This window comes from Hyperolius riggenbachi, chromosome 4 (assembly GCF_040937935.1).
Source record: "Hyperolius riggenbachi isolate aHypRig1 chromosome 4, aHypRig1.pri, whole genome shotgun sequence".
NCBI lineage: Eukaryota > Metazoa > Chordata > Amphibia > Anura > Hyperoliidae > Hyperolius > Hyperolius riggenbachi.
Genome location: NC_090649.1, coordinates 391,394,088 through 391,538,266, shown reverse-complemented (window position 1 = coordinate 391,538,266; position 144,179 = coordinate 391,394,088). Strand labels below are relative to the sequence as shown.

Sequence of the window (144,179 nt, the reverse complement as noted above, 5' to 3'; positions counted from 1 at the left end):
CGTCTCCAAGTCCGTCTTCACGATCATCTCCAGATAGACAAAGTGATTCAGAATATGAAGATTCGGAAGAAGATGAGGGCTTTGATTTCAAGCTAATTCTTGCTTTTGTAGCTCAAGTTAAAGAAGCTATCCAGTGGGAGGATCAGCAGTCAGCTTCAGCGGAAAAGAGAAAGAGATATTATAAACATCTAAGTAAGAAAAAGATCGCCTTTCCTCTGATGGAAGAGATTAAGGAGGTGATTTTACAGGAGTGGGAAAAAACAGTCAAGAAACCGTCTTTAAAAAATCGATATCAGAAACTTTACCCTCTAGAACAGTGTTTCTCAACATTTTATTGTTATGTACCCTTTCCAAAACCCTGTATTTACCAAGTACCCCCTAGCATAGTAAACATTATCACAAGTACCCCTTGACAAGTAAATATTTACGCAAAGTACATGATAATTGGTTCTAAACAATTTCCAAGCATTTAATATTGCTTATAAATATTGCTAAAACACTAATTTGGTGTTTAAATAAGATGTATCATTTTCTAAAACTCTAAATTTGTTATGCTTGGTTAAGTATATTAAGCCCGAGTACCCCCTGAAAAGCCCGAGTACCCCCTGAAACCATCAGAAGTACCCCCTGGGGTACGCGTACCGCATGTTGAGAACCTAGGCTCTAGAAGATGAACATTTATATTTATTTGAAAATTCTCCTACTGTGGATGCCTCGTTAATGAGGGTGATAAGAAATGTAACCTTACCAATGGAGGATGCCGCAGTATTTAAAGACGTGATGGACAGACAAATAGATACAGATTTGAGAAGATCTTACTTATCTTCGGGGGAAGCCTCTAGAGTAGCAGTAACACTAACATCAGTGGCAAAGGCCACAAGAGTCTGGATTTCTGATATCCAAGGGGCAGTTCGTAATGGGAAGAGTAGAGAAGATATTATCACATACTTAGAAGATCTAAAAGTCTCTTCAGATTTTGTAGGTACTGCCAGTGTGGACATAGTCAGATCTTCAAGCAGATCAATGTTGTATTCAATCATGTCGAAGAGGTCACTATGGTTAAAACCCTGGGCAGCTATTCAAAACAAAGTTGGTCAAGAATTCCTTACGATGGCAGGAAATTATTTGGAGAAAAAATGGACAATGCAATTTCTAGGGTCACCGATGGTAAATCGGGGGTTTTACCATAGGATCGCAGATATAGGAGACAAAAGTTTATCCCTTTTAAAAAACAGACACAGTCTAAGTTTGCGGATTTCAAGTCCTATAAGCCAGGGAAAGAATATCGTAGACCTTGGAAGAACCAGTCATCGTTTACTAAAGCTAACAGGAACAAGTCATCCACGAACACATCAGATAACATGAAGTCTTTTTGAGTTGAGGCCCGTCCACTCGTTGCCAGTAGGTGCCAGGTTGTACCACTTCAGGGAGCGATGGGCGGGATCAATAACCAACAAGTGGGTTTTGTCAACAGTGGTTTCAGGTCATCAATGGCTATTCAAGAAGGGTCCTCCCTTGGACAAATATGTAAAGACAAAGATCCCAAGGGACAGTCGCAAGCTATCAACATTGAAAGAATACATTTCAAAACTTCAAAGTCAAAATGCAGTAAGACAAGTTCCGCATTCAGAGAAAAGAAAGGCATTTTATTCACCAATATTTTTGATAAAAAAGAAAACGGGAGACCTCAGGCCAGTGCTAGACTTAAAGAGAATCTGTACTCTAATATTCTTACAATAAAAAGCATACCATTCTATTCATTATTTTCTCCTGTGCCCCTCTGTGCTGTTTCTGCCACTCTCTGCTGCAATCCTGGCTTGTAATTAACAGTTTTAGGCAGTGTTTACAAACAAACTAACCAGCTTCTAATAGGCTCAGCTAAGCATAGTGTGTGAGTCATTCAGAGTGTGCAGGGGGCCTGCAGAGGGTGTGTATCGCTTCTACTAATCACAAGCAGCCCTGCACATTCCACACAATCAAGCCTTAGCCCGACAAACAGGACAGAGGAAAGATACATTGATTTATTACAGAGACAGTGCAGTTAGGAAAGACTGCAGTAAGCCAGAGCAGATTAGAACAGGCATAGGAACTTATAGGATAGAAGAATTAAGGCTGAAAAATTTGTTACAGAGTCTCTTTAAATTGTACTCCACAAAGGACCGGCACCACACTGAGTAAGTATAGCTCTTTAGGTTTTTATTAGTGCAGGCATGACACCAACAACAACAAACAGTTGTTTCGGCCTCCTCTGGCCTTTCTCAAGTTGTAAAAACGGTCATATACAGCATCACATATCAAACAAACACATTTATAAGAGAGATCCACCCATCAGGTGAAGCCCTTGACCAATCATAGGAGACACACAGTGGAGGACCTGATGGGAGACTATTGCGTCCAACAAAAGGACCAATAGAAAACTGCACATTTCAAAAACAGTAAACTCACCAATCAGGTATGCAGGAGGAGACCCCGCTGTCAGCAGCCAGTGTGAGGGCGAACGAGCGCATTATAGCCGCATCTCCGCCGCCTCCTATACACGGAAGCGAGCGTTCCGGCCTCAGAGTCATGTGAGAAGGTCACATGACTTGGTCAGCTGATAGCAACAGCCAATCCTAGACGCCCCAGCCGTCACCCAGCACACAAACAGCCCACGCATCATCACAGTAGGTGGTGCTAAAGCGGCCGAGATATTGCCATAGCAACCCAGTCAACACATAGAAACACAGACCGCAGCACTCACCATACTGCTGCGTGGTTAAAGGGGAACTCCGCCTGCTCTCCAGATGCGTCCTAGGTTGGTCTGAAAAATAAAAACAAGGTCAATTAAAACCACCAAGTGCTACTACTATACTGCAAAGCCCCCTGTTCCGCCAGCACGCTATGTGCTGGTGGCGTTATATAGATGACGTATTTTGCATGTGGAGGGGGCCACGTTGCACTCTGGATGAGTTTATTGACACCTTACACCAGCAGTGCCCGGCTATTAGGTTAACGGCAAATTGGAACACGGAACAGTTACCGTTTCTTGATGACTTAGTAGGTTATAATGATGGGATCATATCCACTGATCTATACACGAAGCCGACTGACAGGAACTCCACTCTCCACTATGGGAGTTTTCACCCTGGTGGTGTGAGGGATGGGATTCCTGGTAGTCAGTTTTCGAGGGTGGATAGAATTGTCTCTGAGCCTGAAAGATGTGCTATCCGTAAGGATGAACTCTCACATGACTCTGAGGCCGGAACGCTCGCTTCCGTGTATAGGAGGCAGCGGAGATGCGGCTATAATGCGCTCGTTCGCCCTCACACTGGCTGCTGACAGCGGGGTCTCCTCCTGCATACCTGATTGGTGAGTTTACTGTTTTTGAAATGTGCAGTTTTCTATTGGTCCTTTTGTTGGACGCAATAGTCTCCCATCAGGTCCTCCACTGTGTGTCTCCTATGATTGGTCAAGGGCTTCACCTGATGGGTGGATCTCTCTTATAAATGTGTTTGTTTGATATGTGATGCTGTATATGACCGTTTTTACAACTTGAGAAAGGCCAGAGGAGGCCGAAACAACTGTTTGTTGTTGTTGGTGTCATGCCTGCACTAATAAAAACCTAAAGAGCTATACTTACTCAGTGTGGTGCCGGTCCTTTGTGGAGTACAATTTGCTGTGACCCCCTAGGTACCGGGGTGAGGACCTGGGCACACCAATCGTTTGGTTACTTTTGAGCATTGTGTGGTGCTCCTGGACGCTTGCAGAACAGAGTCTCTTTAAAGAAATTAAACAGAAACATCTTTTTGCCAAGATTCAAAATGGAAAGTCTGCATTCAATCACTCTGGCGATCCAACCAGGAGACTGAATGTGCTCAGTCGACTTAAAAGACGCCTATTTTCACATTCCTATCCATCCAGACTTTCAAAAAATTTTACGTTTTTCAATAGGAAGATTACATCTCCAGTTCACTTGTTTGCCGTTCGGCCTATCCACTTCACCCAGAACGTTTTCAAAGATTCTGTTGGCGCTGGTAGCTCTGATAAGGCTGAAAGGAGTCAGAATCTTGCATTATCTAGACGACATCCTCATACAAGCATCATCCAGAACAGTGCTGGTACAACATCAAAGGTTAGTCATCAACAAGTTAGAGGAGTTCGGTTGGCTCATAAATTATCAAAAAAAGTCAGCTAGTTCCCATTCAGAAGATGTTTTTTCTAGGAGCTTTGTTCAACACAATAGAGAAAACAATTTCTCTGCCTCCAGAGAAGGTGTTATCCTTCCAACCGAAGATAAAATCTATATCAAACAAGACATTCCTCTCAGCAAGGACTTGTATGCAGGTTTTGGGTCTGATGCCATCCCCATGGTGAAATGGGCACATTGGCATCTGCGACCATTTCAACAGAACTTCCTAAGAGCATGGAGAAACATGTCATTTTCACAGACAATTCAGATTCCACAAGAGATAGTTCACTCTCTTCAGTGGTGGATGGAAAAATCCAACCTATCCAACTGTCACTCCATCGCAATGCCAGTTTGGGAAGTAATAACTTCAGATGCGAGCCAGCTGGGATGGGGAGCAGTGTACGGCAACAGGATAGCTCAGGGTCAATGGCTGTTTCCAACAGGTCATCTAGTCTCCAATGTTTTAGAGTTCAGAGCTGCCCTCCAAGCTTTAAGACATTTTCTTCCGCTACTCAGAGGAAAATCAGTAATGATTCGAATGGACAATGTGTCGGCGGTGGCATATATAAAGAAGCAAGGCGGAACGGTCAGCAGAACTCTTCTGCTGGAAGTAGCTCCAATCATGCATCTGGCAGAGAAATTCCTCTTGAACATATCAGCCTTATATCTTCCAGGAGTTCAGAATCTTCAAGCAGATTTTCTGTCAAAGAATTCGTTCGACAACACAGAATGGGCTCTCCATCAATCAGTTTTCTCAATTCTGGTGAAGAAATGGGGAGATCCGGATCTGGATCTGTTTGCCTCTCACAAGAGTCACAAAGTGGAGAAATATTATTCCAGGTATCCAGATCCGAAAGCGGTAGCTGTAGATGCTCTGATTCAAACATGGTCTCTCAGAAAGTGTTATGCTTTTCCCCCCATTCCATTAATTTACAGATTTCTGAAGAAGTTAGAGAGGAGCAGGACTACCTGCATAGTAGTCCTACCGTTTTGGCCTCGCAGGCCATGGTTTCCACTGTTGTTACAGCTCAACACTCAAGATCCAGTTCCACTTCCACTCATTCCAGATCTCCTGAGCCAGGGATCTTTTTGTCACCACAATCCTCAACGTCTACATCTGATGGGATGGCTTTTGAAAGGCGCAGATTAACAGCGGCCGGATGTTCAGACGAGGTAGTGGACACCTTATTGTCAGCCAGAAAATTGAATACAAATACAGCTTACAACAGAACCTGGAAGATCTTTTCCACTTTTTCAAAGGAGGCAGGTTTCTCTGTAGAAAATTTTAGTGTAGCTCAGTTATTAGCTTTTCTTCAGCAGGGTCTGAAACAAGGCTTTGCTTACTCTACGCTGAAAGGTCAAGTGTCAGCCATTTCATCAATCTCAGGTGTCTCATGGGCCTCTAACCCACTGATACTTCAGTTCTTTAAGACAGCCATAAAGTTAAAGCCACCGCTTAAGGTTAGAATCCCGAAGTGGGACCTTCCGATGGTTTTGGATTTCATAGCTTTTCATCCATCAATGTCGGCAGACTCAATTTCCATCCAGAATTTATCCAAGAAAACGATATTCCTGGTTGCAATAACTTCAGGGCGAAGAATGTCAGTGTAACGATCGGTGTAACACAGAGAGGATCTGATTACCGGTGAACTGCAGTCTCACCAGGAATACAGAATATACCCGATTATTGGTGATCTGCAGTATCACCGATAATCAGATATATCTACTAACCTCTGGACACCAGAGAGAACAAGTGAGTGTTAGATGCAACAGTATACTTTGAGTACTTCTCCAGAAGTATGTTCCTTCCTATGGCCTAGACTCTCCAGGGGGGAAGAGCTAGGCTGAAGGTAGGAAGAAAGGAGCGAGAGTGACACCCAAGAGGGAGGGTGTCACTAACAAGTCTGGGAACTGCCTCTAACAGTAAGGCCAGTTCTCGAGGTCGGCAAGCCAGGTCGTTAACACACAGACAGATAAGGTACAGATTCAGGAGGCAGATACGGAATCCAATAAACAGACAGGGTTTGGCAACGGAGTATCAGAATAGCACAGTACAGAATCAGGAGGCAAATACAGAGTCCAGGAACGAGCAGAGTTTGGCAACAGGATATCAGAAATAGCAAGGTACAAGATCAGAGTTCAGAGGAATAGTCAGGCAGGCAGAAGGTCATAACAAATAATACAATTCAATGTTCCTAATGCTAAGGTGTGAACTCCTTGATGTCAACACCTTTGGAAACTATGCTAGAACACAGATACAGACAAGGTCTGAGTGCTACCACGTAGTGATCGCAACAGCAGACAACCAGAGAATGACCAGCACCCAGTATATATAGTAAAGCGCTCTCCAGCGCCTCCCCTAAGTGCTTTACCAATGGCAGGTGGTGAAAATGTCAGCTGACCCGACTGGTCAGCTGACCCCTTTCTGGCTGTCATATAAGCTCTGCCTCTCAGCACGCGCGCGCGTCCTTCTGAACCTGTGTGGACAGGCAGTCCCAGCCACACCAGATATGTCTTGTAATGTAACCACTGATTCAGGCGTGGGGACCGCCGCCTCGCTCTCTAAGCGAGCGGCGGTTTCCCCGCGTCCAGCTGCAATGTCAGCTGCTTTGCCATGCGTGCAATCCGCCGCATCCAACGCGGACTCCACCGCTCTGCCCATGCGGCATGCGGCGGTTTCTTCGCGTTGTGCCGCCATGTTAGATGCGGAAACAGCCGCCTCACTCTGAGCCCTTGCTGCGGCTTTTCCGCGTTTCCTCACAGTAAACCCCCCCCCTGAGGAGTGGACTCCTTACAGCTCCTACCAGGCTTCCCAGGATGCAACGCGTGGAACTCCCTTCTCAATTTGTCAGCATGCATGCGACATTCAGGTACCCATGATCTCTCCTCAACACCATACCCTTTCCAATGAACCAGATATTGTACTGAGTTCTGAACTATGCGAGAGTCTAAAATCTTCTCTACTTCGTACTCAGGTTGGTCATCTATCATCACAGGAGGAGGAGGAGTGGGACCCACATGAACTGCTGGCTTAAGCAGGGACACGTGAAAGGATCTCACGCCGCGCATACTGGCAGGTAGGTCAATGGCATAAGTGACATCGTTGATCTTTCTAGTTACTGGGAATGAACCCACATACCTGGGCCCCAACTTAGCCGAGGGCTGTTTCAAGGTCAAGTGACGTGTGGACACCCAGACTTAATCTCCTGGCAAAAACCTCCACTCTAAGGAACGTCTCTTGTCAGCTTGACCTTTTTGACTTTGAAACGCCTTCTCCAAATTATTTTTCACAATCCACCATATATCTTTAAATGACCTTTGCCAGGCCTCTAGAGCTGGAAATGGAGTGGAGGCGACTGGCAATGGGGAGAATTTAGGCAACTTCCCGGTCACTACCTGGAATGGACAAAATCCTGAAGAGGAACTTTTCAAATTACTGTGTGCAAATTCTGCGAAGGGTAAAAACTTGACCCAATCATTTTGCGCTTCTGTAACACCTCAAAAACTGTTCCAATGATTGGTTGACTCTTTCCGTCTGACCATTGGTCTGTGGGTGGTAGCCCGACGAAAATGACAGTTCCATGCCCATTTGGTGACAGAATGCATTCCAAAATCTGGAAACAAATTGGACTCCCCTATCTGACACGATGTTTTCCGGAATGCCATGCAATCGGAAAACGTGGATGATGAACAAATCGGCTAATTCCTGGGCCGAGGGGAGTCCTTTCAAGGGCACAAAATGGGCCATTTTACTAAAGCGGTCGACTACCACCCAAATGACCGACATGCCCTCAGACCTGGGGAGCTCACCCACAAAATCTACAGATAAGTGGGTCCATGGCTCACTCGGGGTGGGCAAGGGCTGCAATCTTCCCACAGATGCCAGCCGGGAGGGCTTACTCCTCGCACACACCGCACACTCTCTAACAAACTCTTTGCAATCGGCTGCTAGAGACGGCCACCAAGCACATCTGGCTACAAGGTCCTGTGTTCTGGAGGCCCCAGGGTGTCCCGCATTCCTGTGTGAATGGAACATCTGCAAAATCTGGAGGCGAAATGGCAGTGGGATAAACATAACCCCTTTGGGCTTCCCCCCTGGGATGTCCTGCTGAAAAGGACCTAAAGTCTCTGTCCAATCTTCCCAAGTCTCAGTTGCAGCTAATACCAGTCTCTGTGGGACAATGGTCTCTGGGAGGGAGGGCTGTGCTGTCTCTGGCTCAAAGCATCTAGACAGGGCATCTGCCTTAATGTTTTTGCTCCCTGGGGTGTACGTAATTATAAATCTGAATCTCGAGAAGAACAATGACCATCGAGCCTGACGGGGGCTTAATCTCTTGGCTCCCTCGATGTATTCTAAATTTTTGTGGTCAGTGTAAACTGTAATCGTATGTTCTGCTCCTTCCAACCAATGACGCCATTCTTCAAAGGCCAATTTGATGGCCAGAAGCTCCCTGTTGCCTATATCGTAGTTTCTCTCTGCCGGAGAGAACCTACGAGAAAAGTAGGCACATGGGTGCAATCTACCCTGCAACCCTGACCGCTGGGACAGCACAGCCCCTACCCCGACCTCTGAGGCGTCCACCTCAATGATAAAGGGATAGGAAGTGTCAACGTGTCTCAGGATGGGTGCAGAGCAAAACAAGTCTTTCAAAGTGGAGAATGCATGTAGAGCCTCTGGAGACCAGTGGGTAGTATCTGCCCCTTTCTTAGTGAGACAGGTGAGGGGTGCAATAACAGTGGAGTACCCCTTTATGAACCTTCTATAGTAATTGGCAAAGCCTAGAAATCTCTGAAGAGATTTCAACCCCACTGGTTGAGGCCATTCCAACACAGCAGAAACCTTAGCAGGATCCATAGACAGGCCCGAGGTGACAGATGTTACCTCGAAGATGCATTTCTCCAATTTAGCGTAAAGCATGTTTTGCTTTAGTTTATCCAATACAAACTTGACATGTGTCCTGTGCTCAGAGAGGTTGTTAGAAAAGATAAGTATATCATCTAGGTATACCAACACAAACTTGCCCAATACCTCCCTGAATACCTCATTAATCAGTTCCTGAAAGACGGCCGGGGCGTTACACAGCCCGAAGGGCATCACCAGGTACTCGTAATGCCTGTCGAGCGTGTTAAAGGCCGTCTTCCATTCATCGCCCTTTCTGATCCGCACCAGGTTGTATGCACCCCGTAAATCCAACTTTGAAAAGATCTTAGCGTCGGTTATCTGTGTAAACAAGTCATCTATCAAGGGCAAAGGGTAGCGATTCTTTACTGTGATTTTATTCAGGCCCCGGTGATCAATGCAAGGCCGCAGGCCTCCGTCTTTTTTCTTAACAAAAAAGAAATCTGCGCCAGCAGGCGACCGGGAAGGGCGAATGAACCCCTTGGCTAAATTTTCACGAATGTATTCCTGCATGGCTACTTTCTCTGGACCAGACAAATTGTAAAGATGGCCCCTAGGGGGCATACAACCCGAACGGAGATCGATGGGGCAATCAAAGGGGCAATCAAAGGGGCGATGTGGAGGTAACTTATCTGCAGCCTTGGGACAGAACACATCAGAATACTCGGAATATTGTACTGGTACCCCCTCCAACTGGATCCTGGTCTGGCCCAGTGTCACTCTCCCTAAACACTGCTGTAAACAGTGAGTTGACCAGCTAGTTAGCTGACCGGTAGCCCAATTAATCTGTGGAGAGTGTAAGTGCAGCCATGGCATGCCAAGGATGACTGTGGAGGTGGTCATGTGTAACACAAAAAACTGTAGTCTCTCCTTATGTAACACCCCTATAGTGACTTCCACCTCTGGTGTCTGAGACAGCGGATGATCACTTTGCAGGGGGGAATCATCTACTGCCGTAACCTGAATGGGTGGTTTTACTGGGGTGAACGGAATACCCAATCTCTTTGCAAATTCAAAATCTATAAAATTAGCTGCAGAGCCTGAATCAATAAAAGCCTCAGAAATCTCAGTTTTATCTTCCCATGTGACTGTACAGGGAAGGAGTAACCGTTTATCTTCTAGGGGTAAAAGCCGTGTGCCTAGGGTGCTACCCCCTACAACTCCTAGGCGATAGCGTTTCCCGGCTTGTTAGGACAATTACGTACTCTATGACGCCCCTCTGCGCAGTAAAGACACAGCCGCTCAGACATCCTGCGTCTTCGCTCCACTTGGGATAGTTTTGACCGACCAATTTGCATTGGTTCGGGTGGAGGCGAGACAGGAGGAGGTGGAGTTACTGGAGGTGCAGCGTAGGACACCATTCTTACATGACTACTACCCCGGGTCTGTTTCTGATAGCGCAGTCTGCGGTCGACTCGAATGGCCGATGAAATGGCCTCATCTACTGTCTTAGGTTCAGGCAGACTTAACATGAGATCTGAAACCTCATCTGACAACCCTGATAAGAAACAATCTAATAGGGCATAGGTGTCCCACCTGGCTGAAACTGACCACCTTCTAAATTCGGCTGCGTAATCTTCGACTGGACCCCTGCCTTGACGCAAGAGCTTGAGCTTCCGCTCAGAGGTCGCGGCAAGGTCTGGGTCGTCGTCAATTACTGCCATGGCTTTAAAAAATTCATCCACTGAAGAGAGGGCCAAATCCCCGGTGGGCAAACTGTACGCCCACGTCTGAGAATCGCCTGATAACAAAGTCTTAATAAATGTTACCCTTTGGGTCATATTTCCAGAAGATCGGGGTCTCAACTCAAAGTAAGATAACACTCTACTTTTAAAATTTCGGAAGTCAGATCTGTCACCAGAAAATTTCTCGGGTACAGGCAAACGTATGTCAGAGCTAGGAGGGTATCGCACCTCATCCACTGCTGTCTGGAGGGTTTGTAAAGAACCAGACAAGGCTTCAATCATATTCTTGTGACTACCCAGCACTTGGTTGATGTTTTCCACCGAAGTGCCAAGTGCGCCCAGACGGTCAGTGCGTGCGTCCATTTGCATTTTTGGTCTCTTGTTCTGTAACGATCGGTGTAACACAGAGAGGATCTGATTACCGGTGAACTGCAGTCTCACCAGGAATACAGAATATACCCGATTATTGGTGATCTGCAGTATCACCGATAATCAGATATATCTACTAACCTCTGGACACCAGAGAGAACAAGTGAGTGTTAGATGCAACAGTATACTTTGAGTACTTCTCCAGAAGTATGTTCCTTCCTATGGCCTAGACTCTCCAGGGGGGAAGAGCTAGGCTGAAGGTAGGAAGGAAAGAGCGTGAGTGACACCCAAGAGGGAGGGTGTCACAAACAGGTCTGGGAACTGCCTCTAACAGTAAGGCCAGTTCTCGAGGTCGGCAAGCCAGGTCGTTAACACACAGACAGATAAGGTACAGATTCAGGAGGCAGATACGGAATCCAATAAACAGACAGGGTTTGGCAACGGAGTATCAGAATAGCACAGTACAGAATCAGGAGGCAAATACAGAGTCCAGGAACGAGCAGAGTTTGGCAACAGGATATCAGAAATAGCAAGGTACAAGATCAGAGTTCAGAGGAATAGTCAGGCAGGCAGAAGGTCATAACAAATAATACAATTCAATGTTCCTAATGCTAAGGTGTGAACTCCTTGATGTCAACACCTTTGGAAACTATGCTAGAGCACAGATACAGACAAGGTCTGCGTGCTACCACGTAGTGATCGCAACGGCAGACAACCAGAGAATGACCAGCACCCAGTATATATAGTAAAGCGCTCTCCAGCGCCTCCCCTAAGTGCTGGACCAATGGCAGGTGGTGAAAATGTCAGCTGACCCGACTGGTCAGCTGACCCCTTTCTGGCTGTCATATAAGCTCTGCCTCTCAGCACGCGCGCGCGCGTGTCCTTCTGAACCTGTGTGGACTAGCAGTCCCAGCCACACCAGACATGTCTTGTAATGTTCAACAAGGAGGAAAGCTGGCACATCCAAAATCAATCTTTATTAGTTTCATGTGAAAATATGGCCAACGTTTCGGAGCCGCGTAGGGCCCCTTTGTCAAGGCAATATTTGCTCTAAGGGAAAGATCTGTTTGTTGCTGCAAAAAATTCTACATAGCCGTCTGACCCCAGACGGATACACATCGCTGATAGCGAGTGTTTTAGAGGAGCCAGGCTCCCGAATTCCTATGTAGAATTTTTTGCAGCAACAAACAGATCTTTGCCTCAGAGCAAATATTGCCTTGACAAAGGGGCCCTACGCGGCTCCGAAACGTTGGCCATATTTTCACATGAAACTAATAAAGATTGATTTTGGATGTGCCAGCTTTCCTCCTTGTTGAATACTGCATAGAGGGCGTCATCCCTCTTTTTAGCTGTTGCACTCCCCTTAAAGACTATGGGTTTGATCCATTAGTGAGTGCGAGACAATACTTCCAATGTGATGTCTTGTAATGTAACCACTGATTCAGGCGTGGGGACCGCCGCCTCGCTCTCTAAGCGAGCGGCGGTTTCCCCGCGTCCAGCCGCAATGTCAGCTGCTTTGCCATGCGTGCAATCCGCCGCATCCAATGCGGACTCCACCGCTCTGCCCATGCGGCATGCGGCGGTTTCTTCGCGTTGTGCCGCCATGTTAGAGGCGGAAACAGCCGCCTCACTCTGAGCCCTTGCGGCGGCTTTTCCGCGTTTCCTCACAGTCAGAGATTCATGCTCTGGGCTGTAAAGAGCCACACTTAACGTTGTATGAAGATCGAGTGGTGTTGTATCCAATTCAAGCATTCTTGCCAAAGGTGACATCTTTATTTCATCTGAATCAGGACTGGGTTCTTCCTAGTTTTAGAATGTCTGAAGATGATGGCTTATTACATCCACTAGATCTTCCGTCTACAATTAATACTTACCTTCAAGCCACAGAATCATTCAGAAGTTCAGAATCTCTATTTATTATTCCGTCAGGATATACCGGTAGAAGGGTAGAAGAGGAAAGGCTGCCACCACTAGAACATTAGCTAGGTGGGTGGTAGACCTTATTCAGATGGCATATAAAGCCAAGGGTTTACAGCCTCTGCAGGACTTTGGAGCTCATACGACGAGAAGTTTATCGTCTTCCTGGGCTTCTGTGGGAAGGGTGTCCCTTCAGACTGTATGTAAAGCAACTAATTGGGCCTCGGGTCACACATTTATCAAACATTACTGTGTAGATCCAGCATCTCTGACTTCAGTGGATTTTGGGAAAACAGTGATTTCCTCCACAGTACCTTCTGCAATTTAATTTGTGTGTTCATTTGATGTATCTTTAAGTTCTTATTAAATACGTGTTTGAGCAAGATTTAGGCCCACCCTTGTCTCATTCTAGTTAATGCCCATTAGTATGCTGCCATGGGAAACTCCAGGGAAATAGGAAAATTATAATACTTACCTACAGCAGTAATTTTCCTTTCCTGGTGTTTCTCCATGGCAGCATACGGGCCCGCCCTAAGCTGTCGGCTCGTTATAATAACTAAGAATGCTATAGGGTGCAAGGGGAGGGTTTTTAACATCTATGGACATCCTACATAGGGTAAAGGGAGGCGGGGCTTTACCCATTAGTATGCTGCCATGGAGAAAAACCGGGAAAGGAAAATTACTGCTGTAGGTAAGTATTAAAATTTTCCTATTCTTCGTTGTCCGTCTGCACCCGTACTTCCTGCATACGCTAACGGGAGCAGATCTCGACGAGATCGCGAGGCTGGATTGTCACATTAAATATCCCGCTGGCTGGGTCTTCAGGTCTCCTCTTCATGCTTCGTAAAGGTCCGGGTCTCCGAGACCTTACAAAGACGAACAGCTCTGTACTGCGCACGCGAGTCTACACGTGCAGTACAGAGTCGCTTGTCTTTGAATTAATGGAAACCGCCTGGTATGTTGCCATTAGTGTACAGCCTATTCAGTGTGATTTTCCCTAATTGCAATCATTTTGCCTGCTGAATTTTTCATGCAATTGGTCTACTAAACAAAGTATAGGAGTGCAGGAACATCGCATAGCAATTGCGTCGCTATGTGAATTTTTTCAACGACTTGACAATTTAAAATATTTTCCCACCCATCAGATCGCTGTACAATTGATGTAGCGGAAAATGTGAGAAAAGCATCTGCGATCGAGTTTCTCAGTGGAAAACAGCCATCAATCATGTTTGCATTAACAAAATATCTTAACCGAGCGAATCGATGATTTCTCCGAAAGTAATAGTCTGCACATAAACAAGGCAAACTATCCACAGCAAGAAGCATAAATGTAATGCTAGCTTTCTTTATTCAGTAGCAGATCCAACAAAAATCAAATTGTGTATTGTGACTGTATTTGCTGGCTCCTGGCTGTATTCTCTCAACAAACTGTAGAACTGAAACAAATGGTAGATGTGGTTTAAGTACCCGGTTCTGTTCTCTGGTTTGACATACAGGAAACAAGGAAATGAAAGGAGAACAGGTGACTTAAGTGTGAAACATTAAATGAGAATTACTCTCTGCTGCTTCTTTTTTCTACATTGCTCACCTTAGTGTTTCACATCTATTTATGTAACACTTTAAAGAGAAGTAGTTAACAGATATTGGCCGTTAAAACTAGGCGAGTGACTGGTATCTGCGTGTAACAGTAGACATCATGGGAATATGCATGTAGGCCAACTCAACTTCTCTTAGAAAAGACAGTCCGTAACACCACTGCCATTCCTGTATCTAAAGCTGCCCGCATACACTTGCTCAATTACTGTTTCCCTTAGAGTGAACCTGAACTGAGTAAAATTATTTGAAATAAACACACAATGGCTATCATTCATGAACAGGCTGTCGGTAAAGAGAATCAGTGCGGGAAAACACCGCTGGCGAATTTTTAGACTTCTGGGTGGGCATTCATAAAAAAGTATCCATGTGCGGAAGCAGTGCGGAGATTCCCCCGAACTAGGCTGGCGGTAGGCAGGCGGTAGGCTTGCGGAGACACGGAAGCTGCCGAGTTGATACATTTCTCCGTGTTCCGCTCTGCTGCAGCTGCCTAGGAGGTCTGTGTGTCTCCATTCATTTTCATTGGTATTGCCACATCAGAGGGAGCGGAACTTCCCGACCTCACACCGCTTGCGGTGATCTTTATGAATGAACATTTTGCTACATTTGTACCGATAATCACCGCACAAGGCGGTGATTTATCACTCTGCTCGGTAGTGTCATTTTTCCATGCGGAAAGAGGCTTTATGAATGTTGACTTTGCTAAGTGGTCGGTAAAGTCAGCTGTTTTAAGCATTTCCGCATGCGGAAATGCTTTATGAATGATAGCCAATGTATCTGCAAATGAATATTTCATACTTACCTCTCCGTCAGTTCCTCTTTTCTTCTTACAATTCCTTTCATTTCTGACAATATTTTGTCAGAACTGAAACATAACCTACAGAGTAATATCCAACACATTAAAATTGGCAAGTAGCATAACATTTTATGGCCCGATTAGCTAGATTTAATTGACTCACATGTAGGAGTGGTGCCACAAAGCAGTAAGTGTTTCATGACCACCAATTAATTTCTCATCATTTTTTCATGAATAATTCATTAAAAACAAATGCACCAGTACTCTCTGACTCTGCATGCATTATCTACATGTGATGTTACAGGTAACATCAATCTCCTATAATGCTCCTGGAAGGAGGACATGGTGACTTTTGCCTAAGCAGACTCTTCGTATTGAATATCTAGGATTGATTGTTGCTAATAAAGCATTATGGGCCATATGCAATTCTCTTTTTCACCTGAGTTTTCACCTAGGAGATAATTTTTTACCTTCGATTTTAAATAACTTTCCAGCACTTTTCAAATATAAAAGTACCAATAAGTAGGTGAAAAAGTACTAACAAAATTATTTTGAGTATTTTCTTGGTTTCTGGTGTCTTAAAATGCATTTTATTGACAAGTTTAAAAATATCACCTAGGAGAAAACTCAGGTGAAAAAGTGAATTGCATATGGCCCTATATTTCTCTGGAAAACAGTACTCTTGGACAGGGCCGCTTCTCTCATGAAGCAAGATGAAACATTTGCATCAGGCGCAGAGATTACAGGAGCAGCATTTTTGCACTGTGTGTTTACACTAACAACATGCAGTTAGATTTGAAGGAGAAGTGAGGCTCACAGACTCACAGCTAGCCAGTGTGCTATTGTGTTGAGCTGCAGCATGTCAAGTGAGAACATTATATGAAGCCGAGCAAATTGTCGCGTGCTGTGTGATTATTTCAACACTTATATCTCACTATTCCTCCTCCAACGCACTTCAGGACTGTAGCCACTTAGGGCACACCCCATGGACAACCAGGATCATTAGGGAGCCCTACCCAAAGACTCTGTTTTATGTACTTGCTTGAGCTGGGATTCGAACCCTGGTAGAGGGCTCAAATCCCACATTAAAGGCTATCCAGCTGACCCTTCACTGGCCTCAATTCACGGAGCATTATCAAACGTTTATCAAACACTTTATCAAACGTTTGATAATTTACCTCATGGGTAAAATCTCATTTTAAATTCACTAAAGTGTTATATATTTATCGAATGTATTACCGATAAAACGTTCAACAAATATATAACACCTTAGTGAATTCAAAATGAGATTTTACCCAGGAGGTAAATTATCAAACATTTGATAAAATGTTTGATAAACGTTTGATAATGCTCCGTGAATTGAGGCCACTGTGAAGGCTGTGACAATGTGAAATAGACTTCTATCAAAACTGGTTCTAGAGGATACAGAAAATAGATTCCAGAAGGAATTAGGTAAAATGTAGGAAATTATCACATGCCTTCATAACTGATTTCTCGCTCTAATGAGAGGGGTGGAACTGGATTAGGTGGCAGAGTCTGCCCATTTCTCAGTACAATCTTCACCTCAGGAGAGAGGGGGCTAAAAGTCTGAACACACAGGCTGACAATGGTCCTTCAATGCTAATCCATCCATCCCAGATCCATCTACTGGCCGATTGGACCTGGCCCAATTTACCTGTATCTTTGGACTATTAACAAAGAACTTTCGATTATCTTCTTGGACTTGCAATTTCCGACCAAATGGACACGGTAATTCCACAGAATGCTCAGACTTTATCCAGTTTTGTTTGTAGATTAATTCCCAATATTTTACTATATCAAATCTCATTCTGTTGTTAGGTACTTTTTTGACATTTTTCTTTATTCATCAGGGCCAGTTCTAGACTTTTTGCTGCCTGAGGCAAACTTGTGCTAATGAAACTGTAGCCTATGACAACACATCTTTGGTGCTTTCTCACTAGATTTATGTTGAATATTGGAATGTTATCAAGTGATCCAATTGGACAGGTGATTTCCGTATCTCTTCCAGTTTAACTTCATTGGATGGCTGCATGGGGCTGGTAGAAGCCCCAGGTAAGTGAAACTCATTTTTTTTTTTTTGCCTGACGATTCCTTTAAAGGGGCACAACAACGAAAAACTGTAAAAATTTAAAATATGTGCAAACATATACAAATACGAAGTACATTTTTTTCCATAGTAAAATGAGCCATAAATTACTTTTCTCCAGTTCCTGTCACTTACAGTAGGTAGTAGAAATCTGACAGAAGTGACAGGTTTTGGACTAGTCCATCTCTTTATAGGGAATTCTCAGTAATATATTTATTTTCAAAAGCACTTAGTGATTGGCAGTTGCTCTGTCCAACTGCCAAAAAACTGTGTAGGGAGCAGGGAAGCTGGTCAGCATCATTGTTTAAATCCTTTTTAGGGAATATCTTTATAAGGAATAAAAGCCTTGCTGAAAATCCCCTATGAAGAGATGGACTAGTCCAAAACCTGTCACTTCGGTCAGATTTCTACTGCCTACTGTAAGTGACAGCATTATAGGAGGAAAGTAATTTATGGCTCATTTTACTCTGAAAAAAATGTACTTCTTATTTGTATATGTTTGCACATGTTTTAAATTTTACAGTTTTTCGCTGTAGTGTAGTGCCCCTTTAGGTCCTGTTCAATGACTGTCAATTCTGGTGCCGTCATGTGAGTGCCGTGTGTGTCTGGTGTTGGATATGTGTGTGTCTGGTATGATTAAGGAGCCACACTCTACTCCGATACGTGTGAGCTTTTATCTGCATGTTAGGATGTTGGATTAAAGAATAAAGATTTTTTTCTACTTTCACCTCAACGCCTGGTGTAGCAGGACATTCCTTTGGTTGCTATTTGGTGTTGGATTTGTTTGTATTGTGACGGGGTGGCCATCCCATGTGCCTTTTAACAATTTATTACATTTTATCTCTATTTGATAATACATTTTGGATACGTTTTTGCATAGAATTGTATTGAGTATAGTTATTGGACTAGATATTGGAGTTGGTGCGTATGTCCTACCACTTTTATATTGTCCACTGCCACAAACTGAATTATTAGGTAGGTAGTATAGTTGTCACCAGTATAGGTAGTATATAGCAGCTCCCAGTATAGGTAGTATTGCTGCCCCCAGTATAGGTAGTATAGCTGCCCCAAATATAGGTAGCAATACAATACAATACAATAACATTTCTATAGCGCTTATTATTTCTATAGTTGCCCCATTAGCTTCTCCGTCCCCCGCAGCCCCCCCCCCCCCCCCCCACATGGCCGCAGGGACGGATCTAGGGGGGGCAGATGGGTCTCTTGCCCCAGGCACAGTTTGTTGAATTCTTAAAAAGGCGGCAAAACTTGGATGGGGAATGGCAGTTTAGGCGACAAAACCTGATCTTAAGGCGCCAAAACTGGATGGGAAATGGCAGTTTAGGCGCCAAAACCTGACCTTTAGGCGCCAAAACTGGATGGGGAATGGCAGTTTAGGAGCCAAAACCTGACCTTTAGGCGCCAAAACCTGACCTTGCCCCATGCGCAACTTGGTCTAGATCCGTCCCTGCATGGCCGCCATTCAAATTACCTTCTGAGCTGGCGGCCGCCTCCTCTGATAGTCTCCCCCTTGCATGCTGCCACTCGCCACTACATAGACCTCACATCAGAGCAACCCGCTGTGACAGGAGAGCCGCCCACCTCCTATCAGCTTATACAGGAAGTAATTGCTTCTTGTATACGTGCTGATAGGAGGCGGGCTGCTCTCCTCTTACAGTGGCTAAGCAGGCCACTCTGCTGTGAGGTCTGTGTAGCGGCGAGTGGCAGCATGCAAGGGAGTCGAAGACTATCATAGAGGAAGCGCCGCCAGCTCAGAAGTTAACATGAGCGGCGGGGGTGGGGGAGGTGTTTTGGGAGGCGCCTAGCCAGCCTGACGCGAATATGTCACTTGGCGTTGTGGCCAGAGCGGACTGCTATTCATTTTTATGCACTATTTTGTATAAAATAAACGATTAAAAACAGTTTGGCTAAGCACTTGTTCTGAATATCCCCTGCAAAGAATCCTGCCTTACGGAGAGAACGTTACCATAATTGTTTTAATAATTTACAGTGGGTTGCAAAAGTATTCGGCCCCCTTGAAGTTTTCCACATTTTGTCATATTACTGCCACAAACATGCATCAGTTTTATTGGAATTCCACATGAAAGACCAATACAAAGTGGTGTACACGTGAGAAGTGGATCGAAAATCATACATCATTCCAAACATTTTTTGCAAATAAATAACTGCAAAGTGGGGTGTGCGTAATTATTCGGCCCCCTGAGTCAATACTTTGTAGAACCACCTTTTGCTGCAATTACAGGTGCCAGTCTTTTAGGGTATGTCTCTACCAGCTTTAGACTGAAAAGACTGAAATCCTTGCCCATTCTTCTTTGCAAAACAGCTCCAGCTCAGTTAGATTAGATGGACAGCGTTTGTGAACAGCAGTTTTCAGATCTTGCCACAGATTCTCGATTGGATTTAGATCTGGACTTTGACTGGGCCATTGTAATACATGGATATGTTTTGTTTGAAACCATTCCATTATTGCCCTGGCTTTATGTTTAGGATCATTGTCCTGCTGGAAGGTGAACCTCCGCCCCAGTCTCAAGTCTTTTGCAGTCTCCAAGAGGTTTTCTTCCAAGTTTACCCTGTATTTGACTCCATCCATCTTCCCAACAACTCTGACCAGCTTCCCTGTCCCTGCTGAAAAGATGCACCCCCCGAGCATGATGCTGCCACCACAATATTTGACAGTGGGGATGGTGTGTTCAGAGTGATGTGCAGTGTTAGTTTTCCGCCACACATAGCAGTTTGCATTTTGGCCAAAAAGTTCCATTTTTGTCTCATCTGACCAGAGCACCTTCTTCCACATGGTTGCTGTGTCCCCTACATGGCTTGTGGCAAACTGCAAACAGGACTTCTTATGCTTTCTGTTAACAATGGCTTTCTTCTTGCCACTCTTCCATAAAGGCCAACTTTGTACAGTGCATGACTAATAGTTGTCCTATGGACAGAGTCTCCCACCTGAGCTGTAGATCTCTGCAGCTCATTCAGAGTCACCATGGGCCTCTTGACTGCATTTCTGATCAGCGCTCTCCTTGTTCGGCCTGTGAGTTTAGGTGAACGGCCTTGTCTTGGTAGGTTTACAGTTGTACCATACTCCTTCCATTTCTGAATGATCACTTGAACAGTGCTCCATGGGATCTCCAAGGCTTTGGAAATCTTTTTGTAGCCTGAGCTTGCTTTAAATTTCTCAATAACTTTATCCCTGACCTGTCTGGTGTGTTCTTTGGACTTCATGGTGTTGTTGCTCCCAATATTCTCTTAGACAACATCTGAGGCCATCACAGAGCAGCTGTATTTGTACTGATATTAGATTACACACAGGTGCACTCTATTTAGTCATTAGCACTCATCAGGCAATGTCTATAGGCAACTGACTGCACTCAGATCAAAGGGGGCCGAATAATTATGCACACACCACTTTGCAGTTATTTATTTGTAAAAAATGTTTGGAATCATGTATGATTTTCGCACCACTTTTCGTGTGTACACCACTTTGTTGGTCTTTCATGTGGAATTCCAATAAAATTGATTCCTGTTTGTGGCAGTAATGTGACAAAATATGGAAGACTTCAAGGGGGCCGAATACTTTTGCAACCCACTGTATATTGTTATATCTAGAAAGGTTGTTGAAATAACCCTTTTTCCTACAGGACTAGCTAGAGAGTTAGCATAGCATCTTCTTACGCTCAAATTAGACTTGGTGGCAGCTTACCCAATCTCTGTACGAGATTGCAGATTGTATCGTTAGTACATTGTATTGTGTGTGGACTCACCAACCAATCCAAAAGGTTACTTTGTCTGCAGTGTTAAATACATTCAGAACACCCTCAGGGCCTTTTCACACTGGCACAGTGCAGTGTGGCATTTTACCTCAGCCTAACGCTAGGGCAATGAAAGTCTATGGGGAATAATCACACTACATGCGACGCAGTGCAGAGCGGCGGAGGTAGCTAATCTAATGCGAGCGCAAACCTATATTATCATGTGACCTCTGTGGCAACGTGCGTCAGACCGGAAGTCATGTAAGTCTATGGCAGGGGTCGGCAACCCGCGGCTCCAGAGCCGCATGCGGCTCTTTTGCACCTTTGCCGCGGCTCCTAGGCCGCGGCTCCGGTAGTGTGTGTCAGTGGCTGCGGCGCGCTTGTGACGTGCGCTGCCGCTGGCCGGCAGCCTATCAGAGAGTCCGCCAGACCGATGCAGTGCAGGGCTTCGGGCGGCCATTTTCCCGTAGCCCTGCAGTGTAATGCAGGTAGGACGTGACGTCGGGAAGGAAGAGGATCGTGGGAGTTGCGGGCCACAAGGAGGTCCGGACCGGAGGTCGGGACAGGAGGAGATCATGACAGGAGGTCTTCTGACTAGGTGAGTAAATGGGTTTTTCTTTTCATATCTGCTGAAGGATTGTGCATATTGGGGTCAGATCTGCTGAAGGATTGTGCATATTGGGGTCAGATCTGCTGAAGGATTGTGCATATTAGGGTCAGATCTGCTGAAGGATTGTGCATATTGGGGTCATATCTGCTAACAATTTGTGAATATTGGCGTCATATCTGCTAATGATTTGTGCATTTTGGGGTCATATCTGCTAACGATTTGTGCATATTGGGGTCATATCTGCTAACGATTTGTGCATATTGGGGTCATATCTGCTAACGATTTGTGCATATTGGGGTCATATCTGCTAACGATTTGTGCATATTGGGGTCATATCTGCTAACGATTTGTGCATATTGGGGTCATATCTGCTAACGATTTGTGCATATTGGGGTCATATCTGCTAACGATTTGTGCATATTGGGGTCATATCTGTTAACGATTTGTGCATATTGGGGGTCATATCTGATCCTGTATATAGCATTAAGGTAAGAAACAATATATGCAGTGTTAGATTTGTTTTATAATGGTTTTGCGGCTCCCAGTTTTTTTCTCTTTTCGGAAACGGGTCCAAGTGGCTCTTTATGTCTTAAAGGTTGCAGACCCCTGGTCTATGGCGACACGTGTGTTTTAAACATCCGCCACAAGTTTTACGTGTTGGCCATGCGCGGAAGCGTATCTTAGCAATACACTTTCACGCACGTCATCGATTCTGCCACAGGAAGTGAGTGTCACTTCCTGCTTTGCCTGCTGCCAGATGGGGCTTACCGCGTATTACCGCGGTAATCCCTGAAGGCTGTTTTCAGCCCCCATCTGGAATTGGAGGGTGATGTCACAGCACCCCAAAAGTAAATTGTATTACTGTTGAATACAATAGTGGCAAAGCAAACCTCGTATTGTCCGTTCAAGTTAGGGCAGGTCTTCTCTGAGTCTTAGGAAAGGTATTAGATTGAGAAATGACATTAACCAAAAGAATAAAACACTTTACCATCTCTTTCATTTTTCCCATGATATGCAGTGGCATATTCTGAAAAGTAAAATGACCCGAATTTCGAGATATTTATTGGTCCTTCCTCTGTGTTCTTACTGAAACATGGTTTATATCAGGCGCGTTGCTAGCGCTATATGTTCATGGCACGTGCCACGAATATGGCTTTAGGGTAGCCCTTATACCAGCACTGGGGTGCCCAACATGGTTCCCCCAAACATAACGGTAAGCGCGGCCGCTGAGCTCTGCACGCATCCGCCCCCTGCCCAATCAGTAGCGGAGCTTCTGGCAGGGGGCGTGGGATTTCATTGATTGGGGATGGAGAGAGAGCGTGAGTAGCTCCGCCCCCTGCATGCATAGGTGCTATTTGTCCGGTTGCTGACCCCGCGTCATACTGGCGTCCTGCAGTCACCCACCACCACCCGCTAGATCAGGTGTTCCAACATTTTAGCATACTTATTATTATTATTATTTTTTATTTATATAGCGCCAACATCTTCCGTAGCGCTGTACATAGTACAAACAAATAATGGGGAACAAATATACATAAGAAATACAAGACACTGAACCGTCATGACATTGAATAGAGTAAATACAGATACATACATAGTTGATATGTGGTTGGTACATGTACATATGTTAAAATAACAACAACAAATAACATTTGTAAAGCGCTTTTCTCCCGTGGGACTCAAAGCGCATAAGCATGGCTCCGACCATCGTGGTACAGAGGAAGAATTTTATAAATCTGGAAATGCCAGGCTAAACAGGTGGCTTTTCAGTCTGGATTTGAATAGCTCCAGGGATGGTGCTGTCTTTACTGGGTGTGGTAGGGAGTTCCAAAGAGTAGGGGCAGCATGACAGAAGGCTCTGTCTCCAGATTTTTTGAGGTGCACTCTGGGAGTGACCAAGTTTATAGAACTTGCTGATCTGAGGTTGTGAGAGGTGTGGTGCAGCTTCAGCAAGTCCTTCATGTATCCAGGGCCCAGATTGTGCAGGGATTTAAATGTCAGCAGTCCAATCTTGAAGAGTATTCTCCATTCTACTGGTAGCCAGTGCAGTGAGCGAAGGATCGGTGTAATGTGACAGTGGCGAGGCTGGTTTGTTAGCAATCTGGCAGCAGCATTCTGTACTAATTGCAGGCGACGCAGGTCTTTTTTGGGGAGGCCAGCATAAAGGGCATTGCAGTAGTCCAGCCGTGATGTGATGAAGGCGTGGACTAGGGTTTGAAGATCCTCTGGGGGAATCAGATGTTTAATCTTTGCAATGTTCTTCAGATGAAAGAAGGAAGATAACAGCAGTATGAGAAACACTAGGAGGAGGACCCTGCCCTTGCGGGCTTACAATCTAGAGGGTAGTGGGGAGGAAACAAAAGGGAAGGAAACACAAGCATTAGTGGGTGAGCCAGTGTGCCTTCAGTGCTGCCTATAGCAAATTATAGGCTTGTCTGAACAGGTGTGTTTTCAGAGTACGTTTGAAGGTTTCCAGACTTGAGGCATGACGAACCGGCTGAGGGAGAGAGTTCCAAAGGAGAGGGACAGCCCGTGAGAAGTCTTGGATGCGAGAGTGAGACGAGGTGACTAGGCTGGAGGACAAAAGGGTCTCCTGTGAGGAACGGAGGGTCCGGGCGGGGAGGTATCTGGAGATTAAAGAGGAGATGTATGGAGGCGATAGCTTGTATAGAGCTTTGTATGCAAGTGTGAGAAGTTTAAACTGGATCATTTGGGCAACTGGTAGCCAATGGAGGGATTGGCAGAGAGGGGCTGCCTCAGAGGATCCAGAAGAGAGGTGGATGAGACGGGCCGCAGAGCTTAGTAGGGATTGGAGAGGTGCCAGTCTGCTTTTTGGTAGACCACAGAGTAGGGTGTTGCAGTAGTCAAGGCGGGAGATGATTAGGGCATGTACAAGCATTTTAGTTGCTTCTTGTGAAAGGAAGGGACGGATTCTGGAAATGTTTTTGAGATGGAAGTAGCAGGAGGTAGTTAAAGTGTTAATATGTGGTTTAAAGGAGAGCTCAGAGTCCGGAGTTACCCCTAGGCAACGAGCTTTGGGGGTTGATGCTATTGGGGTGTTATCTCCATTGATTGTGACAATGGGAGGTGGAACAGAGAGCGAAGGTGGAAATATCACAATCTCCGTTTTGCTCATATTGAGTTTAAGGAAGCCGGATGACATAAATGTAGATACAGCGGATAGACATTCGGGAACTTTTGATAGTAGTGTGGAGAGGTCTGGGGCAGAACAATAAATTTGGGTGTCATCAGCATAGAGGTGATATTGAAACCCAAAAGAGCTTATTATCTGTCCCAGGCCATGGGTGTAAATGGAAAAGAGGAGGGGTCCAAGGACGGACCCTTGTGGTACTCCCACAGACAGTGGGCGTGGAGAGGAGTTGGTTTTGGCATAGGAGACCATGAAAGAACGTCCAGACAGGTAGGAGTTGAGCCAGGAGTGTGCTAGGCCCTTGATTCCCAGTGTTGAGAGGGCCTGGAGAAGTAGGGTATGATCAACAGTGTCGAAGGCAGAGGACAGATCTAGGAGTATTAGTACCGAAAATCTGCCTTTGGCTTTAGCAGATAGGAGGTCATTGGCAACCTTAGTGAGAACGGTTTCCGTAGAGTGTTGAGGGCGGAAGCCAGACTGGAAGGGGTCCAACAGGGAATTAGCAGAGAGAAAGTTAGACAGCTCTGAGTAAATGTGGCGTTCCAGCAGTTTGGAGGCAAAGGGAAGGAGAGAGACTGGGCGGTAATTAGATAGGGCCGTAGAGTCTAAAGAGGGTTTTTTGATTAGTGGTGTTATGATAGCTTGTTTAAATGAAGAAGGGAAAGTGCCAGTTGAGATGGAAAGGTTAAACAGTGTTGTTAAAGCAGGAATGAGGGGGAGGAGACCTGGGGGATAAGATGAGAGGGAATAGGGTCTGAGGCGCATGTAGTAAGATGAGCTTTAGAGATTAGTGAAGAAAGACGCTGTTCAGTTAAGGCTGAGAAGATTGTTAGCGGGGAGGAGGTATGAGTGCGTGAGTGGTTATGTGGAGAGGGATAGTTGATAGTAGGGGAGCTGCCGGACAGAGAGGAAAAAGGAAGAGGTGATTGGACCGGTGAAGAGGGTTGCTTTAGAAAGCTGTTCTGTAGTGTTTCAATTCGACAGAATAGCATACAAATGCTACTGATGCATACAAATGCTACTGAGCATGTGCAAAGTCATGCAGGGCATACATTAACCCCATAATACCCATCAGCAGCATTAACCTTTTCAACCCCAGTTAGCTGCCTGTGTGCTGATGTGCAATCTCCACTATCCAAGTGGACATAGAGTTAGAATAAAAAGTTGTCCGAGCGAAGCGAGGACCGAGCCTGCAGCCCAGCGAGCGAAGCGAGCGGGCAAGGGGACACTGATTCTACTAACAAGGGGTATATCACTTTAAATGTATGCTATTCTGTCAATGTATGCTAGTTAGTTGGAACACCGGTCTTCAGTGACCCCACAGCCGCCACAGACCATGCCTCACAACTGCCCACAGGTGCAACTGGCTGCCAGTACACCTCTCCCTGGCCTGCCGCCTCCAGATTTGGGAACACACAGCCAGATCGCCTCACCTCCACCCCTAGTGTCACTGACAGAGTGCCAGTATACCTCTCCCTGGCCTGCCGCCAAAAGATTTGGGCCCACACAGCCAAGGACTGCCTCACCACCTTGGGACAAGGTGCCTGCAGCCAGCCAGATGCCAGAGACCACCAGGCAGCTTGCAGCCAAAGGTCAACGTAAGTAGCAGCCAGCAACTCCAAGTGGTGGGGGGTTGGGGGAGAGAGAGTTCAGCTAGCCACCAATGATGATCAATGAGATGCAATTTGTTTTGAAATTATGCAAATTTTTATGCAAATGTATGCAGCTTGAAAATGGACCAATCAATTTAAACCCAGGTTTAAATTGATTGGTTCATTTTCAAGCTGCATACATTTGCATAAACATTTGCATCAACTCGGAAGAATTTGCATATCTGTGATCATCCCTACTAGCCACACAGCCAGCCCAGTAGTAGCCACTAGCCAAACAGCACCTGGGACTGGCTGGGCCTGTCTGCTGTGCTGCCTCAGACTGACTGTGGCGTACTGTTTTATGCATTACAAAACTGTGGTGTACTGTTTTATGCATTCTTAATCCGTGGCGTACTGTTTCATGCATTCCAAATCTGTGGTGTACTGTTTTATGCAATCCAAATTTGTGGTGTTCTGTTTTATGCATTCTAAATATGTGGCGTTCTGTTTTATGCAATCCAAATTTGTGGTGTTCTGTTTTATGCATTCTAAATATGTGGCATACTGTTATATGCATTCCAAATCTGTGGTGTTCTGTTTTATGCATTCCAAATCTGTGGCGTTCTGTTTTATGCAATACAAATTTGTGGCATTCTGTTTTATGCAATACAAATCTGTGATGTACCCTTTTATGCATTTCCAGTATGTTAGGAAACCCTGCTTTGGTATATGTGTATTTTCTTTTGCAGGGGGAATGCTGCTTTATACAGTATGAGCTTTTGGAGGGAAAGACTATTGTCTCCTTTTGGGTCACTTCACCTAACAGTGTCTTAGGAAAAAACTCTAGGCCCTTTTGGGTTTCTGTCATGTTACAAGTGGCTATGACCACATCATAGCCGCACCCACTTTTCCCAGCATGGCTATGCCCATTGTTTGCCTTATCTCTAACCTTTGTGCCTTAAGATATACCGGATCTTTTAGGATCCTAGCAACACCCCCGGTTTATATCTGGTAAGGAATATACTGTATATCCGCTAACAAGTAATTATGGGAAAATGGTTACGCTCGCTTTTTCATTGCATACATTTATATGGCTTGCAATTAATACGGTTATAAAATAATAGCACTTTGTGGTGTCCTGCTGTCATCCTGGGAATTCAGTAGATGTATTCAAATTCTCAGTTAACAATTCAAAGCATATTTGTTGATGGACCGTAGTGTAATCCAAAGCACATATACTCAAGTTTGAACTTTCATTGCTGATAAATTTTAGCAGATCATGGAGCTTGGATAAAAACATTTTAGCACACTAGCCAAGTGATGGAACAGTGCATATTGCAGCCCCTGTAACCATGTGAGGAAAGGTGTGCAAGATCTACTCTTGTGAAAAGCTTTGAGACATTTCTCAGGAAGCAAGGTTGCACAGTTACAAACTCTTCAAATAGAAATCAGGTTAAACACAGCTCAAAAGCAAGTTCTTGCAAAGAACACAAGACTTTGTACAGACCGTTACACTTAGCTCTGTGCAACAGTTCAACTTATCTGTACAGTAGAACAATTCAGATTTTTTTTTTTTAGCACAGAAATACCACCCTAGGTAAGCTTCAAGGAATGAGTCTTTTCCACAGAGGAGCAAATTAATCAAAATCTGTGCAAGGAAAATTGGAGCAAATGTGGTACAAAAGTGGCACACTTGCTCACAGCATGCATTCAGAATTCATGCTTTGGGAACCTGCTCCATTCCTAAATCACTTTTGCGCCAGTTTTCTTTGCATCGGTTTTGATAAATGTGCACCAAATTTAGATGTTTTATAGTTTTTAAAAGTGATTGATAACTCTTAGCTTCCATTTTATTTATTTTTCTCTCTCTCTCTCTCTCTCTTTAACAGTGCAGCCTAGCGTATTAACCACTTGAGGACCCACCCTTTACCCCCCCTTAAGGACCAGCGCTGTTTTAGCTGATCTGTGCTGGGTGGGCTGTGCAGCCCCCAGCACAGATCAAACACCAGGCAGAGCGACCAGATCGCCCCCCCTTTTTTCCCCACTAGGGGGATGATGTGCTGGTGGGGTCTGATCGCTCCTGCCTGCCTGGGTGTTGCGGGGGGGGGGGGGGAGGCACCTCAAAGCTCCCCTCCGCGGCGAAATTCCCCCCCTCCCTCTCCTCCCTCCCTTCCCTGGAGATCCGAGGCTGTACAGGAACGGATCTGTCCTGTGCAGCCTCTAACAGGCTCCTGCCTGTCATGTGACAGCAATCCCCGGCCGCTGATTGGCCGGGGATCGCTGATCTGGTACAACACTGCTTCTGTTAGCAGCATTGTACAAATGTAAACAAAGCAGATTATTTCCGCTTGTGTTTACATTTAGCCTGCGAGCCGCGATCGGCGGCCCGCAGGCTATTCATGGAGCCCCCCGTCGTGAATTGACAGGAAGCAGCCACTCGCGCGAGCGGCTGCTTCCTGATTAATTAGCCTGCAGCCGGCGACGCAGAACTGCGTCGCTGGTCCTGCAGCTGCCACTTTGCCGACGCGCGTTATGAGTGTGCGGTCGGCAAGTGGTTAAAGGACACCTGAACTGAGAGAGATATGGAGGCTGTCATATTTAGTTCTTCCTAAACAATACCAGATGCCTGGCTGTCCTGATGAATGTCTGCCTCCAGTACTTTTGCCATTGACCCTGAACAAGCATGCAGATCGGGTGTTTCTGACTGAGGTCTCACTGGATTTACCACATGCTTGTTTCAGATGTGTTAGTCAGCCACTACTGCAGCAAAATAGATCAACAGGTCGCCAACTGGTATTGTGTAAAATAAAAAATATAGCAGCCTCTATATTCCTCTCACTTCAGGTGTCCTTTAAGTGAGAAATAGTGGTGCCAATGATGAAAAGGTGAAAAATAGTCAAACCAAATACAAGCATCAGTGACACAGGGATCACCATAGCAGACACAGCAGGGCACAAAGAAGGTAGAGTGGCTAACTGGTAGGGCCCACTGTGGCACATGACAAGAAAAATATATACCTAGCAATTATCTATTACAATAAGTATGTGAAGTGTATTCAACAGATGTTACATGCCATCCACCATGTGGCCTCATACACTTTTAGAGGGCGGGGTAACACATTGCGGGCAGGATACCTGAATTTAATAGTCAATATTCTCTCCGGATATATAAATTAAGTTGTCACATGTCTGCAGATAAAAGAATAGTCACATGCCTCCAGTCAAAAATAATTATTTAGTCACATCCCTACAGATAAAAGCATCAAGTAGTTACATGCCTCCAGATGAAACAGTCAAGTAGCCCTGTGCCTCAAGATAAAAGAAATAGCCAGGTGCCTCCATATACCGAACTTAAGTATTCATGTTCCCCCAGATAAAATATTTACATCATTTTTTTTTGGGGGGGGGGGCCTAGATATCATTATTAGATAGTCAGATGTGCCCCCAGCCTCTCATTTAGCTGTATTAGGTAACTCTGCTAGTCCCCAGATAGCAGTATTAGGATGCCATGTTTGACTCCTTCCCCCATAGTAGTATTAGGTAATCAGGTAGGTTCCTAGACAGTAGTATTATGTAGACAGATGTTCACCCCAAAATAATGTTACGTAGTCAGATGTGCCCCAATAGTATTAGGCACCCAGAGGTGTCCTGCAATATTATGTAGCCAGGTGTACAGAGGAGGACTGACCAGGGGGGAAGGGGGGAGATTTCCTCCCAGGCTGCATCTCATTTAATGATTTAGGGCTGGTGCAGGGCCTGCTGCATTCAGGTTTTTGTATAAGGCACTAGGCTGGCTTAGGGAAATGAAAGCATAATTACAGATCAATCAGAGGGCAGGCAAGCTGGTAAATGTACATGGCATGATGCAGAGTAGAGACCTGCCTGCAGGGTCCGTAGAAAAAAAACTGCTCTCCTACAATGATAGCTCCCAGCTGTCCCTATTTTGAAGGGACAGTTCCTCTTTGGACATAAGTATGTTTGTGGGAGAGGGGGGGAGGCTTGGGGAATTACGGTGGCCATATATCTGTTGACTTGACAATCAACCAACTGTTTTGATAATTACTATCGAATTGGATGAAAATTGGTGCTGCCACAAGCATGCCCAATCAACGATTTGACTGATTTCAGGTGTAAATTGGTCAAATATGAGATGCTGGAAATCCCAGGCCAAAGTGGTTGCATGGCGGTAACATCATGCGATAATCACGAATGACGGACAGGACGGAAATTCCTGGCCGTCGTCCTTCCAAATGTATTATGTGACCCCCAGTGCCTATGCATTTATACTTTACCAGTCACGCTGTCCTGCAAGTGTCCTTGCTGTATTTTCTCAATAGTGCCCCATGTGACTACTGGCATGTAGCATGTGGGGCATATGTGTGACGTCATTTGGCCTGAGCCTGCCATAAAAACGGGCCTCTAGTTTGTGTTTTCCCCCCAGACCGAAAGGTCCCAGTCCTCCCCTGCAGGTGCACACCTAGTATTAAGTAGTGAGAGTTGCCCCCAAGTATTAGGTAGCCAGTGGTAATCCAAGTAATAGATATCCAGAGGTAGCCTCCCAGTAATAGCGATATGTACAACATTACCCTCCCCCCCCCCCCCTTCTCAGAGGTACCAGAAGTGTCCCCAGTATTAACCACCTTACGACTGCCTAACGCCAATTGGCGGTCGCAAGGTGCCTCCCCAGGACTGCCTAACACCGATTGGCATCAAGTCCTGGGAGAGTGTTTTGCAGGGGATTGCGGCTAACAGACTGTTAGATGGAGAAACTGCCATCTATTTACATTGTACAGCGCTGCAATCGTGTCACTCGCTGTCCCCTGGAGAGGCTCCAAACGCGATCTCCTCTCAGAAGCTGATGCCTACAGGGCCGGCGCTACCATAGAGGCAAAGGAGGCAGCTGCCCCAGGGCCCCAGAGCTTGTAGGGGCCCCCAGTGGCTACAAGAGGAAAAAAAATTTCAAATCGACCTTATAGTTTTTGAGAAAATCGATTTTAAAGTTTCAAAGGAAAAAAAATACACATTTAAAAACCAGCCGACTTCAATGGTTAATAGCAAATCCACCTTAAATTCTAGAAACCCTAAATTTGCAGGATATGTTAAGGAGATCATTGGGACTAAGAGGAAAAAACAATTTTTCAAAAAGACCTTATAGTTTTTGAGAAAATCGATTTTAAAGTTTCGAAGAAAAAAAGTATACTTTTAAATGCGGTAAATGTCACTTTTAGTACCGAACGGTAGTGAAATTTTACATGTATCAAAAGAAAGAGCAATAAATTTCCTGACGGGGTTTCCAGGGGGTCCATACGCAGCCGCAGCGCTTTGGCCAGGGATCGCTATACAGCCGCAATATGGCTGTATGAAGATCCCTGGCATTTTTTTCCTATTTTCCCAATTTTTTTTTATGTTTAGAGTGTGGGAATTTAAAAAAAAAAAATTATGCGGGGTTCCCCATCCTGAAACTTTTTAACCCCTCGTCCCCCATGCAGGCTGGGATAGCCAGAATGTGGAGCTCCGACCGATTGGGGCTTCAAACCCTGACTATACCAGCTGCAAAAAAGGTCCCTTAATGCCAATTTTTGCTCCGGGGTATCTGTTGGGGGGGCCCCCAGGTTTATTTTGCCCTGGGGCCCCATTGTTGCTTAAACCGGCCCTGGATGCCTATGAGAGAGGATCACTGTGATTGGCCATCCGGAGGGAAAATTTTATTAAAAAATAAGCAATTTTATTAAAAAAAACGTATAAATTAATAATTAAACAAATTAAAGCCTGCAGCAGCGATCAGAGCTCACCAACTGAAAGCTCTGTTGGTGGGCAGAAAAGGGGGGGGGGGGGGGCATAATCGGCTTGTGTGCTACGTTGTATGGCTCTGCAGCAAGCTATTAACCTCCTAAGCGTTATGCCACTCAGGAGGTTTTGCTAGCCGCAGAGTCCCCCAGTATAAATCTATTAGGATATGTGGCTGCACAAGATGTTAGCTAGCACTAGGCTAGCTAGTGTAGGTGCTCACTACCCCCCAATCGCCTCCGATCCAGCCGCTATATACATACCAAGCCTCTATCCAGCGATTGCCGCAGCCTCCACGCACAGCTCCAGTCTTCTCTATGGGGAGGATCGTACATGACGTCATGACGTCACCGACGTCATGCACAGTCTCTATCCTCCCCATAGAGAGACCAGAGCTGTGCGAGGAGGCTGTGGCAATCCCTAGATGGAGGCTTAGTATGTATATAGCGGCAGGATCGGGGGGATAGGGGGGCGATAATAATAAGTGACATTTAAAAAAAAAATACATAAATAGTTACCTTAGGGACTCAACTTTGTAATATGTATGTCATGAGGGTATACTACTGTTATTTTGGAGATATGGGCTTGTTATTAGTGATATAGTGTAAACGGACAACAAAACTGAAAAAATGCTCCTTTATTTCCAAATAAAATATTGTTGCCATATATTGTACTAGGGACATCATTAAAATGTTGTAATAGCTGGGACAAATGGACAAATAAAATGTGTGGGTTTAATCCACGGTAGCACGATTTATTTTAAAACTATAATGGCTAAAAACTGAGAAATAATATTTTTTCCCATTTTTTCTTATTATTCCCACTGATATGCATTTAGAATAAAATAATTCTTAGCAGAAAGTACCACTCAAATAAAGCCTAATTGGTGGCTAAACCCCCCAAGATATAAAACATTTCGGTGTGATGAGTAGTAAAGTTATTAGCGAATGAATGGGAGGAGCACTGAAAATTGAAAATTGCTCTGGTCCATAAGGGGGACACCACCTGTAGTAGTCAAGTGGTTAAAGCATTTATAAAAGTGAAGGATTGTCTACAATGTCACAGTGTAATATTGGTCATCTGTTTTATAGTTTTCTTTCAGAAAGAATGCTTTAATTAGAGTCTCAGATTCTGCAAGCATACCATTTTGGAAGATAATCATCAGCATTCAGACAGAAAGGAGATGTGTGGCAGAGATAGGGTAGAAAGTATGACATATTCAGCACTTCACCGGAAAGATAATCTTGAAATGAGCAATGAATTCATTTTATCTCATCTGTTAGTAAAAAGGAATGGATTTTTAAAATGCAGTTATTCGCCCACCTAGAAAGAACTGCATCACCATTTACAATAAGAGCACATACACAATTGCACAGAGATTTTTACTGTTCCCCATGCTATTAGAAAATAAACCTAAACCTCTTGTGGTTGGAGTTGGGCTTCAATAGACTACCCCCCCCCCCCCCCCACACACACACACACACACACACTTCCCACCAGGCTCGGATTTACATCACAGGAGCCTATAGGCACAGATGTTCTGGCGCCCTAAACTTTGCCCTCCAGAAACCCACAAACCTCCACCGAACTGTACCGCAAGTGTGCTGGCTGACCCAGCTTTGACTTCTCCCTTACCAGTCATAGGTAGCTACAGGTGTACCTTAGCATTAGGTAGCTAGCTAGTGGTGCCCCGACTGAAGGGAGATCTTGTCAGTGGAATGCCAAGATCCAGGTGACTAAACTCTCATTTACGCTCTGCTCAGGACTCTGCATAGGGAAGGAGGGAGGCGCTAGAGGAGGAGAATGAGCCGCCCCCCCCCCCCCATCAAAAGGCGCCTGTAGGCGCATACCTACAGTGCCTTATGGTAAATCCGGCCGTGCTTCCCACATACACACAGAAAGCAACACACACACAAAAGCAACAACTGCTATGCCCATTGGCAGGGCCACCTCTGACACAACAACCTGTCACCCTCACTCCCCCCCCCCCCCCTCCTCAATCCCACTCACACACACATACTATAAAGAAGGAAGGGGAAAGAATGAGTGGGGTAGCACCAGCTAAGGAAAACTGCAAAACATTATAGGAGCCCTGTGCTGTGCTGTGCACTGCAGACTTTCTGAACCGAAATTCATTAATTTATACACTAGGTATTCATACACAGGTGTCAAACACAAGGCCCGTGGGCCAGATGCCGAATGCGGCCCTCCTTGCCATTTTATGTGGTCCTCGACAACTTCCAAAGTCCATAATTGTAAGCAACAAAAGAAAGACAATACACTTCCTCCCTGTCCAGAGGAGCACACTGGTGATAGTGTTTCTGACTGAAACATTGTCAGTTTGATCTGGGGTGCAGCATTAACCCACATGACCCCCCCCCACCTTCCCCCGGGAAATTAACATGGGGCCCACTCCTTGGATCCAAGCCCCCCCTTGGTAACTGGTAAATCATACACACACACACACACACCTACTCACCCCCCATCTCCCCACTTAGCAGAGTAGAGCAGTGGAGCAGTGTAATGTTTGTATCACTGTGACCTTGCAGATTTACAAAGACGATACTAGGCTAAATGCGTCTAATTAATCTCTTTGAAAAGTGAACCTAAACAGAAATCAACAAAATAAAATGTAAAGCTTTCATTTCACGAAACATAACTTATCTCTTCCTTGTGTTTCCAAAATAACATGTTACACCCATAGGTCCTATTTATTACACTTTTGGAGGAACAGGCCCTGTTTTGAACCAAATCCTTTCATTCCTCTTTGCTCTTTACGTGTCCTTTCAGGTCTTACAAATAAATGTATTATTTTGCTGCTACAAGTATTTATATTTTACATGAAACCTCTAGAAAGACACCTTTCTTTTTTAACAAGGTTGAGAGGTGTGGCTTCCCGGTTGAGCCGTGGTAGGTCCCATGGCAATAGAGAGTCTGAGACTTTGATAACGCTAGTCGTACCCGCGCAACACAAGAGCTTGCTGCAGTGTTTTGTGCTGGACCCAGGGGCGTAACAATAGGGGATGCAGCCGCTGCACCCATGGGGGGGGGGGGCCCGCTCAGGGCCATTTTGGGGGAGCAGGATGGATTGCAGCATGAGGGGAGAGAATTGCACATCAGCAGTCCCTCCCTCCCTCACCTGAGCTCTCCCCTCAGCGTGCTCCCCTCCTGCATCAATCACAGTGGCAGCAGTGGCGGCAGACACATACCTTCAGTCCATCCACCACCGGAGGTTCCGATCTGTAAGTGCTTCACATGACTTCCTGTTTAAACAGGGAGTAATGTAAAGCACTTACAAATTGGAACCTCCGGCAGTTCGAATTCTTGCAGGGGGGCCCGGGGACTTCTAGTAACGCCCCTGGCTGAACCTACAAAATGTTGACAAAACTCCACTATTAAAGCTACTTTCCTACCCTAGCTTATTGCCCCTTAAAGGGACTCTGAGCTCTACTTAAAAAGTAAAATAGTACTCACCCGGGGCTTTCTTTAGTCCAGCGCTGGTCGGGAGGTCCCACGACGGCGTCCTGGCTTCTCTCCTAGGCCCCGCTCCGGAATGGCTGGACGGCGGCAGGCCGGCGACACTCGGCCGAGTGTCGGGCTCCTTCTTCCTGGTATGATGCGGCTGACGTCACCACGCCGGCAGCCTCGCTTCATCACGGCGGCCGGCGTGGAAGTACGGCGCATGCGCGCTTTAATCGTACTTTCACGCCGGCCGCCGTGATGACGCGAGGCAGCCGGCGTGGTGACATCAGTCGCGTCATACCAGGAAGAAAGAGCCTGACACTCAGCCGAGTGTCGCCGGGCTGCCGCCGTCCAGCCATTCCGGAGCGGGGCCTAGGAGAGGAGCTAGGACGCCGTCATGGATGACCTCTCATGGGACCTCCCGACCAGCGCTGGACTAAAGAAAGCCCCGGGTGAGTACTATTTTACTTTTTAAGTAGAGCTCGGAGTCCCTTTAAAAACTAGAGAAATTTTCTATAATTCACACTCCTTTAATTCACCTGCCAATAACTTTATCACTACTTACCACACCTCAATGATCTATACTTTGTTTTTTGCTGCTCAGAATTATTTTATTTTATACGCATTTTAAACGGAATAAGAAGAAAAAAATAGGAAAAAAAACATTATTTCTCAATTTTCAGCTATCGTTACTTTTAAAAATTATTTTTAAAATAAAACATGCATCTGTAAATAAAACTTAGACATTTTAGTAGTCCATTTTTCCTGGTTATTACAATGTTTAAATTATGTCCCTAGTACAATGTATGGCAACAATATTTTATTTGGAAATAAAGGTGTATATTTAGTTTTCTTATTGTACTCTATCAATAATTGCAAGCCCTTGCCACAGTAATACACCCTCATGGCGTACATATTTAAAAAGCTAAGTCCCTAAAGCAACAATTGATGTATTGTTTTTTTAAATTTCATCAGTTTTTTACAAATATGTTATATGGGGACAGAAATGGTGTAGAAATGGTTATTTGAATTGTTATAGGTATATGAAATGTATACTGTAATATTTTTTACTGTAATATTTTTTTTGGCCACTAGATGTCCCCACACATTTTCCTATCTGGTTAGATTGCAGCTCCAGCTGCATTACAGCCAGCAGGAAATGTCAGTTTATGTCATGTTCAATTGAATGAACTCTGTTGTTCCTTGCAACAGTAATCATTCCTAATTGGCTTTGACCACCAATTGGCTAAATTGGCTATCACCAATCAGTATTTGACCAGTGGGTAACATGCGCACTTGCACAGGTGCAATAGCACAGGCGGCTGCAGCCGCAAGACTAACATTCACATTGTTTGGCTTTCACAGGCACACACAACAATGTGAATGTACTTTTGGCTTTATATAATAGGAGAAGTTGTCAAGATTCACTTCCACATAAGCAGACAAGCAGCAACCATAATTCACTTCAGGATTGTGGGCACACACAAATCATTTATTTGTAAGCATGGTATACATGCAAAGCTGCTGCTTTATTGGACACATAGTTAGCCATTTTATGGATGGTGAAATCTGCTTTCTTAAAACAGAAGGAAACTTGCAATGATTCAGCTATAAGTGAAAATTTGTGGTTACCCACAATGCACCACTACTGAATATGCAAATGATCTATTTTCGCCCCTGTAAGCCTGGCAAGCATCCAGAACCGCTGGTGTATATCAAGCCTATAGCTTTAAATATTTCACAGCCACATCAACCCCACATGTAGACAACCTGTTTTGGACTTTTGGTCCTCATCAGTACATGGCAGAGATTGATATGGCTCTATGGGATAGGGCTTGGACCAGTACAACAGAGTAACCAATTCCATTATATGAAAAATCACGTACAATTATGTGCTTAGCACACCTGGAACATATAAAAATTTGGTGCTCAAACCCGTTTTTTAGCAAAAATACAAAAGATTTTATTATACAATTTATATCCACTTAACAGTACTGTGCCCGTCCCAAAAATGCTGTCCCCATAAAATCCCAGTCACTGATTCACATCACCACCCATAACACCCCCAGCAATTAAGAAGAACCACTTCAGGTAGATCTCATTGCCTGAACCTAAGTGCACTATTTGACAGACCTGCAATGATCCCACTAATGGTGTACTATCTTAAATCTGCATAGGGGATATCCCATCTTGTAAGGTCCTTACAGTTGGTAGCCAATTTTTCATATGCAGTCTGTGGCAAAAGCAGAGGCAAAGGCAAGGTATGCAAAGCAATGTCCAGTTCTAAAGTGTCAATGCGCTAGGTAAAAGGTTCACATGCAGATATAAATGGGTGCTTACCCAGCACCCTCCTGGGTGCTAGTAGTGGCCGTGCAATACAGAGTCCAGGCTTGGAGGGCTGGTCACCGCTTAAATGCTCTACCCCGCTCCTGTTGCGGGGGAGCTATTGGATGTGGAGGGCGTCTTTCTCCTTTCCCCGTCAGGGACGTCTCCCTGTGACAGGGGATGTGGTTGCTGCCATTAAGTTGCGCTGCCGAGGAGTTGCGTTGCCAGAGAGGGACACGCCAAGCCTCTCTCCTCCTGGTGTCGCTCAATAACACACCGCGGCCCACGCTAAGGCTTGCCCACAGTCTTCCTACTGACGTCACTCCTTCTCTTCCTCCTAAGACGGTGGCCCAGCGCTACCAATAAGGATTTACGCGTTTCGGCTGCGTTCCAGCCTTTATCAAAATCACAAGTCCCTAGTGCTGCCATCTTGTGGGCTTTTATAGTTGGTGCACTGCAGGATTTTGAAATTAACTCTTTCCCTGCCATATTGCCTCCCTCTAAAGCCCTGATGTCACTATGGTATTTGCATTTCTATTTTTAAATAGCATACAAGGGGAAAGGGGAGAGTGAGGGGGAGAATAAGGGAAAGCCGAGCCCCTCACTACAACCTTACATATCATACCTCCATCATTTTTAATTTTTAATTTTTTATTAGTTTATTGTTGTTTATTTTTCAGAGAGACCGTGGGCTTCATTCAAAGGAATACTTTTAGATTCAAGTCCGAATTCAGGCCATGGGGTGCTAAACTACCACATTTATAAATCCACATGCATTCCTTCTGATATAGAATTTTATCAAAATCACCTCGTCTCCCACTAATTTGTAATCTATAAATCCCCCTGTACTTCAGTCCTTCGGGGTTTCCCTGGTGGCATTCTGCAAAATGTACCGCCAGAGGGCTGGACTGTTCCCTTTTCTCTATATTTTTTACATGCTCCCTTATTCTGGAGCCCACTTCTCTCTTCGTTTTGCCTATATATATTTTATTGCATGGACACATAATTTGATATATGACTCTTGTAGTCATGCAATTAATGAAACTGTTTATTTTAAACTCTTTTGTTCCATCACTATTAGTATAGATATTGCCCTGCTGGACAAATCTACAAACCTTGCATCCTGAACATCTGTACATTCCCTTTAAATTACTCAGACGTGGAGTCGCTATTTCACTTCTTGTTAACATGTCACCAAGATTTCTGCATCTTCTAGCAGTCATTTGTGGGGCTCTCCCCACTATTTTTGCTATATCATTGTCTAATAACAGTACTCCCCAATTTTTATCTAATATTTCACGCAGCTGCTGCCAGTGGCTTCCATAACGTGTTATTATTCGTGTGACATCACTTTTGTCACAATTTTCTTTATCTTTTTTCCGAAGTAATTGTTCTCTTTCTGTTTTTAAGGCCCGCACATATGCTTTCCTCAGCATTCTATTAGGGTAACCACGTTCCTTTAAACGTTTTTGCAGGGCTTTCCCCTCTTTTTTATATTCATCTAGATCAGCGCAATTCCGCCTAATACGCAAAAATTCTCCAGTGGGAACCGATTTAATTTGGGTATGGGGGTGAAAGCTCCTGGCATGTAGCAGCGTGTTTCCTGCTGTTTCTTTCCTATATGCCCCAGAAACCAATTTGTTCCCCTCTCGTCTCAACGAAAGGTCTAAAAAAGTAATTTTTTGTCTGTCATATGCATAAGTCAGGTAAATATTCCTATTATTGATGTTTAGTTGTTCAACAAACTTTTTTAGAGAGTCTTCATCCCCCCTCCAGATCATTACAATATCATCAATAAAGCGCAGCCAGAGGGCGACATGCTCACCGAACCCACGCATGCCATACACCTCCTCCATCTCCCATCTTCCTAAGTGCAGGCATGCGTAGGCCGGGGAGCACGCCGCCCCCATGGCCACGCCCCTTATCTGTTGAAAGAATTTTCCCTCATATTGAAAGTAATTATTTTCCAATATCAGTTTCATGAGATCCCATACAAATTCATTGTGCATCTCCTCATGTGTACCATAATATCTTTCCAAGTAGAAGGCAAGCGCCTCCAATCCTACTTCATTAGGAATTGAGGTGAAGAGCGACTCCACATCTAATGATACCAAAAAACATTCATCCGGCAAAGTTACCTTTTCTATTTTCTCTAATACCTGCATCGAATCCCTGACAAAGGATGGCAGTCCCATCATAATGGGCTGTAATTTTTTATCTACGTATTTTGCTATTCTTTCTAGGGGACCTCCATTTGCTGCTATTATGGGTCTACCCGGGGGGTCACTCATACTCTTATGTGTCTTTGGGAGGATATATATTACTGGTATATTGTATGTTTTTACCTCCATAAACTTGTATTCTCTTTCCAGAATTACATTTTCTATATATCCCCAGCTGATCTTATTGTTAATTAATTTCACCAGATTGGGCAGAGGATCCCCTCTAATTTTACGGTAATTTTCTTGATTGTTTAGCAAACGTTGTACTTCTGCATCATATTTGATCAAGGGGAGCAACACCACGTTGCCCCCCTTATCACTCCTTTTGATGACAACATCATGCCATTCTCGTATTTCTTCTAGGGCGACTCTCTGACCTCTGGTGAGATTACCTTCTCCCCATGACTTCCAATCTATCGTCTTCAAATCTTGTTTGACTAATTCCATAAATACCGCTGTTGAGCGATTAGTTGTCAATGCTGGCATATATTCTGATTTATTTCTTAATTCTGTGTACATCTTCTTATTAGGTATTTCTGTCAATTCCTGGACTTCTTCACTTGAATTTAACAGTTCATCTATATCCCAATCGTCAATATCCATTAATCCCTGGTCATGACCTTCCTCCCCTCGCCTAGGGTCGCCCGAGCTCGAACCATTTTCTTTTATTTTTTCTATATGCATCTTTCTTAACAATACTCGTCTTAAAAACAGACTTATATCTTTGTATACTTCGAATTCGTCGCCCAATGCGGTGGGACAGAAAGTCAGACCCATACTTAATACATGATAATGATTTACATCTAGTACATGGTCGGTCAGGTTAATAACATTATAAGACTCTAACTGATTGCATCTCGCAGTACTGTGCCTGATCTGGTTCTCATACCTTCTTCTAGTTCCAATTCCAACTGTTCTGCTAAAAAATCCTCCTCCTCATCCTCATTTGCTATGGATTTTTCTCGTGATTCTTTCTGTGACCCCCCACTACCTGTGTTACCACTTTCTGTGGAGGCATCACTGTCACTCATTCCTTCAGAGGAGCTATATGTGGTTTCACCCCATCTCACCTTTTTCTGTTTCCTAAACTTCCTCTTATACTTACCTTTTTTGGGGTCATCACTTCCTTGGAACTTTCTTAAATTAAAAATATTACCTGACTTCCAATCTTTTTGGTCACGAACCATTTTTTCTGCTTTTGTCTTTTTTACCTGCATTTGTTCTTTTTCTAAGATCTTTTTAGTTCTTAAATTGTATTCTTCAAATTTAGGATTATCCTTATATTTGTTTAATTGATCCAGATATTCATTCATAGATTTCTCTAGATCTAGAATTTGTATTTTTTCCTCTCTAACCATAATTTTCATTACTTTAATCCCGTGTTCTATGCATTCTGTTTGCCAATCCGGTACAAATCTCTCTGTCAGTAGATGCGATGCAGGCATTACCCTCTCTCGTATACCCCTAGGAATTATTTCTGCTGCAATATATTTATCCATATAAATTATATTCCATTTCCTCCGAATGAATTTTACTGCTATTCTTTGATATTCTCTAAATCTTTTATTCAGATCTTTTTTACTATGGTTATCCTCCAGCCTTGTGGGGGGCTCCATATCTGACATTTCCTCCAACTCAATCACAGGACAATAAGCCATATTATAGTAGGTATGGACACTCACACTCTATCCTCATATACGCGGGCAGGCTTCCCTTCTCCCCCCCACTCTCCCCTAAAGCATCATAAAGGGACCGGCACCGTTCCTTCAAATATGGGTTAATGTTGAGTGCTTAGCACTCCCAATAATTATAAGAAAAATCACGTACAATTATGTGCTTAGCACACCTGGAACATATAAAAATTTGGTGCTCAAACCCGTTTTTTAGCAAAAATACAAAAGATTTTATTATACAATTTATATCCACTTAACAGTACTGTGCCCGTCCCAAAAATGCTGTCCCCATAAAATCCCAGTCACTGATTCACATCACCACCCATAACACCCCCAGCAATTAAGAAGAACCACTTCAGGTAGATCTCATTGCCTGAACCTAAGTGCACTATTTGACAGACCTGCAATGATCCCACTAATGGTGTACTATCTTAAATCTGCATAGGGGATATCCCATCTTGTAAGGTCCTTACAGTTGGTAGCCAATTTTTCATATGCAGTCTGTGGCAAAAGCAGAGGCAAAGGCAAGGTATGCAAAGCAATGTCCAGTTCTAAAGTGTCAATGCGCTAGGTAAAAGGTTCACATGCAGATATAAATGGGTGCTTACCCAGCACCCTCCTGGGTGCTAGTAGTGGCCGTGCAATACAGAGTCCAGGCTTGGAGGGCTGGTCACCGCTTAAATGCTCTACCCCGCTCCTGTTGCGGGGGAGCTATTGGATGTGGAGGGCGTCTTTCTCCTTTCCCCGTCAGGGACGTCTCCCTGTGACAGGGGATGTGGTTGCTGCCATTAAGTTGCGCTGCCGAGGAGTTGCGTTGCCAGAGAGGGACACGCCAAGCCTCTCTCCTCCTGGTGTCGCTCAATAACACACCGCGGCCCACGCTAAGGCTTGCCCACAGTCTTCCTACTGACGTCACTCCTTCTCTTACTCCTAAGACGGTGGCCCAGCGCTACCAATAAGGATTTACGCGTTTCGGCTGCGTTCCAGCCTTTATCAAAATCACAAGTCCCTAGTGCTGCCATCTTGTGGGCTTTTATAGTTGGTGCACTGCAGGATTTTGAAATTAACTCTTTCCCTGCCATATTGCCTCCCTCTAAAGCCCTGATGTCACTATGGTATTTGCATTTCTATTTTTAAATAGCATACAAGGGGAAAGGGGAGAGTGAGGGGGAGAATAAGGGAAAGCCGAGCCCCTCACTACAACCTTACGTGGCCATGGGGGCGGCGTGCTCCCCGGCCTACGCATGCCTGCACTTAGGAAGATGGGAGATGGAGGAGGTGTATGGCATGCGTGGGTTCGGTGAGCATGTCGCCCTCTGGCTGCGCTTTATTGATGATATTGTAATGATCTGGAGGGGGGATGAAGACTCTCTAAAAAAGTTTGTTGAACAACTAAACATCAATAATAGGAATATTTACCTGACTTATGCATATGACAGACAAAAAATTACTTTTTTAGACCTTTCGTTGAGACGAGAGGGGAACAAATTGGTTTCTGGGGCATATAGGAAAGAAACAGCAGGAAACACGCTGCTACATGCCAGGAGCTTTCACCCCCATACCCAAATTAAATCGGTTCCCACTGGAGAATTTTTGCGTATTAGGCGGAATTGCGCTGATCTAGATGAATATAAAAAAGAGGGGAAAGCCCTGCAAAAACGTTTAAAGGAACGTGGTTACCCTAATAGAATGCTGAGGAAAGCATATGTGCGGGCCTTAAAAACAGAAAGAGAACAATTACTTCGGAAAAAAGATAAAGAAAATTGTGACAAAAGTGATGTCACACGAATAATAACACGTTATGGAAGCCACTGGCAGCAGCTGCGTGAAATACTAGATAAAAATTGGGGAGTACTGTTATTAGACAATGATATAGCAAAAATAGTGGGGAGAGCCCCACAAATGACTGCTAGAAGATGCAGAAATCTTGGTGACATGTTAACAAGAAGTGAAATAGCGACTCCAAGTCTGAGTAATTTAAAGGGAATGTACAGATGTTCAGGATGCAAGGTTTGTAGATTTGTCCAGCAGGGCAATATCTTTACTAATAGTGATGGAACAAAAGAGTTTAAAATAAACAGTTTCATTAATTGCATGACTACAAGAGTCATATATCAAATTATGTGTCCATGCAATAAAATATATATAGGCAAAACGAAGAGAGAAGTGGGCTCCAGAATAAGGGAGCATGTAAAAAATATAGAGAAAAGGGAACAGTCCAGCCCTCTGGCGGTACATTTTGCAGAATGCCACCAGGGAAACCCCGAAGGACTGAAGTACAGGGGGATTTATAGATTACAAATTAGTGGGAGACGAGGTGATTTTGATAAAATTCTATATCAGAAGGAATGCATGTGGATTTATAAATGTGGTAGTTTAGCACCCCATGGCCTGAATTCGGACTTGAATCTAAAAGTATTCCTTTGAATGAAGCCCACGGTCTCTCTGAAAAATAAACAACAATAAACTAATAAAAAATTAAAAATTAAAAATGATGGAGGTATGATATGTAAGGTTGTAGTGAGGGGCTCGGCTTTCCCTTATTCTCCCCCTCACTCTCCCCTTTCCCCTTGTATGCTATTTAAAAATAGAAATGCAAATACCATAGTGACATCAGGGCTTTAGAGGGAGGCAATATGGCAGGGAAAGAGTTAATTTCAAAATCCTGCAGTGCACCAACTATAAAAGCCCACAAGATGGCAGCACTAGGGACTTGTGATTTTGATAAAGGCTGGAACGCAGCCGAAACGCGTAAATCCTTATTGGTAGCGCTGGGCCACCGTCTTAGGAGGAAGAGAAGGAGTGACGTCAGTAGGAAGACTGTGGGCAAGCCTTAGCGTGGGCCGCGGTGTGTTATTGAGCGACACCAGGAGGAGAGAGGCTTGGCGTGTCCCTCTCTGGCAACGCAACTCCTCGGCAGCGCAACTTAATGGCAGCAACCACATCCCCTGTCACAGGGAGACGTCCCTGACGGGGAAAGGAGAAAGACGCCCTCCACATCCAATAGCTCCCCCGCAACAGGAGCGGGGTAGAGCATTTAAGCGGTGACCAGCCCTCCAAGCCTGGACTCTGTATTGCACGGCCACTACTAGCACCCAGGAGGGTGCTGGGTAAGCACCCATTTATATCTGCATGTGAACCTTTTACCTAGCGCATTGACACTTTAGAACTGGACATTGCTTTGCATACCTTGCCTTTGCCTCTGCTTTTGCCACAGACTGCATATGAAAAATTGGCTACCAACTGTAAGGACCTTACAAGATGGGATATCCCCTATGCAGATTTAAGATAGTACACCATTAGTGGGATCATTGCAGGTCTGTCAAATAGTGCACTTAGGTTCAGGCAATGAGATCTACCTGAAGTGGTTCTTCTTAATTGCTGGGGGTGTTATGGGTGGTGATGTGAATCAGTGACTGGGATTTTATGGGGACAGCATTTTTGGGACGGGCACAGTACTGTTAAGTGGATATAAATTGTATAATAAAATCTTTTGTATTTTTGCTAAAAAACGGGTTTGAGCACCAAATTTTTAACAATTCCATTATATATATTACGGTATATAATTATTCAATGTTATGGAATAATATAATTCAGTTTACAGACTTGTACCACCATTTTCACTAGCCCTAGGTAAAAAACTATGCACGCCATAACTTGCTTACATAATTGAATGCCAAAAGCCGCAAACAGGTTTCTGCAAATGAATTATGCAATCTTATCAAGAACATTCACATATACGGAGCCTTGCTTGGACACACCCTTCCCTTAACCATTCCACAACTCTTTATTAAGCTATATTTTTATACGGAAAAAGCTACAATGGTCATTATTTTTTTATTTTTTTTAAATAAATGTATCTGCTGCAGTTGATTTGAGTAAAATAGTCAGTAAATGTATTGTCTGCTGAGGTTGGCAGGTGGACTTTGGGAAAAAGCAGATTTCTTACTTAGTTTCCTTAGCCACTTCAGTACCAGCGGTCTCTGGGCTCTCGAGGACCAGAGACTGCTGGTACCAAAAATGGGGCTTACCGATGTCTCCCCACACAGAATTGCCGCTTACCCATCGCTAAAGCCCACTTGCACTGCCGTCGCTATGACAGCGGAGCCCTGTGAGCTGGTCAGGAGCCAATTTCATTGGCTCCTGACCCTGTGATCATTGTGAGCCAGTATGATTGGTTAGCCGTGATCACAGGGTCAAGAGCCAATGAAATCAGCTCCTAACCGGCTCATGGAGCTCTGCCGTCATACCGACAGCAGAGTATATCAACAGTGATGGGAGAGTGGCATGAACGGTAGAGATGTCGCGAACATAGAATTTTCTGCAAAATGTTTGCGAACAGGCGAATCTGGCGAACCACCATAGACTTCAATGGGCAGGCGAATTTTAAAACCTACAAAGACTGTTTCTGGTGACAAAAGTGGTAAAAAAGTTGTTTCAAGGTGTGTAACACCTGGATAGGGGAGTGCCAGTGGAGGATCCATGCCAAAAGTCTCACCAAAAATTACAAGTCGGGTTTTAAACCCTAATGTGCAGAAATCACATTATGCACAGCTCTAGGTGTCAGTGGGCTGTGGTGTGTCCCACATAGAGAGATCCAATAGTACTATCAGAATACAGTGATATAATAATGTATTGGAGTGGTTCTGTGCCTGCAACTATGAGGCAACAGCAGTAGTGTGCACACAGCTCTGGGTGTTGGTGGGCTGTGGAGTGTCACACACACAAAAAAACACAGGTGACCGATGTGCTAGCCCTCAAAAGGTAGAGTGACCAGATTTTTGTGGGTCCAACCTGGGACAGGGAGGGGGGGGGCGGCGCAGCGAAAAATGGGCGTGGCCATGACATTGTATGGGCGGAGCTAACGTAATGATGTAACAGCGAGGCATAAGAAAGCAGTGTTTACGCCATGATGTGGACAAACGAGACTTTGCATCATGGGTGTGCAGAAACTGTGTGATGCTAATAGTATACCGTAACCACAAAGCAGCAAACATAGCCATCTATGACCATTAAATAATAAATGCAGTAACAGTTACCCCGGACACCAGAAAATAAACGCAATAGGCAACATGTCAGCACAAAATAACCGCAATGCGGACAACATGTCAGTATAAAATAAATGCAATGCGGGCAAACATGTCAGTATAAAATAAATGCAATGCGGGCAAACATGTCAGTATAAAATAAATGCAATGCGGGCAAACATGTCAGTACAAAATAAACGCAATGCGGGCAAGCATGTCAGTACAAAATAAACGCAATGTGGGCAAACATGTCAGTACAAAATAAACGCAATGCGGGCAACATGTCAGTACAAAATAAACACAATGCGGGCAAACATTTCACCAGAAAAGAAACGCAATGCGGGCAAACATTTCACCAGGCAAGAAACGCACTGCGGGCAAACATTTCACCAGGCAAGAAACGCACTGCGGGCAAACATTTCACCAGGCAAGAAACGCACTGCGGGCAAACATTTCACCAGGCAAGAAACGCACTGCGGGCAAACATTTCACCAGGCAAGAAACGCACTGCGGGCAAACATTTCACCAGGCAAGAAACGCAATGCGGGCAAACATTTCACCAGGTAAGAAACGCAATGCGGGCAAACATTTCACCAGAAAGGAAACGCAATGTGGGCAAACATTTCACCAGGCAAGAAACGCACTGCGGGCAAACATTTCACCAGGCAAGAAACGTAATGCGGGCAAACATTTCACCAGGCAAGAAACGCACTGCGGGCAAACATTTCACCAGGCAAGAAACGCACTGCGGGCAAACATTTCACCAGGCAAGAAACACAATGCGGGCAAACATTTCACCAGGCAAGAAACGCACTGCGGGCAAACATTTCACCAGGCAAGAAACGCACTGCGGGCAAACATTTCACCAGGCAAGAAACGCACTGCGGGCAAACATTTCACCAGGCAAGAAACGCACTGCGGGCAAACATTTCACCAGGCAAGAAACGCACTGCGGGCAAACATTTCACCAGGCAAGAAACGCACTGCGGGCAAACATTTCACCAGGCAAGAAACGTAATGCGGGCAAACATTTCACCAGGCAAGAAACGCACTGCGGGCAAACATTTCACCAGGCAAGAAACGCACTGCGGGCAAACATTTCACCAGGCAAGAAACGCACTGCGGGCAAACATTTCACCAGGCAAGAAACGCACTGCGGGCAAACATTTCACCAGGCAAGAAACGCACTGCGGGCAAACATTTCACCAGGTAAGAAACGCAATGCGGGCAAACATTTCACCAGAAAGGAAACGCAATGTGGGCAAACATTTCACCAGGCAAGAAACGCAATGCGGGCAAACATTTCACCAGGCAAGAAACGTAATGCGGGCAAACATTTCACCAGGCAAGAAACGCAATGCGGGCAAACATTTCACCAGGCAAGAAACGTAATGCGGGCAAAGTTCACCTGGAAAAGAAAGCATTTACTCACCTGGCAGAAGTCTCCTCTGGCGCGCTGCTCCGTCCCGGGACCGTCTTGTTCCTCCTGCTCTGGTCTCCCGCGCTGACAGGGCTACGGCAAGATGGCTGCCGAAGCCCTGTACTGGAGACACATAGTCTCCAGTACAGGGCTTCGGCAGCCATCTTGCCGTAGCCCTGCTCGCCTGCCGGTGTCGGAGCAGACACCGGAAGAGGAGGCTGGAGCGGGGCTGCAGGCAATGAACTGGCATGGCGTCTATAGACGCCGCTGCCAGTTCATGCAGAGAGAGTGGCCAGAGTCCCGAGGCCGGGACGTCCCGCTGCTGAAAGCGGGACGTTTCCCGGGACCTCATGCTGCCTGGGACAGCGGACCCCGAATCCGGGACGCGTCCCGGGCAATCCGGGACGTCTGGTCACTCTACAAAAGGGCTGTTTGGAGTGCTTTCACAGCAAGTAAGGAACAAGAACTTCTTGTTCCTTACTTGCTGTGAAGAACACAGGCCTAGCTAATACTTTTCCTGCAGCAACTCTGACCCTGCTCTCACCAACAGTCAGCAGCCAGCAGAGAATTAATCCAATATGGCCACCGCAACTGCTTTTTGATAGGGGGGTGGGGGGTCCAGGAAGGGGTGCTAGCTGATTGGCTGCTATGTGTCTGCTGACTGTGAGATAAGGGGTCAATGTTTAGCTCAATGATGATGTATAGGGGGTGAATCGAACATACATGCCAAATGTTTGCTGTTCGGAGCGAATGTGAACAGCCAATGTTCGCAGAATACTGCTCACCGGCGAACTGCTCAGGCCATCTCTAATGAACGGTGGTATCAGTGGGAGCGTGCAGCGGGCAAATTGAAATCTACGCCCTGGCAGGGATAACAGGTCCCAAACAAGGTGTAGATTTAAACTAGCATTGTCTGGAAATGGTTACAGTGTACCCGAGGTGACATGTGGCATGATGAGATAAACATGTGTGTGTGTACAGAGCAAAACATATTAATAGAAAAAACAAATGATCCCGCAGTGCTCTCCAATGTCAGTATACTCCTCAGTGGCGTAGCAATGGGGATAGCCGCCATAGCGTTGCTACGGGGCCCCGCGGCAGCGCTACATCACAGGGGGCCCGCAGCTGCCCGAGAGGAATTTTTTTTTTGTTTATTATTTTTTTTCTTTACTTTTTGTTTGGGGCCCCCCTCCCTCACCTCAGTGCCCCCCTCCCTCCTCACCTGGGGTCCCCCCTCCTTTTATCAGCGGCGGGAGGTGAGTCATATACAGAAGGCTCCGTCTGAGTAATCAGCCACTAGAGGTTCAGCTGCCTCCGGGCTACGGTGTCCCCACTGTATTGCTGCTCGCACCGCTTCCTGGTTTATTGCGAGCAGCAATACAGTGGGGACACCGTAGCCCGGAGGCAGCTGAACCTCTAGTGGCTGATTACTCCGACTGAGCCTTCTGTATATGACGCACCTCCCGCCGCTGATAAGAGGAGGGGGGCCCCCAGGTGAGGCAGCTACCTTCCCTCCCGCCCGGCTACCTAACTGCATACTACCCCACCCGGCTACCTAACTGCCCACTACCTTACTGCCCACTCTCCCACCTGGCTACCTAACTGCCCACCCACCCGGCTACCTAACTGCCCACCCACCCGGCTACCTAACTGCCCACCCGGCTACCTAACTGCCCACTCTCCCACCCGGCTACCTAACTGCCCACTACCTAACTGCCCACCCTCCCACCCGGCTACCTAACTGCTCACCCTCCCACCCGGCTACCTAACTGCTCACCCTCCCACCTGGCTACCTAACTGCCCACCCTCTCACCCGGCTACCTAACTGAGGGCTACCTAACTGCCCACCCTCCCACCCGGCTACCTAACTGCCCACTACCTAACTGCCCACCCTCCCACCCGGCTACCTAACTGAGGGCTACCTAACTGAAGGCTACCCAACTGCCCACTCTCCCACCCGGCTACCTAACTGCCCACTCTCCCACCCGGCTACCTAACTGCCCACTACCTAACTGCCCACCCTCCCACCCGGCTACCTAACTGAGGGCTACCTAACTGAAGGCTACCTAACTAAAGGCTACCTAACTGCCCACTCTCCCACCCGGCTACCTAACTGCCCACTCTCCCACCCGGCTACCTAACTGCCCACTACCTAACTGCCCACCCTCCCACCCGGCTACCTAACTGCTCACCCTCCCACCTGGCTACCTAACTGCCCACCCTCCCACCCGGCTACCTAACTGAGGGCTACCTAACTGCCCACCCTTCCACCCGGCTACCTAACTGCCCACTACCTAACTGCCCACCCTCCCACCCGGCTACCTAACTGCTCACCCTCCCACCCGGCTACCTAACTGCTCACCCTCCCACCTGGCTACCTAACTGCCCACCCTGCACCCCGGCTACCTAACTGCCTACCCTGCCACCCGGCTACCTAACTGCCCACCCGGCTACCTAACTGCCCACCCGGCTACCTAACTGCCCACTCGGCTACCTAACTGCCCACCCTCCCACCTGGATATCTAACTGCCCACCCGGCTACCTAACTGCCCACCCAGCTACCTAGCTGCCCACCTGGCTACCTATCTGCCTACCCTGCCACCCAGCTACCTAACTGCCCACCTGGCTACTTAACTTCCCACCCGGCTACCTAACTTCCCACCCGGCTACCTAACTGCCCACCTTTCTACCCAACTTCCCACCTGGCTACCTAACTGCCCACCTTTCTACCTAACTTCCCACCCGGGTACCTAACTGCCCACCCGTCTACCTATCTGCCTACCCTCCCACCCAGCTACCTAACTGCCTACCCAGTGCATTGCCTGCACCGCAAATAGTGTAGCCTGCCCAACCACCCTCCCTCCAGGTAATTAATGTTAGCCCACTATAGACCTAACTACATATACTGCATTTTGTGAGGAAATCTGGCGACAATCTGGTTGCATTTTGTGGGGAAATCTGCTGACAATCTGGTTGCATATTGTGTGGAAATCTGCCGACAATCTGGTTGCATATTGTGTGGAAATCTGCCGACAATCTGGTTGCATATTGTGTGGAAATCTGCCGACAATCTGGTTGCATATTGTGTGAAGATCTACCGACAATCTGGTTGCATATTGTGTGGAAATCTGCCGACAATCTGGTTGCATATTGTGTGGAAATCTGCCGACAATCTGGTTGCATATTGTGTGGAGATCTACCGACAATCTGGTTGCATATTGTGTGGAAATCTGCCGACAATCTGGTTGCATATTGTGTGGAAATCTGCCGACAATCTGGTTGCATATTGTGTGGAAATCTGCCAACAATCTGGTTGCATTTTGTTGGGAAATCTGCCAACAATCTAGTTGCATTTTCTTGGGAAATCTGCCGACAATCTGGTTGCATTTTGTAGGGAAATCTGCCGACAATCTGGTTGCATATTGTAGGGAAATCTGCCGACAATCTGGTTGCATATTGTAGGGAAATCTGCCGACAATCTGGTTGCATATTGTAGGGAAATCTGCCAACAATCTGGTTGCATATTGTAGGGAAATCTGCCGACAATCTGGTTGCATATTGTAGGGAAATCTGCCGACAATCTGGTTGCATATTGTAGGGAAATCTGCCGACAATCTGGTTGCATTTTGTGGGGAAATCAGATTGCCCCAGAAAATGTTTGGGTGGGAGGTCCGAGGTCCGTGGGGTTGGAAGGTCGTGGGGGGGCATAATTTTTTTTTGCTATGGGGCCCAGTTGTCAGGAACCGGCCCGCGGCCCGCCTGCGTATACGGTTCCCGACTGCGGGTTTGACCAGATTGAGAGGGGAAGCAGCCTTAGTCAAGCTAAAACAAGGCTGGGACCCCTCAGAACACCTCTCACTGCCACCACTAGCGGTTCGCTAGACACTTCCACTCTGCTGTCGAGTCCTCAGCGCGCACTCCGCGTTTTCGGATTTGGGTCAGCTTTGCGCTTAGGCCAAATACGGGAACGCCACGCACCCACACACACACACAGTTGCAATCTTACACTGTCGTGAAGCAAAGACCCACTAACAGTCGTTCCGAACGATACTGTTAGCCACTCTGCTGTCGCTACTCGCACTGGCATTGTTTGTACGTTGGGTCAGCTGCGTGCTTAGGCCAACGTATGACAAACGCCCCCACACACAATGCAATTACAATTTTATACGGTAGTGTTGCTCAAACATACAACTAGGCATGAACTTATACACGGTTACACTTCAGTCTCTTCTAGGCTATGAGTGTTAGTTTGGTACAGCAGAAGTCAAGCTTATTAAATAATAATTTAATATTCCAGAAAAACATAGAACAGTGCAGAACTTAATATATACAAAAAGATTACAAAAAACAAAGTAAAAATAGTTACAAGATAAAAGTTACAAAGATAACAGGTTACAAAGATAACACACACGGATATTTGCGTAAAAATAAACGGGGGAAAAAAGAACGTTACCAGCTTAGGTTAGAACGTTGTTTGACGGGAGGACGCCGTTTCGACCAGGAGTCGCGATCCTCCCTAGCTATTCGCTACCTCCGAGAGAAGACAGTCACTAGGCATCCGCCTCTGCTTTTTATACTCTGAGCTACGCCTGTAGGCTGCAACTTCCTTGGGGAGGGGAGGAACTAGGTTTTAATTAAATCTCAGACATATTCCATTTCCAGGTAAAAGTCCATACATCAAAGATTGTGAAGTGAGCCTTTCAACTCCAGGTGAAAACTTGATTACGGCTTTTTCCTGTCTCAGTTCTCAGACATAAATGGGATTTCCAGAGATCCACATACATGAAAAGATTTCCCTAGTCCAAGTTACAGGTGACAACCCCATTGTTGACAGTACTTCCTAGCTGATCAAAGATAAGGAGGTTGCACCTCCACCAATAATTCAATTTCCACAGGTAGAAAATGGTATCAAAAGGACTTCACCCCTTCCATAATTTCCCGTAGGCTGTCAAATACATTTCAAACATTCAGGTGTCAGCTTCCCCCTGCCCCCAAGACTCTAGCAGGCTTGCCTTGTACAATGGGACAATGGCTGACACCAGACTCAAAAGCCATGCCTACCAGCCTATTCTTCCTCAATTGGCAGCTAATTAGCAGTAGACACAGTTTCCCCTGCTGGACAATGGGGCAGAGGTAATGGACATCTACATACCGAATTACATTAGATTTTAGTTTACTCTGGCCAGGTGACCAATTACACCCAAGTTCAATACACATCTGAGGTTTTACCCAGTAGACAGAAAAATGAAAATATTATCCTTACATCATAAGCACCCCAATATATTCCTGACACCAGTCATTTCTAGCTACGCCCCTGATACTCCTATAGGGAATATCTCGTTAAATACTTGTGATATCGTCTCTACAGTTCCACAGAAAGTTTATGGTTCCGAGAGATGGTATCATAAACTTTCTGTGGAACTGAAGTGACGGTATAACAAGTATTTAATATGATATCATTCCCTACAGTCGTATACTGACATTGGAGAGCGCTGCAGAATCAATTGTTTTTTTTCTATACAATACTTCTAGATTTGTTAACAGCGATCCCAAGGAATTGTAATTGAGTAGCAAATGAAGTATTTGTGGGTAATATGATACATGTTTGGTACAGAAACATATTAATAACCAGGCTGTTTTACTTTTTTTATTTTACTGCCTGAAAGAGTTAATTTTCAGGCATGTAAATGACAGCTTCGGCCTTTTTTTACCTTGGAAATATACTGTAGTAAACTACAGTGAGCCTCACTGATAAGCAAATTACAGCCATAGAAGTTTTCCTGGCAGAATACAAGTTCTGAGGGCAGGGGAGATAGAAAAGGGTCAATAGTTCATGTGTTTTAACTCTGGGACACTTAATAGGTTGCCATTTAGCAAAAACAATAAAACATTCAATCTACTTTGTAAATGTTTAAACATAAGGCTACTTTCCCACCAAGACGTTGCGTTTTAGGGGACATTATGGTCGCATAACGTGCCCCTAACGCAACACATGGTGGTGTTGAAGTTGGACCTCAGATTGAGCTGCGTTATGCAGCTCTCAAAGCAGCCGCTCCAGGTTAGTGATAGGAAGTCCGGATCTTTTTAAGGATTCGGATCATTTGAATCAGATCTTTGAACCAAATCATTTGAATCATTTTACTAGGGAAGCAGACTGGGTGAAATGACCAGCAGAACAGGACTTTTCCTGCACTGTACATTCTGTATGTTCCTGTTTCTTCCAGACAGACATCCACTGTGAACCGAATCTTTCATTGTGATGATCCGGATGATTCGACTCACAAAAAAGATCCGGATCAAATGAACGATTCGTTCATGATCTGGACAACACTACAGTCTCACCATGAGTCACCACAGTGCAGTGAATATTAGCCATGTGGCTGGCCATGGAGGAGGAGGGGAGACCTCCTCCTCCAGCATTACTGAGCATGTGCAAACAGTCTAACGTGGCTTAGCCCAGTATAACGTACAGCATGCAGCACTTTGTTTAAACGTGCTACGTTACTATGTAACGCAACGTGGGCACTGTAAACAGCACATTGATTTTACAGTGATGTGAGTTAGGCTGCGTTACTGGCTGCTGTAACGTGGGACTTTAACCTCCCACTGTGAAACCAGCCTAAAATAAAGCCATGGAATATCTAAAAAAAAAAGTCAATTGTTTATCTCATCAGTCTATTTTCACCTCAGGTTCACTTTAATGTGAAACTCTACTTTTGTTCAGGATATCCAGCCCCCTATTGCTAGGACCAGTGAACAACTTTAATTAAAATTTCTTAACTCCAAGCTAACAATCACCCAACCCCTACACCATGATCCTAATACAGTTTGGGAGTGATTATATATATGGCTTCTATTTGGGGGATATAGGTATTTTGGGAGGACTGTGTTGGTATGGTAACATGCCTTCCTCATTTTCTTATTTGGAACATACCTTCCTTATTTTGTATTTTGGTGCTTGCCTATTTATGTTATTCTGAGAACATGCTGCTAAACCATGTTATTTGGGGGACATGCTGCCCATGTTATTTTGGGGGACATGCCTATGTAATTACAGCTTACAGCTTTTCAATACTTATCATTGTCATGTCAAACCTTGTCAACCAACTGCTTGTCAGCTATCTGTCACATACTGTATGCCTCTAGAATCTACCTAATACTATCTGTCTGTCCTTAGAATCTATCACTGGTTAAGCAGCAAAATCCACCATTCCCAATCGACTTATATAAAAAAAAGAAAAGCAGGAAATTCGATCTGATTTCTCAAACACATAAAAAAAGTTCTATTTTTCTGTAGAATTTATCGTTTTTATTGAATTGATGTAAAATTGGATACTAATATTGTATTGTGTGTGGCCACCTTCAGGTTAAGGCCAAGGTGTGCAAAAGTAATCACATTTATCTATTAAACTTTCCCAATGTAACCTCTTATAACTTCCCGATAAATATTAAATTGTTCTCTGTCCAAACTGAGGTTACAAGAGTCAGGCCTGTACTGGGCCCGGTTATGAGCCCATCAACCAAATAAAGAAGAGTTATCTTGCAGTCAAAATACAATGGGTTGACATAAAAGGCAAAAAAAGAAGCATGAATAGACAGATAACTCTAAGGGCCTGATTCACAAAGCGGTGATAACTCAGTTATCACGCCTAAAAGACTTTAGGCATGATAACCTTTGCACCGCTGAGTTAGCACCGCTTTGTGCTGATTATCGCGCGCAAAATCCCGCGCGCAAACGCCCATAGGGCTTAATGGGCGCTGAAAATTAGCGCGAAGCAAAACTTTGTGCGCGGAAAATTCGCGCGAGTTTCTTCTTATCATGCCTAAACTGAGTTTAGCCGTGATAAAGGGCTTTTCACCGCTTTGTGAATCAGGCCCTAAGAGTGGGCATAAATGCAAAATCTTACAGACTACAATACAATTTTTAATAACCTTGTCACCTACACCTTACCTGCTAGCGTACATTGAGCCCTAATCTAAAAAGAATGAGAGATGATCCTGAGAAAACTGTAAACTCAACTTAAACAAACATCCTTTAAGAACTGAACTGAAACAAAGTGGGAAACTAACTTGATGACACAGAAAGGAAGGGGAAGAAGGTCAAACACACACACACAAAGTTAGCAACCACGGAAACCAGACAAACAAAGGAATAAGGAACATGAAATGAAGAAAACCAGACACTCCTGAAGAACTGGTCAGCTTTTGATCATCTAGCTGGCATCTATACAAAGTATTCAGGCCCAGTTCGCCCATGATGCCAAGTGAGGCAACTTCCTCAGGTGGCAGAAGTCTGGGGACAGCACCAGGCAGAAACAGGAAGTGAAGAGAGTGCCTGGCTAAGCTATATTGGGGGCAACTGTACCTGGCTAACCTATACTGGGGGCAACTGTACCTAGGTACCAATACTGGGGGCACCTATACATGGGAACAGGGGGGCGGTACGTAATACATTTGAGGAGACGCAGTGAGGGGTTTCCATCGCATTCATCGTTTGCGATTATTGCAAGCTGTTACTGCTGCGCACCCAATAGAGTTTGTTGGACCAAGATTTTCCACCATGTCTAAATAGATACATGTGACCAATTTCGGCTGAAAATTGGTCGCATTGTCGACCGGGCATGCTTTTGGTGGCACCAGTTTTCATCAAATTTGATAATAATTATCGAATCAGATGGTTGAATGGCTACCAAATCTACAGATGTATGGCCATCTTAAGTCATCCCCTTCACCATTGTCCAATAAGGATGTGTTGCTATATGATAATACTTTCAGGGTCGGTTCTAGACTTTCTGTTGCCTGAGGCAAACTTGTGAGGATACGCCTCCCCCCGAGCTGGAATGGTCGCACAGCACCTGACAATTTGCACCGCACGTTATAGCATTGGTGAGCCCTCAAAAAGACACCCTGAGTATAGGTAAGTAGCTACCTATACTCAAGGTTTTTTTTTGAGGGCTCACCACAGCTATAACGTGTGGTGTAAATTGTCGGGTGCTGTGCCATCCTCACAAGTTTGCCTCAGAGAGCAGCCACACTGGGCAGGCACAATATACAGCCTCCACCTGCGCAGTTGCACGGAGCCGCTTGGGCATAGATTTTTTTCCTCTGTGCTACTGCGCAGGCGCAAACCCACTGGTATCTGCTCACTGTGGCCGTGCTTGTACATGGAGTGGAGGGCGGCCACAAAGATTAAGAGCAGCCAAGGGGTCGAAGAGGATTGGCAAAGCCTCTGGACCATCCAGAGGTGCCCGCCTACTTGACATAAGCATTTAACTTTTCTTTTTTTTATGTCTTAGGCTTGCTTAAAGAGGAACTCCAGTGAAAATAATGTAATAAAAAAGTGCTTCATTTTTACAATAATTATGTATAAATGATTGTCAGTGTTTGCCCATTGTAAAATCTTTTAAATCCCTGATTTACATTCTGACATTTATTACATGGTGACATTTTTACTGTTGGCAGGTGATGTAGCTGCTGCATGCCTTTTTGGCAGCTGGATGCAACAAGGTTCACAGACCGGAAACTGCCAGGAGTACCATGGTCCTCAGAGTTTCTTGTGGGAGGGGTTTCACCACAATATCAGTCATACAGCACCCCCTGATGGTCTGTTTGTGAAAAGGAATAGATTTCTTATGTAAAAGGTGATATCAGCTACTGATTGGGATAAAGTTCAATTCTTGGTCAGAGTTTCTCTTTAACCACTTGCCGACCGCACACTCATACCGCGCGTCGGCAAAGTGGCAGCTGCAGGACCAGCGACGCAGTTCTGCGTCGCCGGCTGCAGGCTAATTACTCAGGAAGCAGCCGCTCGCGCGAGCGGCTGCTTCCTGTCAATTCACGGCGGGGGGCTCCGTGAATAGCCTGCGGGTCGCCGATCGCGGCTCGCAGGCTAAATGTAAACACAAGCGGAAATAATACGCTTTGTTTACATTGTACGGCGCTGCTGCAGATCGGCGATCCCCGGCCAATCAGCGGCCGGGGATCGCCGCCATGTGACCGGGGACAGCCTGTCACTGGCTGCACAGGACGGATAGCGTCCTGTGCAGCCCAGATTGCCAGGGGGGACAGGGATGAGAGGGAGGGGGGGAATTTCACCACGGAGGGGGGCTTTGAGGTGCCCCCCCCCCGCAACACCCAGGCAGGCAGGAGCGATCAGACCCCCCCCAGCACATCATCCCCCTAGTGGGGAAAAAAGGGGGGCGATCTGGTCGCTCTGCCTGCACCCTGATCTGTGCTGGGGGCTGCACAGCCCACCCAGCACAGATCAGCTAAAACAGCGCTGGTCCTTAAGGGGGGGTAAAGGGTGGGTCCTCAAGTGGTTAAAGCCCTCTTTCAGGCCTTGTTCTCATTGCGTTCGCCTCGCGTGTCCATCCGCGTTGGGCTATTTTTGAGAAGACTTTTTTTTTCCGATTCCCGGCGCTTGGGTGGGCGATTTAATTTTTGTGCTTAGCAGTTTTCGAAGCGTTTTTTCCGAGCGGTTTTGTAATTCACTCTTTGACCCGGAAAATAATAAATACAATGTATTTATTCTTAAAAACGCAAACGCAATTGCTACACAAAGCAATTTTGTGAGCGTTTTGTGTTTCTCCTATACTTTCCATTGAGGAACCTCACCTATGCACAGGTAGGGTAAATAGTGTCTCAGCTAGATGGATTCCATTTGCTGAAATACAAATTACCCCACCTGTGCATAGGTGAGCTTGCCTGCAAAACATGCACCATTGGGGAGTCACTAGGACAGGTTTGAGAAACACTGCTCTACAGTATTGCTAAGCTTATTCTTGTAAATAAAGCTTTTTCATTCAGCAGTCACAGGAGGAGTGTCTTGCCTGTTGTTCTTCTACAGCTGCAGAGTTGAGGAAGAAGGATCACAGAGCAGTCACATGAATGTTTTTCACTGATTGGGATTCAGGTTGAGGATTTCCTGTTTTTGCTCCACTTTAGCAGTGCAGATGGTCTGAATTGCTTTACACTGAACAGTAAGTAGAATGAGCGCTGCGTGTTTCTGGGGATTGGTACAAAGGTTTCATTATGCAATCTTCTGCTGAATGAATAGCCTGTTTGTGACATTCCTATGCACAGTATGCAGTGTGTGATTATTCAGCAGATTATCATCCCTGCTCCTAGCAGCAATCCAAGCAGCCAAACCATGTTAAATGAATTGATTTCTCTCAGTCTTTCACTGCATCTTTCAGTTCATTTTCTCTTAAAGTAAACATGAATTGCTCTGTTCTTTACTTGATCTAATCTCTGGCATGTTCTTCATTTCTAATACCATTGTGTTAAGCCTTGTACATCTCTTGGAAAAAAAGTTGTTTGAAAGTCCGAAGCACATATCAGATGACATTTGGTATAAATGACCATCAGGGCCGGTTTAAGGTCCCCCCCCCAGCGCAAAGCTTCCCCCCGCCTGCCATTACCCCTCTGCTCCCCGGGGCCCTGCAAGTATAATAGCCATAATTACCTATTAGTCCCGGCGGGTGAGCGGACGGGCAGCGGCTGCACTTTGAGACGCTGTCTCCCTTCCACTCTATGACCCGGTGCTCCAACACTTTATCCTACACGTCGAAATAACCTACATCCCATAGACTTTTACTATCCCTTCCCCTCCCCCAACCCTAACCCCTAACCCTCCTGCTATACGTTTGATAGTGGATGTAGGCAAATTCGACGTGTAGGTTATCACGTCGGAACACCGGCGCATGTTTACACATGACGCACCGGGTCATAGAGTGGGAGGGAGACAGTGTGTCTCAGTGCAGCTGCTGCCTGTCCGCTCACCCGCCGAGACTAATAGGTAATTATGGCTATTATACTTGCAGGGCCCCGGGGAGCAGGCAGAATGTAGTAGGGTCAGCGCTGAGGGGGCCTCAGCAGAGGCCGGGGCCCCGGGGCAGTTGCCCCGTTGCCTCTATGGTAGCGCTGGCCCTGATGACCATGAGCGACCAATGCCACGATCCAACTGGCAGATCAATTCAGATGACTGTTGGACAGATATCGGCCGGTGTGTACACTGTTGTTCAAATGACTTTATCCTGGAGCATGCGTGCACGTCACGTGAAATGTTCACAGTGCAGCGGGTGCGGTATGGTAATGCATTATTACATGTAGTGTGTTATCAGTAAATGTGCTTGATAACTTTAGAGGTGAAACATACTTTTCATTGACTGTATGGTTCATTGTACCTGACTTAACGCAAGCATAACGGCAGAGACGCTGTCCCAATCTGTTGCATTGTGTTCCTGCTGTCACACAGAATGCAACCAAATGGACAATATGTGTTACGATTACATTTCAATTGCACTTTCAAACAGGCATATTTGTGGTGCGAGACATTCCATCGGGATATACGGGGCGGCGTCTGCGATTCTGGTTGTGGTGCGAGCACAGGTCTATGGACTGTATGCTGCACTGTACGAGTTGCATTGCATCCATGTGATGTGATTTTCAAACAATGTTGCGATCCTATTTTTCTGGATGCACAATGGATATCGTGTGAAAGTAACCTAAACAGTAATGCCATGTTCACACTTGTATGCTTTTTCATTGGGTTATTTAAACACCATGCACGTTTATATGCAAAAATACTTTTACATATTTACACAGCAGCTAATGTGAAAATAGAATGCCAGCGGAGTCTGAAAAAATGTAGCAGGGTGTCAGTTTTTTCTCTCGAAATTGACATCACATTAGATTAGAAGGAGCCCATTAATTTACCTGGACTGCTATTGTAATGCAAATTCTTGTGACAAAACACCTGCAAACAGTCAAATGTGAACCCTACTTAAAGCAAAGTTCATAGTGATGATTTTGCAAATCCTTTGATACTTTCAGTCTACAGATTTGTTGGATGGCAAGTGCTTATAGCTAGCAAGCCATCAGCAGACTATCCTGTACACACACACCATCTGAAAACTGGCCTACACAGACCATCTGCAGACAGCAGGCAACAGTTCATGGCAGAGGCTGTACAGACACATCCCTAGACTGCAGGGTAGGGAAATGTTCTGTGGCTGTGGAGAGCGACGGACAGGCAATGTGCAGCCTATGACTGAGGGGGTGGAGCACAGGTGAGAACAGTGATGTCAAGCTGCGTTTGGGCAAGAGGTCTTGTCAAGATATAAGGCCACTGTGTACACACTAGATTCTTGCCCGATGTTGCCTTTTGTGGCTGCCTCTGCCAAGATTAATCTAAGTTGTGTATGGACCTTTAGGCTATGTTCACATTATAAATCTCAAGCGCTGAGCGATTTATTGTATTGTTTTTTTTAATCGGTTTTCCCTGCGCTTTCTGAGCGATTTTCTAAGTGCTTTTGCAGAGCGATTCTTTTTTTTTTTCAGTGAACTTTTTCACCCGGAAATAAATAAATACGATGTATTTATTCATGAAAGCGCTGGGGAAATCGCTATACAAAGTGCTTTTTCAACCGCTTTGAGATTTCCCTATACCTTCCATTGAGCCAAGCTGCTCAGAAAATGGTACAGGCAGCGCTTTTGGAAGCGGAATGCAATCGAACCGCTCATATGTGAACACTCTCATAGGGAATCATTGCACAAGCGCTCAGCGCTTAAAAAAATTATAAAAATATGCAAACACTCTTAGCACTTGATTCACTAAGAGAAATAGCACACCTTATCAAAGTTAACACCGCTTATCAGAGTAGCGTAGTGAGTGCTACGAACTCACAAGGGCTCAGGGCAGGACAAGTGGAGCTCTCGTCGTTGCCAATTAGCATGCATAAGTTCACTATGCTACTCTGATAAGGCGTGTTAACTTTGATAAGGCATGCTATTTGTCTTAGTGAATCAAGCCCATCGTGTGAACAAGCCCTTAGTCATTGCTGTAACTAAAGTTGGTTACACACGTCAGATAAAAATCTTTGCAAACCGAGGAATCTGCCGCATCAGTTCAGTCTACTTTCAGACATGTGGCATTGCATTGCATCGTGGTACTCTCCCCTCCCGCAGCTCGTCGCAGTGGCTATAAGTGTCTCTGAGACAGGCCACAGTACCCGCGGTGCGACGCAAAGTGACGATAGTGCTCCGGGCGCCACAGAAGTAACGCACAGGCTGAAGTGCGTAGCCCTGCGATTCCCTAAAGTAAACCTGAAGTCCCATGTTAATTTTACATTTTTTTTTAACAGTTGCATCGGGGCTATAACTAGGTGTGTGACTTTCTTACTCCATTGTGGTGTATTTGCACCCAGCCTCAAATGACCAGGTACACACGCCAGTTGAGAAAGTTCAAATTCCTTCATATTTCTGTTGTTCGCTGAGGAGATCTGAAACATCTATTACACACCTCATTTAACCGCTTCCGGACCATGCTAGTTGAAATCTACGCCCTGTTTATGTCCATTTATCTCTGCCAGAGTGTAGATTTCAGCTTCCGCATTTGCCCCATACACGCTGCTCCCATCTGTGCTGGTGCTGCAACACTGTAACCCATTCACTCTGCTGTCACGCTTACAGCAGAGCTCCATATCTCGGTCAGGAGCTAATTTCATTGGCTCCTGACCCTGTGATCACTGTGAGCCAATAACAGTGATCACTGCTTGTATTTTAGGGAAAAGTAGCTGGTCCTTAACCACTTCACCACTTAGCGTTTTCTCCCCTTAAAGAGACACTGAAGCGAAAAAAAATATGATATAATGAATTGGTTGTGTACTATGAATAATTACTAAAAGATTAGCAGCAAAGAAAATATTCTCATATTTTTATTTTCAAGTATATAGTGTTTTTTCTAACATTGCATCATTCTCTAATATGTGCAGATTACACAACACTCAGCATTCAAAATGATTCTTTCAGAGCAGTCTGTGAACTAATGAACTCTCCTCTGCCAGTGGAAAAGTAAATAGTTAACTAACAGTTGAGATAATAAAAGTCAGAAAACAGCCCTCTCCACGACTTTTGAAAGTCGTAGAGATAATGGCTTTTTTGTATAGAGATAACAACTGGAGTTTCTTAACTCTTCCTGTACTGGAAACAATTAGACTGATGTATCTGATCTTAATGTTTTATTTCTTAGCTGTACTACACATATAAATCATAATATCATAGGTTTTTTTTCGCTTCAGTGTCTCTTTAAAGAGGAACTATCAAAGAAACTGTAATTCTGTAAACCCTACATACATATAGAGCTTTTATCCAGCAACAGTAAAAAGCTTTTCAGAAGTCTCTGATGACAGCCTGTGTGAAAAAATGCCTTATTTATCAGCTGTTTGTAACAAAGTTTGCGTTGGGTCCAGAGCTGTACCATGTAGATAGGTTCCATTTCTCTGTCACGATTCACAGAGGAATGTTTTACTATTTGTTTCTGCCCTGCCTGTTTTCTCAAAGATTATACGAGAACAGCTGAGAAATGTTTCAGCTACAGAGAAAGGATCTGAAGAGAAGGACCTGTTTTTATTCCTGTATTTTGCATGCTTCCTCCTTCCCATTCAGAATGCATTCTTCCTGTTTGTAATCTCTGTTTACTTTGCACTGTGAGGCAGAGAGACACAGGAGCGGCTGATGAGTTATTTACACACTATGGGGTTGATTCACAAAGATTATTTATTTTTCACCTTAAAGGCCCATACACACGTCGGATTTTCCCGAACGACGGGTCGTTTGAACGTCCCGTCGTTCAGTCGTCCGCACGCCAAATCAGTTGCGTGTACAGTCCGTCGTTCGTCTTATCACCCGAACGACGGACGACTGAACGACGGGACGTTCAAATGACCCGTCGTTCAGGAAAATCTGACGTGTGTATGGGCCTTTACTGTAAGGAGTGCTAATGCAGGAGATAAACAAATAAGGAGAGATAATTCATGAGATAAATAGATGAGAGTGTCATGCCGCAGGATGAAGCGGATAGCGGCGCAGCCGGCGCTTCCGCATCAGGCGTCTCCTGCCATGGCGTCTCCGGATCTCCCAGCGGCATCTGGGAGGTCCGGTCTGGATGGTGAGGTGGGCGAGCACCGGGCTCGCGTGCGCACGGACCGCCGCCGCACTTATTGTTTGAGGAAGCATGACAGCTGGCAACAGCCTGCTTCCTGATTTTCTGGGCGGCGCTGTGGGGTGCTCCACAGTATTTTAGGAGCAGCCTTTCATTTGCTATTCGTCTGTTGTTGCGAATACTTCGTGTTAGCGCTCAGACCTTTGATAGCTGTAATCAGTAGTATTCAATATCATTGTATATCTTATTGTGTTTTGACCTTTGCCTTAAATATTGACTATTCTCCTGCTTTCCGATTCTGTACTCTGCCAATCTGATCTGTTGCCGATTTTCTGCCTGAACCTTTGACTCTGATTTTTGCCTTCTGATTCTGTACCTCTCCTATCTGACGAGATTGCCTAACAATTCTGTACTGCTGCTGACCGACCCGTTACCGACCTTGCCTGTACGACTACGCTTTCAGCTAGTGATAGCCCCCGTCAATTGGGGCTATCATTTATCAGTATTCCGGAATACTACTGTGCACCAATACACGTGTAATCTCACTCTGAATAAAGTACTGACGTCAGTGAAGTTCTGAGCTATACATACAATCGTTACAGAGAGCTAAATCATGATTTAAGTCAGTTAAAGAGACTCTGTAACAAAATTTTCAGCCTTATTTCTTCTATCCTATAAGTTCCTTTGCCTGTTCTAATGTGCTCTGGCTTACTGCAGCTTTTCCTAATTGCACAGTGGCTGTGTTATCTCTGTTATATGATCTAATCTGTTTCCTTCTGTCGGCACAGTCGGGCTAAGGCTGGAATGTGTGGAATGTGCAGGGTTGCTTGTGATTGGTAGAAGCTATACACACCCCCTCCAGGCCCTCTGCAGGCTCTGTATGACTCACACACTCTGCTTATGTTAGCCTATCACAAGCTGGTTAGTTTGTTTGTAAACACTGCTTAAAACTGGCAATTACAAGCCAGGATTGCAGCAGAGAGTGGCAGAAACAGCACAGAGGGGCCCAGGAGAACATAATGAATAGAATGGTATGCTTTTTGCTGTAAAAAGTTTAGAGTACAGATTCTCTTTAAGGAGAGCTAAACAATGAGTTAAGTCAGTTAAGGAGAGCTAAATCATGATAAGTCATTTAAGGAGAAATAAATTGTGAGTTAATAAGTAAAGTGAGATAATTTAACCAGTTCGGCCTATCTGGACGAACGTACTCATCCAGATAGGCTCTGCTGCTGTCGCCGCGTGGTGTGCGCGATCGCTCCAGCCGCTAGCCCCCCGATCAGTGAATGGGAATATAATTCCCATTCACCGATCTAAGTCCCCCAGAGAAATACCGACGCTTTCTATTCAGAGAGCGCAGTATTTCTGCCCGGAAAAAAAAGTTTCCCAGCCTCTTTGTAGTTCCTAGATTAGGGATGCTCGCTAAATTCTGCGGAATTATAAATTCCGTGATTCCGGCCGGAATTGGGTCATTTCCGATTCCGGTAGTCGGAACGGAATTGCTAAACCTCTCAAACGGAATTCTGCGGAAATTTTATTATTTCCGCGGAATTTACCGGGATAACACAAAAAAATCTCTCCCTGCTCCTCCTCCTCCTCCTCGAAAAAGTAGCATGATTAAGGATTTTTTAGTGTGGTTGGTGGTCTAGAGGGTAAGACAGATACCTACTATACACTGATACCTGGGTTCAAATCCTGGCAAAGGTATGTAAGCTGGCTTTTAAAACAGTACAAATCCTTAATCATGCTACTTTTTCTATTGAATTGATCATAATGGTACATTAAAGGCCAGCTTTAGCATGTAGTGTGGTTGGTGGTCTAGAGGGTAAGACAGATACCTACTACACACTGATACCTGGGTTCAAATCCCAGCTATGGTATGTAAGCTGTTTTGAAAAACTGCAATTCCCTACAGGATGATATAAGAGGATGGATGGATGGAGGAGGAGGAGGATGAGGATGATTCCACGGAACAGCTCCGGAATACCGCCGGAATGAATCAGAACCGGAATTTCGGATCGGCGGGATGCGGAATTACCGCGGAACGGAAAATTGCAATTCCGAGCATGCCTATCCTGGATGCGAGATTGTTCGCATCCAGGACTTTTTTGACTGTGGCCATCTTGTGGCCAAATAGTAAACTGCACCCACATACATTTTTTTTTTTTATTAAACAATGATATTATTTTACATGTAAAATTTGCTGTTTCCCTCCCACACCAAAAATTACCCAAATACATTTTTTATAAAAAAAACAAAAAAAAAAAAATACAAAAAAAAACAACAACATAAATAGTTACCCAAGGGTCTGAACTTTTTAAATATGCATGTCAAGAGAGTATGTTATTATATTATTTTAAATTATAAGCTTATAAATAGTGATGGACGCAAATTGAAAAAATGCACCTTTACCACTAAATAAAATATCGGCGCCATAAATTGTGATAGGGACATCATTTAAACGGTGTTATAACCGGGACAGATGGGCAAATAAAATACATGAGTTTTAATTACGTTAGCGTATATTAATTTCAAACCATAATGGCCAAAAACTGAGAAATAATGAATTTTTTTCATTTCTTTCTTAATCTTCCTGTTAAAATGGATTTAGAAAAAAATAATTCTTAGCAAAATGCAAACATGCCTCCCATGTATATAAGGTAAAAAGCCAATTTTAATCTGGCTTCAGATTCTCTTTAACAGAGCACAATGTAATACAGTGGTTAATAGGTGGCGCTGTCCTACCTCATGCTAACACAGGAAAAATACTGTATGGATTAGCACACATTTCACTGAAAATATGTCTGCAGGACATGACACTCCCCATCTGGTATTAATAGATACCACTATCATTCAGCAGGTTAATGAGTTCACACACTGGTCTGAGAAACAGCTTGGTCTCTTGCTGTGTACAGACATTTACTTCCACTTTGCGGACATTTCCGTCCTCGCTTGGAAATGTCTTGGTGAAAAGTCCTAGGGGCCACTCATTTCTCTGCAATTAGCAGTCCTTTACAAAAACAACATCTCTAGGCTTCAGGTTGGGCCTCTTGTTCCGTGGTTGCAAAGTAGAGATATACTGCTTCTTCCATCTCTCCCAAAATGTGTCGGCAAGGCACTGTACTTGCTTCCATTGACGCTTGTACATGTCTTTATTGCTGAACTCACCAGGAGAAGAACTTACTTTTTCAGTCTTTTAGGTAAGGAGGGTTGCAGAAGTGAGGAGTGGTTCTTCTGGATCACTCAGAACTGGAGTCAGAGGTCTAGCATTGATGATAGCTATGATTTCGGCCATGAAGGTTACCAGGCTCTCATGAGTGAGTCTTGCAGTTCCCATTTGTAGAAAGATGTAATCCAAGATTCTTTGGGCTAATGCCAATCATCCTCTCCCAAGCTCCACCCAGGTGAGAGGAGTGAGTTGAGTTGAAAGTCCAAGTGCAGTCCTGATCACTCTGGTTTCTTTCCACAATCTTGGCATCAATATTGGAAGTATCTGTAGTTCTTTAGCTGCTCCAACGAAATTGGTGCCTCTGTTTTATTGCTTCACAGGACCTCTGATTGCAATAAAACATCTAAGAGTGTTAATAAAGCTTGAAGTATCCATAGATTCGATGAATTCAATGTAAACAGCTCTGAAGGTCATACATGTGAATATGACTTCCCAGCATATTTCCTTGACCTCCTCTAGTCTGGCGTGTTGTGATGGACTAAGGCCCAAATACATCAAGTCCAACATTGGTGAAATGAGGATCCATACTGAGTCTATCAGCAGGAAGATTAGCCATCTTCTGCATTTGTAGCATACTACGAAGTTTACGGCACATGATGCAACTGAAGATGATGCTACTCGCACCTCTCTTCGCCCCAACTATCCACAATCCACAATCCAGCAGTATATAAAGCTCCTTCTGTAAACAGTCTTCCTTAGTGCTTGACTTGGATGTGGTAGTGTTGTACAATCAATATTGTAACATGATGATGACCAGGAATTAGCAAAGGATTTCTTTCATGAGGCTTGCTTGCTTAAAGAGAGTCTGAAGCGAGAATGAATCTCGCTTCAGACCTCATAGATAGCAGGGGCATGCGTGCCCCTGCTAAAGCGCCGCTATCGCGCCGCTAAACGGGGGTCCCTTCACCCCCAAATCCCCCTCCGTGCAGCGCATCCCCTCTTCCGCATTGGGGCAGGGCTAACCGCCGCAGCCCTGCCTCACGCGCGTCTGTCAGCGTGTATCTCCGCCTCTCCCCCGCCCCTCTCAGTCTTCCTTCACTGAGAGGGGCGGGGGAGAGGCGGCGATGCGCCTCTGATAGACGCGCTGAGAGGCAGGGCTGCAGCCGTTAGCCCTGCCTCAAGAGCAGCAAAATATACGACCAAATTGGTCGTTGATTTTGCAGGGGTGGGTTTGGGGGTGAAGGGACCCCCGTTTAGCCGCGGGATAGCGGCGGTTTAGCAGGGGTGTGAAAGGAAGGAAGGTCCGCACCAATGTCTCCAAAATCAATATATCGGTATATTTATTGAGGACGTATCCAGACATACAGAAAACACTCGACTAACATGTTTCGGACGCCAAGTCCTTAATCATAGTCACACACACATGCCCCTGCTGAATGTAAGCACTCGCTTCAGTGTCTCTTTAAGACGACCTCCTACTCTCAGTAGACCATCCTTGTCAAGGAATGAGTCAAGTTTCTTTAAAGAGCTGTCTTTAGGGATAGACTTGCTGTTAATGAAACAGTCAGTCTCTTTGGTATAGCTTTCATGCTGTACGGCAGTGCTGTCCAACTGGCGGCCCGCGGGCTGCATCCGGCCCATCAGGCCGCCTGCTGCGGCCCGCTCGTCTCCGTGAGCTGCAGGCATGGCTTCCGCTATGGGCGCCATGCCTGCAATCTCATATTGTGCACTCTGCTGTGTCCCCCGGCTGGCGCTGCCTCAGCTCAGACCTCACAGATCGCGGCGACTGAAGAGAGCAGTGTGTGCATGGTACCCGCATACACTGAGTACGTCACATGCGGAAGTGACATCATTAGTCACTTCCGCATGTGAAGTTCCTCCACGCGTGTGCTATGCGCACCTCCTGCCTGCTTCAGTCGCCGCGATCTGTGAGGTCTGAGCTGAGGCAGCGCCAGCGGGGACACGGGACTGGAGAGGACAGCGCTAAAGGTAACGGGCGAGGCACTGACTGGACACCTCGCTATCTAACTTGGGGGGCACCTGTCACTATCTAACTTGGGGGGCACTTGTCACTATCTAACTTGGGGGGCACCTGTCACTATTTAACTTGGGGGGCACCTGTCACTATCTAACTTGAGGGGCACCTGTCACTATCTAACTTGGGGGGCACCTGTCACTACCTCAGCTGGGGGGCACCTGTCACTATCTCAGCTGGGGGGCACCTGTCACTATCTCAGCTGGGGGGCACCTGTCACTATCTCAGCTGGGGGGCACCTGCCACTATCTCAGCTGGGGGGCACCTGCCACTATCTCAGCTGGGGGGCACCTGTCACTATCTCAGCTGGGGGGGCACCTGTCACTATCTAACTTGGGGGGCACCTGTCACTATCTAACTGGGGGGGGGCACCTGTCACTATCTAACTGGGGGGGCACCTGTCACTATCTAACTGGGGGGACACCTGTCACTATCTAACTGGGGGGCACCTGTCACTATCTAACTGGGGGGCACCTGTCACTATCTAACTGGGGGGACACCTGTCACTATCTAACTGGGGGGACACCTGTCACTATCTAACTGGGGGGGGGCAGCTGTCACTACCTCATCTGGGGGGACACCTGTCACTACCTCATCCGGCCACACCACAGCATCACCGCCAGCCCGGCCACAGCATCACTGCAAGGCCTTTCAGCCCACACATCATCCCCAATCTGGCCAAAAACAGTATAGCCAGGCACAGCAGCCAGTAGAGGAGAATTTAAAAGCCAGGTGAGAGGTGTCTACCATATTAAGGGGGCATTCTGCCTATTTATGTGAAATGCTGTCTATTTATGTGCCTCATGATTGAATTTGTCTTGTTGGGGTCCTCATGATTTGTTGGGGGCCTCATGATTGCTGAATTTGTGTTGTTGGGGGTCACATGATTGGTAACTGCGAGACTATGGGAAAAGCTGAATCATCATCATATGAGACAATAGCATTAAACCTACTTTTTTAGCTTTTTAAAACGGAAAATAAAACTGGGAGGTTCTAAAAAAAGAATACATTTTTCAGGAGTAGGATGGATGAAATTGTTTATCTTCACGGTTTATTTTCAACTTGGATTTTCCATAATGTTCATGTATGAGTTAAAACGTTTGTATGTAGTTTAAATTGCTCTTGCCACTTTGCGATAGATAAGTGACTTTTGGGTTGCAGTTTGGGCACTCGGCCTCCAAAAGGTTCGCCACCACTGTCATAATCTAATGTCCCACCATTGCTAGGTTCATGTAAATTTGTCTCCACCCATTACCACACCTATATTCTGGTCCATGGCCCACCCATTTTTCGGTGCGGCGCGATAAGCACGCCGCACAACGTGATCCTCATATTTTTGGCACGCTAGCTGCAGTGTGCTGAATTCTGCTGCCTACAGTATGTACAGTATACGCTGTTCTCTAGTGCCTGCACTGTGTGCTGATTTACCTCCAGTGTGTACAGTGTAAGGTGTTACTCTGTGCCTTTACTGATTGGGGGGGGAGGTTGGGGGGGGGGGTCTGCGGCTCCAGCAAGAACCTTCGGCCCTCCACCATGGGGTCTGAAAAATAAATGGCCCTCCTTGCCCATAAAGTTGGACAGAACTGCTGTACGGTGTGAATGATGAAGTTCTTAGAGTGCTGGAGTTCTGCTATGGTGTAAACCTCTTGAGAGTGGTGCCAACCTTTGAACTTCCTAGCATGATTAGAACTGGTTCCTTGAAAGGATCAAGCTATGTGAGCTAGACAGGTAATAGCTCTAATGCTGGGTACACACTATGAGATTTTCTGGTCGATTTACTGTCAGATCGATTTTTTTCCAACATGTTCGATTTGCTTTCTGATCGTTTTCCGAGCATTTTTCGATCGATTTCCTATTAATGTGCACGGAAATCGATCGGAAAATGCTCGGAAATCGATCGAAAAGCAAATCGGACATGTTGGAAATAATCGATCTGACAGTAAATCGACCAGAGAATCTCATAGTGTGTACCCAGCATTACAAGTGATTTCCAGGAAGAGAACTCTTGGAGTGCTGAGATCCAAGGGAATTGAAGAATGCCACTGTGTGAAAAGTAGACACTTGTGGATGGATCTCAGTGTCTGAGTCTTCATCCACTAGTTCAAACATGTTGTTGTGGTGAACAGCTGGAGTGGAATTACACACGAATGTAGGACCTGTGAACCAAGTTGTATTCTTGAGATGACTAGCTGTTAACAGCTCTTGTAGCGTGGTCTGCAGGATTACTGTCGGTAGGCACATAGTGCCACTGTTCTGGACAGGTAGATTCCCTAATCCACAGCACCCTGTTGTTGACATAAACATAGAATCGTCTGGACTCATTGTACATGTAGCCTAAAGACCCATACACACGTCAGATTTTTGCGAACGACCCGTCGTTTGAATGTTCCATCGTTCGCACGTCAAATCCGGCGTGTGTACAGACTATTGTTCGGGTGATAAGACTGGTTTTCAGTCTTATCACCCGAACGATAGTCTGTACACACGCCGGATTTGACGTGCGAACGATGGAACGTTCAAACGACGGGTCGTTCGCAAAAATCCGACGTGTGTATGGGCCTTAAGACTACTTTGCTGTCTGTGTAGAATTCAGCCTTTTTAAAGAGAACCCGAGGTGGGGATCTTAGAATAAAATCTATACACAGAGGCTGGGTCTGGCTATAGTGCCCAGCCTCTGTTGCTAGTTGAATCCCCCCTAAGTCCCCCCTGCGCTCTGCTCTAGCCCATAAATTACAGCCGCGCTGTCGGGCAATGTTTACCCCCCTAATGTCACTCACATCACTCCCCCGCCTCCTGCAGAGCGTCGGTCCCCGCCTGCGTCCCTTCCCTCCAATCAGCGGGGAGGGAAGGGACGGGGCGGGGACCGGCACTCTGCAGGAGGCGGGGGAGCAGCGTGAGTGACACTAGGGAGATAAACATAGCTTGCTGCGACACGCTGCGTGTCGACAGCGCAGCTATAAGTTATGGGGGAGAGCGGAGCGCAGGGGGGACTTAGGGGGGATTCAACTAGCAACAGAGGCTGGGCACTATAGCCAGACCGTTTCTTCTTTTAACAGCCTGCCAACAACAATTGCGTGTTAGGCGGCCCTGTAACTGCCACCCTCCCACCGCCAATTGGCGTTAGGCGGTCAGGAGGGGGTTAAACCAGAGAAATCTGAGGAAGTTTCTATCCTTCTCCTTAACAAGGAAACAATGAAACATCTGTTGGATGTCGGCAATCAGAGTGACAGTGTCCTTGCGGAATCGGAGGAGTACCCCCAGAAGTTTTTCAAGTTAGGGCCTGTCAGGAGCACATAGTTTAGGGAGATGCCTTCATATTTGGCACTAGAGTCAAACACTACTCTGATCTGACCTGGCTTCTTTGAATTGCATACTCCAAAAATTGTCAGCTACCAGCATTCTTCAGGACGGACCTTTAAGTAGTGGGGCAATCTCAGCATGATTGTTCTCAAATATTTTCTGCATGAAAGAAAAGAAGTGTTCTCTCATTTCTGACTTTCTTTGAAAGTTACGTCTGAGAGAAGGGAAACGTTTAAGTGATTGTACTTTGTTAGGTAGACGTCGTCTCTGAGTTCCGAAGGGAAGGGGTACAACCCAACTGTTAGTGCTGTCCTTCACAAAGTCCCATTCCATTAAATCCAAGAACTGCTTGTCTTCAATAGATAATGCCACCCGATTGTCATATTTTGACCTCTAGAAGACACCAAGTGGTCTTGGTCACTCACATTCACCATTGTCACTAGAGACATCCGTGAAGGGACAAGGTAGATGGGAGGCACATGGTAGCTCCACTTCACTAAAGTGAGGGGCGTCCACTTGTTAGTGTGCTTGTGAACATATTATAAACTAAATCTGGCTCGTGCACTCTCCCTAGGCAGACCTCTCCTATTATAACCCATCCTAGATCCAGATTCTGGGCATAAGGAGCGTCGTGAGGACCATTTTGTTTTCTCACTTTATGGATTTGTAGGATATCCCTACCTAGTAGCAGGATTATCTTAGCCTGTGGATCAAGTTCTGGGATCAGGTGGGCTATACACTTCAAGTATGCATAATGTAATGTGACATCTGGAGAAGGAATTTCAGATCTATGATCAGGAATCTGATTGCATTCTATTAGAGTTGATAAGGGCAAACAGATGCTTCTATCTACAGCTTCAACCTGAAAGCCAGATGCTCTTCTCCCTGCTGTCTCCACAATTCCTGCAAAAGTCCTTAGTGAGTGTGGGGAGCTGGGGCTTTTAACCTTCTATATATATCGAAGAAGGTTGAGTGGGCTAGAGACCCATTGCTTTGATCATCTAGAATGGCATACATTTTGACTGCTTTGTCCCTTTGTTCTGCTGGGTAAATTCGGACTAGACACATTTTGGAGCCGGATCTTCCACCCATGGCTCCCTCTGTGCACTGTGGAGTGACCTCTAATGTAGCTGTAGTAGTGTCACTCTCCTCCCCGCCATGCTTGGTGGTGCTGTGAGTATGTTGTAAAGTGCATGGAGCTGGTCCGGGATGTAATTGCAGAGTTGTGCTCTGTGCTATCACATTCTTTACAATTTTAACTAACCTTGCAGTTCTTAGCGAAGTGAGTGGTGGATGAGCAGCACTTGTAGCAGATGTTATTTTCTCTAAGGAAGGCTTTATGGTCCTCGATGAGTTTCTCTAAAGCCTCTACATTTCATCAGAGAATGTGGCCTTCAGTGTAAAGACACTGCTTACCAGGGTCTTTAACTTTGTTTACTGCATGAGGGGAGCCAGAAAACCTGGGGAGAGAGTCTGGGGGTGACAGTTCAGTCTTGTGAACTGCGTGAAGGAAGACCTGGAACAGAGGTACATGTCAGTGTAAAATAAAAGCTAGGTAAAATGTTTATCTTACCCTGGTCATGTATGGAGTCTACAAACACAGAAAATGGAGGAAATGAAACTGTGTTTTTTCTTATAGTTAGAACCACATTTAACCCACTCATTTTGTAAGCCAGGGGTTAACTTCTGTACTATGAGGTTAACACCCCTGTAAGTGTCAACATATGCAAGTCCCGACAGATCACCTTCATATTTTTCTACCTGAATTTCCATTAATGAGTCACTAAGTTCCCTGAGTTTCTGGAAGCTATTTTAGGGAAATCTTCTGTCCATCTAAACAAAGAGTTTTCTAAGGCCTCCACTGAACCATAACATTCATCAAGTCTATCCCAAACCATTTTTAGCCCAGTCTCTGGGTTTCGTATGTTAATCAACTTGATTCTTTTTACATGCTCAGCAGATACAGTGCCTAGCCACTTAGCTAAGAGGTCCATCTCCTAACTAGAGGACAGTTCAACATCTTTAATTGTGTTCGTAAAGGAAGACCGCCAGGCCCTATAACTCTCAGGGTGATCATCAAGCTTCACAAGTCCCTCGGCAACCAGCTCACGCTGTGTGAGGAACTTAACAATGTCCATGCTGGTTTGATCAGGAGCAGAGAAAGTTGGTGATGGGTTGCCATAGTGAGAAAGTGGTGTATAATCATACCTGTCAGTAGTCTCTCTTCTTGTTTAAAATTTCTCATACCTACTTGGCGTGAAAGCAGAAGTTCCTGGAACATTATATGCTGGCTGAAGTTCCTGATATGGAGATGGGTGGTCTGAAATCAGTTCATTTTCTATATAGTCTTCTGGCTTGCAGGCTGGAGACTGTGAAGCGCTTTTCTGTGACGTGAGTTCGATGAGATCTGTTGATGAGGTCTCGTTGAACATCTTCCGTTGACAGGAAAGTGTAGATCAATTTGGAATGTTGATGGACATACTCTGAAGTGAGCTGCAGGGAATCCTGATGGGCGAGATCAAGCCTGGCTGGCCTGCTGCATCTTTCGTCGTCAGGATGAAAGAGTGCTTCTAGGGCTTCTGCTTTGGCAATAGCTGCAGCGGCTTCCTTCTGTGCTGAGAGCTTCTCCAGTGCCGCTTGCTGTCTTGTCTTCTCAGCTTCAAGCGCTGCTTGTTGTCTTGCCTTCTTGGCTTCAAATGCTGCTTGTTGTGTCACCTTCTCAGCTTCAAGTGTCGCTGGTTGCAGCTTGACTGTGTAGAGACTGCTGTGTTCTAATATGCAGGTAGATGTGTGGTAGTATAGCTGTCTCTGTAGTCAGTATCCTATTTTCCACTCTCACGTAGCAGCTGTTTCACTGTCCTGTCCTAACTACCACATGTACTCCTGGGGCGTGTATGGAGCTTAGCAGGCAGATAAACACCCTCCTACTAAATAAATTGAGACCAGGTAATGATCTGTAGCTTTAATGAGCTGAAGTAAGTTGGTGTGAAACTGTGAACAAATAACATAAAGGATGCAATAAGTACATGAACTGCAAATACACATATTACATATCAGTATACAATAGATAGTCTCCCACTTGATGCTAGTGCAACAATGTTTTAGCCCAGCAACACCTGGCAGAAAACCCTACCTGACCCAGCTGGCCAATCAGATCGGCCAAAACCTGGCTGACTCAGCATTTTTCTTCAACTTCCTTCAACTTCAATACACAGCCTGTAAGCCAATCGGCTCATCCCCTACCTCACAGAGAGGGAATTAGGAAATCATGACAGGAATAACTTATGTAGGGTTGCCACAAACCCATGTAGGGCCTGCTTTATTAATATGGCCCTCTTTATTCTAACACAGGATAAATCCTGTTTGGATTAGCACACATTTCACAGAAAATATGTCTGCAGGACATGACACTATATTTTTGCTTTCTATTATTCTGAAGAGATTCCAGTCGCAGCATTATTGCTAGCGAGTACTGTTTCTGTATGCTAGATGTGCTGGGCATAGTCTTCCATAGTATTGCTCACAGTAAAGACTGTTCTCTGTAAATGTCATATTTTCTTCACATAAAAAATGAAAAGTTGAAAAAAGCCTTCATATTGCTATTTTGGCCTTTAGAATTTTAGTGAACTTTGATAGCAGGGATGCTCAAATTCGGCTTCAGGAGATACCCGGATTGTTGCTATCCGGATATCTCCCAGTAATGCTATATGGGCTGGGCGGGGGGGGGTCAAGCTTACCTCTCTGACGTCTTTTTCGGTACGTCCCTCGGCGCCTCCCACGATGCGGTCCAAGTGGCGGGCACGTGACTACAAACACTTCCTCCTTCCGGGTTGAAAGAGGAAGTGTTTGTAGTCACATGATGCGCGTGGACCGCATCGTGGGAGGCGCCGAGGGACGTACCGCAGAAGACGTCTGAGAGGTAAGCTTGACCCGCCCGCACAGCATTACTGGGAGATATCCAGATAGCAACAATCCGGGTATCTCCCGAAGCCGAATTTGAGCATCCCTGTTTGATAGTTGTCCTTTAAAGAAAACGTGTAATCAAAAAAAATCCCCCTGGATCCTAACGAGGCTTCCCCCGTCCTTCTCCATCCCTCCGTTTAAGTGCCAGGCTCCCCCGAAGTGCGACGAGGTAAATATTTACCTGCCGCGATCCTGCGCATGCGCACTAGCTACTCTTAATTCGGTTTAAGGCGGAAATAGCCAAACCCTATCGATCCGCTCTACTGCACAGGCTTGAGTCCTTTTGTGCCTGCACAGTAGAGCAGATACGATCAGGCTCGGCTATTTCCGCCTTAACCCGAATGAAGAACTGCTACTGCGCCTGTGCTGGATTCCGGAGAGGTAAATATATCAAGCCTTGTCAAGCTTGTCAGGGGAGAATGAGGGGGAGCCTGCGCTGGATCCCTGAAGCTACAGGAGAGGCCTCATTGGGACCCTAAGGCTTCCCCCTCCCTAGGTAAGTATCCCCCAGATGTTTTTTTTTCTTTGATGTTACAGAGTCTCTTTAAGGACCAGAGCAATTTTCACCTTTCAATGACCCTCCCTTCCATTTGCCAATAACTTTATGACTACTACAAAGAAATGATCTATATCTTGTTTTTTCCCCCCACCAATTAGGCTTTCTTTCGGTGGTACAGTCTGCTAAGAATTATTTTATTCTAAATGCATTTTAACGGGAATAATAAGAAAAAATTTGAAAAAATTATTTCTCAGTTATCGGCCATTATATTTTTAAAATAAAACATTCTGCTGTGGATAAAACCTACACATTTTATTTGCCCATTTGTCTCGCTTATTCCAACATTCAAAATATTTTCCTAGTATAATGTATCTGGGCTTTGGAGTCGGTACAAAAATCTTCCGACTCCTCAGTTTATGTAACCACCAACTCCGACTCTAACTCCAACTCCAGATGCTCAAAATTACTCCTCGACTCCGACTTCTTAGTCTAACACTTACCAGGGCTGTGGATTTTGTACAAAAATCATCCGACTCCGACTCCTCAGTTTATGAAATCACTGACTCCAACTCCGGGTACCTGAAATTGCTCCGACTCCACAGCCCTGTAATGTATGGTGACAATATTTTATTTGGAAATAAAGGTGTATTTTTTTCCTGTTTTGCTTCCATCACTAATTACAAGACCATATGTGCAAAAATAACACTAATATAACCTCAAGACGTACATATTAAAAAGTTCAGTCCCTAAGATAACCATTTTATTTTTTTTATATGCAATTTTTTTTTATGGGAGAGTGAGGGAGGTAAGGGGTTAATTTTAATTGTATATGTATGTGTATTTATTAAATAAGATGTATGTAGGTGTAATTTTACTATTTGGCTAATAGATGTTCCCATACATTTTCGTCCTGCGCATGCTGTTAGTACACGGAAGGTATGCGTGTATTTGTGCAGTATTTGTGTAAGTGTAAGTATGGGCTCAGACAAACTATAAGCGATTTTCTGAGTGATTGTGATTTTCGCTTTCTGATCGCTTTCGTAAAAATTGCTCCCATTTATTATTTGTTTATTGTATTTATAAAGCGCCAACATATTACGCAGCGCTTTTTCACTTTAATTAAAATCGTGGTAAAAATTGCCGCGATTGTGTATGTTTTTATGCAATTTTTTTACCGTGACTTTAATGAAAGTGAAAGCTAAAAAAAAGCTAATCAAGCGATCAGAAAAGCGCTTATAGTGTGTCTGGGCCCTTGCAGTGACCTTTACAATGACCTCGGGCATCTCATTGATGCCGGCGATCATTGACACAGGGACCTAGATCAACGAACGGGAACTGCATTCCCATGCGCTGCTCTCCCTACTAATGGTCAGCAATGAGAACGAGCAGGGGAGCGCGCGCACAAGTGAGTGGGAGCAACGCAGAGTGGCAATCGCGGCAGAGTACGTATATCTATGCCCCTGAGGCTAAGATGAAGTTTTTAGGGGCATAGATATACTGTACTAAAACCATTCATTAATTAAGGGGCCAGCGACCCACAGTACGGAGGAGGTTAGGTCAGCGGACCATATCTGCCAGGTTGGATTTGAAAGATTGAGAGACAAATATATTTTATTGCTAGGTCTTTGGCAAACTATTTTATAACGATTATCAGCAGATTGATTGTTCATCGTTCATTTTTGGACTTTTATCTCACATGTTAAGGACCCAGGTGTCCTTTACATATATACCGTAAGTAGTTTAATTATCCCTGTTTTGTTGCAATAAAGTGTGTCTTTTTTATAACAATTATTGGCAGATCCATCGTTCATTTTCTGACTTTTTTCTCACATGTTAAGGACCCGGGTGTCCATTACATACAGTACTGTATACATTGGCTTGCAAAAGTATTCGGCCCCCTTGAAGTTTTCCACATTTTGTTATATTATTGCCACAAACATGAATCAATTTTATTGGAATTCCACATGAAAGACCAATACAAAGTGGTGTACACGTGAGAAGTGGAACGAAAATCATACATGTTTCCAAACATTTTTACAAATCAATAACTGCAAAGTGGGGTGTGCGTAATTATTCAGCCCCCTTTGGTCTGAGTGCAGTCAGTTGCCCATAGACATTGCCTGATGAGTGCTAATGACTAAATGGAGTGTACCTGTGTGTAATCTAATGTCAGTACAAATACAGCTGCTCTGTGAGGGCCTCAGAGGTTGTCTAAGAGAATATTGGGAGCAACAACACCATGAAGTCCAAAGAACACACCAGACAGGTCAGGGATAAAGTATTGAGAAATTTAAAGCAAGCTTAGGCTACAAAAATATTTCCAAAGCCTTGAACAACCCACGGAGCACTGTTCAAGCGATCATTCAGAAATGGAAGGAGTATGGCACAACTGTAAACCTACCAAGACTAGGCCATCTACTACTCTACTCACAGGCCGAACAAGGAGAGCGCTGATCAGAAATGCAGTCAAGAGGCCCATGGTGACTCTGGACGAGCTGCAGAGATCTACAGCTCAGGTGGGGGAATCTGTTGATAGGACAACTATTAGTCGTGCACTGCACAAAGTTGGGCTTTATCGAAGAGTGGCAAGAAGAAAGCCATTGTTAACAGAAAAGCATAAGAAGTCCCGTTTGCAGATTGCCACAAGCCATGTCGGGGAGACAGCAAACATGTGGAAGAAGGTGCTCTGGTCAGATGAGACCAAAATGGAACTTTTTGTACAAAATGCAAAACGCTATGTGTGGCAGAAAACTAACACTGCACATCACTCAGAATGCACCATCTCCACTGTCAAATATGGTGGTGGCAGCATCATGCTCTGGGGGTGCTTCTCCTCAGCAGGGACATGGAAGCTGGTCAGAGTTGATGGGAAGATGGATGGAGCCAAATACAGGGCAATCTTGGAAGAAAACCTCTTGGAGTCTGCAAAAGACTTGAGACTGGGGCAGAGGTTCACCTTCCAGCAGGACAATGACCCTAAACATAAAGCCAGGGCAACAATGGAATGGTTTAAAACAGGGCTGTGGAGTCAGAGTCGAGGAGTCGGGGCAATTTTCGGCACCCCGAGTTGGAGTCGGAGTTGTTGATTTCATAAACTGAGGAGTCGGATGATTTTTGTACAAAATCCACAGCCCTGGTTTAAAACAAAACATATTCATGGGTTAGAATGGCCCAGTCAAAGTCCAGATCTAAATCCAATCAAGCTCTGTGGCAAAATCTGAAAACTGCTGTTCACAAACTCTGTCCATCTAATCTGACTGAGCTGGAGCTTTTTTGCAAAGAAGAATGGGCAAGGATTTCAGTCTCTAGATGTGCAAAGCTGGTAGAGACATAACCTAAAACCTAGGTTCTCAACGTGTGGTACGCGTACCCCAGGGGGTACTTCTGATGGTTCCAGGGGGTACTCAGGCGTGATACACTTAACCAAGAACAACAAATTTAGAGTTTAAGAAAATTATAAATCTTATTTAAACAACACCATATTTGTATTTTAGCTAATTAAAAACAATAGTAAATGCTTGGAAATGGTTTAGGAACCAAGTATCCTGTACTAGGATTAACTATATATTTGTCAAGGGGTACCTGTTATAATGTTTACTATGCTAGGGGGTACTTGGTGAGTACAGGGTTTTAATAGGGGTACATACTGAAAGGATATGTAGGTATTGATGTATATATATGTATGTATGTATGTATGTATGTATATGTATATAGATCAATTTCATATACAAGTATACATGTATCTAAATAAAAATAAAATGTTGAGAAACACTGCCCTAAAAGACTGGCAGCTGTAATTGCAGCAAAAGGTGGTTCTACAAAGTATTGACTCAGGGGACTGAATAATTACGCACACCCCACTTTGCAGTTATTGATTTGTAAAAATGTTTGGAAACATGTATGATTTTCGTTCCACTTCTCACGTGTACACCACTTTGTATTGGTCTTTCACATGGAATTCCAATAAAATTGATTCATGTTTGTGGCAGTAATGTGACAAACTTCAAAGGGGCCGAATACTTTTGCAAGCCACTGTATATGCAGTTTTATTATCTCTGTGTTATTGCAATATGGGATTTTTAAGTTGTACATTTTCCCATTCATATGCAGGGGCAGTTTTTAAAAAAAAATAAGAATTGTTTACAAAAACAGAATGTCTTGCTAAATTCTGCTTTCCCTTCCGTTACAGTCTGATTTTGCTATATCAATGGCATCGATAACAAGAGATGTGTTTGGGACTTTGCCTGATGGGGCCACAGTGGAAAGGTTTTACCTTCAGTCAGAGTCTGTCAGGACTGAAATCATATCCTTTGGCTGCATAATAACACGCTTAGAAACCAAAGACAGGCATGGGAATTTCACAGATATTGTACTTGGGTTCGATGATTTAGAAAGTGAGTATGATATTGTGTGTTCTTTACGTTTGTTATTTTGTGGTGTGTGACATTTTTATTTCTAGTTTTTATCAATGCCATGTGTTTTGATATTATCACAATTCTATCTAAACCATCTGCTCCACCTTCCTCACCTCTGCCTGTTTGCGCACCCACTAAAAACCAGGGCTGTGGAGTCGGAGTCGGAGTCGTGGAGTCGGGCAATTTTGGGTGCCTGGAGTCGGAGTCGGGGAAAAAATGCACCGACTCCGACTCCGACTCCTAATGAATTTGTAACTGTAATTAAAATAGAAATTATGATAAAATGTTCTATTTCTCAGATAATAGTCATTAAAAATAATGTATATATGCAGTAATAGCTATGCTTAGTCCACAAAAATAAAACAAACCAATCAAAATTAGTTACTTGTGCTGCTTCAATAAAGCAGTCCCCGTATTTTTAAGGTCAGATATACATATCTGATTGTGACTGTATATATGATGTGTACACAGGAATCTCTTATATATACTAAATAACATCTATGCTGTAAGAATAAAGCCTGATGTGTAGCTGTGTCACTAATAGAGATGGTCAACGAGATGGAAATAATTCTGCATTGATGCTGATTTATGCAAATGTATGCACTCCCTTTGCTGATGAAATCAAATAATTTGATGTGTTATTAAAATTTGGTTTGGTGACTACAAATTAAAGGGTAACTGAGACGGATGAAAAGTAAAGTTTTATACATACCTGGGGCTTCCTCCAGCCCCCTTCAGGCTAATCAGTGCCTCGCTGTCCTCCACCACCCGGATCTTCTGCTATGAGTCCTGGTAATTCAGCCAGTCAGCGCTGGCCGGCCGCATGCCGCTCCCACAGCCAGTAGCATTCTGCACCTGCGCAATAGTGCTGCACAGGTGTAGTATGCTCCTGGCGGCGGAGTGTGTGCATGCGCACTACGCCTGACTGGCTCAAGTACCTGGACTCATAGCAGAAGATCCAGGTGGTGGAGGAGGACAACGAGGGACTGATTATCCTGAAGGCAGCTGGAGGAAGCCCCAGGTATGTATAAAACTTTAATTTCATCTGTCTCAGGTTTACTTTGTTACACAGTAGTACTATACTCTACATATAGCAGGAAACAAAGCAAGCGCTCACCAATATGGGCCGCATCTGAATGACTCACCACCTCATATGCACCGCTTAAATAGCTCAAATACACACTCAGCAATCAGACAGATGCAAAACATATGCAAAACTAAACTAAATACTTACCATGCAAAACCCATGCAGCACCCATTGTGCTATCCTGTTTTGCATGGTAAGTATTTAGTTTAGTTTTGCATATGTTTTGCATCTGTCTGATTGCTGAGTGTGTATTTGAGCTATTTAAGCGGTGCATATGAGGTGGTGAGTCATTCAGATGCGGCCCATATTGGTGAGCGCTTGCTTTGTTTCCTGCTGTCTGTATTGAATGTAAGTTACACATTTTAGCATAGCAGCTGCCAGGGTAAAGACATTTGCTTTTAACTTAGGTCAGTTTAGTGTTAGGACATCTGCTCTGGAGACTTACCTCAACGTTGGTGCGGATGTCCAGTATATCTATATTTTTGCATGCAAAACTATGATGGAAGCTAAAATTTCTCCATAGACCAGTATTGCATTGTTTGGATGCGGGCGTACATTTTAGTCCAGGGGGGGCGGTGTGCGCCACAGCGATTAACCATTCAATTGTACAGTATTGGGTCAGGGATGCGCAGCCTTTTACCTATATTTTATACTCTACATATGCACTCCCCACAGAGCTACAGGGAATCCACTGAGAATGCTGTGCACATTGAACACAGAGGTGTTGTCTGTTTACAATCTCCTCATTCCCCTGCAGAGTACCTGCACATCATTCTTACATGTACCCACACTTGCCTAGGGCCTGATAGATGTTCTTTGTTCCGGTTTGTACCTTTTACAAGTACTCTTACCAAGGACTAGCTTTAGTCTAAAGGGAATAAATATAGTAGTCTACATATCCTTCTCACTTCAGTTGTCTTGTAAAATTCCTAAGCGTTGGCAGTTAAGAGACGAATTTCATGTTACATACTTTTAATCAACAAAATTGTAATATGCAAATTAGAGGAGTCGGAGTCGTGGAGTCGGAGTCGGTGGAATCCTAAACTGAGGAGTCGGAGTCGGTGGATTTTTGGACCGACTCCACAGCCCTGCTAAAAACTTCCCCTTCCCACTCTCTACCTGGCCAGTCACACACCCTGACCACCTCCTCTCTAATGCCTGGTACACACCATGCAATTTGCTGTCAGATCGATTATTTCCAACAGTTCCGATCCTTTTTCTGATTGATTTTCTGATCACATCTGTCCAAAATCAGATTGAACCTATCGGAAATTATCGATTTGACTCGAAATCTGACGGGAAATTGCATGGTGTGTAGCAGGCATAACAGCTTTCACTACTTTAAAGAGGAACTCCAGTGAAAATAATGTAATAAAAAGTGCTTAATTTTTACAATAATTATGTATAAATGATTTAGTCAGTGTTTGCTCATTGTGAAATCTTTCCTCTCCCTGATTTACATTCTGACATTTATCACATGGCGGCCTCTTTACTGCTGGCAGGTGATGCCAGATGCTGCTGGCTTTTTTTTGGCAGTTGGAAACAGCTGTTATTTCCCACAATGCAATGAGGCTCCCACAGTGTGATGTTAGGACCTCTGAGCTGGGGGGTGCTGACATCACACTGTGTGTTTGGGGGGGAGAGGGGTTTCAACACAATATCAGCCACACAGAGCTCCCTGATGATCTGTTTGAGAAAAGGAATAGATTTCTGGTGGGAAAGGGGGTATCGGCTACTGATTAGGATGAAGTTCAATTCTTGGTTACGGTTTCTCTTTAACTGAACACCGTCTTTCTTCATTGATGTTTTTCAAAATACACATATGTAAAGTAGGATGTGCGTAATTATTCAGCCCCTTTTGGTCTGAGTGCAGTCAGTTGCCCATAGACATTGCCTGATGAGAGCTAATAACTAGAGTGCACCTGTGTGTAATCTAATGTCAGTACAAATACAGTTGCTCTGTGACAGCCTCAGAGGTGGTCTAAGAGAATATTGGGAGCAACAACACCATGAAGTCCAAAGAACACACCAGACAGGTCAGGGATAAGGTTATTGAGAAATTTAAAGCAGGCTTAGGCTACAAAAAGATTTTCAAAGCCTTGAACATCCCACGGAGCATTGTTCAAGTGATCATTCAGAAATGGAAGGAGTATGGCACAACTGTAAACCTACCAAGACAAGGCCATCCACCTAAACTCACAGGCCGAACAAGGAGAGCGCTGATCAGAAATGCAGTCAAGAGGCCCATGGTGACTCTGGACGAGCTGCAGAGATCTACAGCTCAGGTGGGGGAATCTGTCCATAGGACAACTATTAGTCGTGCACTGCACAAAGTTGGCTTTTATGGAAGAGTGGCAAGAAGAAAGCCATTGTTAACAGAAAAGCATAAGAAAGCCCGTTTGCAGTTTGCCACAAGCCATGTGGGGGACACAGCAAACATGTGGAAGAATGTGCTCTGGTCAGATGAGACCAAAATGGAACTTTTTGGCCAAAATGCAAAACGCTATGTGTGGCAGAAAACTAACACTGCACATCACTCTGAACACACCATCCCCACTGTCAAATATGGTGGTGGCAGCATCATGCTCTGGGGGTGCTTCTCTTCAAAAGGTGGTTCTGCAAAGTATTGACTCAGGGAGTATAATAATTATGCACACACCACTTTGCAGTTATGTATTTGTAAAATATGTTTGGAGTCATGTATGATTTTCGCTCCACTTCTCACGTGTACACCACTTTGTAATGGTTTTTCACGTGGAATTCCAATATAATTGATTCATGTTTGTGGCAGTAATGACAAAATGTGGAAAACTTCAAGGGGGCCGAATACTTTTGCGTGCGTGCGTGCGTGCGTGCGTGTGTGTATATATATATATATATATATATATATATATATATTCAGGAGGATGCCAGGCAACTGGTATTGGTTAAAAGGATATAAATACAGAAGCCCCCATATACCTCTCACTTCAGGTGTCTTTATCAATTCTTTATTTTTATCTGGTAAACAAGTAATAAGGATGCTAACCAGGCAATCCAGAAGTTAAAAATCACTCTTAATTTTCTTCTGCATAAAAGATCATTCCCCAGTTTCCCTAGCTCTTATTTGGTACATCTGCTGCACAAAGGAAGTTGCAGGGTATGCTGGGTTTTTTTTTCTTCTTTACTTTCCTCTCAGACATAAATAATGGATAAAAAAAAAAATAATAATAACCCCAGCAGGACAAAGAAGAAAACAGATGGCCATTGGGTCACGGGGAAGGAGTTACCAAATGCAGAGCTCAACAATTTTGAAGGCAAGCAAATGTTATAAAACATACTAGAAAGTAAAACAACTTTTCTTGAAGTGTACCTTAGGTGCCCCAAATGGAGACTTACCTAGGTAGAGGGAAGCCTCTTAAACCTCCTGAGGCTGTCTTCCACTGTCCCACTCCACCTCGCTGTCCCAACACCGAGACCCTCCGAAGCCCGTTGACAAGGGGCTTGTTCTACAGAGCTTGGCTACGCTGCACAGGCCTGCACAGTATTCTGGAGCCTAATAAGCTCTGCTTTTTCCACCGCACCTGAGTGGTGTCTCCTTGCTGCTACACAGGGAAGAGCCTTCCTGTGCAGTGCGGCTGCGTTCAATCTCGTACGGGAGCACGGCTGCGAATTCGGGAGTCCCAGGGCTGGAATAGTGAGGTGGAAGGAGACAGGGAAGATTCTAGTGGATCTGGATGCTTTTCTCTACCGAGTTTAGTACCATATTTAATTGTTCTCCCCAATAACTCACAGGTTTGCTTTGAGGCTCCTTTTACACTAGGCTGTTTTTATTGCATTGCATTACCTATTCTGCACACAGGGTAACACAACGGCAATGAAAGTCTATTGGGCCTAGCACGCTTACCACGGCGCGTTGCGACAGAAGTGCCTGATACGCCGCCGAGCCGTTACAAAGTCAACAGCGTGTTATTGTCGGACTTCCGCGGCGATGCAGCGGAAGTAATGTCAGTCAATGGGTGACGCATACATTTTAAACAAGGTGTTGATGTGGCGCACATGTGCGGAATGATGCAAATACGACGGGCAACTCAGGAATCCCAGTGACGTGCTTCCTGTCCAGCAGGGAGTAACTCACTAGGTGAGGGGCGGCGAAGGGTGTGTGGAGGGGCAGCGATATTTATATGACCCTGTAGGTGCACTCTACCACAGGATTATGTGAATAACAATTTGTGCGATGGGAGCGGAGCATCGCACAGCAAACACACTGGCCAGCTATAACACCGGTCTAAAGTACACCTGAGGTAAAAAGGATATAGTGACTGCTACATTTATTTCCTTTTAAATCATGTCAGTCACACACCTAAAACAAGCAGGCAGCTAATCTAGTCAGACTTCAGTCAGAAACATCTTATCTGCATGCTTGTTCACGGTCTTTAGCGAAGGATGCAAACGCACATCCAATGTTGATTAGCTAGTTTTACCACCTTCGTTTAGTAGGAGGGCCAACAGATTTTGAATACTATAAACAGATCATGTAGGTAAGCTCTCATACTATATGGAAGTGATAACATTGGCCAAACAATACCAGATGTGTGCACCAGCAAGAGGTTTAGAAGCCTCTGGAACAGCCAGTCAATCTGCATCGTTTAAAGAAATTCAGCCTGAATTTTATGAAGCCTGGGAATCCAGACATAAAATGTACGACCGGCTCTCTAAAAGTTTGTTTTTTGTGGTAACTGTAGCTGAAGAAGATTTCTGGTAGATGAAGACTTACCAGCACAGCTTAAAGTGGTGAGAGAATTGCTAAGTCATTCTGAACTTTTGTTTTTAGCGGTTTCAGTAATGTTGTGGGATAAGTCTCACCGCTGCTCTGTTCAAGCTTCGTAGTACTTCTGAACTGGTGGACAGCAAAGAACATTGGTCGTTTAAAACGCTCGTTCGAACTCCCCCAACTCCCCCCCCCCCCCCCCCCCCCCTTTTTTTTTTTTTTTTTTTTTTTAAAGCATAGGATAGTATATTTGTGTTAATCAGCACAGTTTTTCATGCATTGCATTTGTGTACTATTTGTAAAAAATATATTTTTAAAGCAGACCTGAACTCAGAACTTCCTCTCTGCTCTATAAGATAAGCAAGAGCAAAATAACCTTCAAAGAAAAAACATAACTTCGTTACAGCTGATACCAATCCTGCAGTAAATCTGCAGTGTGTCTACTTTCTGCTTTCATGGAAGCAGACATAGGGTTAACATGCTTTGTTTACAAATTAGCTGCTCTGCCATGGCAGAGGAGATTCCTGAGCTGATACAGCTGAGAGATCAAATTACAGTGGTGATTAGTCACAGATGAGGGGGGTATTAGACAGGCTAAACTCTCTAAATACATACAGGGTGCAGTTCTCTGTTTTCCTTCTGTGCTGTGTTCAGGTCCACTTTAAATACCTGGCTGGACCTGCTCCCATCACAGCTGGAGTTGCTTCTGTAGCACAGAGCCCATAGAACGGCATGCATATCTCTTAACATCCTCCCCTGCTTCCAATTAGAAACCATTTCTGCCTGTTCTTTTATTTATCCATTTAGGATGCTAAAAGTGTTAAAGAAGAATTCTGGTCTCTGCAGCTACAAGCACTCTAGAGATGTTGCCTAAAATAGTCCTTCCTTATCATTTCAGGTGGCACTTTAACAAGTGCTATGTAAAGCCTGCTACACACCTTCAATTTTGATTGACTAATCACTTACCAATTCTACCAAAATCTTCAAACTCCGGTGAACCTCATATACTACATGGAGGTGGGAACATTGGCCATTTATCGGCCAATAAAAATTGAAGATGTTTCCCAGGCTTAAGGGCTCTTTCACATTAGGGCAGATTTTCTGCGTTTCAACGCAAAGGGTAAAGTTTGCGTTACCCAAGGTGAAATGAAAGTCCATAGACTTTCATTTTAGCTTTCACATATAACGCAGCCTTTTTGTGTGTTGCGTTACACTGCACCCAGGCGCAGTTTTTCGGCCGACGCTAGCTTTATGCGTTACAATGTTAGTCAATGTAAAACGCAAACTATGCGCGTTTTTAATCCGTTAACGCAGGCAATCAGTCCCAGAATGCAACAGAGGAACAATGTAGAAAGTTGAAAACTAAAAGAAAAAAAAAATTACCTGCGTTTTTCTATGTGCAGTAACGGATTGAAAACGGATTAAAAACGCACACTCACTGCAGTGCAACGCATATCAAAACGCATTAAAACGCATACAACAAAACGTATGCTTTGAGCGTTCTCCAACGCAAGCTCTGATGTGAAAGAGCCCTAAAGGGGAGCTGAAGAGAGAGGTATATGGAGGCTGCCATATTTATTTCCTTTTAATCAATGCCAGTTGCCTGGCAGCCCTGCTGGTCTATTTATCTGCAGTAGTATCTGAATAACACCAGAAACTAGCATGCAGCTAGTCTTGTCAGATCTGACTTTAAAGTCTGAAATACCTGATCTGCTGCATGCTTGTTCAGGGGCTATGGCTAATAGTGTTAGAGGCAGAGGATGAGCAGGGCTGCCAGGCAACTGGTATTGCTTAAAAGGAAATAAACAGGGCAGCCTCCATATACCTCTCTCTTCAGTTCCCCTTTAAAGTGGAACTTCAACCAAGGCTCTTGGCCAGTCAATGCATACTGCTCTATGGAAAAGGGAAGGTGGAAGAACAGGTGAGTGGAACCCTGCAGAAGTAATGGTAGGCATCAGGCAAGGGTGATTTTTTTTTTTTTTTTTTTTTTTTTTTTCTCCTCAGGGGATCATAACTAGGAGTCCAGTGACCTCAGGGCACAACATTTACTTACTTTAGGTTTCTGCCCAAAATAATCAGACACCAATTAACTCATCATTATGTTTGAATGCCCTGAGAAAATCCACATAAACACAGTGAGAACATTTACAGCATCTAGAGCAGGAGTGAGAATGTAAAGAAGCAAATGATAAATCATCCAGGCCACAAATTAACATGCAAACTTGTACAAATTACATTTGATTGGTTTAGTTTAACACTGCTTACAGTTTGCAGTAAATATGCATGCAATCTGGAATGATCTCACTGACCATCTGTAGACAAGAGTATGCCATTTGAAATTTCGATCTTCACCGATTAATATTATCAATTTTACTTGAGCATTTAAGGGGACCTGAACTCAGAACGTCCTCTCTGCTCTAAAAGATACACAACAGCATGATAACCTTTAAACATAAAACATTTCTTTGTTACAGCTGATACAAATCCTAAAATAAATCTGCACTGTTTCTACTTCCTGATTCATGGAAGCAGACATATTGTTAACATCCTGTGCTTTCAAATAGGCTTATCTGCCATCTCTGCCATAGGCAGTCATGTGACACAGGGGAGATCAGATTACAACTTGTGATTAGACACAAATGAGGGGGAATTAAACAGGCTAAAGTCTCTATACATACAGGGTGCATTTCTCTATGTTTTCCTATTGTCCTGTGCAAAAGTTCAGGTCCATTTTAACAGCATTTTGCTCTGATGCTCTGGTCTGGCCACACCCATCATGCGTTAGACACCCAATGGGGTTGGACTGTTAAGAATGAAAATTACAAAAAAGACTTTTTGTAAACCTGCTATATATTTTTTTTCAGGCTATACAAAGAAGCATCCCTATTTTGGAGCAGTGGTCGGCCGTGTTGCAAATAGGATTGCTAAAGGCAAATTTACTGTGAATGGCAAGGACTACCATTTACCCATCAACAATGGGCCTAACAGCATCCATGGAGGACTCAAGGGCTTTGATAAGGTAAAATAGAGCTTTATTAAGGGACAACTGAGTGAGAGAGAGATGTAGGCTGCCATATGTATTTCCATATGTATTTCCTTTTAAACAAAACCAGTTGCCTGGCTATCCTGCTGATCCTCTACCTCTAATCCTTTTAGCCATAGACCTTAAAGAGACACTGAAGCGGAAAAAAAAATATGATATAGTGAATTGGTTGTGTACTATGAATAATTACTAGAAGATTAGCAGCAAAGAAATATGCATTCTCATACTTTTATTTTCAGGTGTATAGTGTTTTTTCTAACATTGCATCATTCTATAATATGTGCAGATTACACAACACTCAGCATTCAAAATGAGTCTTTCAGAGCAGTCTGTGAAGTAATGACCTCTCCTCTAGCAGAGGAAAAGTAAATAGTCCAGGAACAGTTGAGATAATAAAAGTCAGATAACAGCCCTCTCCACGACTAACTTAAGGTGCATACACACATGCGACTATAGTCGTTTGTAACGATCGTTCCCCGATCTTTACCAACGACGATCGTTACAAAAAATGAACCAACGACTATTAAGGCAAACGACGAACGAGGCAAATCGCTACAAAACAAAGTTCTGTCTTGGCGGATTTTTACCACCGACGATCGTTAGCAAAAGTGGTACATAGTTGGAAACGATCGTTCGTACCAGGCTGGACATGCGCATTTCTCTTTTTCTCCAAGGAACTTTACAATTTTATGCGCAGGCGCATTAAGTGCTTTTACGTGGTGTAACGTTCGTTCTAACGATGTGATCGTTACACACTTTTTACAACTAACTTTACTTCGGTCGTTCTTTCGTCAATTAAAAGATCGTTCGTCGTTGACAACGAACGATCGTTGTCGCATGTGTGTACGTAGCATTAGTCGGAGAGCTTAATGGCTTGTTTGCATAGAGATAACAACTGGAGTTTCTCAACTCTTCCTGTACTGGAAACAATTACACTGATGTATCTGATCTTAATATTTTATTTCTTAGCTGTGCTACACATACAAATCATCATATCATCATTTTTTTTTCGCTTCAGTGTCTCTTTAAACAAGCATATGCAGATCAGGTGTTTCTGACAATATTTCTCACCATATTGTCAGATTTGACTGGATTAGCTGCATGCTTGTTTCTGGTGTTCTTCAGACACTACTGCAGCCAAATAGAACGGCTATTGCTTAAAGGACCTACGAGGCGAAATAATAAAAAAAAAAAGTTAAGTACCTGAATCAAATTTGAATGCACGGAGGACGCCATCCGCACCCTCCGTGCAGTTCCGCCAGGTCCCCGCTGTTCAATCGCTCCCGAGCCCGGGTCGGGCTCACCTGCCTCATGTAAAATGGCCGCCGGAGCTGGCCGCGGCTGCGCAGTCCGCATAGACGTGAGTGCGGCTGCGCAGCTCTATGGCCTCCCCCCCCCCCCCCAATCCACGCACAGGAGACAGCCTGTAGCGTGGATGGGGGGGGGCCTTAGAGCTGCTCAGCCGCACTCGCGTCTATGCGGACTGCGCAGCCGCGGCCAGCTACCTGCGGCCATTTTACATGAGGCTGTGGGGTCGGGAGCGGCCCGGGGGGGCGATTGAACACCTGGGACCCGGCGGAACTGCGCGGATGGCGTCCTCCGTGCATTCAAATTTGATGCAGGTACTTAACTTTTTTTTTTTAAATTTTGTCTCGTAAGTCCTTTAAAAGGAAATAAATATGGCAGCTTGTATATCCCTCTCACTTCGGGTTCTCTTTAAACACAGTAATCATAACATGCAGCAGGCTTGATCACAGGGCTACTACTGTATAGTAAGCTAGAATTCCAGCCAAAACCTTTATTTTTGTATTGCAGGGGAACAGGACAGAGGGTGTCAGAATTAAATTGCAGTGTGAGTTCCCATTCTGGAGATTCCCGCACGATTTCTGTTTGTTTTCTGATACTAGTGACTAGACCAGGAAGTTTTAACGGGGACCCAACAGGAAGAAATGTGTGATTGTTAAACTTCTCAACAAGGTTTCAAACAAAACAAAACAAAAAAAAAACTACAAAACCTATTAGTCGGACAAACTTTTTGCAACTCTATAAAAATCCAAAATAAAGTGGTGAAGATCCTTTTTAATAAACAGGTCAAAGGTTGAGATGGAAATAGGTGAAAAGTAGTTGAAATGGTCACAGTGTCTTACGAGGTAAGCTGGCCTGGTGTAGATCACAAGTCCCCTGGCCCACATGTAGCAATATCAGACTGGACACTCGGCAGCCTTTTGACATTCTAGTATTCAGCGATCACTTTATCATGTGTCCTTTCACTTGTGCTTCTCTGGGACGAGGCCTATTTGTGATTAAAATTGAGGAGAGAGAAGAGCAAGGGATGTTTCTGGGACTATGAGACACTTTCTTCCATCAGTCCTAACACATTTCACAGCCATTCGTGCTGTATTCTGGTACCTAGATGTGAGAGCGTCCCTGTATACCGGTACCTAGATGTGAGCGTCCCTATATACTGGTACCTAGATGTGAGCATGCCTGTATACTGGTACCTAGATGGGAGCGTGCATGTATACCGGTACCTAGATGTGAGCATGCCTGTATACCGGTACCTAGATGTGAGCATGCCTGTATACCGGTACCTAGATGTGAGCATGCCTGTATACCGGTACCTAGATGTGAGCATGCCTGTATACCGGTACCTAGATGTGAGCGTCCCTGTATACCGGTACCTAGATGTGAGCATGCCTGTATACCGGTACCTAGATGTGAGCATGCCTGTATACCGGTACCTAGATGTGAGCTTGCCTGTATACCGGTACCTAGATGTGAGCATGCCTGTATACCAGTAACCTAGATGTGAGCATGCCTGTATACCAGTACCTAGATGTGAGCATGCCTGTATACCGGTACCTAGATGTGAGCTTGCCTGTATACCGGTACCTAGATGTGAGCTTGCCTGTATACCGGTACCTAGATGGGAGCATGCCTGTATACCAGTACCTAGATGTGAGCTTGCCTGTATACCGGTACCTAGATGTGAGCTTGCCTGTATACCGGTACCTAGATGTGAGCATGCCTGTATACCAGTACCTAGATGTGAGCTTGCCTGTATACCGGTACCTAGATGTGAGCATGCCTGTATACCGGTACCTAGATGTGAGCATGCCTGTATACCGGTACCTAGATGTGAGCATGCCTGTATACCAGTACCTAGATGTGAGCTTGCCTGTATACTGGTACTTAGATGTGAGCATGCCTGTGTAACGGTACCTAGATGTGAGCATGCCTGTATACCGGTACCTAGATGTGAGCTTGCCTGTATACCGGTACCTAGATGGGAGCATGCCTGTATACCAGTACCTAGATGTGAGTTCGCCTGTATACCGGTACCTAGATGTGAGCTTGCCTGTATACCGGTACCTAGATGTGAGCATGCCTGTATACTGGTACCTAGATGGGAGCGTGCATGTATACCGGTACCTAGATGTGAGCATGCCTGTATACCGGTACCTAGATGGGAGCATGCCTGTATACTGGTACCTAGATGTGAGCATGCCTGTATACTGGTACCTAGATGTGAGCATGCCTGTATACCGGTACCTAGATGTGAGCATGCCTGTATACCGGTACCTAGATGTGAGCATGCCTGTATACCGGTACCTAGATGTGAGCATGCCTGTATACCGGTACCTAGATGTGAGCATGCCTGTATACCGGTACCTAGATGTGAGCATGCCTGTATACCGGTACCTAGATGTGAGCATGCCTGTATACCGGTACCTAGATGTGAGCATGCCTGTATACCGGTACCTAGATGTGAGCATGCCTGTATACCGGTACCTAGATGTGAGCATGCCTGTATACCGGTACCTAGATGTGAGCATGCCTGTATACCGGTACCTAGATGGGAGCATGCCTGTATACTGGTACCTAGATGGGAGCATGCCTGTATACCGGTACCTAGATGTGAGCATGCCTGTATACCAGTACCTAGATGTGAGCTTGCCTGTATACTGGTACCTAGATGTGAGCATGCCTGTGTAACGGTACCTAGATGTGAGCATGCCTGTATACCGGTACCTAGATGTGAGCTTGCCTGTATACCGGTACCTAGATGGGAGCATGCCTGTATACCAGTACCTAGATGTGAGTTCGCCTGTATACCGGTACCTAGATGTGAGCTTGCCTGTATACCGGTACCTAGATGTGAGCATGCCTGTATACTGGTACCTAGATGGGAGCGTGCATGTATACCGGTACCTAGATGTGAGCATGCCTGTATACCGGTACCTAGATGGGAGCATGCCTGTATACTGGTACCTAGATGTGAGCATGCCTGTATACTGGTACCTAGATGTGAGCATGCCTGTATACCGGTACCTAGATGTGAGCATGCCTGTATACCGGTACCTAGATGTGAGCATGCCTGTATACCGGTACCTAGATGTGAGCATGCCTGTATACCGGTACCTAGATGTGAGCATGCCTGTATACCGGTACCTAGATGTGAGCATGCCTGTATACCAGTACCTAGATGTGAGCATGCCTGTATACCGGTACCTAGATGTGAGCATGCCTGTATACCGGTACCTAGATGGGAGCATGCCTGTATACTGGTACCTAGATGTGAGCATGCCTGTATACTGGTACCTAGATGTGAGCATGCCTGTATGGCGGTACCTAGATGTGAGCATGACAAAAATCTAATTTCCTGGAGGCATGTGGTTCAGTGAGGGGGGATTGCCGGTGCCAAGCCCATCTATTTACCAAGCAGAATTTTCTGACTGATCCCAGAATTATTACTGAAGACAGTCCTATACCTTCAGGAATCCCTGATATCACTACAAGGGCATATTTTCCATACTGTATGCTGCATTCATCTTCTGTATCTGCATTAACCCTGTGATGTGGGAGTTGTCTCATCTCTGCAGCGTAACCCACTCAGTGCGCCGCGGATTCTTCATCATCAAATGATCTCTGGTTTCAGTTTGTGAGTCAATTTTCATTAGTCAACCATAACCTTCATGTAAGAAAGTCCTGGCTGCCGCTAGTCACCATTAAAACTTCCATTATAGGTCATTACCGATAATACAGCCCGCAGACATAAAAGATGTCAAAGAAAACAACTGAACTTTTCCATTGCTGTCAAAAATTGTGTAGTTAAGGTCCGTACACACGCCGGACTTTAGGCAACGACGGGTCCGTCGTTGCCTCCCGCTGGGTGGGCGTGCCAGCGACAGTCCGGCGTGTGTACGCTCTGTCGTCAGACTGATACGGCTGTTTCTGAGCGATCCGCCCGGCGGATCGCTCAGGAACAGCCGTATCAGTCTGACGACAGAGCGTACACACGCCGGACTGTCGCTGGCACGCCCACCCAGCGGGAGGCAACGACGGACCCGTCGTTGCCTAAAGTCCGGCGTGTGTACGGACCTTTACTTTGCCCCAGTATATCTGATGACATTACCATAAAGGACCAACTAGCGCTCAATCATGCTGTGTGCAATGCTTTCAGTGCACGTGCGTAATATGAATTCACAAAACGTGAAAACAAAGCGCATAATTGTCACCAAGGCCCTTTTATTTGTAATAGATTTCAGAGCACATAAAAATAACTAAAAGACAACACTTAGATTGTAAAAGATAACATGTAATGAATAAATACTTAGCTACAAAATGATGGTCAAACCTCCAGGTAGGCATGCTCTCACGTGTAATCACAAGTGATTACTCGTGATTCAAATGAAGCTGAATTGCCGCAGCTGAGCGGCGGGTTTATGAGGGGTTAAAGGGACTCCGAGCAGTGCAGATACTATGGAAAGATGCATATCATTTTAAAATTCTCTTTCTCCTCTTTCCAATGATATATAAACAGCCGCCCTACGCCTTTTAGTTTTCGCTATTTTCGCGATCGAAATTGCCGCGGCCGCGATTTCGAAACTAGAGAAAACTAATGGCGTAGGGCGACGATTTAGGGGTCGTCAGAAAGAGGAGAAAGAGAGCTTTCAAATGATATCCATCTTTCCATAGTTACATTGTATTACACAGGGCGACTTTTTCTGCTGAATGGAGCTGCTGACTTTGTGAAAAAGTCGCCCTGTGTAATACAATGTAACTATGGAAAGATGGATATCATTTGAAAGCTCTCTTTCTACTCTTTCTGACAACCCCTAAATCGTCGCCCTACGCCTTTTAGTTTTCTCTATTTTCGCAATTGAAATCGCGGCCGTGGCAATTTCGATCGCGAAAATAGCGAAAACTAAAAGGCGTAGGGCGGCGGTTTATATATCATTGAAAAGAGGAGAAAGAGAGCTTTAAAATGATATGCATCTTTCCATAGTTTCTGCACTGCTCGGAGTCCCTTTAATTACCCATAATGCCGCCGTCCACACTGCGTTTCAAAGCTTGCACGCGTCCTATTGTTTGCGCTGCAAGCCTCACCATGGCGCACTTTCTCCTTCCGGCTTGGAGGAAGTGCGCCATGGTGAGGCTTGCAGCGCGACCAATAGGACGTGTGCAAGCTCTTTGAAACGCAGGGCGGACGGCGGCGTTATGGGCAATTAACACCTTATCAACCAGCCGCTCAGCTACGGCAATTAAGGTGCCCATACACTCGTCAGATTGGCAGCAGATAGATAAGAAATGCATCTGATGATCTATCTGATGCGTTTTTAGAACATTTTTTACCAGGATAGAATTCCAATAGATTTCAGTTTGAAATCTATTGAAATTCGATCTGATGGCATTTTTTTGCCATCAGATTTCCATTAAGGCCAATGCAAAATGATAAGCAATCTCATCAGATCGACCTAAATTTTCCATCCTGCCAGTTCGACAGAAATCCATCGAAATCGATCGAAATCGGCCATCGATCGGTCGATTGGCCAACCTATTTTCAATCGATCGATCGAACGATCTGGATCGATCGGTCGGCCAGAAAATCGGCTCAGTGTATGGGCCCCTTTAAGCTTCATTTGAATCACAAGTAATTACTTGTGATTACTCATGAGAGCATGCCTGCCTCAAGATGTCTTTCTTTCAGCTTGATCAGATAAGTTCACAAATAGTCTGAAGGGGCCCCATATGCCCTGATGGGCTTTTCAGGTTCGAGGACCTGGGCACAGTTTGCTGTCGACAAACAGTCCCATCACGAAGTCAGTGATATAGAGGTGTTGGCCCCCTTTAACCTCCTCAGCGGTAAGCCCGAGCTGAGCTAAGCCACCGCGGTGGATAGATGGGCCGAACTGCTCACTTTTTACTTTGTTACACGCAGCCAGCACTTTGCTAGCTGCCGGTTTGTTCCGATCACCGCCGATTCGCTGCTACCTGCTGCGTTAGAGCCCCCCCCCCCCCGACCCCTGGCGCAGCCTGGCCAATCACCGCCAGGCTGCGCTGTGGGGTGGATTGGGACTCCCTCCGACGCCATGACGTGGATGACGTCATCCCGATCGTCGCCATGGCGACGGGGGAAGCCAAACAGGAAATCCCATTCTGAACGGGATTTCCTGTTTGCTCTGATAGCCGGAGGCGATCGGAAGGGGTGGGGGGATGCCGCTGCACAGCGGCTATCATGTGCTAGCGCTAGGCTAGCTACATAATTTAAAAAAAAAAAAATGTAAAGTGCTGCGCTGCCCCCTGGCGGTTTTAATAGACCACCAGGGAGGTTAATACCCATACAGACAAAGACGCAGTGCCAACCAATCCTAAGTGGTCTTTGCACACCTTTCCTTATAAGGCTATGGTCATCTGCCCAACAAGATATATTACATGTACTTAATAGAATGTTCCATACAACTAAATTGTAAAGGGAATGGCTAAAGTAAAGAATGTTAACTATTCACATTCTAGCAATGGGCACTATACTATATGTATTAACATGTATATACAATATCTCTGGTAATTGGATGAGGCATCATTATATCACTGATTAAAACGACATCATCCTACAACGTGTAATCCTAATTTACGGTGATACAAGAAAGTGGCACTGTAGTTTAATAATGCACCTTTATTGCATACAGTCGGGTACAGATAACATGGTAGACAGAGGGGGTGGGCAGAGCCCGTCAGCTATTTCGCGGTAACCCGCTTTCTCAGAGGCTATGACACACATTTTTTTTCCTCACTGCTAGCCCTTAAGTCTCACACTTACAGAGTGGATCCCCAGTTAGCTTCCACACCCTCGCAGGCCGCAGTGTTCCGGCACCTAACTCTACCCCTGGAAGTGATGAGCTGACAGCTCTAATCAATTAGTGGATGAGCTCGCGCCCCCCCCCCCCCCCCCCCCGTCACTTAAGCTACTACACTACCTTGCACTGGTTGATGTCCTCAGACGCCCACCCCTTGCTGTATGGTGTCGTGGGGTTGCTAAGCAATCATTGACTACCTAGAGCGAAAATCTGTTGAAACTATGACACTTCCAATCTAGGTTTCGATTGATATACTGATCGAATATAGTTAAACTGTGTGTGTGTGTGTGTGTCCGTGCGTGTCATCAATCCAGCGGATCGCTTTCTTCCCATAGCTTTGTACTACATTGGGCAGCACAAAGGTAGTATAGTCATGAGTCAAACCGATATCAGACAAGATTTCTTTTAACATTCTAGTACTGAACTGTTCAAAGCGGTGCAAATTGCGGGTACAGGTAAACAATCGATATCTAAAAGACATATACCTGACCTCCCACTGAGTTGGCACTTTAAGACGTCTGGAATTTACCCGTAGATTCTACAAATGAGCAACTAAAAAAACAATGTTAGCTGCTAGCTTTCAGCCTGGTATGACTGACTCAGCAATACACCTGATTAATGTTTGCATTGTGTTTGTGTCTGAGTTCTGCATTTCAGATAGTCTTAAATTTGCTTTTGTTTACAGCAGAATAAATGACCTACATGTGCAAACGTCCATGAACAGCTCAGCACAGTATGACATTTGTCAGTACAATTACCACATGACTCTCCTCAGGCCAAATAGCCAATTATATGGCACAGCAGATAATGGTTCTCAGCGCAGCAGCTGTGCTACACTATGATATCTGCAGAGTGACAAGTACAACTTGCACTGTGGCGCGAAAGACGTTTAACCCTTTCTTGATTGTTTTCCCTATTGCATATTTTTTCACACCTAGCATTAATTGCACTACCCTCATTTACATTGAACCTGAAGTGAAGAAACTCACCTCAAATTAGATACTTGCCTATGTAGAGTCAGGTTAGAAACTTGCCTATGTAGAGTCAGGTTAGAAACTTGCCTATGTAGAGTCAGGTTAGAAACTTGCCTATGTAGAGTCAGGTTAGAAACTTGCCTATGTAGAGTCAGGTTAGAAACTTGCCTATGTAGAGTCAGGTTAGAAACTTGCCTATGTAGAGTCAGGTTAGAAACTTGCCTATGTAGAGTCAGGTTAGAAACTTGCCTATGTAGAGTCAGGTTAGAAACTTGCCTATGTAGAGTCAGGTTAGAAACTTGCCTATGTAGAGTCAGGTTAGAAACTTGCCTATGTAGAGTCAGGTTAGAAACTTGCCTATGTAGAGTCAGGTTAGAAACTTGCCTATGTAGAGTCAGGTTAGAAACTTGCCTATGTAGAGTCAGGTTAGAAACTTGCCTATGTAGAGTCAGAAAAGTACTTTGGACCACTGAGCAACAGTCCATTGCTGCTTCTCTGTAGCCCAGGTCAGGCGCTTCTGCTGTTGTATCTGGTTCAAAAGTGGCTTGACCTGGGGAATGCGGCACTTGTAGCCTATTTCCTACACACGCCTGTACACAGTGGCTCTGGATGTTTCTACTCCAGACTCAGTCCACTGCTTCCGCAGGGCCCCCAAGGTCTGGAATCGGTCCTTCTCCACAATCTTCCTCAGGGTCCGTTTACCTCTTCTCATTGTGCAGCGTTTTCTGCCACATTATTTCCTTCCCACAGACTTCCCACTGAGGTGCCTTGATACAGCACTCTGGGAACAGCCTATTCGTTCAGAAATGTCTTTCTGTGTCTTACCCTCTTGCTTGAGGGTGTCAATGATGGCCTTCTGGACTAGCAGTCAGGTCAGCAGTCTTAGGCCTAGTGCACACTGGAGCGTTTCCGCTTCGGTTTGCGATCTGCTTGCGGGTGCGGATCCGCTAGGGTAATGTATTTCAATGGGCTGGCGCACACCAGAGCGGGAGGCGTTTTGCAGAAACGCATACTCCCGGGCTGCTGCAGATTTTGGATTGCGGATGCGTTTCTGCCTCAATGTTAAGTATAGGAAAACCGCAAACCGCTCTAAAAAACGGCACTTCAGAGCGGTTTGCCAGGCGTTTTTTGTTACAGTAGCTGTTCAGTAACAGCTTTACTGTAACAATACATGAAATCTACTACACCAAAACCGCTACACAAAACCGCAAAACGCTAGCTGAAACGCTGCACCAGGCCTAACACATGATTGCGGTTTTGAGTAATGAACCAGGCTGGAAGTTTTTAAAAGCCTCAGGAATCTTTTGCAGGTGTTTAGAGTTAATTAGTTGATTCAGATGATTAGGTTAATAGCTCGTTTAGAGAACCTTTTCATGATATGCTAAATTTTTGAAATAGGAATTTTCGGTGTTCATGAGCTGTATGCCAAAATCATCAATATTAAAACAATAAAAGGCTTGAACTACTTCAGTTGTGTGTAATGAAGCTAAAATATATGAAAGTCTAATGTTTATCAGTACATTACAGAAAATAATGAACTTTATCACAATATGCTAATTTTTTTAGAAGGATCTGTACATACTATCACCAAGGTTTACACAGCTAGATACAGGAGAATGCTGAAAAGTTCAAAAGGTAATTATTTATCTTTTGTAAGGGTTGAATGAACTGGATTTTACTTCACACTGACATGGATGTTGTCCAAACTTCAGATTTTAAAATGTAACCCCTGTAATACAAAAATAAGAATGAGATGTTAGGAAAACTCTTTTTATCATTACTACTAAACCTACAATTAATTATCTCATACGTTTATTTTCAGTTCAGGTTTGCTTTAACGTGTACCTGAAGTTTTTTTTTGTTTTTTTTAAGCAAGTAAAATCATGATGTGGGCTTATTGCTTGATGGTGCCCATTGCGATCTGCCGCCAAACCGCCATCCTTAGTTGCCCCATTTTCCAGTAAATGCAGGGACAAACTGCTTGTAGAGGGATTGTTGAGGGATGCTATGGGGAAGCTTAGAACACGCCAATTACAGCAAAAAATGCTCCCACTCCCTGCCCATTGCAGCCACACTCTCGTCTGTATGATGTGCATGTAAAGAGCGCACTCCGCAATTACCTGATTCTTCATGTGTTCCAAACCACATCCATGCCATTTTTTTCTGCTCCCCCGCGCTTTTTTATGCTCTAAAATTAATTTAGAGCATTTGATTATAGCATCCAAGATGGTCGGGACCCTGGAACTACTTCCGGAACAGCTATGCCATGTCAGTGTGATGTGAAATCTGGTTCATTCAGTTCCCACATAGAAAAGCAATGACTTTTTGAACTTTCCATCACTATCCTGCTATTAGGAGTTTTTTCACTGCCTCTAGCTATGTCTCAGGAGAGCTGTAGTTTGACTCCTTCAACTGCACAGATAAAGTACTGAATTATTAACCCTTGCAATGAAAAAGGAACACATGCATGTTCTAAGTAGGATTGGTATTCTATTTACTTATGTTTATCTTATGTCTCGTGTCACTTCATAGATACTTTAATAAAATGAAACCTGTGGTAATGCTGCATAATGTACAGTCTTGCTGCCCCAATAAATGCAATTTTTGTATTTAAACCAGGGGACCATGAAATTAGCTGCAGCCTGGGACCTGACTGCTATGCTTCCTTTGCTGTGTACAATTATGTAATGGGCAGTGTACCGTGTTACACGGCAAACCAAGACCTCGATACCCAGATGCCAAAACAACTTCTGGGACCTGCTCAATACAGCCCCATTCTGCAAAACAGAAGCAGTGCAGGCACGGTATTTAGGCCACACAGTATGCAGCTTTATCACTAGTTTATTTCTGTACACACTGCAGCTTTAGTGAACACAAAACTATTGTTTTCATGTTTGTGGAGAGTTGTTCTTGCAGCTGCATTAGCTTAATTTGAGCAGCATGAGGTTTGGGCTGTCTGTAACTTACACTTACTTGCAGCTGAGTTGACCAACAAACCAGTTTCCTGAATGATGAAAATACTATAGCTGCATTAACAAACACATCCCTTACTTGTGTACTCATATTATGATATGCCAGTATACGGGATGAACTAATACAGGTTTCATGTATAAACTATAGAAGAGGCTAGAAGCCAAAATGTAAAGTGTTTGACTATACCAACTTCTCAGATACCATCTGCATTCATGTGTGTAGCTTCAATGAGGGTGAATTCACTAGACAAGGTATAGGGCAGTTGAAACTGTGTTTATAGCAACCTTCCTGGCATTCCATTTCAGCTGAATTTCTGTGCAAAAAGTGGTTCAATTGATTTTTGACAGTTGCCTGTGACTTACCAAAATGTGTCAAGCAGAGGTCTAGTATACATTTTTATTATAAAAAAAAGTTTCAACCACAAAACCATGTAAAAAAATACATTTCATTTAATTTTCCCTTTCTGCCAGGCCACAATTTCCCACTCTTCAGCTTTTTTTATTTTTTTATTTTATTTTGCATTAAAATTTGCATGCTAATTTTCACATGAAGGTTTCCAGAGCATACAAACATTCACATACAAAAAAAACATGCAAACAAACTGAACCCTGCCTTAGAACTGCTTGTCCATACCTTTTTCAGCTATTTTTCCATGGATGGGTCAGGCTCCTCATTACCGCCAGGGAGGTTAAAAGCCTGATTATACCTCTTTTGGGCCCATATGCAATTCAGTTTTTCTCCTAAATTTTCTTCTAGGTGATATTTTTAAACTTGTAAATAAAACGCCTTTTAAACCCCCAGCAAGCAAGAATATATTTAAAATAGTTTTTATAGTACTCTTTTTTTATTTAATTTTTGGTACCTTTTCAATTGTTGAGTGCTGGAAAATTAATATAGTAAAAATTATCTTCTAGGAGAAAACTCAGGTGAAAAAGTTAATTGCATATGGGCCTTGGTCTCTTCGATCTTATAAGACTTCTAACAGACATTATTTCACTGCACTAACTGGCAAGGCAGCATCTTGTGTGCAGGAAAGTAATGACTGTGAAAAGTCTTACAAGACTAATGGGAGGCGGTTCAGACAGGTGGGGCCAGGCCTGGATTTACATTACAGGAGCCTCTAGGCACAGATGTCCTGGCACCTTAGATTTCACCCTCCATGAACCTACAAACCCCCACCAAACTGCACTGCGAGTGTGCTGGCTGTCCCAGCTGTCACTTCTTCCTTACTTCCCTTGCCCGTCATAGGTGGCTAGAGGTTCCCCCAAGTATTAGGTGGCTAGAGGTGCCCCCATATTAGGTGGCTAGAGGTTCCCCCAAGTATTAGGTGGCTAGAGGTGCCCCCATATTAGGTGGCTAGAGGTGCCCCCATATTAGGTGGCTAGAGGTTCCCCCAAGTATTAGGTGGCTAGAGGTGCCCCCATATTAGGTGGCTAGAGGTGCCCCCATATTAGGTGGCTAGAGGTTCCCCCAAGTATTAGGTGGCTAGAGGAACCTCAGTATTACGTAGCTAGAGGTGCCCCTAACTGAGTACATTTAAAATAGGCGCCGGTAGACTTGGGCGCAGGATACAGCCGGTATATGGCTGATCCTGCTTCTGCACAACTCCGGGCCGTGTTAATTACTATTCCTCCCTCCAGGCCGCCATGGATAGTGGGGGAATGATATAATTCGGCTTCCAGCGATTGCTGGAGGGCGAATTATTGTGTTTTTTAAGCAACTTCGGACGGCGCCGACGTTACTCACTGAGCGCCGCTTTAGACTGATTCCCATTATAGTCTATGGCGACGCCGGCTGCGCCCAAATCTAGCAGCGCCAAAAAGCACTGCTCCGCCCTAACTGGAGGGAGATCTCGTCAGTGGAATGGCGAGAGCAGGGTTAGTAACCTCTCATTTACACTCTCATCAGGACTCTGCATAGGGAAAAAGGGAGGGATATGCACTGGTTGTTCAGTGAGCCGCCTTTCCATCATCAGGCGCCTGTAGGCACGTGACTACAGTGCCTTATAGTAAATCCGACCCTGGGTGGAGCACATTTGAATGGTTACAAATGCTGGTGATCATTCACTAGAAATTGTGAGTCGTTTTTGTGAAGTTGCACAGCATTTTGTTTCTGAGTGGTACATTTGAAAAGCATTCAAGGTGTTTAGAGCAGAATAGCAGGAAAAAGTTTTTTCTTTTTGGGCAGAATCTAGTCGTAGCAGGAAGCAGGTAGCTGCAAAACGGCCCTCAAAGTCTGGGGAAAAAAAAGTGCAGGCAGATGCTGTCCCATGCACTGTTCTTTAGCACAGAGTTTCTGTACCCTGGATAGCCGGTGTCCCATATGACTGGGTGTGTCTGGACCTGGTCCACCAACTGCCCCAGCTCTACTGTCCCTCGTGTGTGTGTGTGTGTCGCTCTCTCCTTCACCAATGTCGTACTTCCTGTTCAACAGCATTCTGGGGCACTTCCTTTTCAAAACAACTCAGCAGTGCAGTTTATTTATTTATTTATTTATTGTATTTATAAAGCGCCAACATATTACGCAGCGCTGAATGAGTTGAGTGATTACCAGTGATTGGCAGTTGTTACAAGAGTTTTCTTCTCATCGCTGTCAAATGGAGACAAGACTAGGGCATGCCAGGATGAGATGATCTACCATGGTGATTGCACAAATACTGTAACTGTTGTCTGAACAACAGCTTTGATTAATTCAAAGGGAGAAGCAGTTGATCTCTTTTCAAATGCGGTGTTCAGTGGCTGAAAAAAACACATTTCTGTCCATATGAACTGGCCTTATGTCTGAAGCGTTTCAGCTGGTAATAGAGGAGCATATCGCCTGACTCCTGCCACTCTTATGCTGCCAACGGGAAATACAATTGTTGATTCCACCCAGTATACATGTCACTAAAGGCTGGTGCACACAAGAGCACTTCTGAGCACTTTTAAAAACGCTAGCATTTTGAAAAGTGCTTGGCTGATGTATTTGTATAGGAAGGATCTGATTTTTTTTTTTTTTCCAATTGCAAACGCAGGTCCTGCAACATTTCTGAGGCGATTCAGCCTCAATGTAAAGAAAATCTGTACTGAAAAAAAAAAAACCCTCTGGGGGATACTTACATCGGGAGAGGGAAGCCTCTGGGTCCTAACAAGGCTTCCCCCATCCTCTGGTGTCCCGGCAATCCTGAGCTGTGGCCCCCCGAACAGCGGCGAGGTAAATATTTACCTAATGTGATCCTGCGCTGGTGCATTAGCGGCTCTTCGTTCGGGTTAAAGTGAAGGGGAACTGCATTTAAAAAAATGAGACAGATACTTACCCAAGGAGAGGGAAGGCTCTGGGTCCTATTGAGCCTTTCCTCTCCTCACTTGGTCCCCTCGATCCAGTGCTGGCTCGCCCGGTAGCAGTATTTGACTAAATTAGTCAAAATACTGCTTTACCCGGCCGAAGGAGGCTTCAGAAGTCTTCAGGGAGCCCGAGTGCTCCTGAAGAAGGGCGGCCCTGTACTGCACCTGCGCAAGCACGCTCTCTTGCACGCTCACACCTGTGCAGTATGGAGCCGCATGTCCTCTGGAGGACACTGCTCCCGAAGACTTCCAAATACCCTTTTGGCAGGGGATTGAAACGGGAGGGAGCCAGCACAGGATAGAGGACACCAAGAGAGGAGCCGGAAGGCTCTATACGACCCAGATCCTTCCCTCTCCTTAGGTAAGTATTTGCTTCATTTTTTTAAAAATGCGGTTCCCATTCACTTTAAGGCAGAAATAGCCAAACCTGATCATATCCGCTCTACTGCGCAAGCGCAAAGGACTCATGTCTGCACAGTAGAGCGGACACGATCGGGTTCGGCTATTTCCACCTTACCCAAACTAAGAGCCACTAGTGTGCCTGCGCAGGATCACAGTTGGTTAAATATTACCTGCACACTCTTGTCAGCTTTAGTCGAGGGGCTTTTGGGGGAGCTACGGAGGAGGGGGAAGACTCATTGGGACCCTGAGGAGAGAATCGCCCAGAGGGGGATTTTTTTTTTTCCAGTACATAGTCTCTTTAAATATAGTAGAAGTGGAAAAGCGATCTAAAAAACGCTAGAACAGAGTGATTTTCCAAGCGCTTTTATTTTTTTTTATATACAAAAGCTGATCACTTCCAGCACTACTGTACAAAAAATTGCTACACCAAAACGCTCCAAATATCGCTAGGCATACCTAGAAAATCACTAGGCACATGCCTGAAATCGCTCTGAAAAATCACTTAAACACTTAGCTTTTGCGATTACCCTAGCGATTTTTGGTGTGCACTGGCCCTAACATGGAATCCCTTAGGCCTGTCAATTGCCTTGATTTCAGGACAGTTTTTATACTGTTTTAATTTTCTTTTCAGGCAGAGGTTTGATGCGTGTAACACGAGTCCTGTGTTGATATTGCAGGTGCTCTGGACTCCGGAGGTGATAGAAAATGGTGTCCAGTTTTCCTACACAAGTGCGGATGGAGAAGAAGGCTATCCAGGGGAGTTACGAGTGTGGGTGACATACACACTTGTTGGAGGCGATCTCACTGTAAATTATAAGGCTCAGACCAACAAGACGACACCTGTAAATCTAACAAATCACTCATACTTCAATTTAGCAGGACAGGTAAGCGACACACTGTGTACTCTAAATCCTGTCAGCGCACATGGGAGCACAATATGCAGAAAAAAACTGTCAAACATGGGTTCAAACACAGAACTCCGCATTTCCACTATGGTGATTCGCTTAAAGAGGCACTGTAGTGACATACAGTAGAATGCAGAAATGTAGTCAGGATATCCACTTTTACAGTAATTTTCCTGGTTTTCAGCATCAGAAACTCTTCCTATATATTGCTGTTTATTGGTTTGTAGCCCCGCCCTCCAAGAGATATTTAGCTATGTGAAAGTCTCTTCCTCTCAGTGCATTCTGGGAGACCAGGTAGTATTTGTACTGGCTTTGGAGCTCTCTGTAACTCAACATTCCGCAGAGATCCCTTTACAAAACTAAAGATGTTGCCACCTGTGATTAAATCAGGGCCAGGAAAGAGTTTACAATGGGCAAACACTGACTAAGTAATATATAAAGTAATATTGTAAAAATAAGCAATTTTATAAATTATGTTATTTTCACTGCAGTTCATCTTTAACGGGAACCAGAGACGAACGATAGTGAAAAATGAAAAAAGCTTTTATACACACCTGGGGCTTCCTCCAGCCCCATAAGCCTGGATCGCTCCCACGCCGCCGTCCTCTGCTGCCTGGATCCGCCGGTACCGGGTCCCGTCACTTCCGGCGGACGCAGACAATTATCCGCATGCACAGGGGCTCCCTCGCTACCAGTACGCATGCGGCTGCGCAATATGGAGCCGCACGCGTAAGGGTATGGAGGGAGCCCCTGTGATGCGGATAATTGGTCGCGTCCGCCGGCCGACTGGCGGAAATGACAGGACCCGGTACCGGCGGATCCAGGCAGCGGAGGACGGCGGCGTGGGAGCGATCCAGGCTTATGGGGCTGGAGGAAGCCCCAGGTATGTATAAAAGCTTTTATGTATTTTGTCTCTGGTTCTCTTTAACCACTTAAGGACCATGGTGTTAAACCCCCCCCCTAATGACCAGACTATTTTTTACAATTAAGGCCATTGCAGCTTTAAGGCCGAGCTGCAGGGCCACACAACTCGGCATGCAAGTGACTCCCCCCCCCCCCCCCCCCCCACTTTTCTGCCCACCAACCAATAAATAAACATTGTGGGAGCGATCATAGCCCACCAACAGAAAGCTCTTTTCTGTTGGTGGGCTATGATCGCTCCCACAATGTTTGTTTATTTATTTTTGAAAATATTTATTGTATTTTATTTTGAATAAATAAAACTATTCTATTCTTATTTTACTAACCCTCCCTCCCTTCCCCCGCCAGCCAATCAGCGCGATCGGCTGTCATAGGCGTCAGTCTATGACAGCTGATCACTTCCCTGCTGCCCAGGGGGACAGCCGTGTGACACAGTACAGCGCTGCCGTAGATCGCAGCGCTGTACAGTGTAAATAGTATCGAACGCCGCTGGTAGGCTGATGCTGGAGTGGAGCTCCGTCATTGAAGCAGGGATGCGCGCGCATCAGCACGTGATCCCCTGCAATCTCCGCCCCTAGCACTTCACGCTGATTGGCCTGGAGTGGTCCTTGGGCTGCTGCCGCGTTCATGCCAATCGCCCTGGAACGGTCGGCAAAGGGTTAAAAGGAACCTGAGGTGTGAGACCTATTGAAGCTGCCATATTTATTTCCTTTTAAACAATACCAGTTGCCTGGCAGTCCGGCTGATCTTTTTGGTCAGTAGGGGTCAAAATGGCACACCTGAAACAAGCATGCAGCTAATCTTGTCAGATTTGTCATAGTCATCTGAAATTTGTCAGCCTCCATATCCCTTTGCTTTAACTGCAGATCATTGTGATGTTTTCTCAGAAAGTTAGCTTTATGAATTTTCTATCATTTGCCTTTGCCCAGTTTCAATACTGTTGTTCTGTTTTATTTCTATGTATAATTTATAACTGTTGGGATACAGCATTTGTCTGGACTGAGATGAAACATGTTTAGAGAACGACTGTATGCCAGTGTGCAGGTGAAGGTGGGTTAAATGTGAAGCCGAAATATGGGTAGAGGGAGGGTAAATGGGTGGAGTTTGCGCTGACAGATTGTTAGCTCTTGTGCAGGCATATGATGGCCAGTGAAGAGTTGGAGGAGCATTTATAAAACTGTGGATAGTAGGTTCACTGGAAAAAAAATGCTGGTCCCCCCAATGCCCACCCCTTTCCAAAATACGAGTTAGTTAGTAAGGGTTCAGCGTCAGGAAGGATAATTGGCATTAGGGGACAGGGAAGAGTAAGCCAGTTGATGTGGAGGATGCACTAAAACAGATGGAAACATGTTGCAAAACTATAATGGCTGAGTATAATGGCTTTTTTTATGTAGTTTTTTCTTTGTTTGTTTAAAGCCTCACATTTCCTTAATACGTGTCTGTTGTGCTTTTAGGGGTCAGAAAATATATATGACCATGAAGTCTCCATAAATGCTCAGCATTACCTTCCTGTTGATGACACAATGATACCCACAGGTAATAGTCCACCATGTTCTGGTTGTAAAGGGCATTTGAAGTGTTGGTGTAGCTAAAGGAAAGAGAACTAGGGTGCAACCAAGTATTCTGATTACTGTTGTGGAAAGGGGGATCAGCTGTACGTGCTGTGTGTGTTGCTAGATTGATCTTCACATATGACAACAGATAACCTCTATCCAGTGGTGTAACAATAGCTCCTGCAACCCCCACCATTGCAAGGGGCCCCGGATGCAGAGTGTGGCAGAGGAAGCAGCATGCATTTCCTGTTGTCAGCAGAGTGAGTGACACGTCCTCTTCACTCTTCTCTTCAGCTGCGCAATACAGTGTAACTCCTTGCTGCACCTGATACACATCACATGACATGCAAAGACTATAGAGCCACAAGGTGTTACCCTGTATGGCACGGCTCAAGAGAGGAGTGAGGACATGTCCCTCGTTCTGCTGACAGGTTGTGTATGCCGCTTCCCCTGCCATGCTCTGCTTGCTCCGGGGTGGGAGGGGGGGACCGGCTGGCTGGCTCAGTTTTGTAGAGGGTTCCACCAGGTCCTAGTTATGCATACTGGGCAGCACAGTGGTGTAGTGGTTAGTGCTCTCGCCTTGCAACGCTGGGTCCCCGGTTTGACTCCCAGCCAGGTCAACATCTGCAGAGTTTGTATGTTCTCCCTGTGTCTGTGTGGGTTTCATCCGGGCACTCTGGTTTCCTCCCACATCCCAAAAACATATAGATAAGTTAATTGGCTTCCCCCTAAAGGATTGGCCTTAGACTATGATACATACATAATACATACATATACATAAGACTATGGTAGGGATTAGATTGTGAGTCCCTCTGAGGGACAGTTAAGACAATATATACTCTGTACAGCGCTATATAAGTACTAAATAATAATAATAAAATGTAAAAAGGGCGCCGGGAAATTTGGGCACACAGTAAAGATGAAAAACGTCTTACCCTGCTGTGGCAAATTTTCCTTCCAGCTATTGCTGGTGGCTGAACTGCGCTGTTTTATCATAATTTGGGCTCTGTCTTTTGCCAGCACCCAAATGTCCTCCTTTTTTACCTGACTCATCTAGTTATGCCTCTGCCTCTATTCATCCAGATATTGGAGGAGGACTAGAAAAAACTGTAAAATAAGATAAGGCATCCCAGAATTGTCAGTATAGTTTTTTGTTTTCAGACCAGCAGCATTAAATAAATAAAATAATAAATACTTTTCCACCTGTTGCAACCAAAGGTAATTTTTTATAAATGAGTGACGTTCCATTCCGCTGTGCAGCTGCAGACAGAGTATTCAGTATGCACAATGCAGGAAGCTTGTACCGGATAGCAGGCGTGTTTCTTTCCGCTCAGCACACTGCTTCATTCAGGTGTGCAGATCAAATCATCAGTTAGTGAAGTTTCGGCTTCTCAGAACAGGAATATGGGTCATGTGAGTCTACCAGCTTCCCATTGGTTGATGACCTGGTTTTGGGCATACGGGTAGCATAACTCTTATCAGACTTCCTCTGACTTAGATTCTATTTTACAAACTGTTATTTTTTTTGTTTAGTTCAAAGCCATACTTTACTTAAATATGCAGTTTGTGCTGGCAGTATTTATTGTGCTCAAATTGCAGTTATTTAAAGAAATGACAAAACACATCGCTACAAAGGCTACTTAGTAGTTTAAAGCGGTATTGTCACCATAAAAATCAAATTTCAACAGCAACTGGTCTGAGTGTATTAAGTGATAAAGATGCTAATCCTGCATTCAAAACTTTTTCTGCTGTTGTGGTTTGGAGTTATCACATACTTTAGGAGCACTGGCCCTAGTGCCAAACAGTGCCAAAAAGTTGAATGCTGGGAGTTCTTTTGAATGCTGGGAGTTCTTTTTATCTATAATATATTCCTCCTCTTCCATTTATTTCCCTGCCTAGCTGATCACTTGTGTTTACAAGCAAGGCTGAGGTGACTCCGTGATTGGATGTGTAAATAAAAAAAAAAGACTCTGGGAAGAGGGCAGCTAATGAATACACAATGAGCAAGAGAAGGGAGGGGGGGAAACAAGAGTCAGGGAGGATATGATGTCAGCATTAGCTTGGCAAAATGGCCACTGCCTGCAATAGGATTTTCTGCTTTTCCTTTAAAAAAATTCACAGGAATCATTACGTGGATAGCACAATACATCTGTTATGTAAGTAGAAGTAGTATTTATCTACTTATATATGTGTTTTTTATTACTAGGTTAGCATGGGTGTCGCTTGTTCTTTAATGTTTTCAGCTATATGATTTTTCACAGTATGCTTCCTTGAACAGCAACATTATAGCATTTGGTGTAAAACAATCTTCCAGATTTTCATTATACTGCTTGGAAGAAAATATGGCTTGTATGATTGGAAAAATTATCATTCTAGGCCCATTAAATTGTATTAGCAGTTCATGCTGCGGGTGATCACTCCCCATGGAAGGATTGGGTCATCACTACTGAAATTTGTGGCCTGTGCCCCAAATCTCTGCCTCAAACAACATGCCTGAATACAGCTAAACCAAACTTAGGAGGAGGAAAGAGGACAACAAAACAGCATTTGTGTATCAAATGTTTAGAATTCCGTACTGTAAAATGTAAGCAATTTCTCCTATGTTTTTGGATTTTAGCTTGGCCTCATGAAAAGCAGTAATATCCTATTTCTGTGACTGAAGATACACTTAATGTTCAAAGCATACAGTATGTATTGGTGTGGTTAGTGGTACCAGTGTCTTATTCTGTCAGCACTCACCTACCTTCCCAGGTAGACCGGCGATCCGCTCCTTCTACCGTCTCACTTCTTGGCAGCCACACAGCTTCATTGTACACAGTAGATAACCAGGAAACTCACGATTTTCTAAAAAAATTGTGCGACACAATAAGCCGCCCACACTAAGCTGCTGCCCACACGTGCATCTGTGCATACTTAAGCATGCATGGAGGCACCTGTAGCTGTGCTTGCTCACCACAACTGCACCGTCCACACTAAGCTGCCGCCACATAAACTAAGCCTCCGCCCACAGCTACAATGTCCACACTAAGCTGCCACCATACTAAGCCGCTGCCCAACTGTGCCCCTCACACTAAGCCACAACTGTTCTGCCCGCACTAAGCAGACCGCCCACAGGTCCTATGAATACTTACAACCTTTAGTTAGTATATAGGATGACCCTGACAGTGATGGAATGCACTTCTAGTTTGATTAGCACTAGCCCCCTGCTGGCCTATCCCCTGCATCAGTCCCCAAGCATGATTAACACTAGCCCCCTGCTGGTCTATCCCCTGCATCAGTCCCCAAGCATTATCAGCACTAGCCCCCTGCTGGCCTATCCCCTGCGTCAGTCCCCAAGCATGATTAGCACTAGCCCCCTGCTGGTCTATCCCCTGCATCAGTTGGCAAGCATGATTAGCACTAGCCTCCTGCTGGCCTATCCCCTGCATCAGTCCCCAAGCATGATTAGCACTAGCCCCCTGCTGGCCTATCCCCTGCATCAGTCCCCAAGCATGATTAGCGCTAGCCCTCTGCTGGCCTATCCCCTGCATCAGTCCCCAAGCATTATCAGCACTAGCCTCCTGCTGGCCTATCCCCTGCATCAGTCCCCAAGCATGATTAACACTAGCCCCGTGCTGGCCTATCCCCTGCATCAGTCGCCAAGCATTATCAGCACTAGCCCCCTGCTGGCCTAACCCCTGCATCAGTCCCCAAGCATGATCAGCACTAGCCCCCTGCTGGCCTATCCCCTGCGTCAGTCCCCAAGCATGATTAGCACTAGCCCCCTGCTGGCCTATCCCCTGCATCAGTCCCCAAGCATGATTAGCGCTAGCCCTCTGCTGGCCTATCCCCTGCATCAGTTGCCAAGCATGATTAGCACTAGCCCCCTGCTGGCCTAACCCCTGCATCAGTCCCCAAGCATGATTAGCACTAGCCCCCTGCTGGCCTATCCACTGCATCAGTCACCAAGCATGATTAGCGCTAGCCCTCTGCTGGCCTATCCCCTGCATCAGTTGCCAAGCATGATTAGCACTAGCCCCCTGCTGGCCTATCCCCTGCATCAGTCCCCAAGCATGATTAGCACTAGCCCACTGCTGGCCTATCCCTGCATCAGTCGCCAAGCATGATTAGCACTAGCCCCCTGCTGGTCTATCCCCTGCATCAGTCCCCAAGCATGATTAGCGCTAGCCCTCTGCTGGCCTATCCCCTGCATCAGTTGCCAAGCATGATTAGCACTAGCCCCCTGCTGGCCTATCCCCTGCATCAGTTGCCAAGCATGATTAGGACTAGCCCCCTGCTGGCCTATCCCCTGCATCAGTCGCCAAGCATGATTAGCACTAGCTACCTGCTGGCCTATCCCCTGCATCACAACTTACACAATTGAGCTAAATGGGGCTATAATCATTATGGATCAAACCCTATTCCAAATGGAATATAGATAAATGGGGAGGTAGAGGTCCTTAGACCTGTTTGATTAGCTACACACAAACAAATAAAGAGGCAAAGCAACCTCCCATTAATTTATAATAAAAATAATGAACATCGTGAAACGCAATAAACTTGTACAAAAATCTTTATTTTTACCAACAACCACTGGCTAAAAACAATTAAAACCACAATAGGGCATGGCTCCCCCAGGCTCCAATGGTCCCAGATGTCTAGGTATTACTGGTAAGTGCTGTAAAATTAAGCTTTTGACCTGTATTAGACCAATCTAAGGCCTCTTGCACACTGCAAGCAATTCCGATTCAGATTCCGCTTTTTAATCCGTTTTTACATCAGATTCAGATTCCGATTTGCAGTGTGCAGGGAGAAAACTGCAAATCTGAATCGGAATCGGAAGTAAAAACAGATTAAAAAGCGGAATCTGAATCTGAATCGCTTGCAGTGTGCAAGAGGCCTAATGTGGTGTCACCCCATCAATTTTTGTAGGCATACAGGCTAATATGCATGCGAACAGGCTTATGCGCAAATGGAGTGGCACTGGTCTAATCACAGACATACAGTATACATATATCAGTTAGTACATCAGTTCAGACCAATTCTCAAGTCTAATAGTTCATATTGGCTCAAAAAGAATCAAATACTGCACCACAAGTATTGCAGACGCACCACTATAATGTGTACGCTACATAATAAAACCGTGCAGTATTGAGTCAATAGAACGAAATTAATTATTCAGTAGCTTGTAATTGATTCATTTGATATCTAGTGCTACTCTCAGAACCAGCAGACATGCATAAATATATGCATGAACGCGTATTATAGTGTTCAGTGTAGCACTGAATCAATCAAGCCCTGATACACAAATTGGGGAATAATTCATGAAATAGATAAACACATGTGATTAGCAGAAATGGTCAGCCAATTAAAGGTGCATACATATAAATGTGACCATGCAAAACATATATGTTGAACATACAATAAGTGCATATTCCAATAAATCCATTTTAAACATCAAACAAGTGAAGAAAAAAAGAGGGAAATGATTCCCAAGAGAAAGGAAAGTGAATAGGAAGCCAGCTAGGATAGCATGGGTAAATGGAGAAGGAAATGAGGGCACGAATGATCCCCAGACTGGGGGAACTGGAGAGGCAAAGCTTACCAAGGAATGAAGGTGTAAAATGGAGCCAGGAGGAGAGATCCACGCAGATCCTACTAGTTATGCAGAAGCTACATCAGGGACACCATAATGGTGTGCTGGCACAGTTTAAATACTAATTACGCATAGACGCGGCCGCGTCATACGCATCAAGTGACGCGCCATCATAGCGACGGCGTCGTCACGTACGCATCTGTTACATATAAATTAACGCGTCGGCTGCAAACAAATTTACACATGCGTCAAAGATGAATAGAATGGGAGTAAGGGCCCTTTTCCACCAGCGCGTTTGCGCTGGCTGAATCGCAAAGTCGCAAACCGCTAGCGATTTTACAATCGCTACGGTTTGCTTTTTAACATAGGAATCGCAGTAGGTCATTTCCACTACCGCGATTCGTTTTTTAAGCGAACGCGCGGCGGAGCGATATTTGCCGCGATTTTGCTATGCAGTGCATAGCATAGCAAAATCGCGGCCGCAAAACGTCGGGGAATCGCCGGTTTTGCGATTCAGCAATCGCTAGCGTTCAGCGTGAACGCTAGCGACTGCAGGTGGAAAAGGGCCCTTAGAGGCCTCTAGTGGGCAAAGTAGTAAAAAATCCTAGAAATAGAGAACACAAGGTCAAAGATGACATCTAGTGGTAGAAATATGGCATCACATAGTACTAAAATGATGGTATGCATTCATTAAACTCCATAACATACATAGTTGTCATGTCATTTACAACATCTTCCATAAAGTAATGCAGAAAATATATATATATTTAGCAATTGGAGGAGAGACAGTTCAAACATGGGAGAAAGACCACCACAGACACTTTATGAAAAAAGTACTGAGTCCCAAATCTTAAAATATTCCACAGGAAGAATGTAGTCCTGGATTCCTCACAGAGGCGAAACAGTATGGGAGGTAGTCCAATATGAACTAATGGTTAAATGATGAAAAGGAGGACAAGTATGAGTAATACAACACACAATATCATGTTGTATACACACATATTCATTTTTCAACTAGGGGTGAACCCACATAACTCCAGAGGTGCAAGAGAAGTAGCCATGGTGACTCCTATCAAGTGTCAATCAAAGCAAGTCTGACCTCCTTACCTCAAGGTCATTGTAAATTGAGGTCAAATGCCACTCTGTGTCTACCTAGAGACTCAGAGGGCCTGATAATATAGATAAGTGCAATTACAAGGAAGGAAAACAAGTCGTGAAGATAGTAAGCTCACAATTATGCTTAAAGAGTAGATAATAATCAAATTGGCAAATCTCATTGTGGTAGATAGCACCCAACGATGTAGTCCTCATTGAGTCCAAAAGGACATCTAGGTTCAAGTCTATAAATCCATTGTAGTTCCAATCTCAGCATTTTTATCTGACGATTACCTCCTCTATTGTTAAACTGTAATTTCTTTAAGCCATATACTCTCCAGTTCTCAAAGTTCCTGCCTGCAATGCATCTCAAAGAGTGATCTGCCACTGTAGTAAGGATTTTCCCATCAAGGTGGTCCCTGGGAGCAAGTTTGACTGTGGAACGGTGTTTTTGGATACAAAGTTTTAAGGCATTTTTGGTTTGACCTACATATCTTTTCTTACAAGCACATTAAAGCATGTAGATAGCCCAAGGAGTTTGACAATGAAGGAAGTCTCTAAAATGTATCAGACTATTGTCCATGTAGTTCACAATGGTTTTGGTAGATGGCATCAAATTACATATTGAACAATGTCCACAGGGATGACTCCCTTTTATGCTGGGCATACAGGGCACGTTTATGCGCCGGAATCGAGCCGCTGGCTCGATGCCGGCACGTCCCCGCGGTTCGATTCCCGCTCGTACCCGCGGGCACTTCCTTATCTGCGCTTCGTTTCGTCCATTGTCCGCCCGCGGGGATCGAGCGCGGTATTGATCCGGCGCGGTGATCGGACACGTCGGATATTATCAATCGAGCCATCAGCGGCTCCATTGATAATATAAAAAGAGCTGTGTATGCCTAGCATAACACTTACAGTAGTCTGGGGTTGTGTGTAATGGCTATGGCATAGTCGGTACCTCAATGTTGGTGCCCTTCTGGCTACAAGAGATGGCCTCTGATTGATAAATTGTTTGATTTGTGGGTTCACTCCGCAAAATGTCCCAATGTGCATCCATTATTCACCAAATCCCCTGCCATTCATTATTGTAAGTTGTAGTAAACCTGACTATTCCTTCCATTTTCTGTTTGTCTCTTGATCTCTTTGCTTTATTCGTAATCAACAGGTTCTCCCTTGGTGTGAATCTAGCTCTCCTCCAAGCTCTTCTAATGTATTTGTTAGGGTATCCTCTTTCCCTAAATCTCTATCCCTTGCATCAGTCACCAAGCATTATCAGCACTAGCCCCCTGTTGGCCTATCCCCTGCATCAGTCGCCAAGCATGATTAGCACTAGCCCCCTGCTGACCTATCCCCTGCATCAGTCCCCAAGCATTATCAGCACTAGCCCCCTGTTGGCCTATCCCCTGCATCAGTCCCCAAGCATGATCAGCACTAGCCCCCTGTTGGCCTATCCCCTGCATCAGTCGCCAAGCATTATCAGCACTAGCCCCCTGTTGGCCTATCCCCTGCATCAGTCGCCAAGCATGATTAGCACTAGCCCCCTGCTGACCTATCCCCTGCATCAGTCCCCAAGCATTATCAGCACTAGCCCCCTGTTGGCCTATCCCCTGCATCAGTCGCCAAGCATGATTAGCACTAGCCCCCTGCTGGCCTATCCCCTGCATCAGTCGCCAAGCATGATTAGCACTAGCCCCCTGCTGGCCTATCCCCTGCATCAGTCGCCAAGCATGATTAGCACTAGCCCCCTGCTGGCCTATCCCTGCATCAGTCCCCAAGCATGATTAGCACTAGCCCCCTGCTGGCCTAACCCCTGCATCAGTCCCCATGCATGATTAGCAATAGCCCCCTGCTGGCCTATCCCCTGCATCAGTCGCTTAGCATGATTAGCACTATCCCCCTGCTGGCCTATCCCCTGCATCAGTCGCCAAGCATGATTAGCACTAGCGCCCTGCTGGCCTATCCCCTGCATCAGTCGCTTAGCATGATTAGCACTATCCCCCTGCTGGCCTATCCCCTGCATCAGTCGCCAAGCATGATTAGCACTAGCCCTCTGCTGGCCTAACCCCTGCATCAGTCCCCATGAATGATTAGCACTAGCCCCCTGCTGGCCTATCCCCTGCATCAGTCGCCAAGCATGATTAGCACTAGCACCCTGCTGGCCTATCCCCTGCATCAGTCGCCAAGCATGATTAGCACTAGCGCCCTGCTGGCCTATCCCCTGCATCAGTCGCCAAGCATGATTAGCACTAGCCTCCTGCTGGCCTATCCCCTGCATCAGTCCCCAAGCATGATTAGCACTAGCCCCGTGCTGGCCTATCCCCTGCATCAGTCCCCAAGCATGATTAGCAGCAGCCCCCTGCTGGCCTATCCCCTGCATCAGTCCCCAAGCATGATTAGCAGCAGCCCCCTGCTGGCCTATCCCTTGCATCAGTCCCCATGCATGATTAGCACTAGCCCCCTGCTGGCCTATCCCTGCATCAGTCCCCATGCATGATTAGCACTAGCCCCCTGCTGGCCTATCCCCTGCATCAGTCCCCATGCATGATTAGCACTAGCCCCCTGCTAGCCTTTTTCTATATAGTGTAGGAGGCAGACATTTCATTTAGAGTAATCATGTTGCCTTTCGTACAGATTAAAAGCTCAAGTATAAAGAATCTAGCTTGCATGATGGCTGGCACAGGCCGTATGTGCACTGGAGGTGGAAAATGCCATTAGAAAAAGCCAAATGGTGACAATAGTGCAAAGTGACACCTACAATTTGATGTGCTGCCATTTGGAGTTGCAAACTTGGCTCGGTGCCATCCTTGATGCTGCAGAAAACTTTTCTCTACCCCGAATACCCCTTCTTATTGAGTTCTTGATCTAATAAATTGATATAGGAATTGGGTAGGCATGAAGAGAACTGATCACTACCCAATCACTTTCCAATCAGGGTGGGATAGATCTCTTGCTATATCAGACAATTGTCAAGCTGTGTATCAAAAATATGGTTGATGGGCCATCTACATTGTTCTCTGTGTGGCCTGCATCAGTATATATAGAGCTGGAGGGAACTACTGATGACCAATACCAGAAGGTCTCAGGATGTAAAGCTGTTCGTGGTTATTCTTGCAGGAGAATTGTGTCCAGTGGAAGGAACTAACTTTGATCTGAGAAACCCAGTTGATCTTGGGAGTTGGATGGCAGAGTTGAAGGAAATTGGGTTTGACCACAACTTCTGTCTGAGTGAGTCACAGAAAAAGCAGACTTGTGCAAGGTGAGCCAGTTCTCCTGTCTATCCACTCTGTTATCCCTATGAGATAACATAGTTGCCTGAGATGTGTAGTACCTGAGATGTGTAGTAATATGAGCTGTATTACAGGGTACATCACAAGCCTAGTGGCAGGGTGCTCAGTGTGTGCACAACACAGCCTGGAATCCAGTTTTACACGGCTAATTTCCTGGATGGATCTCTGAAGGGTAAAGGCGGAGCTGTGTATCCCAAGCATTCTGCTTTCTGCCTTGAGACGCAGGGATGGCCAGATGCTGTAAATAAGGTGAATGCTTTTTCTGCATGGTCAATACATTTCATTTATATGAATCCCTATTTATTGTCCAGCGCTGCGTAATATGTTGGCGCTTTATAAATACAATAAATAAATAATAATAAATTAATTTATATCACTCGGTCAATATTGTGCAGATGATGTCACACTGCAGGTAGTGTAGATGTCTACATCAAATTGGGTGCGTTACGCAGGAACAATTAAGCTGCCAATTCACCTACAGATTGCCACCCAATGTGGTGAATTGATCAGATTCAGATCCGAAAGGAATTGATCTGAAAGGATCTAAACCCCCCCCCCCCCATACAAATTTTGACATTGAAAATTGATTGAACTGCAGTGTTGCACTGCTTGATACAGTACAAATATTTCTTAAATATTATGTATGTAGGTGCAATTTTACTAATTGGCCATTAGATGCCTCCCCCCCCCACACACACACACACTTTATTCCTGTGTACTGTGAATGTATACCGGAAGTGTAGTGTGTTTTTTCACCTTCGTTCAAGGATTCCGGTGATCACTGATCACAGGCACTTTGATCAGTGTACTAACGGGCGGCGACAAGAACATGGGTGCCTGCGCTGGGCGATAGACTTATATCTATGCCTCCAGGACTTTAGAAGAAGTCTTGCAGGGCATAGATATACTGCCTCAGGAGGGAGGAGATAACTAGTTAAAAGCAGGGGCGTAACAATAGGAGGGGGGGCCTGCGTGCGGGCCCGGGGCCGCTCTGGGGCCTGCCCAGGGCCGTTTGGGGGGGGGGGGGGGGAAGGAGGGGACGCAGCGCATGAGAGGGTAGCAATCCAACCCTCCCTCACCTTCGGCTCCCCGTCAGCGCTTCCTCCTCTAGCAATGGGCAGCAGGCATAGAAGAGGGAACGCAGACACTTCTGCGTTACACTCACCGGAGGTTCTGCTTCTATCAGTGTTTGACGCTACTTCCGGTTTATCAGGAAGTACACACCCCCTCCCGCTGCTGTGTGCTTGCATTGCTCCCCCCTCATGCACTGTGCCCCTTGGCACCTAAATGGATACCGGGGGGTGGGGGGCATCCAAAGTTTCGCGGGGGGGCCCGGGTATTTCTAGTTACTCCCCTGGTTAGAAGGCAACAAATTGGCAAACTAAGTAGCTATTAATAGTGCTATCATCATGTTTCTATAAAATCAATATCTATGTGTTCTCAATTGTAGCCCCAGTTTCCTAGCATTTTGCTACACCCTGGAGAAGAATATAACCAGACAACAAGCTTTCAGTTCTCTGTGAAGTAAAGTGACCTCGGACCAAGTTGTGTGACTTGTATTGCAACTGCTGCAGAATAACATCATGCTGTTTCTGGAAATGGCACCTTTTCAGGATTACTCTTATATGTGAAGGCATATGGACTACACAGCTCTGCTCACTGGTTTAATCATTAAATGTTACACTACACGATCTTCATCTAATGCACAAGATGCAACAAATACCATTGCAAGTTATTACTCCTTAGAGTACTCCAACTGACGTGATTTCTGATTCTTTATCTCAGGCTAAAGATGCATTAATATCTACAATAATTGTACTGACTTGTTTCTACATCTCTTTATTACTGAAATTCAAAGTGACTAACTACACTGATACATGTGTATTACAAATAGGAGAAAGATGAATAAAAAGATATCTATTATACTAGAAATTAAAAGTGCCTAACTGCATTCATGCATGCATATTAGAAATAGGATAAAAATGAATAAAAATAATGTTTAATCATATGCTTTAGCAAAATGTGGAATTTAGGTATGTGTTGGAATTTGGATGTGAGTATTGCATCTAATCGTAGAATATGCTTGTTTTCAGTCTGTAGTAAATTTAAAGGGCATTTTAAGTGAAAATAAACTTATGATATAATGATTTGTATGTGCAGTACAGCTAAGAAATAGAACATTAGTAGCACAAATATGAGCCTCATATTGTTTCCAGTACAGAAAGAGTTAAGAAACGTCACTTGTTAGTTATCTATGCAAAAGAGCTTCTCTGAGCTCTTGGACTAATATAGTCTTGAGAGCAATGCTATTTTCTGAAGCACTTTACATTAAACAATGAAATACCACTTCAGATAAGATTTTACTGCAGAGAAGTTCAAAGGGTCACTAGCTCTGCTCTATTTCATAGTTTAAAGGGAATGTCTGAGTACTTTAACCACCCTGGCGTTCTATTGTTTGCGCCAGGGTGGATGCGCAGCGGTATCTTTTGATTTTTTTAAAAAATCATGTAGCTAGCCTAGCGCTAGCTACATGATGCCCCCCTCCCTGCGGCGTCCTTCTGTACCCTCCGATTGCCGCCGGCACGTATTCTCATAAGGAAATCCCGTTCTGAACGGGATTTCCTTTAGGGCTTCCCCCGTCGCCATGGCGACAAACGGAATGACGTTGTGACGTCACAGGGATTCCCGATCCACCCCTCAGCGGTGCCTGGCACTGATTGGCCAGGCTGCGCAGGGGTCTCGGGGGGGGGAAGCCATTACGCGGCGGGTAGCGGCGCATCGGTGGCGATCGTTCCCAACATGCAGCAAGCAAAGTGGTTGCTGCGTTTTTAAATAAAAATGTATTAAAATCGTCCCAGCGGGGCCTGAGCGGCGCCCTGCGGCGGTCATGGACGAGCTGAGGTTAAAAAAAAAAAAAATCTGCTTAACCAGGGCTTCCTCCAGCCCCTGGAGACGTCTTGTGCCCTCACCGCAGCTCTGCCTCCTGCCAGTGGCCCGGGGTCCCTTCCAGTACAAGTTACCGACCTGGCGAGCTTGACATCTTGCAACGGAGGGGGCCACCGACAGGTAGCAGAGCTGCGGCAAGGGCAAAGGACGTCTCCAGGGGCTGGTGGAAGCCCCAGGTAAGTATTTTTTTTTTTTTTTTAAGTCCTCTGACATTCCCTTTTAAAATGCAGTGTAGTTTGTAAACTACAAATATTAGAGAATGATGCATTGTTATAAAAGAAAAAAAAAACTATATAACTGGAAATAAAAAATGACACTTTTCTTTGCTACTAATGTTCTATTGATTAACTGTGCTACACGTACAATTCATTATATCATGTTTTTGTTTGTTTTTTCACTTCAATGTCATTTCAAATGCAATTCGTTTTACCTAACTAAACAAGAGTACCATACAGACCTATTTGGTTGTCAGCACTCACAAATCTGGTCTTGAGTAGCAATTAAGTATTCCATTGTTAAATTAGTAAGATTAAAAAACAAAAACTGTGTTCTTGAGTAAATGTAATGAAACAGTGCCACCTACTGACAAGTCTCGATAAGGCTTTACTAATTATGTGCATGTTTGGTAGAAATCTGAGATCTTGAAAAGTTGATTTTTCTGCTTCTAAAGAACAATACTGGGCAAATATTTATTGGTAAGGTATGATCATATATCAGTGCCATGTTGTAGTGCATTGAGGTTTTCAGTGTAAAGGGTGCCTAGTTAAAGTGCTCTGTGATGTAAAGCAAACCCGTTATACCTTCTTTTGCGTGGACATTTCCTTTGTGATATTGGCAAAGGAATAGTGGGTACTGGTCCTTCAGTTAACCTAGAACAGCAGCTTTTCCCGAGATGAAACTGCAGCTGTTTTGCTTGTTGCCCATAGAACTTGTCATATTTCTGATTTCAGGTGTTTAATATGGGATAACAATCCAGCCAGGGTTTGGCCACAAGTCCTGTATAGCTTATTGCAGGGTGGCATTGGCCTTCCAGACCTGTGGCATTAGGCCCGGTTCACACTTGCGGTTGTCTGCCAAACGGACCGGATGACCTGACCGGATCCGGACCGGATCCGGATCGGAACCGTACGGTTCTGATCCGGATCCGATCCGGATCCGGTCAGGTTGCATCAGGTGTTCATCAGGATGCGATCCGGATCCGTTTGGCAAAAGTAACGTAAAAAACAAAAAAAATGTTGGTCTGGGAGGTCAGCAGAAGGGGGACCTGTGGAATCAGGCCCTCTGCTGTTTAGCACTCACCTCCACCTGCGACATGCTGCCAACATCTCCGGATCCGGATCCAGCTGTGCTGCTCCACTCCAAAATGCTTGCCCATGTGTCCCCATCCAATATCGCCGCAACAATCCGCATAGGAAGTGGGGTAGAACATCCGGATTTCTCAGCCAGTGTGTTGTGCGCTCTCCGGTTCCCATTGGTTTGTATTGGCCGGATGGTGCAGTCCGGCTCCGCCCCGGAGACGGCTGCCGGAGGAGCCGGATCAAAAAATAGCGCATGTTGGAACGGAGGCCGGAGTCCGGATCCGGTCCGGCTCCGGTCCGGCAGAACGGACGCATGTGAACGGACGCATAGGCTTTCATTGCTATGCCGTGCGTCCGTTCCGTCCGTTCTGCAAGCGGTGCGGCTCCGGCACGGCGATTCCGGACGGCCACTGCTAATGTGAACCGGGCCTTACTATCTTGCAGCTAAACTGGGTCTAAACTAGATTGGGGCCTATCCAAAACTCCTCTCCCATGGTGGAGATTTGAGGCCAGCTCTATTTTTCCATACCAACTATCTCTACTCTTATCACTGTGGTGATGAGTTGTGTGATCACTCATTTAGCCAAACTGAACAAAGTGGTTGCCAGTTCTGCTAAACCATACATGTTTGGCCCGTGAGCCAAATCTGGCCCTCAGAGGCATTAAATTCAGCCCCAAGTGGTTTCCCCACTTTGCATTATGTTCGGCCCACTGTAGATCACCAGGGAAGCTAGATTGAGCTGAAGCGCTAGAACACCAGGGAAGCCATATGGGGGAGGTAGGGGGAAAGCACTAAACACCATGGAATTGTATGGGGGGGGGGGGGGGGGAAGGGAAGGACCTCTATACACCAGTAAACTGTATAGAGGAGGGAAGGGGGGCATTAATAATTCCTATATTTTGTATAGCACTTTACTCCTATTGGTCTCAAAGCGCCTCTATTAGACACAAAGTGCTTGCGAGGCAGCCACTAGAGGGTGTTAGATTCTGTTCTAAATCACCTTGCTTCGACACCATCAACTTCTTATAGTTGCGTCTCACAGACTGTGAGATAACTTGACTCTTAACATAGCAAGCAGGAGATAGACTTTTCTCAGGCTTCTTCAATGTTTACGGAGTTTATTCAGAAAACAGAAATACAGCTAGATACAGTTCATCATATAATAGCCACGCCAGTCTTCATGTAGCGTTACAAGCTTCTTGATTAGACTTCCTGCTGAAGTCAATCAGGTACTTCTTTCTAACCTAAGTTACACTAGACTACCTATGTACAGCATACATTATATCAGATTACAGAAAGGAATGAACATACTTAGAGGTCCCAGTCAGCTTTGCGAGCTAGTGCGAAAGTAAGAAGCAGAGTGAGCTCCCATAGCTCACTCAGGCTTTAATATTGACTAGGAAAGAGTTAAATATGACATCATCTTCGCCATCCCCTAGATCAGACTATTGGTGGACCCACTCGTGGTGTCATCATACACACCTACTCGATTAATATTCAATGAGGCATTTGACATACATACAGGAATGTGGATATTTACAAAACATGGCTGATGTTTATTGTCCTAGTGGCGTACATGCCCAGGTCAGGGAGACCTGTGGCCTTGTCCATAGAACAGCTTCTTGGTATGTTCTAGTTCTGCTGACAGAACTGCAGATTTTCTCTCTTAGAGAGAAAATCCCCTTGAAGGGCAGGTCTGCTCCTCAAGCCTTTTTGACTAACTCAGTCCAAATAACTGAGGCCTACTTAAATTATAACAATCCCCCCTAAAAAGGCTTGATCCGCAGATCCCAACTTCTGAACCTAACCGTACCTGGTTTCTTTATGTTTCACTTTTCGATGTTCGTGCTCACACAACTTCTCTACTCTCGGCGGTTATCCCTGGAAGAGAGAGAGCAAGACCTCTTGGTCTTCCTGTAACCAGGCTCTCTGGGGAGGCCCTACTTCTAAATCCCTCTATACCACATGCTCAGCATTTGCGTCACTTGCGTATCACTCACAAACTTGCATGACCACAGAAAAGTGAAACTCGTTTGTTTGTTACTCAATGGAGCAGTGCCAGGTGCCTTCTAAAAGAGTGCCTATATACAATCAGCTCCATCACCGGTACTACTAAACCTATACCCGTAACCCTGTATAATGATGCCTAAAGTTGTCATCCCCATCCAGACGACCAGTGGGTGTAGGAAGAACTTTTGACCTGCAGAGGCCCAGTCCGAGTGTCCCTGGAACATCACCGGAAACCTTTTCCACCAGGTCAGACTGGAACTCACCTGCTTATTTTTGTGTTCTACCTCGTTAAGATCACCTGGATCATGGTGAAATCTTACCTCTAACTTAGTGTACTGTTTGTTTAACCGTTGTAACAAAGTGTGGTCGTCTTGGATCAAACCCTGTTCCCCTTTGACCCCTGTCGTGTTCTCCTTCAGGAGGGGAACTTCCCGTGAAACTTTGAACTCTAGAGTTCTCTTAACAATTTGAGAAATAACGTCATCAAACCTGGATGATTGGATCCATATGGGATCTCCGCTCACCCAATATGTTCCCCTTGACAGATCCCCCTTATCGGAACAATTATGAAAATGTACCTTGAATGTGTCCTTAGACATGATGCTAAAAAAACAAACCTTTCCTTCAGCCACCGGAACTATCGGTTTGGCTTCAAGGTGGATCTTTTGAATGGTAGCCTCGCATTCTGCGTTATTGAGCCTGCAGGCTTCTTCACTAAATTTGACTTGCCCCGGCAAACACAGGTACCTCTGTGAGAATTGCCCGCATGAGGACAACTCTACTCGTTTCACCTCCCCGTCTAGCACCAAAAAAATTTGACCTCTCAGGTCATGGTGTAAGACATGTGTTGAGGTGGGAACTAAGGAAGTGGCGGTGCCTAAAGGAATGTTGCACCGTTTCCATTTGTTCACCCAAACATCTCGAAGCTTCCATGCAAAAGATCCTTCTCCAGAAAAATCTATGTACCTCTCCTTGTCCAATCTCAGTTGTACCGGATCTTTAATCATCTCCCTGACAAAATATGTCCCCAACTGTCCTGATTGGACCTCTTCCCCCCCCCCCCTTATGTCCTGAGGCACAATATGTACCTGAGGTCGGGAAGACTGTACTCTCTGCAATCTTTTAATTAAGAGTACCTCTTCACTTACCCAACTAGCATGAGGATAAGCGGCTGCATATGGACTGTGCAATATCGTCCCCTGTTGTGACCCGTGTAGTGTGGATGGGGTTCCCTGTGTTGGCTTTCCCTCCCCCGGGACCGCTCTCCCCACCCTCTTTGTCACCTTGGAAATGTGGCTTGATCTCGATTTTTACTTCTTGTTTCGAGAACCACCAACCCTCGGCTTTCCAGCCTTTATGTGTGTATAGTTGTTTCAGAGGCACTCTCTGTTGGTAGTTCCAGAGTGTGATGTTGTCCCCTGCGTCTCTCTGGTAGGAGAATTGACGCCTCCTGCTCGTTCCTCTCCAATCTGGAACCATCTCACTCTGGATAACCAAGACAAGGTACCCCTGAATCACACACTCCACCTTTTGCATGTACCCATTGTACTGCAATGTACCTTTTAACAAAACTTTGGATCGGTGCATCGATTCTGGGAGTGTGGCATTCAATAGCAGATTTACCCTGCCATTCAATTCATACTGCCCGCACACCTGACCCTTCAGACCTGTCACCCACCTTGTGCCCTGAAATTTGTTTTCACCTGGCACAAGTGCTCTCATTAACCCCTTATTATACATGAGAATGTCCTCTCTTCGTTCTCCTAGGACGAAATGGCAACCTAGGATCACCATCAGCACGGTACTCTTCATTATAAAAGCACCACCTTGGGAAAGAAAAACATTAGCAATTTGCACTATGCTTTGCTCAGTCAGTTTTTTTTTAGTCGTTTTCCAATTTCAGGAATCTCTCTGTTCTCCAACCTCCGATTGGCATCTGGAACCTTTCGCTTATCTGACTGACATCTCCATCTTTGCTGCCAGCACTGCAGCTGTCTCGAGTCCATATTGCCAAACTCCTGAAATCGAAATACAAACAAATCAATTCTTATTAATGATTTGGGATTCGCCCTGCGGCTTGTACTCTGTACACTTTAAATTGATCAATATATACCGTAATTGATCTCGTTGCTTTATGGTTCTCATGAACTCTGTTTACTCTTTTTGGTAGATTGGAGTTAAACCTCTCTCCCCTACCTAAGTACTATCTGAAGTACTTACCTGTGTAAAATATGCTCCCGCGGACTTCACCTTTGGAAGCTCTCACCTCATTGCAAGCTCCCTCCACATCCCCCCCTATCTGTCCATGTGCGGCTGTCGCATGCACAGATTACAGATGCCACACCTGTTGTTGCTTTGCAGGTGAGCCTGCAATGCTCTTACTCATTATCGCATTTACTTATCTAGAACCTCATTGCGATACCAGCTCTGCTAGAAGTTCTGTGTGTTGTACCCTCTGACCAATGTTTGCCGTGCCACTACCCCCATACTACAAAAAAAAAAAAATGGCTGCCTCCCTGTAGGAAGGAGCACTTTGCACTGAAACTACACAGGGAGCAGGGCTAAGCATACCAGCGTCACATGCCTGTATGCAGATCCCTGAAGGCCCACGTGGTAGGTAGTCATATGGCAAACACCGTACTGATACACTGTCACTCTGTAAATGGCAATTCTATCATCTGTATAATTGCCCCATGAACTGCTGTCAGTTCTTGTTCTTTGTGCTACACTTGATAGGAGCTGGAAAAAAACATATTTGACCAATCAGTGGACGGAAAAAAATGCACAAAAAAACAGCCCCAGCCCAGCATAGACCTCTTAGTCAAACTCTGGACCTGTACACGACAAAAACTGGAAAAAAAACGTTACCGCTCTGCAGCAGCGGCGACGGATACCTGGATTGGTCAACTCCCTTTTTTTCCAACTCCGGCACCCCCTTGCTGCACTGTCCCCCCTTTTCTCTATTGGGAACTCATGCTGCAACACCCATTAAGGTGCCCCACTTACAGGAATAATCCCATAAGCAACTCAGTACAGACCCTTTCCTGATCTGTGCTGTTCCTTGTCTCCCTGCACCTAGCTGGGAAACCTTTCCTATCCGTGACCATGCTAGTCTTACAGTAATAGCTTGGTGCATGTATTCTGGCATTCCTTTCCATGGACCCAGGGAAAAGCTCTGGGGAAATACTTTGGGATCCGAGATACTCAGTAGAATGTCTCTGTATTTCTACCCCCCTCCCTTTCAGCTGCTCTGCCCGGAGCCGCGAGCACAGCCTGACGTGACGTGGATCCCCCAGCTCCTCCTCCCCCCTGCCATGACGTGTGGGGGCCATGACTCTTGGGGGGCGGGCCTTCTCCACTGCCGCCATTTTGAATCCTGGACTGCCAGCTAAGATGGCTGCTCCCCTAGCAACCTCTCAATCCTATAAACCTTAGGAGAAAAAACAAACTCAAACAGAACAAACATTTGATGCATCATTACACCTAGCATCGATACACAGTGCAAAAAGATCAGCATTCCGCCACACACTCTCTGGGATGCTTGCCAAAACTTGAGACACACCACGTCACAGCTGCCATTCTAAATGCTATACATCGTAGTATCACCCAGGAACGTGGAAAGCTCTCTCTCTTAACAGCCATCTGCTTAACACAGACATAGCTCAGACCCACTAGAGCGTGCTGTGAACTGTAAACTACTTTAACTGTTACCATCCCAGCTAGAAACTTCTTCTGAAACGAACATTTATTAGCCGGAACTGACCCAAACAACATTAAACATATGCAGACATTTAAAAACATTGTAGCAGCTCTGACTGGAACGAGAGAAGCTTGCAGAACATCTCACAAACACCCCTATGGACAGGGAAACAAACATGCTGCCCGGAAAAAACACGCCAGAGTACAGTCGCACTTCACCCATTATCTCAGCTGTAGCTATAACTTACTTTTACAGCCACCCAGAGACAAGGGCTGTGCCTTCCTGTCTACCCAGCTCACCGAAAAAAAGAGAGAAAAGAAAAAAAAACCCAGCTTACCACCGTCTCTCACTCTCTTTCCTCTCCCCCCCCCCCCCCCCATCCACTACTAACAGACTGGAACACTGCTGGCTTCTCTCTGCCGTGGGGGACCCCCCACATCTGGCATCCTTCCCAATCTCTGGACAGGGAGACAGAAAAACAAAAAACAGAGAAGAGGAAAAGAACGAAAAAAATAAAAAATAAAACACGCAGCCTCCAAACTGCAATGAACACAGAATATACATATTAACAACTCCATTGTTATAACACCAAATACAACACAGATAACGCCATATAACAACGTAAATCATACATGCCTGATCTGCGGACTTATGGCAATTCATCAGCTTTCCGCAACTGTTGTCCGTGAAACAGAGTGGACACCGGAACTTCTGGGGGGGGCTCACACTCCCCCTCAGCGGATCGATCTCTCTCAGCAAGTTGCCAGCTGGCCATCAGAGTTTTCCTTTCGATCCAATTTAGGCTGTGACCTGCAGTGCACATGCAGTCAAAGTTAAACGTCCAAGAGTTTCGCCGCTGATTCCTCGAATTGCAGCTCGGCTCCCGCACACTCCCCACACCAGCTTATCAGGTTGATAAGCTTTTCCAGTCCGCGTCTATTCCGCTTGTTTTGCTGTGGAATATCTTGAAAACTTCGGCCCCTGGCCCTTGTCTGCTTGTATTGCTAGGCAGCGGAGGGTTTAATCGGCACCATTGTTAGATTCTGTTCTAAATCACCTTGCTTCGACACCATCAACTTCTTATAGTTGCGTCTCACAGACTGTGAGATAACTTGACTCTCAACACAGCAAGCAGGAGATAGACTTTTCTCAGGCTTCTTCAATGTTTACGGAGTTTATTCAGAAAACAGAAATACAGCTAGATACAGTTCATCATATCCTAGCCACGCCAGTCTTCATGTAGCGTTACAAGCTTCTTGATTAGACTTCCTGCTGAAGTCAATCAGGTACTTCTTTCTAACCTAAGTTACACTAGACTACCTATGTACAGCATACATTATATCAGATTACAGAAAGGAATGAACATACTTAGAGGTCCCAGTCAGCCTTGCGAGCTAGTGCGAAAGTAAGAAGCAGAGTGAGCTCCCATAGCTCACTCAGGCTTTAATACTGACTAGGAAAGAGTTAAATATGACATCATCTTCGCCATCCCCTAGATCAGACTATTGGTGGACCCACTCGACGTGTCATCATACACACCTACTCGATTAATATTCAGTGAGGCATTTGACATACATACAGGAATGTGGATATTTACAAAACATGGCTGATGTTTATTGTCCTAGTGGCGTACATGTCCAGGTCAGGGAGACCTGTGGCCTTGTCCATAGAACAGCTTCTTGGTATGTTCTAGTTCTGCTGACAGAACTGCAGATTTTCTCTCTTAGAGAGAAAATCCCCTTAAAGGGCAGGTCTGCTCCTCAAGCCTTTTTGACTAACTCAGTCCAAATAACTGAGGCCTACTTAAATTATAACAGAGGGCACTCAGTGTTAGGGAGTCTCACCCAAGAACTCCTACTGAATAGGCGTTGGCTTACTGAACAGGAAGAACTGAGATTCGAACCCTGGCCTCCTGTGTCAGAAGCAGAGCCCTTGACCATTACACTATCCAGCTACTGCCACTGGACCACTAGAGCCGGGAACTGTTTAAAGTAAATGGGACTTATTTATAAAAAGAAAAAAACCCAAAAAACAGATACTTAGTGTACCAGAGCTACCCCCCCCCCCCCCCACCAAAACAGTATATATTCCTTTGGGCTTCCTCCAGCCCCATCAGCTTGGATCGCTTGCACGCCACCGTCCTCCGGTACGCAGGAGAAGTGCGCTCTTTGCGTATCCCTCCAGCAGCTGCTGGAGATATACGTAGAGGGTGCACTTCCCTTACATAAGACTGGCTCCGACTGACAGAAGTGCGGGGACCCGGTACGGGCGCTGCAGAAATCGGAGGACGGTGGCATGGGAGCAATCCAAGCTGACGGGGCTGGAGGGAAGCCCCAGGTATGTATACTTTTTTTTTTTTCAGTAGAGTCCTCCCTTTAATGTAAGGGAAGGCTCTGGGTCCTAATGAGCTTTCCTTCTCCGAAGCTTTTGCGAGCCAAGTCCTCCCGAAGACAGGCGCCGCCATACTTTGCACATGTGAGAGGGCACTGGCGCGTTTTCAGTGTGAATCAGCCCGTCTTCGGGAGCACTCATGCTCCCGAAGTCACCTTCGCCTGGCAGAAGGAGCAGTATTTGACCAATTTAGTCAGTGCTGCACCGAGGGCATCGGGAGAGTAGAGCAGAGTTCCCCAACCCTGTCCTCAAGGCCCACCAACAGTACATGTTTTGCAGAAAACCACACACACAATCACAGGTGGGGTAATTAGTGTCTCAGCAGAGCTGATTAACTACTTCTGTGGATTTCTACAAAACATGCACTGTTGGTGGGCCTTGAGGACAGGGTTGGGGAACACTGGAGTAGAGGGAATGCTCATTAGGACCCAGAGCCTTCCCTCTCCTTAGGCAAGTATCTGGTTTATTTTTTCAAGAAGCAGTTTCCATTAATTTTAAGGGAGGGAGATGGCCAGCAGAAATTGAGGTTTGCCTGCGACTAGGTTCCAGTGTTCAATTTCGGGCCACTTTGTATTTGAGTTGACACTCCTGTGCTAAACAATGGCATGCATCTGTCCCTTTCCCTTGGCTGTCCTTTCTAGGCATTCCTAGCTTCGACCCCGCTTTCTTTTGGCCGTGGGACTTCTCTTGGTGGAAGGACCATGGTCTTACTACCACTGATAAATTTACCCCCCTGCCAAAACTTTTCTTTCCACCAATTTCAGTTTGGCTGTTAGATTTTTGGTGAGGCTTTTTGTCACTGCCAGATTAGGGATTTCCTTATCTCGCAATTTCCTTCCCCTCCTCCGCCTACACTAGTTATGAAAAACACTATTTTGGTTTTACTAGAGGTTATCACTTTTATATAATTTATTTCTTAATTTACATAAGGAAATTGAATTTCCCTATGAGAGCGGATTGAACAAAAGTGGTGGAGATTTTGCTGGAAATCTGTGGCCAAATTAGCTGAATCCAATACAGTATTCTTAAGGACACTGCTGTTAAATTTTGTTGGTATTGCACACCAGCTAGATCGAGCGCTGTAAAAACCGTGCAAGTGATTTGGGCGCAGCTGGCATCACCATAGGCCATAATAGGAATTATGACGCTCAGTGAGTACAAGTATTACAAATTACTACAGAAACAGTGATTCTGCCGCCAGCAATAGCTAGAAGCCAAATGACGTATTTCCCCACTATCCATGAAGGCCTGGAGGGGGAATAGTAATTAACGTCCCTGGGACTTGTGCAGGAGCAGGGTGAGCTGTTTATCAGCGTTTGCCTTATGCCCAAATCTCCATGCGGCTGAATCATAGGTATGCAGTTAGATTTTACAGTGGCTTGCAAAAGTATTCGGCCCCCTTGAAATTTTCCACATTTTGTCACATTATTGCCACAAACATGAATCAATTTTATTGGAATTCTACGTGAAAGACCAACACAAAGTGGTGTACACGTGAGAAGTGGAATGAAAATCATACATGATTCCAAACATTTTTTACAAATAAAAACCTGCAAAGTGGGGTGTGCGTAATTCTGCCCGAGTCAATACTTTGTAGAACCACCTTTTTTTGCTGCAATTACAGCTGCCAGTCTTTTAGTCTCTACCAGCTTTGCACTTCTAGAGACTGAAATCCTTGCCCATTCTTCTTTGCAAAACAGCTCCAGCTCAGTCAGATTAGATGGACAGCGTTTGTAAACAGCAGTTTTCAGATCTTGCCACAGATTCTCGATTGGATTTAGATCTGGGCTTTGACTAGGCCATTCTTTTTTTTTTTTAACCCAAAAAACAAGTTTATTGAGATTTAGGATAAGTTACAAACACTGCCGGTGCTAGGCAGGACATATTGTTGAACAGATATAAATTGGATGCAGAAACACTATACAGAAATATATGGTTTACCAGTGGCATGAAGAGAAGATAGGTTCATATACATAGGCAAGATTAATTATCAACTTACACATACTACGTGTTATATTTTAGAGGTGGTAGCCGATATGTTTACATGTCATCATATAAGGCATAGAAAGGTGCGTGATGCGTTGTCCATCTCCCAGTGTGAGAGAGCCTTACTGTACCACACTACCTTTCTATCCATCTATCCCATATTAGGTTGAATTTAGTGGGGGATTTTCTATGGAGATATACCAGTTTTTTATAAGGGAGTGCCCGATCTACCCTTGCCCTCCAGCTTTGAAGGGTGGGGGTTTCTGTAGATATCCATTTTAGTGCAATTTCCTGACGTGCTTGGAAGAGCGTTTGGGTTATGAACATTTTTAGGTTTTTGTCAAGGGATTCGTCAGTTATTAAACCAAGGAGACATAATGCTGGGTCAAGGGTGACAGGGCAGCCCATTTTATCATGTAGGAACTGAATTATCTGTTTCCAGTATGACATAATGGTTGTGCACTCCCATAATAGGTGATAAAACGTAGGGTCTGATGATGTACACTTAGGGCATGTGGGGGACACAGATTTATCAAATTTAGCCAGTCTGGTTGGGGTGAGGTAGGTCTGGTGCAGGATATACAGTTGTGTCATGCGTTCCCGGATAGATGGAGAGACAATTTTCACAGAGTGCAATATATCATCCCAGTCATCATCTTCAATAACTAGGCCGCATGCAACCTACTTCTCTCTGGATGGGGTGTTGTAGGTGTCTGCTTTGAGATTTATTAGGGTAAGATATAGGTCCCCAACCATGGGCCTGTATTGGCCGTTCTTGATGGCTTGCAAAACAGGCGATGTGTCCACTTCGAGATGAAGTGAGTGGAACTGCGCTTTAACCACTTGCCGACCGCACGCTTATACCGTGCGTCGGCAAAGTGGCAGCTGCAGGACCAGCGACGCAGTACTGCGTCGCCAGCTGCAGGCTGATTAATCAGGAAGCAGCCGCTCACGCGAGCGGCTGCTTCCTGTCAAATCACGGCGGGGGGCTCCGTGAATAGCCTGCGGGCCGCCGATGGCGGCTCGCAGGCTAAATGTAAACACAAGCGGAAATAATCCGCTTTGTTTACATTGTACGGCGCTGCTGCGCAGCAGCGCCGTAAGGCAGATCGGCGATCCCCGGCCAATCAGCGGCCGGGGTTCGCCGCCATGTGACAGGGGACGTCCTGTCACAGGCTGCACAGGACGGATAGCGTCCTGTGCAGCCCCGATCACCGGGGGGACAGGTAGGAGAGGGAGGGGGGGTGAATGTCGCCGCGGAGGGGGGCTTTGAGGTGCCCCCCCCCGCCAGCCACACGCAGGCAGGAGAGATCGGACCCCTCCAGCACATCATCCCCCTAGTGGGGAAAAAAGGGGGGTGATCTGATCTCTCTGCCTGCACCCTGATCTGTGCTGGGGGCTGTAGAGCCCACCCAGCACAGATCACATAATACAATGCTGGTCCTTAAGGGGGGGTAAAGGGTGGGTCCTCAAGTGGTTAAAGGCGTGTTGGAGCTGCATGTACCTGAAGAAAAATGTATGGGGGAGTAGAAAGCTGGATACAAAATGTGAGAATGGAGGGAATTGCCCATTTATTAGGATTTGACCCAAAAAGATAATGCCTTTTGAGACCCACATATGCTGATCTGGTACTGTTTGGAAATGGGGGAGATTGGGATTCTCCCAAAGTGGAGTGTAGTATTCAGTTTTGGTTTGGGGAATATATTTAAGTATCCAGCGCCATACTTTAACTGCTTGGTCAAGGAGCGTGTTGGCCTGTTTACCGGATGGAAGTGTTCCGCGAAGAAGATCTAGGGCAAGGGAGGTCCTTCTCAGGTCCCCATCGTATCCATATAACTCAGGGTTGTATATTGTATTGGTGGTGAACCAAACTGCCACCTGGTGCAGTTGAGCTGCAATGTAGTATTTGTCAAATGCAGGTAATGCTAGACCTCCTTCCCCATTGGGGTTTTGCATAAGTAGGTAGCTTAATTTCGCCCGCCCATTAGCCCATATTAAACTAAGTATTAGGGACCGTAGCTTTTTGAAGACTTGCTGGGTAATGTATATAGGAGAATGATGAATTATATACAGAATTTTAGGTAGGAGTACCATTTTAACTAGATTGACTCTACCTGCAACCGACAATGGCAGTTTGGTCCAGACTCTGCTTTTATCCTTGACTAGTTGGAGAAGGGGATAGATCTCATTTTTAAGGTAGGCTTTGAGATCTAGTTGTATGGTGACACCAAGGTATTTGAAAGAAGAGACAATTTTGAGCGGGGATGTTACTGAAGAGGACAAGTTTTGTGGCTCATCTATAAGAAGAACCACAGATTTGTCCCTGTTTAACTGAAGGCCTGAATAGTATCCGGATTCCTGAATGGTATCGAGAGCCAGGGGCAGCGAGGAGTCGGTGTCAGCCAGGTACAGTATGGTGTCATCTGCATACATAGATATTTTTCATGCGTTAGTTCAGTTCTGAGGCCTACTATATCGGGGTTTGCTCTGATTCGGCAGGCAAGGGGTTCTGCCGCCAAGGCATAGAGCAGGGGAGACAAGGGGCAGCCCTGCCGGGTGCCTTTATGTAAATTGAAGGGTTCAGAGATCCAAGAGTTTGTACAGACTCCGGCTGTTGGTGTTGTGTACAGTAGCTTTACCCATCCCATGAACCCGTCTCCAAACCCAAATCTTGCCAGCACTGCCTGTAAGTAGGGCCACTCAACCGTGTCAAATGCTTTGGCCATGTCTAATGAGGCCACTGCCCTCTTACCCGTGTTCAGGTGTATACACTGTAGGTTGGCCATGAGTCTGCGGATGTTGATTGCTGTGCTTTTACCTGGCATAAAGCCAGTCTGGTCTGGGTGTATCAAGTCTAGTATCACGTTATTTAATCTAATGGCCAAGGCCTTAGCTAGTACTTTAATGTCAACCGGGAGGAGGGAAATGGGCCTATACGATTCGCACAGTAGTGGGTTTTTTCCTGGCTTTGGGAGTACAACTATGAGAGCATCGCACATAGAGGGTGGCAGTTTGCCGTTCTTGTTGGCTTCATTATAAGTTTCTAGGAGCAAGGGGGCTAGTTCGTCAGATAATTTTTTATATATCTCGATGGGGATGCCGTCTAGCCCTGGAGCCTTTTTATTAGGAAAGCTTGCTATGGACATTTCAAGTTCTGCTACTGAAAAAGGCTCATCTAGTTGATCTCGTTGTTCAGGGGTCAACCTAGGGAGAGTGAGTTCTGACAGGTATATTTCGGAGTCTATTTGGGTAGCTGGAGATTTGGATTTGTACAGGTCTTCATAGAAGTCTCTGAAGACAGTATTAATTTCCCGAGGGCCTTTAACTACGATTCCCTGGGCATTTATTACCGATGAGATCACAGGGGGGGTAGAGTAGGTCTTAGAGATTTTTGCTAGAAGAGTGCCTGTGCGCTCTCCCTGCTCATAGTAGGCCTGCTTTTGGAAGAATAAAGCAGATTTAGCTTTTTCTTCGTGTAGGTTTGTTAAATTCCTAAGGTATTTTTGCCATTCCTCATATCTAGCTGACACCGGGTCTCCCAGATACTCCCTCTCCAGGTATTTCACCTTATTCTGCAGGTCCAGTTCTGCCTGCTGGGAAAATTTTTTATAAGAGGCTACTGCTTTAATGAGGGTGCCTCTTAAAAAGGCCTTTAATGTGTCCCAAACCAGGATTCTGTCCACCTCGTCTCTATGTATGTATACAAATTCAGCTATTTCTTTAGCGATTGCGTGATCCACGTTAATTAAATCCAACCAGAAGGGGTTAAATTTCCACATTTTGGGGGGTGGGGGCGTACCCCACTCCACCTCAGCTAGGCATGGGGAATGATCAGAGACAATGCGGGGAAGAACCCTGATCTGTGTGACAGACGGGACAAGAGGAGGTGATACCAATATGTAGTCCAAGCGAGAAAGAGTACGGTATGAGGCAGAAGAGCAGGTGTACCCGGGATCGTCCGGGTACAGATGTCTCCATACGTCCACCATGCCTATTTCTTTGAGTAATGAAAATGAGGATTCCTTATTAAGCTGTGGTGGATGCCTGTCCAGGGAAGGATTTGTAGTTGTGTTGAAATCCCCCATCCATACTGCTTGTATTCCTTGATGAGACATCATAAATGCTAGTCCTTCTTTCAGGAGGGTAACTTAATATGGAGGAGGGATATAGAATGTGAGTATTAATAAAGGCACATTTGTAATAGTGCAATGCAGAAAAATGAATCTGCCCAAAGGGTCCAATTTAAGTGTAATTAGTTGGAACTGGAGTTTTTTGTTAACTAGTACTGAGACACCACGTGATGACTGGGAGAACGTTGAGTGGTATGCCCACCCAACCCATCCTCTACGGAGGCCGAGAATTTTACTGCCCGTTATATGGGTCTCTTATATTGCTACAATGTCTGTTTTTTGTTTATTTAGGTATGTTAAAATCGTCTGCCTTTTTATTTTATCGTTCATGCCCCGAACATTCCAGGTAACCAATGTTAATTTGGGGGACATCATGGTGGAATATATATTAGTCTGAACTTATTACTTCTCATATTAGACAGGAGGCAGTTTCCCATAGTGTTTTGAAAAGCACATTCTGTAGCACCGACATATGAAAATAAAGTGTAATACCCTATCCCACCCTGCCCTACCTTCTGAACTAGGTGGGCCTTGTACCCAAAATGAAAAACCATTAACCAGCCGCTGAGAGCTTTTAAAAAAGGCAGTCTCAGCAGAGTAGCTGGGGTAACGACTCTAAAGAAGCATCCGGTGGAGACGCGTATGCGCCTGAACGGACAGCTAAGAAGTTATAACTGTCTGGGTGAGCTCCGTGCTGTTTTAGGGATAGAACACCTTTGGCGTCAATTCTGTAGGACATCTCAGCGGGGAATCCAGCTGAGGAGATTGTTAACCCACATTCATACCTTAAAGTAACATATATAACAACATTCTTAGTATTTACAAATGGATAGGTGCTCATCTGCATCAGGGTGGAGAGGGTGGGTGAAGTAGAGGGGAGGCCAGGGTTGTGACAAGCACTTCCATTATTGAGCATATAATAACCTACGATCACATTTTCTTTCTACGAGTATTAATTCCTCTACTTAATAAAATAAACCAATAGCATTGCTGTTTCGATTATAAAGAGTCTGTAAAATTGGGTAGTTAGACAGCTTCCATGTTTTGCTGGGCTTGGTGCGGAATATGCAATCTATGCATATAAGAAAGGGGGGGTAGTATGAGAAAGATATATAGGGTTCCGCATTATGGGAGATTGCTTGGTTCTCAAACAGTTTGTGGAGCCGCAGGATTATTTGAAAGAGTGGCCTTCTGATAGCAGGTGAGCCGCGTTGTAAGTTTAGCATAGCAAAGTCTAGTGGGCCATAGATGGGTTATATAGATGAAGTTCTCCAGCCGCCCAGGCCTTGCAGAGTAGGGGGGAGGTTACATACTCCCAGTAGAAGAGTGCGGAGAAGAGGTGAGGAGAAAAGTCTCTAAAGAACACGCCATCACTTATCTGAATCGTTGTCTGGGGAGTCCGCAGGACGTCTGCGAGTGTGAGTCTCCAGCCAGCGGAAGACTTCTTTAGGATCCGTGAATAAGTGTGTGGAGCCATCCGCAGCGACCCGGAGTTTTGCTGGGTAGAGCATAGCGTAGGGCATGTTGAGGTCTCTCAGCCGTTTCTTCGCGGCAGTAAAGTGCGTGCGCTGTTTTTGAACATCAATGGAAAAATCAGGATAAAAGGATATACGTGCATTTTCATATTTAATCTCCTCTTTCTTCCTGGCTGCCCTCAGTATAGCATCTCTATCACGGAAATTCAAGACCTTAAATATAAATCTGCGTGGAGGTGCCCCGGGTAGTGGTGTACGGGGAGAGATACGGTGTGCTCGCTCCACGATAAACACTGATGAAAAAGTGTTTCTGCCAAAGAGGTCAAGTAGTAGCGATTCTGTAAATCCCTCTGGGTCTGTGCCCTCCACCTTTTCCGGGAGCCCAACTATTCTTATGTTAGATCTGATTCCTGTTTTCTAAATCGTCCTGTCTGGACTGGAGGGACGATACATCTTTCTGTGTGCGGCGCATTGCTGGCTGGAGAGGTGCAGTCTTGTCCTCTAGTTTGCTTATGCGGTCTTCCGCCTCGGTAACACGTGTGCGCAGGTTCTGCATGTCTTGCCTTACCAAGGAGACATCGGAGCGAACCTCCTCCAGTTTAGTAGTAATAGTTGTTAAACTTGCCTGGCAGAACGCCATTCCTTCCAGTAGTTGGGCTAGAGGATCTGGGTCGCTGTCCGCCTGCATCTCCCCGCTCTCCATAAAGATCTCTTGTGGAGACAAGGCCTCGTCGCCATCTTTGCTGGAGTGTTGGAAGTGGCGTAGCTTAGTTGCCGCCTCGGATGCACGCCTGGTCATGATGGGAGAGAAGACCTGGGCTGCTCGGGAGGTTCCCGCTGCCGGTGTAGAGTCGTTTGGGGACTCCAGGGTGTTGTTTAGGATGGGTATAGCGGGTAAGAGCACGGAGCTTCAGCAAGACATGTCTTCACCGCATGAGCTTCCGGTCACGCCCCATCGACTAGGCCATTCTAACACATGAATATGTTTTGTTTTAATCCATTCCATTGTTGCCTTGCCCTATGTTTAGGGTCGTTGTCCTGCTGGAAGGTGAATCTCTGCCCCAGTCTCAAGTCTTTTGCAGACTCCAAGAGGTTTTCTTCCAAGATTGCCCTGTATTTGGCTCCATCCATCTTCCCATCAACTCTGACCAGCTTCCCTGTCGAAGAGAAGCACCCCTAGAGAATGATGCTGCCACCACATTTGACAGTGGGGATGATGTGTTCAGAGTGAAGTGCAGTGTTCGTTTTCCGCCACACATAGTGTTTTGCATTTTGGTCTCATCTGACCAGAGCACCTTCTTCCACATGCTTGCTGTGTCCCCCACATGGCTTGTGGCAAACTGCAAACGGGACTTATGCTTTTCTGTTAACAATGGCTTTCTTCTTGCCACTCTTCCATAAAGGCCAACTTTGTGCAGTGCACGACTAATAGTTATCCTATAGACAGATTTCACCACCTGAACTGTAGATCTCTGCAGCTCATTCAGAGTCACCATGGGCCTCTTGACTGCATTTCTAATCAGTGCTCTCCTTGTTCGGCCTGTGAGTTTAGATGGACGGCCTTGCCTTGGTAGGTTTACAGTTGTGCCATACTCCTTCCATTTCTGAATGATCGCTTGAACAGTGCTCCGTGGGATGTTCAAGGCTTTGGAAATCTTTTTGTAGCCCAAGTCTGCTTTAAATTTCTCAATAACTTTATCCCTGACCTGTCTGGTGTGTTCTTTGGACTTCATGGTGTTGTTGCTCCCAATATTCTCTTAGACAACCTCTGAGGCAGTCACAGAGCAGCTGTATTTGTACTGACATTAGATTACACACAGGCGCACTCTATTTAGTCATTAGCACTCATCAGGCAATGTCTACTGGCAACTGACTGCACTCAGACCAAAGGGGGCTGAATAATTACACACCCACTTTGCAGTTATTCATTTGTAAAAAGTTTGGAATCATTTGATTTTCATTCCACTTCTCATGTGTACTCCACTTTGTTTTGGAGTTTCACATGGAATTCCAATAAAATTGATTTATGTTTGTGGCAGTAATGTGACAAAATGTGGAAAACTTCAAGGGGGCTGAATACCTTTGCAAGCCACTGTAGTTTCTACTCCATGGTCTCACCTTTGTGCTTTAGAGGCTGTGGTAGGGACTCCCTGACCCATACTTTATTGGGGATATCCAGCAGCAACTAAATTCTGGGCCTCATGGCATGTAGTTTAAGGCCTGAGCCCACTATAAGTCACTAGCTTTTTTTAATTAGCGGTTTGTAAGAGATTTCATGAGCATTTTCCTGTGCTTTTGGGAGCAATTTTTAAAAAAAGTTTGCTTTTTGCCAGCAATTGTGTAGCAATTTGTGATTTTAATTCAAATTGATCCTTTCAATGTATCACAATTTTTTTTACAGTCTGCAGCAATTTAAAATTGCTCTCAAATCGCTATGTGTAGCAATTCATAAGCAATTTGTCAGCACTTACATACTTTTTACATTGAAGTGCAAACACTCCCAAAATGCTGCATATCCTGCAATTGCGATTTTACTGATCATAATAGCTACTGTGGAATTTTACATTTATCTACATTGGCAGAGTGTATAGGGAAAGCGGTAGCAATTTAAAGAGCAAAAAAAAAGTGGTTTCTAGTGGGTTCCAGCCCTCAGGAGGTTTTAGGATGCCTCCTATATCCTTACAGTGATATACGATTCCAGGCTCTTTATTTAAAGGCTATACACCAATGAGCGTAACATGTACAGAATATGGAAAGTGTGATATGGATATTAGCCTTGTTAAAATTAGGCTGGCTTTACTTATGTGGACAGTGCATTTTATGCAAGTATGGAAAACCTGAATTGGTATGCCATATGGGAAGAATGAATGGCCTATGGGGGGGGGGGGGGGAGATGTCTGCAATTCTGTTAACCATTTTGGGCTTTAGCTGGGGTGGGTTCCTTTTGGCTCCCTGTCAGTCTGTCACCTGTATACTCTAATATCCCTAGCCCAACTGCTTGCTTTTCTTGAACATGTTTTAGTTCAAGCTTTTTTTATTCTGTGGTGATCTCATGTTTATCCTATTATCACCTCAAATGCTTGTTGAAATCAAAGTTCCTTGCCAAGAAGTAGACAGCTATTATCTGCCAACATGAATGCCTTAGCAAGTTGCCTGTAGAAGATTCACCAGAGGCCCATATCAGCTGGGTTCTGGCATGTTATTCTGCATCTGATATAGAAGTCCAGGGCCATTTTCTGCAGGGGTGGGGGAGGGAGAAGGACTATGCACTGGAAACCGCTGATACAGGCTTCCAGTGAATCTGCTGTGCTCCCCCCCCCCCCCCCCCCCCCAACTAGACCAGGGGTGTCAAATTCAAATACAAAGTGGGCTGATATTTTACACTGGGACCTAGTCACAGGCCAACCTCTGTACTGGCCACCTTCCTCCCTTATAAAGTTCCCAGGTGTCTAATGGCCCCACCTTCAGCCCCTGTACAGTTCCCTGGTGTCTAGAGGCCCCCACCCTCCCCTACTGTTTAGGTATTTCACCCATATAGCTTCCCTGATGTTCTAGGGCACAGGTGTTGGACTCCAGGCCTGGAGGGCCATATCTATGCCAGTGTTTAGGATGGACTGAGAAAGGAATGTGTTCTACCTGATGGACCACACCTTTCCCGATTCAGACCCATCAATTCATTTGAGCTGCGTCAAAAATGTGTGAGGACCTCTGCCCTCGTAGGACCGGTTTAACATCCCTGTTCTAGGGCTTCATATACAATATAGCTTCCCTGGTGGTCTAGAGTAGGCCAAACAATGTAAATCAGGGAAACCACTTGAGGGCAAAATTGAATGGCTCGGACGGCTAGATTTTGTCCACAGGCCGAGAGTTTGACATGTGTGAACTACACAAATACGCCTGTGCGCGTTCTCGGGAGCTTACTGAGCAAGGATGAACACAGCTGTGCTTGTACTAGTCTAGTTAGATGAATAATTGACCAGTGACAGCAGCAGATTGTAGAGGATGGTGTGGACTCATGACAGCTACAAGGGGCCAGTAGAAGCCCCAGATAAGTGTCAGTTTTCTTTTCAAAATCCCTCACAGAACCCCTTTAAAGGGAACTAGAGACGAAGCACCCTTGTGTATTTTACCATGTATATCAGTAAGAACATTAGAGAAAACACTTACCATGCTCTCCGTTTCCTCCTCACTGCTAAAAGTGTCTGTTAACAGCAGTCACAAGAATCCCAGACTGAGCAATTAAATCTGGCTTTGCTGGGAATGATTATAGCTGAGTCATTATAGCAAAGCCACAAGGGGGCAGGCTTGGGCTTGAAACACCACCA

General features: G+C 45.1%; 1 protein-coding gene across 1 annotated transcript; it reads left to right on the top strand.

Annotated features, from left to right (window-relative positions):
• Window positions 1–59,406: 59,406 nt before the first annotated feature.
• GALM (galactose mutarotase) lies at window positions 59,407–121,855 on the top strand. Its single transcript, XM_068279571.1, has 8 exons — window positions 59,407–59,549; window positions 81,666–81,870; window positions 90,593–90,747; window positions 107,259–107,465; window positions 109,862–109,943; window positions 119,745–119,886; window positions 119,992–120,166; window positions 121,368–121,855. Exons 2-8 carry the CDS (start codon window positions 81,684–81,686, stop codon window positions 121,443–121,445), a joined length of 1,026 nt encoding a protein of 341 aa, XP_068135672.1. The 5' UTR covers window positions 59,407–59,549; window positions 81,666–81,683; the 3' UTR covers window positions 121,446–121,855.
• Window positions 121,856–144,179: the final 22,324 nt, after the last annotated feature.

Bases quoted from the DNA above. Each gene is read 5' to 3' on its own strand.
- GALM (XM_068279571.1), top strand. From the start codon at position 81,684: ATGGCATCGATAACAAGAGATGTGTTTGGGACTTTGCCTGATGGGGCC. The intron at 90,748-107,258 runs GTAAAATAGAGC...TTGATATTGCAG, and splicing joins GACTCAAGGGCTTTGATAAG to GTGCTCTGGACTCCGGAGGT. The intron at 119,887-119,991 runs GTGAGCCAGTTC...GCTGTATTACAG, and splicing joins AAAAAGCAGACTTGTGCAAG to GGTACATCACAAGCCTAGTG.